Source organism: Poecilia mexicana, unplaced genomic scaffold (assembly GCF_051168715.1).
Source record: "Poecilia mexicana isolate PSO_F unplaced genomic scaffold, ASM5116871v1 scaffold_23, whole genome shotgun sequence".
NCBI lineage: Eukaryota > Metazoa > Chordata > Actinopteri > Cyprinodontiformes > Poeciliidae > Poecilia > Poecilia mexicana.
Window position 1 is genome coordinate 1,728,308 of NW_028263392.1, and position 121,896 is coordinate 1,850,203.

Consider the following 121,896-nt stretch of genomic DNA (forward strand, 5'->3'; position numbering starts at 1 on the left):
GTTCTTAGAAATATATTTAATCAGTGGAAATGATCAACTGTTTTCTGCTAAAATGCTCCACTGTGAAAACCAGATTGTAATGTTGCTGTTCCGATTGCAGCGCAGCTAACTGTTAGAGGAAATTAGAAAAGCAGCCGTTTAGAACTTCCATGAGGCATTGCTGCAAATCTCTTCTGTGGTAATCATTTTGAAGATGCATAAAGCTCATGAGACGATACATGGTGATTGATACATAAGATTGGGGCAAGGTTTCAGCAATATTTTGTAGAAAACTAGGACTTCACTTTCTTGTTTTTTTTTTATTTTATTTTTTTATGGTTTAGTCAAACCTGAACTGGATTATAGTTTCTTTAGTAATATACGTGATTCTTAAACTTGTCTAATTCTAATCTGGTCCATATTTCAACAAAGCATTCAAAATACTCCCTTTTTGCTTTCACAAACTCTATAAAGGTCCATTAAACCCCAATTTAAAAAACAATTGTGTGTGTTCTACAATCTATGAATAAATGGCTTTTCTGCAAATAATTGGTAATTACATTCCACAGAAAAATCAGTGAATCTGTTATTGTAATTTTGTCACTAGCATGTAGTGGTTAACTAGCGCTGACATTCTCACAGTTCATGCCAATAATTGCTATGTTGTTTGTTACTCTGTAAGTTCAATTTGTGAGTACTGAATACTTAAAATGTTGCCACAGAAACAATTTAAAAGTGCTGAAGACGTCTGTAGTACTAGCATGACAAAGTGTTGCTAGCTTGATTCTTTTTAAGGTTTTGATGGCTCTAGTGGCCTTTATTTGAAAGTATTTTGACAGCAAAGAAGGTAATGAGAGAGGAGGAAGACATGCAGCAAATGTCGCCAGGCTGGGAATCGAGCCTGCGACCACCAGCACCAGGACTAAGGCCTCCATACGTGGGTCGTGCTTGGTTCTTAAACATAGATGCAGAGTGTTGAGTCTCAATACCTCAGGTTCATATCTGTAGGTTCAGAATAATTACTTCATGAGGCCGAAGGAAGCATTGACCACACCTAGATTGTGCAAAGTATGAGCAACGTTTCTGTTCTCATTCCACCATTACAGTGCACACTTTCCCAGATTGTCCATTAATAGCCTTAGTGATGATGATTCATTTGGTAAATCGCTTAGAAGTTAAAGCAGTGGCAGTATGCTCCAAGTAGCAAGTACTTCATACTGTTTTTACAGAGTATGAGTACCCTCCCCCTCCATTTCTTGTAACTAGGCTGTTAAACACCCAAACATACATACAATGTGCTCTTAGATGAATATCAAAGAACTCTTCTATGAAACATCTCACGTATTCCAGTACTATTTGTTTGGACTAAGTGGTTGTTGGGAGTTTTCCTTCTCTTTCGGATGTGTCACTCTTTCTGTGGGCAGTGATCAGCCATCATCCGGTCAGACCAGAGTGTGTGGGTTCTGTTGTCCATTGCTGACCATGCTTTGCTGTACAAACCACAGCAGGAGGCAAGTCAACCAGCATTTATTTATGTTACTGGAATCCCCCATTAGGCTGACAAGGGACTGCAGAAACATTTATCCACAGCGTGGTAACAGGGTCACCTTACGCAATTATTATTTTAGCTGTTAGGAGATTCATAATGGTGTTTGGACAGCTTCTAAAACAGAGACTTTGTCAGGCATGTCGGGGTATCTGCCTGTTATCTCAGTTTTACCACACACAATCATCCTCTTGGTGTTTCTCCTCATTAGTTGTGCATGGGTTGGTCATTTCATGGAAACTTACGGCAGTTTTGTTAGCCTCATTGTGCTTTTCATCTGGATTTTGGGACTTAAGGAAGGAATGTTTCAGTTTGGATTTCTGGCTCAAGGATAACTGAATTACAGTGCCTTTAAAATGTGTTTGCTCCTTTAAAGGCAAAAATAATACAACAGAGTATTAGAGCCAGGCGAAGAATTTTTTTTGTTTTTAAATTGCGAGAATAAAATGAGATTGTTACGAAAACAAACTTGTACAATAGTCAAAAAACGAGAGAATAAAGTCGCAATAACATGAGAGTAAAGTCATTATCAGAATAGTTGTAATGATATGACAAAGTATTATTAAAATGATAAAGTTGTAATGATGGAAGTATAAGGTCATATTACCTGAATAAAGTCGTAGTACTACAAAAATAATCATTACCAGAATACCATAATAATACGTGAATAAAGTTATATTACCAGAATAAAGTTATAATAATGAGAATAGAGTCGTATTACCAGAATATTCAGACACTCATTTGTTCTGTAAAAATTCACCAGCTGTGGACTGGATGCAGTCGCACATTGACGTCTCCAGGACATGGACCACAACGCACATCTGTCAAACCCAGAATACATTCCATCTGAGGTTTCCGATTCTTGAAAAACATTGAACACATGTTATATCATTTTTAGATGAATAAATCCCTAAATTGTTTTATTTCACTTCTCAAAATGATCTTTTCTTTCCGTGAAGAGGACTTTAAGCTGATCTGAATGACTTTTCATGTAATGTAGTGTCCCACTGCAGTGCACTGTACTACACAGTCCCTCCCATTTATCCCTGCTGCTCACACAGCCGGAATAAATAGAGACTAGCTTCGCCGCATCCAGCTGTTCCCAAACATCTTCCTCCTTGATGTTTCCCCCTGTTATCCTCCCTGTGTGCTGTGTCTTAATTGAAAGCAGCGCCAGCGCTAACATTTGGGCTGAACCTTGGTATGTGCCCAGTCGAAAAAATCTCAACCGCCCCTCCTTTGCTGTCAAAGAAAAAAAAAAAAAGGTTGCTGACTCCTCTTGCCTCGTGCATCGACTCTTTTCTGTTTTTCGGCTCGTTATTAGCAACACAGAGAAGGAAACGTCATTTTCTAACGCACTGTGCTTGCACCCATCACAGTTTTGTTGCTGCATCTTTTAATTCTGTGAATGGATTCAGGGCTTGGGCTGCAGTCGGCATAACATTCGGAGCTGTAAACACCTGGAACACTGCGACGGAAATGTTGTAAAATCTCAAATTGAAAGTGGAGAGGAAAGATCCGAACGCTGTTTATCCTAACTGCCGCAAGATCGGCATTAGATGGTTTTGTAGGGGAAGTCGGCTGGATGAGTTTACTCTTTAAACAGCATGTGACTTCCCTCTGTTCCTGCCTGTTGTTGCATTTGAAAATAGCTCCTCACCAGCTCCGAGGGTTGTGATTTATGCCCTGGCGAGCTGTGATCTTCCAGACAGTGCTGCACAAAGCTGTGGCGAACCGTGCAACTTTAGAGCCTCGTGGAAACGTAGTTAAGTCAGCAATCCGTCCACTCCATCAAATCCAGACTCCTTCTGTCTGTTTTATGTCTTGGATGTTACAGGAAAGCTGCATGTTTAGAGTTTTCCTAATTAAATGTCTTTTCTGGAAACTGGATGTGAAGCAGGAAAAAGGTGGGGGGAGGTGGGAAACCAGGAGGTTTTCTTGGAAATCGCATAATCGGGAAGGTTGGTGGCAGTTGAGGGATGGCAACAACTGTCAACAGTTGGTCCCTGTGACCTCTGACCTTTGTTTGTGTGAACACACAGGGTAGTGTTTGGAAAAAGCACATTTAACCTTCTTCATGTGCTTGGGTAGTTGTCCCCAGCATCACAGGTGCAATGTCTGGACTGGTGATTGTTTTTGCCAGCTAAAGTCACTAAGCTGAAAGGATTGACGGAATAATTCCGTTCCCTCCATAGATGATGGGAGTGGGAATCTTACGCTGGCCAGACCGATTCTTTCTCCACTGCTTTCTTTTCCGAGGCCTAATATAGTCTGGAAAATGGGAAAGACATTTCACTTTTCCTCTTGATTGAGAGGAATGTGGGACGTATGGCTTTTCCAGGGCCGGGTCACTGGAAGCCCAGCTGTTCTTTCTCTTCGTATAAAAAGAAAAATATGTCGTTGAATTGATTAGTGCTGGTAGGACCTGCTCAGATTCCTGTTAAAGCAAAACCGCAGGGAAGCAGGATATAAATGGCAAAACGTAACAATCTGGACATCTATTTCGCATTGACTTTTAGACATACCTTTCTTCAGTTAAATGAAATGCGCTGGGCTGTTTGGGTTTGAAAACATACTGGCTCATATCATTTACAGTGGCTTTAAGGTTTTAGACTGAGTGTTTTCACACCTGACAGTCCGGTAGACTCTATTCAATGGACCTTACCAAGCTCCGCCCAGAAACGCCCTCGAAAACCCCACGTGGCTGCATGTTTCACAAACAAAGCCTCGCGGAGCTTAGTTTCTATGTAAACATGGCGTCTTTCACTTCGATTGACTCTCTGCAGAGTATTTCTGAGTTAATTAGCGTAGCATTTCTGCCGGATTTTCACAAAATATCAGCCACGACAATGGACAGGGGAACCAACAAGTTCATGTCATCTTTTTTGGACGACATCAAGGTGTTTGAGCCACGCGATGCCTCCAACATTGTCACAGCTAAATGCTACCGGTCGATGAGGAAAATAGCAGATCCTCACACCCTCAGCATAAATATAGCTGTGGACAAGATCACTGATGCCTATTGTTCTTGCAAGGCTGGGTAAGTCGGGCATTCATGGTTTTGAGGGTTACTTTTGGAATCAGTGATTTCTGTTGTTGGCAAATGTTTGAGTGTGTCTAGGCCTGATACACTGTACTTGGTGCTAGCGTGGCTAACACGATTACAGTTTAGTAAAAAGCCTTTTCAGGTCAAATAAAATCTTTAATGTATGTCAGATACGGTACACATTGCATATTGATCTGCTCAGCTAACGTAAGACTGTGTAACAGACAGGCTTCAAGGTGTAGAAGTTGTATCCGTACTGCCATTATGCTGTACTTAGCTAAAAGGTTTTCATAATGGATGTGTTAATTATTGACTTTCTTTTCATTCACTAAACACAAAGAAAGCAAAGCAATAATACACCAGCACACAGTCCTTTGTTCTTATTGATCCTATGACGGTTGAGCTGCAAATGCGGTCGTGCACAAGCTTTGATCCAAGCAAGGCATCCCGTTTCAGATTTTGGAAATCTGAATTTTAGTTCCACAAATACGATCAGGATACCTGACATCGCCTGTACAGATACTCCACTGACAGTGGAGAATCATTCTTTTTCGAGTCCTGACGCAAAAACTTTCTGCCGGTCTGCTAGTCCACAATGTACATTAGCATGTGTTTACTACTGTAGCTTGTGTTTGTGAGACGGTCACGCACGTGGTAGCTGTGCTGTGACATGAAATGGGCATTAGCCAATGAAACGCGGCCCCTGTGGTAAGGTCCATTGGTGAAAATTGCAACATTTGTTACATTTTCAGCCGCTGCATATCAATCTATCCAAACCCTTTGAAAAAGCTGTTTACTCCCTTGCCTGTGGTGCCACTGAAGGAAACAAGATAAAAACCACTGAAGAAGACACTGAGTGGAACTTCCTACTTCATAAAAGGTAAACAAAAATGGAGTAGCTTCAGATCTTAGAGGATGTAGGATTTCTGTTTTGTTGGTGTTCACATTCCTTTTTTCCTTCCTCCCTCCTTCCCTTTCTTCTTTCTTTCTTTCCTTACCTTTCTTCCTTCCTTCCTTCCTTCCTATCAGTTCTGTGTTGGCCACTTATTTGTTTCTCTTGATTGAGATGAACCAAAAATGTCCCGAACCATGAACCGTTGTACACCCAAATACATTGTCTATTTCTGGATCTTCCAAACACAAAATAAGGTTTGATGATAAAGCAATGGCTGCCTCCTTTGCCTCTCCATTACCACCTTGTGTTTGTCAGAAAGCTTCCACCCTGGAAACTTCCATCCTCCAGGACTAACTTGTGTTTTCCAGACAGCTGGCTGCCTCATGGAATTGCACAGGAACAGACTCTTAATGTAAGACATATGAGCTCGAATTCCACAACATCAATTACCAAGACACATTAGGTGGCTTTTACTACACTACAGTGGCATGTGCTGCTGTTTTGGTGTGGGTGTTAGCCCTGTGGGTTACTATGACAACTTGTAAATGTCTTTTATGGCAGTGTATGCAGAAACTACTGAATGAGTCATAAGTGTTGCTCTTACGGTAGCTCTGACGTATTGTTTTGAGCTTAGGTAGAGAACTTTTAAAGACAAACACAACATGTTTCTGAGAGTTGTAACATTTGTGATCAACTGAAGCCTGATATTTGACCAAACTTTACAATTTCCTTTGCTTTTCCTTAAAAATGACAGAGCCAAAATTTGCTGAAACAAGTCCTTCTGTCAGGTGTATAAATTCTAACTCTAAAGGGAGTTTCATCATAACCATTACTTGTCTCTTGAAGCCCTCCTAATCCACAGGTGGCGCTTGATGTGGGAAGGCCGTCTTTGGTGTCGCTGCAGACGGACACTTGAAAAGGCTTCTGGGTCGGGGTCCCCCTGCGCTCGCCGTCTGCCTTAACCATCGCGCCTCATGTCTCCCTCTTGATGTGGCAGATTTGAGAGGCCATAGTAAAAATTAAGAGATCATAAAGGCGAGATGGATGCGCCATGTGTTTTGGTTTACGCAGCATGTGCAATCCACCGAGGGGTTTTACTCCCACCGCTCTGCGACAAAAGCAATATGAGTTTAGCAGCTGAAAGTCTAGGTTTTGGGTTCAGTTTGCTCGACTGGTCTTTGAATAATGTTGTGGTTTCATGACAAATGAATCTGAGCATAAATAACTACTGTTGAAACCAAGTATTTATTGCACAAAACAACCTTTTTTAAATAAGTGTGTGATCTTTTATTAATATTTGTGCATTGTTTTAGAAGGAAAAACCAAATGTTTAAACAGAGCATCTGTAGTATAATAATATTATAGTATATGTTTTTCTGCTTTTTAAACATGTCATGTCTGGCAGTGCAGCACTCAGAACTGAGTGTCAAGGAGAAGCACAACAGAACAACAGGTTACAAAAGCATTACGGCTTTTTCTAAAATGCTCTACTTGATTGATACAATATTAAAAAAAAATCTATCAGAAATTGCCTTCCTTTTATATCAAATGCAATGACAGAGATGGAAGAAGGGAAAAAGAGAAAAAGCAGTGGAGGACAGATGGATCAAAAGTTAAAAATGAGAGAGGGCAATAAGAACAGAGGAGAGGAAGAAGGAGAAAGAGAATACTAGGGCAGCAGTCTGCTTCTACACCGAACCAAAACACCACAGCAACAAACATGAGCATACAGTGTGTATGTGAAGTATTCATCCCTTTGGATGTTTCACCCTTTTTATTGTTTCATCAATCGCGATCAACAAAATGTAGCTCTTTTGACAAAATATTAAAAAAGTCAAAGTTTCCCTTCAAGTATTGAGTTATTAAAACATACAAACTTTTCATTTACATTCAAATCTATCAAATATGACTTGATGTTACTTGGTTTCTCCTCCAAAATGGTAAAAATCTTGATTTGTCTTTGTCTTCTCACACCACTATCCTAAACATGAAACATGAACATTACTTTAGTAATTTTTAGCAATGAAAACAGCTTAGCAGAGTATATTACACAGCACCGTGATTCACCACCAGCCCCGGCCTGAGCATGTCTTTGTTTTGACTCGCATACAGCGAACTATGCAAATCCAGTCTAACCGAGGGTTGTTGGTGAATGGGTTTCCCTGAAGTACTCCGTATGATCCTCAGCCATATTTACTGAAATTTGTTTAAGAAAGCCTAGACTGGTGAAGTAACCCACCATATAATTAGCTCTTTCTTAGCCTTTTTTGCCACACGGGATGCCTTTTACAGATTTTCCTTCTCGGAATCAAAAGCTGAGGGATGCAGATGAAAGCGGAACAGTGGCATCTGAGGGTCTGCGGAGGCCTCCGCGTGCCAACTTTCTCGAAATAGCGGAAACTTGTTTTGTTGAACAGTCTCTTTATATATATCAATTTCTGTAAAAATAAAGACTGCTCCCATAAAATCGACTCCCTCGTGTCTGAGGCGGAGGATGGAGTTATAATGCACATCAGAGGCGCAGAATATTTTCTTACAACTCTGCTTGGTGGTTTGAAGCTCAGAAAACTGTTTGAAAGCCAGTTACAATAAAGAGGCCAATCAATATTGAAATTTTTTTTGTTTTAGTGGAGTTGAGCTTGCATGTTTTTCATGTCTTGGTCCTTCTTTGCTCAAAAGGACTTTCTGCAGATTGCCTTAAATGGAAGAACCTGTCAAGGGAAGTGCTTTATTTCAACGAGTGTTAAAGGAAGGGAAGATGTGACTGACGAGGACAACAATGCGTCTGCCTCAACAGAAAATGCTCGTCAGCTCCACAGATGATAAACACTCAGGATGTCCGGTTGAAGTTCCTGCAAAGATTGCAGGCATTTTCGCTGTCAAATATTGAATTATTACTGGAACAGATATTTTTGTGGTCAGCAAAAACAATACGGCGGGGCCCGCCACCGTCTGATGGTTCTGTCTGATCAGACGCAGAGGATGTGGTCGTCTCACCTCGACGTGTCTGCCGTCAATGCCATGACGATGGGAATGACTGGAAGGAACGTGTCCAGACAGAGTGGGCGGCTCCCCCTTCCCCCAGCCCTGTCCACCATGGACATGAGGCAAACAGATCCCCCTCTGCCCAGCTCTTCTCAGATACGTGTCGAACCTCCGGCTCCGTATCATGCGCCATGTGACGCACACGTTGCTCCTGTAAAGGTTGTAAACTTCCGTAGACCTCGCGCTTTAGGCTGAACTTAAAGCTGTGAGACACAGATCTCATATAAACACTACGGTCAACCATCACATTGGTGCAAAGTGTTATTCTAGCCATTCATCTTTCCAGTGTTCAGTAAGTCCTGATCATTCATGGAGCTTCTTTACAAATGTGGACTGTGGACGCTGACGTTAGCATTGGGGACGTCTGTGCTGCTGGACATGTTTAGCACTGAGATGCTCTTTTAGGTTTGAATAGCTTCAGTCTTTGGCTAACTGCTTTTAGTCCTTTCCAGAGTCCCATCAGATCATTTTTTAAGCAAAAAAAACTCAGTGGGCCAGTAGAAGCAGCTCTCCGTCCATCACTGCGGATGTCGCTTGTGTGTCAGATTTTATGTGCATACCAGAAATGTGTGAATACAAATGTTTCAGTTAAAGTTAAAAAATTTTAAAAAAAATGTTTAACTTTAAAATAGATGTAATTACCTAATCAAAATGAATGTGTTAAAGTCCTGACTTTAGTTTAACTGTCCCTTTTTTAAGTTGTGTTTCAATCACAGCCATTTTTTCATCCATTTCATGGCGGGTAACAATTATCTGTTGCCTTTTTTGTTGCTAGAGGTAAAAAAATGCGCTCCATGTTTATTAGAAACAGTAAAAAAAAGATCTCAGTTTTTCATCAATTCAGGAAGCTTCAGAGCAGACAGAGACTTCAGCTACAAAAATGACTGATGCTGTGATGGCTACAGATCCTTCCCCGTTTGTCTGTTGACCCTTTGCAACTACGTCACCTAATTGACGTATCACATTGAGGCATCATGACGGACGTCAGAATTTAACACACCGTTTTCATCCTTGTCTTTGTGCAGCTGACCGCGCAGCACCCTTTGACCATTTTTACAGTGGAATCAGGTAAATAAAAGCGACAACTCTGCGCACAAAGGCTGTTTTGACATCCGTCATGAAGAATTGAATTGCGTGACGTCATGTGCAAAGGGTCGATGTACAACATGATTTTATCTGCTGGTTGCCAAAAATCCCAAACGGTTTAAAGTGGAGAAAATTTCTTTATTTTTGAAATAGTGTTGTTGACAAGATTTCTTTATTGTTTCCCTGCATCAACTGAAGAACTGCTTCACTTGCTTCAAAATAACGCAAACAAGTCAAAGAACACACCTTGACGTCTTTCTTCACATCATGAAGGCAGCTTGACTTCACTCTGATGGGACGCTGGCTTTTCTACATTACAATTTGTTCTTGAAGTGGAGACAATCAGCTGCCCTCATATTTCATCTCGCCGCTCTGCATATTCTCAAGAATTTCAACAATTATTCTTGATGCAGTGGTAAAAGTGACAACAGGGAAACTTGTGCAGCCACTGGGCGCTGACAGCTCATCGTTCAGGCCTGTGTGGTCACAGCTTGTCAGTATCAGCTGTACTCGCGCCCTCCATCACCTCGGCCTGCCAAAGGCCTGGATCAGCTTGGCGGCAGCGCTGCGTTGTGTGGCCCAATCTATACTGACAGGGAAGGGTGTGCATGAAATGATAGCATACTTCCTTCCTTGTTGGAAAGTCTGTTCTTATGTTTCCTCTGTCCATTTGGCCTGCGGCCATCTTTGGGGTATGTATTCTTACTGCTGTCAAACTGCTGCATATCCTCCCTTCCATTCAGTGGAGCAGGAAGTCGCGAAGCCATAAGAGAACAATGTATTTCATACTGTAGCTTGCACAAGTAATGCCGACACCAATGGCCACGGATTATTTTTAGGAGCACAATTGTCCTGCTTTTACACACCTACTGGGCCCACTGCTACCGGACTAGGTCTCAAATATTGCAGCCAGGACTCAGTGACAGCATTACATACTCTGATTATTCACGCTGTGCAAACACTTTACTCAGCATAGCATTCTTGACACGTAAAAGTGAAACCTAAGCTGACAGCAAGGCTTATTTTTGGATTAAATTGGCTATATTTTGATCACTTGCGATCATTTATGGAACATTGATGTTTATTTCCCAGACGGTCAGTGAATATGACAAAAAAAAGAAAAGAAAATGAGAAGCTGGTGAAAGTTACAAACCTACCTCTGACAGAGCATAACACCGAAATCCACACCCTTGATCCCAACACAGACGCACTGTTCAGAACAGGAACACTTCAGAGGTGACTCTACAGTCATGGGATGACATGATGTTCCAGAAATATCCTTCATTCCTCCATATTTAGAACCAGGTGTCAGGTTTTTTAATACAGCAGCATTAGAGAATTTACAAGAACAAAAGTGTATGATAGTTACATTCTAAATGTCTGCAATAGTAACAACTCAATACTTTTGAACAGTTATTTACACACATTTTTATATGAGGAAAATTGACCTAAAAGTCTTTTGTGTAGCCGAGTATTGAAGGGGGAAAAATGAAAAGCTCCCTCTTTAGAGGGGTTCCCATTTTCCAATTTTGTTAGAGTAATGCGGGGCATGTAACCGCATGGAGGTTTGAAGATGCTTCATCTACTTCAACTCTACAAATGATGAGAAATGGCATGTTTGTGGTCTGCCTGGCCTGTCCAGACGCTTCCCAGTGACATGTGGCCTTCCACTCAGCTTCCCAGAACCTTACACCAGAATGGAACCAACCATCATTCTCCAAACTCCTCCCAGTGCCAGTCAGCACTCGGTTTGGTGGGACGGCCTGAAAGCCAGTCAGTTTCTGGTCAATCCAAATCCCAAACAAGGGGGAGAAGTTTCTGCTTTTGATCGTGTCTCTGTGTGGTGTTCACCACACGTCTGACTTCCTGGATATTTACAGGTCTGAGATAATATATGAATCTCCTTAAACCCTTTGTCTGACAACTAACTGACCTCCCCTTCCAAGATTATGAGTCAGAATTTATGTTCCCTCCTTTTTTTTGGTACAACATAAATCCATCACGTTTTTGTTTGGCTCCTTAAATGCCCCGAAAATATACATTGAAAATTTGGTCGCTGTTTAGACCATATGTGCAGTCAAAATGTAGCCTAAACAGAGATGTTGAAAGTCAGGCTGGGTTAACCAGTTTGATGTGTCATAGTTTCACCCCAACAACTGATATTTAAACGCATAGATACTCTGGTATCTTATGTACATGTGTTTTTATCCTCCACTTCATATAGATGTTATCTACATTAAAGGCAATCATATCTTTTCTGTGTCCTTTCAATGAAAATTTGCTTGTTTGAAATGTAAAAATGTTAACACATATTCAGAAGTTTTTTTATTTTGACAAATGATCTATGGAAATTTATAGAATGTTCCATCATACAAGCAAACAAGTGTATTATCAGAGTAATTTGATTTGATTTCTTTGAATGTGTGAATAACTTTGGTTATTATTAATGTTTAGTGTAAATTTCATGTTAGAAATACAGTATATGTAGAAAAATGTTGCCATGTTCAGTATTTGCTCCACTAGCTGTATCTGAGAATAGAATGGTGTTCATACTGACAAATACGGTGGATTTTTTTTTGTAAATCTTTAAAGTTCTGTAAAAGTGCTAGCATCATTTCTGCTGTCATCTCATCTACTGTAAAAACACACAACAGTACTGTTTAATTTTATTTACAGTACTATTGGAAAGGTGTTCACATTGGCATACTGTTTTTTTTTTATTCTAACATCTAACAACACCATGTTGTTAGCCGTTGTTCTGCTTAGCTAACAATGGCTGATGTTATTAGCCGTTAGCTAAGGAGAAGATAAAATTTACTTTTGGTCAAGTTTTATATTGTTTTCTTGGAATAACTACTTTATTGTATTAACATGTATCAGTAGGATTTCAGTAAAAAGTCCATCACTGTTGCAATGTTCACTGTTAGCTTTGCAGTTACCATTAGCTGCTAATATTTTTTTCTAATTAATACAGAAAGAAATGGAATTGATGCATTTTTGTTCCTGAATTAGTTTCACATGCTGTTTACACTCTCTAGGCCTGTGACGTGCGGTCAGGGGAGGCAGATGAGGCAGAGCCTCACCTGTCATCATGGAAAAACAATAATAATAATAATAAAGTCATTTATAAAGATAATTTCACCCTGTGGTTTGTACTATAAAGTACCTATTTTCCATTTAATTTAACCAAATCTGATGTCTTTTTCCTTAAAAATCGCTGAATTTTCGCATTCAAATGCTTGGAAGCGAAGCCGGTGAGGAAGCAGTGAGCTGAGCCTCACCTGGGATTGCGCAACCTCTCGCTAACTGCATCGGTTGCCACTCTGAGAGCATGCTCCTCCTGTCTGTACGTCGCCAATAAAATGGTTAAAAACATTTAATGTATGAACTGATTTTCCATAATTTAGCTTATGTATTTAATGTACTGTGATTTTTATTGTAACTAACTGTGTGTGTAACGTGTTTCGTATGCTGAGGAGCGATCATACGCGGCAGAAAACAGATTCGAGGTGAGGCAGGTAGTTCTCCTGCCTCATGGTAGGGGGCGCTCATAACCCAGACATTGTGACTCCACAACTGCAGAGTAAGAGACAGTAACAGCGAGCTAGCCATACAGTAGCTACGCTGATACAGAGAGCGAGAAAGACGTGGTTTTGAGTTGTACTTTAACGGTTTCTCCCTTTGGTGTTAAGTACAGCACGAAATTAATAATATCTACATGTCTAAGTTTCATTGAGATAACGGAATTATTCTGCGGCGGCGGCGCGGCTGAGCATCACATGTTAACGAATAGTCTTTTTGCCCTCCAGCATTGTACGCATGCGCCAAATTTCCTTATGTAAACAATAACATACAGGGGTCTAGATTTGTAAATAATTAAGTCGGTGCCTCACCAGCTATGAACCTCACCGCACGTCACTGCTCTAGGCTAATAATAATACTTCTAATTCATTAACTGTTGTGTTGACAACTAGCCTCTATTGCGCACATATTGGCAAAAAAAATGTAGTTTTAGTTCAAAATGTCAAACTTAAGCAGGTTAACAAATGATGTCAAAGTAAAAAAGAGCCAGGAAAAAACCTTTTGATCTCTTGTTATTAATGGTTTTGTGATGATGATCCTGTCTGCAGATCACAACCCCTTCATTCCCTGTGGTGGTCAAGATGGGGCATGCTCATGCTGGTATGGGAAAGGTGAGCTCTTTAAAATATTAAAACACTTTATTTGAACCTTTATCTTTGTTGTAATTGAGTGTTTTATAATCACCAGTGCATTGTATTGAAGCTGTGTTGACTTTAATGCTTGGAACTCTCCTTCTATGTAATTATCTCCAGTTATTACAGAAAAACATTTTACAGAGTCAGAACGTTCCATATATGTCAGACCCTTATTGAGTTGGAAATAAAACCTTATTTCTTACATGCTGCATGTATCTTTCAGATACATGCAGCATGTATCTGAAAAGACACCATGTATTCAAATTAAGATGCTATTTAAATAAATATTGAGTATTTTTATCTCTTCTTGTCTGGAAGTTACTGAACGGAGCCAGAGAATGTCCAGACAAACTCTCAGGTTTGTTTTGATTCCTCTCAGGTAAAGCCGACGTCTTCTTACCGAAGCCTTCATGAGTCTTTGGTTCCGACAGGAAACAGAAATCAGACGGATGTGGTGCAGGCCGACTCAGCCTCTCAGTGGACTTTAAACAAACACTTGTTCTCGTCTTTCACAGTTTGACTGACTAAAGTGACTGCCGTGACAAAATCCCTGTTATGTCTACTGGTTGCATAACGCCCCGAAGAACAATACACAAGTCTTTCCTGACAGAAAAAAAAAAGTTTTTTATTGTTATTTATTTGTGTGAAGTAATGGAGTTACACAATAGTTGTGACAGAAGGAAAGTTATCAGATGGCTTCTCTTTTCGCGATTTATTTCATTCCGACAGGGAGATTCCACTTCGTCTGTCTGGTGGATTCCTGTCAGGATTTAGAATATTCCAGAAAGCTCTGGAGCATCCATGAAGTCCTTTGTTCTACCCGTCAGACTCTAACGAGCTCAGAGGGTGTGTAGCTAAGTCATGGTTGTGTCATTGTCAGTAATTTGCTCCTCTGTGTCTTAAGCTAATTTGTGACACCAAATGACTTATTAGCTGCTTCATCTGTTGGTTTTAACAAGTATTTTCATCTTCTGACAGTAACACTGTTTAGTGGAATCACATTAATGTCCCGCCCTGCTTTTGAAACCTTTTTTACAGTTTTGGGAACATTCTGTCGTGTTCAGTTTTCCCCCAATTTATTATCCTAGTGTTGCTTCTATTGCGTCATCGCTAACGGGAGCTCTTTGATCCACCCAGAAAATTCATATGACTTTACTGGTGCTTTTTGGACTTTGCCTTTGAACAGCCTTAGAAACCACGGAGAACCTCCAGAATCGTATAGTTTTTCATGTAGATGCTCTTTCCTTCATCGTTTAGTGCAACATTTAAATCTAAAAGAAGGAGAAAAAAACAGACAAACAAGGAGTGTCATAGCAACAGATCAACTTGTTTCAGCTTGCATGACCTTGATGAAGGACACCAGCCAAAACATGTGGTCTGTTGTTAATATTTTTCTCTCCAACAGTGTTTTTAGAGCTATATCATCCAACTCAGGTCACATCCTCCATCACATATTCTACATAACAAATTACTAGAGATAGATCTGGTTACTACAGAAGCTAAATGCTGCCTGACTTTGTTTAGGTCCAGTTCTGGGAACAATCAGTAAGATGATCTGTGACAACCTCGGGAGTCTACAAACAAATCAATATGATTCATTTTACCCCATTTACCGCATTATAGATCAATAATGAGAGCTTTAAAATATTCTCCTACAAACAGGCATTTAGAAACTGATGTGACATGACTCCAACAAACAACTATAGTAGTAAGAGTAGTTTAAGCTCAAGCATACCTAAGATATTGACAGGACAAGGCCACCTGTGAATGAAACAAATAAAGTTTAAAAGAAAAGGTTATAAGATGGCCTAATCAAAGTGCAGACCTACATTCAACAGAGATGTGGTGTCATGAATTTGAACAGAAAACAAATGGTTTAAAGGACAGTTCCCAGGCGAACATATGCTGTGAAAAATGAATGTCGTGTTGCAGACGTGTTGAGAGTTGATCATTTCCCTCCGGTCTGTGTTTACAGTCCACAGCCTAATAACTCCATAGTGACGTAGTTCAAAGCCGCCACTGGCCGCGTTTCCATCCAGGGACCCTTCATTACTCGGCCTGTGTACGAGTGTTAGATTCCTGCGGGATTCGGTAGCAGCCGCTGCCGGCTCTGGCAGCGGCGCCTTGCTTTGTAATTAGCCCCTCGCTAACGAGCCGCCTCTCTCCTGCAGATTAAAGTGGAGAACCAGCAGGACTTCCAGGACATCACCAGCGTGGTGGCCCTGGCCGGGACCTACGCCACCACCGAGCCCTACGTCCAGTCCAAGTACGACATCCGCATCCAGAAGATCGGCAACAACTACAAGGCTTACATGTACGAGGTTTACTTTACGTTTGGTTTGATGCAAAGTCTGATAGAGCTTAGAGATAACAGATGCACGAAAGTCTCAAGAGGAATACATGAACGTTACCAGAAGGGTAGAGGTGATGATTGTGTTTTTACGATTTAATGCAAGTGCAGTTCCAGGGCAGAATGTCTTCTTCTTAAGTCTTTTAAGACTCAGGATGTCACTGATAATGCCTTGAAAAAAAAAATCATTCCCCTTCGTCAGATATCTTTATGTTACTATTTTAGTGTGCTTTATAAGGATTTTATATGGCCCAACAAAAATATCTCCATGTGGATGTTCTCTTTCACTCAGGAACTGCAGCGGGTGAAATTGTAATAGCCAAGAAAGTAATATTAAAATTGTGGAAAACTGACACAATTCCTCAGTTTAGAATGTGGTTAGCTGAATTTACTGAGATTCTCCATTTGGAGAAGTTGCAGTATGACATCACGCTCTCTGCTAATAAGTTCTGTAGTATCCGGCAGCCATTTTTGGACCTTCTCGCTCAGCCTAAGATCGATCTCAATGCTCACTCTGCCTCTGAGTCTATAAAGTCCTGAGCCTTTATAGACAGGTGGGACCATCCTGAAGTGTAAACGGTAATCAGTGCAGAGTAGCCAGTTATTTAGATAATTACCCTGATTCGTTTTTATTTTATTTCATTTTAATTTTTTAGTTGTCTTTGTTTTCATTTTGTCCTACTGCTAACAGTATATTTTTCCTTACACAATAATCTGTTAAATATATACTGTATTTGTTTTATACTCTTGTGTATGAGTTCTGTATGTTGTATTTTGAAAAAAACTTTATATATTTAAAAAAAAAAAAAACATCTTCACGTAATAGGAAACTTACCCCGAAACACTTGCAGTCGTGATGTCAGTGGTTACGACTGCAAGGCTTTAAAAATAACTTAAAAAAAAAAAAAAGAAAGAAGATGTACAAACCAGACATTTTTCTTCCAGAATGTCTGGTTTGTCTCCTACATTTCTAGGAGATTGTATTGGTCAAACATGACCAATAAGAAAAAAAAACAAAGCCCGTGAACAGACCCTGAAACCTGCTCCCTGTGATAAGATGCCTCTCAAATCCACTTGGCTTTAGCCCGTAGCCTTCAGGTGTCCTTGGTATTGATGTCAGAACAAGCTAGTAGCCAACTTCATTTTCCAGTATTATTTAACTCACACCATTTGGGAGCAACAGAAAGTTGTCGAGCGTGAAAGCTGCAAAAAGCTCCAGTGAACACCCTTCTAATTTTCATGTCTGCGTATCTTGATAATTACCAGTAAAAAAAAAAAAAAAAGAAAGAACAGAAAAGCCAGATAGAACTTATCTGATTCCCCCATTTCCTCCAGTCTCACCAATAAAAGCAGGGGCCCATAACTGGCTCCTGACACAAACAACATGGTAGGTGTGGACGGCAGTCACCGTCACTGATGAATGTGTGATAGCTGTCTCATGAGGTTCGCTGTTTTCTTTTCTGATCCGTTTCTCTTTTTTGGGGTGGGGGGATTTTTAGGAGGACATCGATTTCTGGCAACTGGAAGGCCAACACGGGTTCTGCCATGTTGGAGCAGATCGCAATGACGGACAGGTCAGCCGCCCCGAAGTTTCCCACGAGAATGTCCACCGTCACAGACAAACGTGTTTCTTGGATATTTCATAGCTGCCGTCAGTTTCTGAGTAGAAATCCGAGAAGTTTGGATGTGTTCTAACAGACGTGCTGTTTTATAACTGGGTGTACTTTCCGATCCTCCAGTCATTGCTGGTTGTTGAATTGTTTTTTTGTTTTTTTGGGGGGGTTTTGTGTGACTCGTCCAGATATCGCATGTGGGTGGACTCCTGTGCTGAGATGTTTGGTGGCCTCGACATCTGCGCCGTGAAGGCTGTCCATGGAAAAGATGGCAACGACTACATTATCGAGGTCAGTGTGCGTTCCCGAAAAGCAACACGCAAGAAAGGGTTTGACGCAAAAGGCGGCTGAAACCTGCTGCGTTATGCAACAGCGGGAGCCGTTTTACGCAGGACTTTTACTCACAGTGGTGTGAAAAACTAATTGGCCAGTTATGGACTTCTTCTGTTTTTTTTTTTGTTTTTGTTTTTTTATCACTATCATCAAACCAGACATCTGCATCTAAAGTTTTCCCTCGAACATCTAAAACCTGGAATGCAATTCCGACTAACGTACAATAAAGATAATAATAATAAAGGTTCAATGTTCCCAGAAGAAAGTTATAAAATGACCAAGAAAAAGTCGCTGTGAGAGCAAATAAGCTTTAAGATGTGAGGTAACTATCTCGTCTAGTTCGGGATTTTTTTCTTCTTAGCTCTGTCGTTTTAACTGCTACTGCTAATTTGATCCTTATGTGTTAAAAGATGAAGAATTTACTTATTTCTAAAATAGATACCAGAGTTCAACTTCAAATGGTCCTCAAGATTCCTCATTCATATTTGATTTTTTTTTTTTTTTTTTATTCACTTTGGAATTCTCATAAAATTATTACTTAATCATTTTAACATAGGACTGAATTCTGGTAATATCGTGACTTTACCCTCATATTTTTTTGACTTATTCTCATAATATTGCAACTTTTTTCTCGTAATATTGAGTTTATTCTTGTTTTATAATGACTTTATTCTCATCTTTTTTTAATACTATGACTTAATTCCCAAATGACTTTTTTCCTCACAAAATGATATAACTTTAGTCTCATTACTACAACATTTTCTCCTAATATTATCATTTTATTCTTGTATTATTGCGACTTTATTTTGTCTTTTTTTATTTTAAATGACTTTATTCTGGTGTAACATTTTTCTCATAATTTAATTTTTCTCCTTCTCTACTACCCCTATCATAGGCTTAGATACATGATTTTCCTTACTTAATGAAATCCTCATTTAAAAAGTGTTTTTAGTATTTGCTCATTTTATCTTAGCTCAATGTTAATATTTATGTGACAATCTCAAACATGTGTAACAGAAAAACAGAAAAGAAATCTGCTCAGAGGTTCAAATACCTTTTCACAGCTGCAGGTTGGAAACATCAGCTTGGACTTCGTCTTGTTTTTTTTTTTCCTGATTATACAACAAGTAGGAAGGTCACAATCTGGGGGCCGTGGTGACAAACAGCAGACATGGGTGTAGCCACACTTGGTGGCACATGATCAAGAGAGCCTTGAAAGAATAATTAGTCTGCAGACCAAACACAGTCAGCACAATGAAAACATCAGAAGTGAGCGGTTGTGTCACCCCGCTGTGTGTTTACCACTCTGCTGGAGTTTCAGTTTTGACTCGGAGGCAAGCAGAGCGGCCCTGAAGCGGCTGGATGTTTGGGGGCTTTCTGCTGCAGGAATGCTGCAGCAGCAACACCCTCTGATTGGAAGGCTGCCGCTGCAGCCGTGTTTAAGTGACATTTAACACATAAAACAAAATCTAACTGTTTATTCCAATTAGAAGTTCTTACAGTTTTTTGTCTATGTGTTCTGTTAAAAATGTCAACTTTATGTAATGAAACAAAACTCCCAGATAAATTACCCTAATACTTTTTGTACAGGATATAGAAGTGTGCGCACCCTTACAGTAACACTTTGTTGAAGCAAAGTTTGACTCAGTTCGACTCAGAAATACTTATAATATTCATTAGACAGGGAAATAAAATGTTGTGGTAACTCATGTTATCCAAGTATCTTCAAAGAGTCGTGGATGGTGATGAAGATAATGAGGTCAGGAAGGATCTCCAGTAGCAGTCAGTCTCGCAACGAAGCTGAAAAGGCCTCTGACTGAAGACTGTTCCTATGACAGTCTCATGACTATCATGACATCCTAGCAGCTTAGCTTAAGATAATATAGCACAGTAACATGTTCTGGATGACGGCATCAGTTGTCAGCAAGCTCTGCTAGCCAGCTCATTTGCTTGGTTGCTACGGTTCAGGAAAAGTTGAATCATTCCAACATGTTGAATCCAAAACTCTTCTGTAAAATGCTGACTACAATTTTCCTAAAACGCATACGCAACCACTGCCAAGTAGGCTGGGCTTGTTGCGCCAAAGCCTGAATAAGACACTGATGTCTCCTCTGACGGCTAGAGCCATGATTGAGTTATTAATCTAACACAATATTAATGACCTATTGCATGAACAAACTTATTCACGTGTGATTTTAATATCCTTTCTTTATCTAACTGACACACAGCAATTGTGAAACTGTTTTTTCGACGTTAGCATAACATCAACAAAGATTTGTGCACATTTGTAACGGAAACGCGACTCGAGACGAGCAGCTGGACGGTGTCAGTTCCTAGTTGCTGCTCTGCCTTGAAGTCTGACTCGCCCGTATTTAGCCCGAGAGCAGGACGTCACCCTGCTCTCTATCTCCCGCTGGGTGAGGTCAGCCGTGGAGAAAGCACTCCGACTGTCTCAGCGAATACCCCGCAGCTCCCTGGAGAAGCGTTGCCTCAGAGTTTTTGGACGGAGAAAGCGGTTACGCAGCGAAGTAGCAGCTCTACCCCGCCCTGTCCAGCCCCATCTGGACGTCCCATGATGCAATATAGCAAACCGCAGAAGAGATGTCGGTGCATCGGCCTTGGATTCTGTTTTTAGTTCAAGACAAAGGCGGTGACACTTCTCCCTCGTAAAAAGTAATGAGCCGCTCAGAAGCTCTCGGTTGACTTCTGCTGATTAAATCTGCTGCGAACTGCAACTTTGTGGCACCTCATGAAGGGAAGACGTGACTTGGCTCAGCATGAGCAGCCGCCGCTCCACGCAGTTTGAACTGGGTTTATTTAATACATTGGCCATGTGACATGAATTAAAACGTCATATATGAGAATGATGTAATCCTAAATGATGTTAGAGTTGCGCACAGAGATGCAATGTCATAGTAATTTAATACAGTTTAATCCTAAATAACATTGACGGTAGTCTGAATTCTACTCGACTGCTTTAATCTGGTTTCTCGCTCCATTACTCAGACTCAGATTTTTACTTCCAAAGACCTCCAAAGTTCAATCTATTGTAAAACCTGAACAGAAACAGTCGTGTACTTTCACAGAGTTCTCTGCAGAAATACGTATTTAAAAGGAATGTATCTCAGTAAACAGTAAATTGTAGTTTATCAGGTTTATCTTAAATCAAGTAGCACTCCATCTCATTTATAGTGAAAACTGATAGTGGAAGTATTAAAATAAAAAGCATTATTAATGCGTCAACTTGATTGGTGATGCTTAGGACTTCTGGTTAATTTCAATTCTGTTTTACTATTTTTAGTCGTCTCTTTGAGAAACACTTCAAAATCCCTCAGATGTTTCTTCCGGTTTCTCAGCAGAAATCTTCAGATTTTACAGCCTTCCTGTCATGGTGTGTAAAAGATAGGATCCAAGTACAGAAAGATATAGAAAGCAAAGAGGTTTTAATTTGAAAAATAAACAAAGGACTGTGGGAAGACACTGATGAGGAAGAAAGATCAGAAAACTGACTGGGAAATGGGAAGAGACTGAGGAACACATGGAGAACAGTGCAGAAAGGAAGATATACAAACACTGAGGATGGAGCAGAGAATCACAGGAGAACCAGAGGAGCTAATCACAGGTGAGTAGATGCAGCTGGAGAAAGGGCAAGGTACAGGTGAAAACGAGAAACAGCTGGGAAGGAGGACGAGATGGCAGACTGAGGGAACGATGAGAAATGAAGAGAAAAGTTAAATTCAGAACCTGAAACGAACTCCAAGTAAATAAGTACAACGCGGAAACGAAGACACAATCTAAGCTAACGCCAGGAATGAACTAAAATGGAAGATCTACGTAAACAATAAAGATGTGATCACAAACCAGAACCACAAATGAAACTAAAGTTCCAACACCTTTAGATCATGACACTTCCTTTAAGGACAAAAGCAGGTCCTCAAGGTTCGCAAGCCGTGCTGTAACCAGAGCATGGGAGTTGTGGTGAGAACTTCCTGTCAGGTCAGAGGATCTTAAGAAGCTCCGTCCTCTGCACATTCTGCACGTTGGTCTCTGACTTGCTTACTGAAGCAACTCAGCAGGCTGTCCCTGGTTTTGAAGGTTTCATGCTTGGTTGAACAATCCACACCCGACACACTATTCTCTTTGCTCGGACTACGTTTATAACATCATACTCCATAAAGTCGGGACTGAACTTGTACAAACTCTTCCTTTTTTGGCCGGTTGGAACCAGCTTCGTCATGCTTCTTTGTTTTAAAAACTCTCCATAAGCATTTTTACAGACGAGCAGCTGGCTGAAAATCTTCATCCACTTAGAGGAGATTGTTAAACGACTGACTCATGGATTACTGTCACCAAGTTCCCTAAAGAAGCATTGCTACTGAGTCTCTCATACACGCTCGGTGTCTCAGTGGCTTTTTTTTGATAATCTTCGCCATCCCGTTCCCCTTCTGGTTCACAGGTGTAAAATGTAACATTTCTTTGTGACCCTATAGGTGGCGCTTATGGCCCAGCTGGCGACCAGGGCTCCAGTCCATTATTCTTTAGTACCAGAACAACCATGTTTACAAATGCAGCTGCTCTCTTTATCTAGCCATATGTAACAAAACCATAGCAACTTGGTTTAGATAACACTTAAATACTTTTTTGTTGGATCGAAAGTGATCCACTTTTAATGTGATGTTTTCTGATGACGTTTTTTTTCTGCTAATCATCTTGTAAAGATGTGTCACGAAATCTTGAGTTTAGTGCGTCACAGGGCAGCTGAGTGAATAAATGCAACGATGCAATGTTGAAACTTTAAGAAGTGTCCAGATAAGAACTTTATAACGTTCCAAAAATGGTACAAGTGATAGCTCAGCTACATTTTGATACTTTAAGGACTAATGTGGAAACATGTTTAAATGTTGCAGTAATGCCAGGACTCTCAAAGATATGCACAATCTTACTCAATTTTTCCACAGCTCTACTTAAAAGTGGAACGAGAACATGGGCGTGCTGTTTGTTTTGTGCTGCCAAGCATTGTTTTTGTTTTTGGCCTCACTGACCTCCCTGACTGGTTTCCATGTTGTCTTTTTGTCCATTCTGGAGAAACATCCAGGTTCATTAAGAATATGGTTCATCATTTCTCCAGTTATTGATGATGAGACAATGGACCACTGTCTATTTGTGGTTCAGGATTTTTATTTTTTATTTATGGATAAATGACTCTATTTAAAATATTTGAAAATAAAATGCAGCTTGATGTGGTGAAATACCAAGATTGGCTACTTGGCTGGGCTTTGATAAGCAGCCAATCCAGGAGTATCATTCATTTTCCTTGTTGCTGATTGGCTAAACCCCTAAGATTGGAGCTATGAAGACGGTCAATGTTAGCTTCTGCAGTAGGGCTAAAACTATTTGCAACGTGTGTATTAATGCATATAAAGTACATTTGACGTTTCAACTATTAAAAAAAGATAGTTCTTAGGTTTCAAGTATTTAAGCATTTTAGCTGTGCACAGGGGATTCTGATTACTAACCCCACGAATACATGAGGGTCCACAATGAATATGTCTGGAGTTTTTGTATCCTTATTTAAATTTTTGGAACTTCTCCGTCAAAAGGACACAAATGAAACCATCAGGAAAATCTTGTGATTCAACAAAGTGTTGGTTTAAAGGTGTGCACATCAATGCAACCAGCTCACTGCAGCTTGGCAGCTTGTTGTATGTCTAACTCTTTTAAGTAAAAAACAAACTTTCATTTCAAAACGGGTGTAAAAATGCTTTGAGGATTAAAGTGTCAAAAGAGGATTCCACTATAATGCCAAGAGAATTCTCATCAATTGCGGTTGATGAAGTTCCAAAATAAAAGTGTCCAGGAACTTTCCCATGGAACAGAATGCATTGTCCAGACAGACGGACTTCTCCTGCTTTGTGAAAGCCTAGAACAACACCTCTGTGTTCCAGCAGCGGCCCCAGCTTTCTGCTGCATGACTCTGGATCCTAATAAATCAGCAGGGTGGATCCCGGCTCCAGTTGCCACCACACACTGTTTGAAGTGGAGCCTGGGGACGGTTTGCCAGGCCTCTGCTCAGTCCTGTGCGGCAATGACTTAACTGACCAAAACACAGTGCCACACCCCTCCTCACCACCAGAGGTTTGCCAAGAAAATGGGCACAAACAGGAAAAGAATTACTCTAATTTGTGCTTCAGTGCTTTCAGTTTCCCACATTGTGTTTTTGTTTTTCTGCATTCATGATTCTTTATGTCTTCGGTTGTGTCTCTTCCCTCCAAAACCACTTTCCCATCAGATCTTTCCATACTTAGCCCATGTACTCCCAATCTATCATTATCCACGTGCTACACCAGCTACCTGATGAAGTCTTCCTAAATTTTAACCTTATTTGAGAAATTAAAAAGAAAAACTGTTACGTTTTTTAAGTATTTTAAGCTTGGCCAACTCAGTGTCCCATCAAATAGTTTTTTGAGGCAACAAGGCAACAAAAACCCCAGTGGACCAAGATAAGCAGCTTTGCTTTTCTTCACTGTTGTTAACGGATCCTGCTTGTACGTCAGACTCATTGGTGTAGAGAAAACGTGTGAACACAAAGCTTCCCGTTGGAACCCTTATTTAAAAAAAAAAAGTTATTTATTGTGTTAAAATTTTGAATGCATTAAAATCTACGTAATTAATTAAAATTAATGCATTAAATTCCTAGCCTTAGAAGAAATATATCAATCAATCAATCAGTCAAATTTTATTTGTATAGCACATTTCAGCAGCAAGGGATTTCAAAGTGCTTTACATAATTAAAATAAAAACAGCATGTGACATTGTGGATATATATGGATATATAAAATATCTGTAAATATTGATTATTGGCAATATCGTATATTGATATTCACCCTAAATTTTCATGTAGGTGCATGTGTAATTATGATTTTCTGCTTATAGAAATGAATTAATAAAATTATAATTGTATTATTATTATTAATAAAAACACAGATGTAAGATTACATCATGTCAAACAGAAGAAAAACAATACAGAAATATGAGTTTAATGAAGTTTGCTTAATACCTGCTTAAAGGTGGAATATGTAAGAATGTTTTTGCACACTTGTTAAAACTGTCACCATGTCGTGCGTGACAGTGTAATATGGAACAGATAATCTGTGAAAACATTGATCTCCTCCGTGAGTTACCATCTGAAGGAATGCACCACACTCAACCAAAAACAACCAATCCGAGCCAGGAGGAGGGTCTTAGCGCCATCAATCAATGATGCTAACTGTGCTAATGGCAGAGAAACAATTTACCATTCAGGACAACTGCTTATCCGCTGTCATTGGTGGCCATGCTAACTAGGATAGCATTCACATGTTCTGCTAGCTGCAAGGTACCAGAGAGCAAAGGGGGAGGATTGACAGTTAAAACTGACCTCCTGGCTCTGATTGTTTTTGTTTTAGTACTAGGAAAAGGCAGAGGAGCTCATGTTTTTTCACACAATGTCTGTCTTATATACTGTTACAACAGTTTCAACTAATATGTAAAAACAAACAAAAAAAATTATAAAAGTTATATATTGCAGCTTTACCATTTGTTGGTTTAGAAGGAACATTCAGTCTGACAAACGAGGCTCATCAGAAAGCACTTTCAAATTTATTGAATATGTCTACAGGTTTTTAATGCCCTCCTTTATAGTCTTAACAGATAATAGCTCAAATTAACGTTGCTACTTTAAGCTTTTAAAGGTTTCATATAAATGTTTGTGGTCTGAACCAAGGCACAAGAAAAATCTTAGCCCAGATAGGTTCAGCATTCTACTTCAGTAACAATTTATCCATCACTTAGCTGTTTTTTTTTCTTCTTCTTCTTTTTTCCAGTTCTATTTTTATGCTTGTAAAAGTCACGTAGCACTTGACAGTCCTGTACTGTTTGGAACAGTACAGGACCCCTCTTGAGAAAGTATTTATCCAAAAGCGCCAATAAAAGCCACAGCAAGGAGTTTCCTAGCGAGGCTGTAACACATGACTGGCCTGTGCTCGGTAAACACCGTGAGCCAGAGGACCGGCACACGCATCCATGCCCGCACCCGTGTTTACAGCCTGCGGCCGGGGCGCGGTGTGACCGGAATCGGCGTCGCAGCCGGCCGCGGTGCCAGCAGGACCAGCAGAACCAGCAGTCGCCATTTCCCGCTGGTACTTGATTTGGTTTGTAGGGAAGAAGTCATCAGGTCTCCAGGTCTCCTACAGTCCGTACATCGGCTCTATGACCTGAGGGCTTCGGAATTTTGTTGACTTGAATGTTTACGCTGTAAGGTAATAGTAACCTATTTTAGGTTTGTGAACTGTAAGCTCGTTTAAAGTTTTCCTAAATGACAGAGGCATGTAAATATGGAGTTAAGTCCGTGAAAGTCATTATTAGAGCATAATGAAAGGCAAAAAACCCCCCCAAAAAAACGTGAAATTATGCGAGGTAGCTCCAGTTTGTATCCGAATAAAAACTACTGTAGGAAACCAAAGTGATTGTCCCAGTTCGGAGGACATACTGGGACATATCCACGTTGAGGGCCTTTCTGGTGGACAGTGCATGGGAACATCCAGAGGAGTCGATCCCACCTGGCTCTTAATTGGACTTGAGGTCTGCAGAGGGTTGTAAAGCTCATATCCTCTGACCTCAACGGCAGAGTCGTACGTGTGACCTGAAAAACGGACTCATCTTTATTATGTTGACTTTATTCACTGTCACTCAACTCTGAGTTATCAAAGTGATACAACAGAGCCATCTAGTGGCGGGTTAATACTATTTTAACATTTCCTGTCTGCAGGTGATGGACAGCTCCATGCCTCTGATTGGTGAACACGTGGAGGAGGACAAACAGCTCATTACAGAGCTGGTCATCAACAAGATGGCGCAGGTGCTGCTGGGAGTTGTTACACCTCAGACTTCTGCTGTGAAGGTACAAATGCAGCTGTTAGAACGACTCATGCTAAAACTTATTTTTTTCTTTTTTTTTTAAATACGACATAAAAGGTTGTAGTGCTCACTAATAAAGCAGTAATGGATGTGGTAACCACTATATGAACATATATAGTGCTGTAAAAAAAATAAATAAAAAAAAAGTAACCCTGATAGATTTGACTTTTGTAATTGATATAATTTTTTGTGTTGAACTGAAATGTTTCAGATCATAAAATTCATTTCAATATAGATGGGTTTTAGTGCCAAAAAGTCAAAATGGAATAAAACAGAACTTTCCTGTTGCAGTTGTTAGTGCAATACATATGTGTTTCTCTGAAGGAATTATAAAGTCAAGCTATATTGACTTACAATAATTATGATTTTGATTTTCTGCTAATGGTGAGACTTGGTTCAAATTTTGAATCAAGTTTATTGCAAGTACTGTAATTAATTAATCAAACTTTAATTGAAAACTACTGTATGTTTAGCCAAACTAAGCAACATTTTCAATTTTGTTTACGGATGTCTGTTGTACAAGAAACATACAAATTTTTTATGACGGTTTATGTAACCTTTGTAAAAAGAGAAAAAAAAAGTCATTAAATTGTGTTATATTTTTAACACCTGGAATTCCAGGTAATCAATAAATTGAAATTAATGTGTTAAGGTTCCAAGCTTATTTTCTACATAATCAAGAATCCCCACAGACTGTTTAAGTGGACAGATTGATGTGAAAACAATCTGGAGTACTTATCAGTGAAAAAGCTCAAATATTTTTAACTCCTCATTGTGATCATTATATAAGTGATGATAAAAAATATGAAATAATCATAAACTGTCACTGCATTCAGCATTGCAAATATAAAAATAGCATGAAAAAAATAAAAAGTAACATTATTAAATATTACTTTATAACTTGTGACATTAAACAGTGCAACTGTTCAACTCACCAGGTCACAGTGTTTGTATTCAATCATATTTTGAACAACAAGTGCAGCATTTATAGATGATACGAAAAAACATTTTGAGCATTAAAAGCAACAATCTCAACCATCTGTTTTTGGACTTTGCAAAGATAGTAAATTACAGTTCAGCAATATTTTCCCAATGTGTATGATAAACGGTACTGTAATACTAGGGGATTTAATACATTTCTTTATGAGTGTAATTTTTTTTTTGCAGTTGGATTAAAAGGTGCTCAGTTTGTTGCAGCTTAGGATGCAAAACACTAGATGTCAGTCTGTCTCACTCGCTAGACCTTTAATTAACTGCTGTTGCTATAGCAATGCATCAGACCCCCAGAAGATTCAGTGGATTTTTTTAAAATGTATTTTCCAAAAACGTAACCTTTCTCTCTCTCTGTGTCCCTCCATGTTCAGACCACTCAGCCCAGGCGAGGTGAGTTTAATCCTCAGAGTAACGGCTGACCTGTTGTTGACACACTGAGGTAAAACACAACGTGTGTTTCCAGGCGGACACCGCTCTGCTTCGGCCTCTCCATCGCAGTCGGCCCAGGGCTCGCCTCAGAGAGCGCGCTCTGCCACCACCTCTCCCAGCCAGGCCTTCCAGCCCGGCCCCATCCCAGCCTCCTCTGGGCCTGGATCTCAGAAACAGTCCCCTCATCTCAAGTAAGTCCAAACTGCAGAGCGCTGGCTTTTTGTTATCTCTTCATGTCTGTAATCAATTGTGTAAAAAGTGCAAAATGAATAAAACCAACAAAAATTCGGTTGGGGATACTTCAGTCGCCTTCTCCGCTCCCCTCTCTGTCCTTTGCAGGATTCTCTTCTCAAACTAGATGAAGGGTTGTCGGTGCCCTTTCCTCATTGCCCAGTTCTGACCGTTGTTCTTTCTGTTGTGCAGCAAATCCCAGTCACTGACCAACACCTTCACAGAGACGTTACGGGGAAGCCTGACTGATGACGAGGCCAAGGCCGAGACCATCCGCAGCCTCCGGCAGTCCTTCGCTAGCCTCTTCTCTGACTGAAGAAGCTCCGTCCCCCTCGAGCTTCACGTTGGACGTCAGGTCAAAGACTAAAAAAATTAAAAAGGGGGGAAAAAAAGAGAAAAAAATAGCTTCATCTGTAACGGAGTCTCCTCTCTCTTCCAAACTTCGGCTTTGTGTTTTTTCTTTGCATTAATCCAGTTGTCCATCTGCTGTTCTCAGAATATTAGTGAAGTTAGCACTACGAAGGCCAAGAGATCCTCAGGATCTTGGAGGAAGTTCAACTTTCAAAGGTAATACAGTGCCTTTCAAAATTATTCTTCACACTTTCGTCACGTTAAAACCCAAAAACTTCACTGTATTGAAATTTTACAGCAGAGATCAACAACAGCTTCTAAGCAGAAGAAAAATAAACAGGTTTAAATAGTAATAACCATTAGAGTTTATGGATGTAACGTGACGCAAAGTAAAATTAAGACATTTACAAGATGTTGTTTATTCACAGCTTCATAAATTTTGCCCTAACTGTCACTGTACCCGTTTACGCCCTTAGATTTGATGACTCGAGGAAGTCTGGCCTTTCTAGTGCTGACTGCTGTAACTACAGAAAATCCTCTTGTGGTAGCTTGTGCTGCTTGGTATACTGTTGTTCTGCATCCTCCCTGTGCAGCTGGTACAACCATGTTCCCGTTTGTCTCTCTTCATCTTTTCCCATTTTAAGTGACACATGGCTTCCGGGTTATTTTCAGACGGCGACGCGGTTCCACTTTGGTGTACGTAAACGTACCAAACAGTCACAGTTCACCAGCGAGCTCTGAAGCACCTCAGCCAGCAGTCGCAGACCTTCTCAGACATCCAGAGTGTGACGCAGTGACTCCTCTACCCCTGGCCTAACTTTACCAAAGTGCTTTTTAAATGGCAGATTTAGAGAAACCCCTCTGCACTGGGTCAGGAAAACAGCCAGCTGGTAGAAACATTTCTACCCGGTGCGAATGCTGTCCTGGCTTATGGCCGTCGTCTTCCATCACAGCTCAGTTGCTCTATATCTGTCTAAGCTCGGTTAGTTTCACCTTTAAGCATTTGTCGCACTGCTGCATACCGGTGAGCAGCGAGGCCCCGTTGAGACAGAAAAGGTTCTCTTATATTCCGGAATGTTCCATATTTTCTCTCTGTTCTCTGCAGCCCTTGTCAGCTGAATTTACAGGTGCTCCGCAATACGTCTTGTTTTGGAATTCAGAGCCGTATATGGAGTCGAACTGAAAAGCTGAGGCAGTCGTAACTTCTGAAGACTTGTGATTTATTTATAGGTTAAAATGTTTCCTGGAAAGTGAGTTGACTTCAGAAGTCCTTAAGTCTCACTGCGTGCTGCAGGTTTTCCGAGAAATGAACGTTGGTGAAGGTCAGATTTGCAAACAATATACAGCCATTGTGTATTCATCTGTCATTCACACGAGGAAAAAGGTATTCAAACCCATGACTGAATGACAACTTTGCTTTAAAGGGCAAATATTACAATTTTCCAACTGTTTTCAGACATGTAGTGTGAGATTTTATCCATTTCTGCCAAAGAAAACAACGAGAACATAGAGCCGAGAACGTACCTGAAAGATGCAGAAGAGTCCTGACTACATCTGGATCACTGGGCGCAGGAGTCACAGCTTCCATCTAAAACAGTAGCAATGATAGCAAAGTCCTCAGCTTGCATTTTAGTTCATATGGTGAAGATTTCTGTTGTTCATCTACCTAGGTGAAGAAGAAAGTCAGGAGAAATGTTATGTGACAGCAAGTAGCATGGAGACCTATCAAACCAGCACCCTGTGGAGAGCTTAAGAAGCTCTGTGTTGAGGCCAGTCTACCTTCAGCTGATAGCATGCCACAAAAACTGTAACTCAAAACATATTTCAGGCAGCATTCATATATATATATATATATATATATATATATATATATATATATATATATATATATATATATATATATATATATATATATATATATATATACTGTAATTTACGTGTCACCACAATATTTGAAGAGAGTTTTAAGTTTTTCTCTACATAATCACTTGGTGTTTTACCAAATGTGGCTTAACAATTAACCACTAACAGCTGTCAAAATGGCTTTCCGAGGAAACCTTCCAATCAAACTCGGTCAGCTGAAGCTGGTTAGCAACAATAAACACACAAGAGGATCATTCAGAGAGAATGGTTACCATAACATGATATGCATAGATCAGTAGACATGTTGTACTGATTCCTAAAGCTTGAAAAGTAAATATTTTCTTACATGGTAAACTTTATGCTCACAAACAATAGCTGTGGTTGCCACAGTGGCCTGGCTGTCCTCTCCCTGCTTGAGCTACTGGTGGTAGCCCTAGTCCTGGCCCTTGTCCAGGTATTTTATGTCAATCACATTGAGATAAATCAAATTAATTTCAGTGGCTCTGTTTTTCTGGTTTTGAATAGTTGCATGTGTGAATCATAGTTACATAGTTTGCTGTTAGCCAGTTATAAATTAGCATCATATTACCTTCGCAGACACTTTGTTTTACATTTGAAGGGAGAAACCTCTGAAGAGCAGTATGACGTTAACGGCGCTATCTGTCCTGAATCAGCTTTGACCTAATTAATATTTACATTTTTTACTCATTTTTATACCACTTTTTAGTCTGGGATGTTTTTTTTTCCTTTTTAACTACTGAATAGAAATAAAGTGATGCTGAATTTATATAAACCGCTTTTATTCACACCAATAACATAAAAAAGCCCTGCTTAGGGTTTAATAAAGTTGACCTTTAAAACTGCAGATACAAAAGCCCTAGTTAAAGCAAGCAATAAAACAGAGGAAACACACAAACACTTATACAACTGCATAAAATAACAGTAGAAAAATACACAATAGTGCAGACCCATGTAAGCTTTGTTTGTCTGTTTTAAGCCCTTTCTTTCACTTGGCATGTAAAAGCTCAAACTATTTCACAGATGAAGTCCTTCACTTGTTTTTTTTATTTGAGGTCCCATAATAATGTGCAAAAAGCTTTTCTATCCCAAATATAGTTTGGTTTTTTTGTAGGAAGCTATATTGGTGGTTATGCTAATGTTAGCTTTTACTCTAAAAGACTCATTAAACCCATTGTCTAATTCATTTATTTTATTATAATACCCACCAGCCAGGAGAAACAGTTTTTAATTGTGGGTGTAATACGGTCCAAGTTTGAGCTGAGATAGCTGTTACTGTGTTAGCTGTCTTTTTAGTTCCAAAGCTAACCAGACAACATCTGTAAGAAGCTAATATTTCAAGTTTATGCTAGCTTAGAAATGACTGAGTCAAACAGAGGACAAACTGGATTCTAGTGGTTGAAATTTGTTTTTAATTTTTCCATCTACCCATACGTGACTTTGTGTATCCTTATTTCAATCTGGAAAGACTCAGACGGAGAAAAAGGAACAATTAAAAGGTATAATGACAGGAATGAATAACAGTTTTTTTGGCGCTCGGGCCCCAATAGCTGATTTGAGCTGAGATTTGATGTGAACTCGATGAACATCCCGATAACTGATTAGGGATGCTCTCCCCCAGGGCCCGACACTGGTGGTGGAGATCGGGAAAGGGTGCTATCCTGGAGAGCCGAAGGATGTGGATGGAGAAGGGGCGGTGGTGGGTTGAACGCAGCTGAGAACCGGCTGATGGCTTGGGTGTGGATCCTTTTATGCAGAGCTTGATTGATGATTGGACGCGCCGGGTGAGGACCAGCGCTGAGGTCGGAGATGATAATGACGCCGATGGGCGAACAGAGGGGGCGGAGTCTTCCAGCTTGAATTTTTGCTATTAGCTCCATGAGTCACAATGATCACCAGTTACATAAATTTGTATAAGATTGTGGTGGCAAGCTGCCAACAAGGGCAGAAAAAGGGGCCAATAGAGGATTTTTTTGGGGTTACATTTTGGCCCTATATTGATCATTTATAGGTTTGATGCAGGATAGTTGACTTCATGGGTAAAAATGTAAATGTGGCCCATATGGATCCCTGATGTGCAACTGATTTTCTTAATGTCCATTTCAGCTCAAAGCTATAGCTCTCAGCTGGTTCTGCCTATGTGAGTTGTATCTAGTCAGACCAAGTGGATCCTATATGTGAAGCCCATTCAGAGCCCAGGCCCAGTTAGTCCCCATCATGCTTGCGCTGAACCCATATAGGGCCCACGCCACCAATAACTGCCTCAGAGGGTTGCTCTGCAAATTCAGTGTCTTGTAATTTAACTCTTTCGCAGTCACTCCTTATCTGTTTTCACTGTGTTAAGATGGACCAAAATACATCTCATTATCTTTACTGTACTCCTGTTTAGCATGCAACACCAGTATGAAAAGCCATAATCAAGCAATGAGGATTTCTATCCCTTGTGTGCCACGCAATAAAGTTGTGACATCACTCACAAAGCGGCGCGTTAGCCGTTAGCTACTATAATCACTGTGTCCGTGGCCTCTCCTGCCTTGCAGAGAAACTCAGCAGTTGATGCTTCTTTCTTTTGAAGGTTTCCCGTTTGATTTGTGTTTCTGTCAGGAAAGCATTGGATGTCACTTCTCTTTGCTTCAAACTGGAAGTTGAGCTACTTGGTGTCATGTAGTTTCAGTGGTCTCTATTTTCGAGCTGAAGAACATAATCTCATTAGTTTGACACACTCGATGTTTGAGTCGTTTGGAACCAAGCTTGAAAATGTTGTACCTACCTCAGGCTTAGCAGTGCTTTCATAAACTGACTGTACTTGTAGAGTTTTTGTGAAGCGAGGATCGTTTTATACAAGGAGTCTCATGATCTGTGCAAAGACATTCAAACTCCCTTCACCAGTTTGACATGCAAACTTTAGAAAAACGTTATAGTGTGTGTGATATTAACCTAAGGATGATCACCATCTTAACATCATATCCTGTATGATTTCAAATGAAACAGGATGGAGCCGGTGTGCCTTGCATGCAACAATTAGTGGAGTGTGATATACCAAATGATCAGGGACTCCCAAAACACTCTTCTGGGAGCCTCAGTCTCCTCTAGTGGAAGTTTACTGATAAATTTGAAAATAATTGAAAAATTAATTTGACTTAATAAAGATAAATGAATTAAGGCTCGTATATTTCTTATGCAGACAATTATATTGCAACTGTTACGTGAGTTAACCTGAGTAAAGAGTTTTATTTATTCACAAACTTCCAAACCAGTTGGCCCAATGTGAAAATATAATTGCCTCCCTTGTCAAATCCTGAATTAACTGGTTTGGTTCCACTAGCAGCACACATGCCTCCTTCCTGCCTGGCCTGTAGAATAATAAAACATGTTAAATAGTACCTGTCTGACAGCACGAAGCAGGTTAACAGACAGCAAAAAGCAAGGCAGTTATGCCTCAATCTGGAGAAATTGAGGTTTGGATCAGAAATAAAGTTTTTGCAATCTAACAAAGTAATTACTAAGACTTTGGAAATTCAGTGAGTGGCTCAAAAACGAGCAAAATACTGTTTGTGCAATGGCCTAGTCAATGTCCAAACCTCAGTCCATTTAAGGGCATGACCGTTAACAAACCGTTATTACTTGAAAACCATTTATTGTGGTTGAAGTAAAACAATTTTGTAAAAGACTGAATGCAAGTAATAACAAAGCAGGATTTAGGTTTAGGGGGCATTTACTTTTTCACAAAATTCAAACACATTTTGTTTTTACTCAGGTTCTCCTTGAATAAAATAAAAAGAAACCTCTTCATGATTTAACATGGACAAAGTGTAACAAAAGACCAGAAAGTCTTTACAGGCAACATTTATTTGATAAGCGTCCTGTTTTTTTTTCTTTTTTGTTTTTTACTGGTCTTATATAGTCTAAATCCAAATTAACGTTGGGATTTTAATTATCTTTAAATATTTGTCCAAACAATAAAAATAAATGCTTTGTGCGGTAGGCATTTTTTCCTCCCTTTTGAATTTAATTATGAAAAAACCCAAAAACCTCTGGTTCCATCTGGTCCACTATAAACAAATTGTGTCAGTTCTTTATCTTTACTGTTTAAGTTAAGAGTGGGCTTCCTATTACATGAATATTTTGCCACTTGCTGATGAACTTAAAAAAAATAGTGTTTAAAAACATCAGTAATATCTTGAGGTGTCCTGAGGGGGGCCAGACTTTGTCTGTCAGCCCAGGACAGCCTGGCAGGTTGCTACGGCCCTGCTGCTGGCCTGTTTTTTCTTTCTTTATTTTTTTTACTTTTAACTTCAAGTATTTGTGCACCTGTTTCGCATCACGTCCTCGTTCGCTTCTTTGGAGAAAAAAAAAGAAACGCAATACAGCTACGTTTTATTGATCATAATGTTTAAAACTAACTGAACTAATATGCATTCAAAGAGCCTTGCCATGTACTGCAAGCTAACTCTTAATGTGATGTGTGTATACAGCATGGATTTCCTTTGGCAGTCATCCGGTCCACCGTGTTCCTTCCTCCCCGCTGAATGACGGCTGGTGTCGTGAGGTTTTTCAGTGTATTAATGTTCTGTATATCGCTGTAAACATTGGCATGGAAACCAACTTTTCTTGTGTGCCTCAGGTGTGTAAATTTAGTGATCATGTGACCTTAATGTCTGGCTGCTTGTTTGTGAGACCTGCGATGCATCTCTTGTGTTTCCGTAATTTATTATTAATATTGCCATTATTCACATGATCTCTATACTTTTATGAATTTTTTTTTCTTTTTGTCTGAAAAACAGGATTTTGGTTAATAAAGCGTAACAACTTTTAATATACCTGTGCTTGTCCTCTGGTCTCTGTTTTTCAACGTGAGGCAATTTTTCTCCATTTATGGTCACTGCGGGAAAAATGTTGAGTCTCTATAGAGAAAACCTGCAACAATCAGAAAATGCAGTGATAATCCTAAATATCCCTTCATCTTAGAACAGTTCTTTGTTTTATTCCTTTTGGCATGAAGCTCGGCGCGTTACAAGCTGCCTCAAAGAGGAACCTGCTGGACTGCAGCGCTTCCTTTCATCTTCTGCCCATTTTAAATCACACTCTGAAATGAACCACATTAGGCTGTGAATGCATAAAACACACTCGCTCACTTTATTTTTCAAACAACACCAGATGTCCTTTATTTCTGAGAAAATTGCACATCTGAGTAGAAAACTATAGACGGCTATGCTTTGATCAGAAAGTGTATCTGCTCCCTTGACAAATTTCTTCTATTGTTGCTCTTTCCCCTTGTTGATGCTTTATTTGGAGTAACTTCGACCCTGGAAAGACTCACCTCGAACACGAATCTTTCATTTGTGAATGGTTCCCACAATGGTTCATTTAAGCCCTTTCACCATTGTCAGGTCTCACTCTAGCAGGTGATTGTCTGTTTTGGTTGTGACCATGTTGGGTGTGTCTCCATTGGTGGTGTGTTCCTCAATATGTGGGTGTGAATTTGGGGGCACCGTAAGCGCTCAAGAGCTGTGGTCGACTCTCCAATGATGTCTTCATGTGCCTTTGGGTAGCCAGTTCCTCTGAAATCTCTGTGTATTTGCTCGTTACAGTTTGCCCCATCCGGTTGACACTGAATGTGCTCTTCTGTCACAACTGATGAAAAGGTTTGGACCTCCAGGTTTGACCAAAGATTATTTGATTTGCAGCTCATAATATTGCCAACTCCTATGATCTCGTCTTGGTTTGAAAATGGTGGTTGAGATGTTATTGTTCGAGGAGTTTGGGTCGAGGATCAGTGGATGAGCAAAGACAATACTTGCAATCAACAAATGTAGTCTTCAGTACCTAACTTGTACCGTCCCAAAAGTTATTCCAGATGGAGACGAATCTGGTCGGGGCGGATCGGGGAAGGACTGGTTCAAGTTACGTCCATGGAGAAGAGACTTTAGAAATGTCTTTGGGACGCCGAAGTAGACTTCAGTGTCCCAACTTCGTGTTGTCTTGAACTTCTTATTCAAGACGTTTGGCAGTAATGGGGTCAGCAAACCTGAAAGACAAATGTAGTTTATCACACTTTGTTCATGATTTAACGTTTTTTTTGTCATAGACAACCAGCCTCTATGACTCCCTAAATAAATCAGATCCTAATTTTAAACATGCTTTTTTTCCCCTCGGTTATTTATTCAAATTAATTACCACAAACCTGAAACAAGTCTTCAAGAGAGCTAGCATGTCTGTCTGCACAATAAACAACACAAAAACAGAACGGCAGTATGGATGACACATTTATGCACAGATGGACTCCAGTCATGTGGAAGCATTTTAAGAAGCTAATTAAAGTTCCAAGAGCTCAATAAAAAATTTAGATTTTTGAAGTTTCCCGGTATGATAATCTATTTTAGCTAATATTAGATTAACAAGTCAGTGAATGCGTCTTCAAGATTGTCTCTCTTCTAACATGACTTGTTAATCTCTAACAAATCTTAATAAAAAAAAAAACCCATGTGGATGAGAGGCTGAAGATGAAACGCTGCGCTGTTGTCTCTGAAAACTTTGCTCCCATCCAGTCTGCGGCCGCTGATTCAGATAAGATCCAGCATTACGTAACACGTCCAACATTTCATTCCTCTTACTGCTGCTTTTATCTCTAACGCCTGTCACTCTGATCCAGTTTGCTGCCATGTTCAGCAAGCTTTCACCTCATAAGAACAGATTTATGGGCTCCTTAAAGAGCCGCTGAACTCTTCCCTGCTCCGTGTGTCAGTCAGCCTCTGAGGCCCCTCACAGCTCTCTGCGTCCTGAAACGTCCTGCCGCTCACATGTACCCTCCTCTCCCCCACCCAGTCCAGAACACGTGTTGCATACCAGGCCCCTGGCAGCCTGATGGTAATCTGCTGCCAGTGTGAATTCTTTTGTGGTCTTTAAGGGGGAATGTGGGAACCTGTGATGTGCCGCAGGTCCCTGCCTGCCTGTGGGATCATCCATCGACACGACAGCGAGTGGGACCTGACGGGAATCAGGCCAACTCAGAAAGAAGAATCTATGATGGCTGGGGTGATGCGGTGGCGCAGTGGATAAGCTAACACATATAAAGAGGCCTTAGTCCTTGATTCAGCCATCGCAGGTTTGATTCCCGGGCTGGTGACCTTTGCTGCATGTCTTCCTCTCTCTCTCTCTCTACCTACTTTCCTGTCTTAGCACTTTCAAATAAAGGCCAGTAGAAAGAAATTTTTTTTTTTTTTTTAAATCTATGATGGCCTATTAGGGCCATTGTAAACAGCTGTAAACAGAAAAAAGGAGTACATTTCCACCAGAAAAAAAGTGAGCTTGTCGAAAATTCCCTAGAAAAAAGATTTGAGATCAGTCTCTAAACAGTTCTGCGTTTAAAACATCAAAAATGTTCAGCTTTTGAAAATCAGAAATGTTCTTGTTTGGTTTTTGTCAACAAATTTTCCGAGATTCATCTCAAAATTTATTTTTCTTGCAAATTTTCAACATGTGGAACCCACAAATTTCCTTGTTTATTTATTTTTTTTCTAGAACATTTCTGAGATTAATCTAAAAATTTCTGAGTTGCTATTTTTCTGGTGGAAATTCACTCTTCCGTCTACAATTTCCCTAATATGCTGTGGGCTGATTTTCTTTTAAATAGGGCTCTAATTTCACCAGCAGGGGGCGTTCTCCTTCCACGCTAAACACTTTCTGATCCCTCTCTCTCCTTACATGAAATTCCTTTCACTTCCTCGTCACTGTATCATATTTAAGCGCAGATGTTCGTCTTTTTCTCTGCTCTTCAGTGAAAATGTTTTCTCCTGTCTCGTCTCATAGCGATGTGATGATGTGCGCTCAGCTCCGAGGTGCAGCTACAGTCATATCGGCTGAACACAAAAGTGTTTGTCAGGTATGTCTAAAAGGGAAGAACACAAAGAGACGGTGCTTAGCAACAGCTGGAACAACAGAGTACAAAATTTCACTAGAAGGAACCATACAGGTCGCATTAATTACTGCACATGCTAAAAATGTGTGAAAGCTTCACATCTTATAGCTGGAATGGAATCATCACAATGAAGATTTTTTTTCTTGCTAGTGAATTCCAGAATGTTATCAAGAACAGAGACCACCTGTGAAAATAAGACATTTCATAATTTTTCGCTACCGAATAGAGAGAGGTGTGTAATACTGTGAATTTGATCATCGATCTGATGCCAAATAGAGGGTCAATATCGCCAATACAGATACAAATCATTTTGTTAATTGTGTTTCATATATCAAAGTCTATAGGTGTCTACAAAATACTTTCACAACATATTTACAAGAAAAGTAGAAATAATACAACACAACTCATTTGTGTGTGTTTCCCCTGAAAGTGTAAAAAAATTCATTTGAGAAAAAAAAAAAAAAAAAAAATCTTTTTTAAAGGTACAGTTGAGAAACTACAACATAAAAATAAATGGAAATTTCAAGAGGGAGTCTGAAAGTAAAGCATTGACCGATACTGATACTGACTTGGTATTTATGGATTCGATATTTGGATCGATCTGCCCACCAAAATATTCCCCAGTGAGTGGAAAACAGGAGCAACAGCCATTTATCTGCAGAAACATCACAGAGCAGCATCAGCAGAGCAGAGGTTCCCAGCTTCCTGCAGTCATAGCAACAGCTCTCCAAACTTCGTGTGACCTTCAGATTAGCTACAGAAGAGAGAATGGCCTGAATCCAAATCTTGACTTCAACAACAAGGTCACTGTCACTGTGACAGCTGACCCTACTGTCACACAGACCTGAATGGTGATCGTTTTTTTTGTTCATCCTTAACATTAATTTAGATATTAATTAGTGAGTAGTTTAGATTTGTATTGTTGAAAATTATTTTCATTAGCCTGACTCTTTAGTTAACTATTTACAGTGCACACATTTAGTTAACTTTGTCAGTTCTTTATATTTTTGTTAAATGCAACAAATTAATTTATTTGTTTTGAGTTACCAGTTTCCTTTGGAGCTGCTGGAGGGTCACAGAAGAGCTCCAGCTAATTGACGTCCTTATATGGCTGGTAAACCTCCTCAGCGGGCCGTTCCATTTGTTTGCCAGAGAACGAGGAAATTTGGTTTTCTTTAGTTTAATTTGACTATTTCTTTAATGTTTCTTCTATTTGGTAGTTTCATTCTAATGTTTGTTTAATTTAAAGATTTAGCATTGTATTGATAGTATTTGTTTAAGATCTTGTATGTTTAATCACCCCTTGTGTGTCAGCAGTGGTCTGATCAGCCACTATTTAAGTTCCCCTCATGTCTTGTTTGTTAGGTCAGTTTTGTGCTTGAGTTCTTTGTGTTAACACCTGAGTTGTAGTTTGTTATGTTGACCTCAGTTTTTGGGCCCAGTTCTTCATTGTTTAATTACTTTTGAACTTTTTTGTAATAAATTAAGATTATTTTTGGATTCCATTCAGCATCTCTCTGGCTGGTCTATGTAAGAACCCTCATAGTCACCATTGCAGTGGAGACATGTCCCCTGATGAGACAAACAGCCTCTCTGTATGGACTTTTTGAAGTGTAAAGTTTGGTGGATGGATGATATTGGATTTTAATGCTGTCTTATGCAGCGTAGCTCTGCAGAGTTGCAATATAATGTAACTTTTCTATTTAATTACAAGCCCTGGGATAGCGGTGTAATTTCTGCCAGTGATATAGGCATGTCGTATGGTAAGCCAAAGATGCCGAAATTTGTCATTGTTATATTGACAAAAAAAAAAAAAAAAAAAAAAAACTTTCTTCCACTAAATAAATGTATTTTTGGAATATTATATTCATTTATTATTAAGCTTTTAACACGTCTTCACTGTGTCAATTAGCTGGCAGCATCTGTGTAGCAGTGATGCATTACTGACCAGATCATCACTCCACTGTGTAAGATAGTGGCACCTAGTGTCTAAACCTGCGAACTGCAACCAATTAAACACTTCCCCAAAATTATAACTGCAATGGATGAATGGAGAGTTTCATCGTCTAAAATCACTCCATTATTCACAAGTTTGAGAACAAGATGCCATACCATTTTCTTTCACATTTTTAGAGTGAAAATTAGGTTTGTCCCGATCCAATATTGATATGAGAAATCGGTCCGATATTATCCAAAAAATGTGTATCGGATTATATTGGCCTGCATCTGAAATCTCCAACATAAGCGCTCCATTAGAAGCATTCCGCTCCAGAATTTCTATCCAACAGCTTGTATCCCATAATAAATGGGTCAGTTGTTTTCTTACCTATTGTTGTTGACTATTGTTCTCTGTTTGATTAATATGACTTGATCAAGCTTCTTCTAACATTCCTCACTATAAAAAGAGTAATAAAAGTACGTATGATTGCTGCTGATAACACATCGGGTCAGTATTGGTTTATAATCAAAGCTGCAATATCTGTATCACATCGGAAGTAAAAACATTGTATCAGGAAACCAAGGAAACGTCCATTAATCTAACCAAACAGTGACATGAATGCTGGAAAGCGAATTTCCAGCATGGTTAATGTTCTGGTTAATGTTGGTTTCCTCACTAGCATGAGAGCATCGTTTCACAGCCTGCAGCACAGACTGGATTCATCTGCTGTGGAGATTTTATATGTAACCTTGACAGTGTTATGTTCAATTAATTTATATAAAAGTCTCAGAATAAAAAATATGGTTCACTGTGGCACTTAATGCATTTAATGTCTGTTTGTGTGGGTAGATCTTTGTATGTTTACCTGGAAGAATCCTCTGTGTGTGTGTGTGTGTGTGTGTGTGTGTGTGTGTGTGTGTGTGTGTGTGTGTGTGTGTGCGTGTGTGTGTGTGTGTGTGTGTGTGTGTGTGTGTGTGTGCGTGTGTGTGTGTGTGTGTGTGTGCGCGCGCAGAGGAAAACCTCGGCCATCAAAGAGAGAGTTTCTTTAATAGCAGAGAAGACCTTGGTTGTCATGGGGACAGTAATGCCCTGTACAACACCGATGGGCAGAGAGAGATAAAACTTCCCAACTGTTTGTGTCAAAGAAGTTCAGGTTCCATTTTTTTGCTCTACGCAAACAGAGGAACATTCAGCATTAAATGTTCATCTACATAAACTGGATCTGGATGCAACAGCAGAGATACAGCAGCTTCATTATCCAAGTATTACAAATAAAAGATTAAACAACAAAAAGTTCAGAGCAAATCTCCTAAACTTTTCATGGCAGTAGTAATGTTTTAGTTAAACCTAAAAGTCCAATATTCTTAATTTGGGGTCTTTATCAACTCAGCCATTTCATTTCATATATTTAACTGTTGCTGAAGGAGACAAAGCATCAAAAATCCACTCATAAATGGGGTTTGAACTGTTGCTAACTTTAGTTGCTCAGTGTTGTACTTGTTAGATTCCTGCCAGGCCTGTTTATCCGTTTGGTTCCCAGTCCTGTACTGTCTCAGGTCAGTTTCCATGTCCAGCTCATTGGACCCACCTGTGTCGCCCCGGCTACCGGTGGACTACTTTAAAAGCATTTCCAGACTGAAAGATGTGAATTACATCATCTGCTTCTTTTTATCAGACAGATGAGGTATGTAGGGTGTGGTACACATGGTAATAAAACCACCTATATCCTAAAATATTTGAAGGATCCGGATTGATACAAGCTGAGGAGGAATTTCTCAGCCAAATCAGAGATGCTGGGATTCCTCGGCCTTAGAGTGTAACTGATCCACTTCCAGTAGAACTGTGTGTTATTGGTAAGAGACTGGACTGAGGTAGAGCTGGCCTGTTTACACAGGGAATGTTATCCCTCTGCACACTTTTCATTTCCTCTGCTATGAAGCTCTCATCCTTCCCTGATTGATTTTCCTTTTTTTCTGAAGGAAAACCTAACGCCGTGTGGGGAACATGTCTGCCACCGAATGCATCCTCAAAAGTAAACCCAGAAAAGCTCATGCAGGGCCTTCTGTCTGTGTGCAAATGGATCATCATCTGCTGGGTTCCTCTCAGTCACGCTGCCTGTCAATTTAAAAATGGACTGAGGTCCCTGGACTGCTCTCTCTCCCCATGGCTGCATATCTAAACAAGAAGTACGGACTCTGGTGGGAATCACTTTCACTCCAGAGATGTTTGTTTCCCTTCAAAAATAACGAGGAAAAATTCACGTGTCATCATGTTTACTAAATATTTTCATGTGCAGCATCTCTCTGCCAAACAGCCAGACAGACTTAAAGGGGAGTGGCAAAAGCAAATGAGCTGGATAAGCATCACCATCCACAGATTCTTTGAAGCTACTTGAATGATATAAGTTATACGATTTTTTTCACCTTTATTTATACATTTTAATTTTAGAATATTTAATTTTCATTCGGGAGAAGTGAGTATTTAGAATTTAATTATTGCAGAATCGAGCAAATAGAAATAATTGCAGTAAGCCCGTTCTAAAACGGGAACATTTTTCTTCTGATTTTATGTCGAAGAATTCACCTGCAGCAGAGGCAAACCATAACATTTATTTAATTCTGGAAACATTATTAAATATGGAAACACGAGGACGTCACTTAGCCATCCATAGAAACATCCTGATAAAGTCACATTGGTATTTGCACATTTCCAACATGTCTCCCTGAACTGGTTGGCTCAACACAGACTGGAAGCAGGAGCTGAAACCTCTGGAGAATATATTACTGTGAAGGCTGAACAGTGCGGCAGGAGGAGGGAAAAGCGCTTCAGGTTGGAGAAGCAGGAAGATTTTCCAGTTAGTCTGACAGCAGGCGGCTGTGTGGGAGCTGTCAGCACACTCTGCTCTGAGCAGCCACTGCACAGTGCTGGAGTCTAACTTTAATACAAGAAGTTGTTTTGCAATTAGATGAGTTTATACAGATTTAAACATGAAGTCTGATATTGTTTTGTTTTGTTTCCCCCCCAGCTGCTCAGGAAGAGGAGGAGCTCTGTGGCTGCGGTGAAACTTTTGACTAGTAATTATCTGGCAGATAGAAAGCCACTCCTTTCTGCTTCACCCAGACTAAAGAAAGCACCTTTTTTTCTTTTTCTTTCTTTTTTTTTAATGTTCTCTCCTTGAGCCGGTTATCCATCTGAAGTAACATGGTGTACTTTGGGGAGGTTTCCTTTAAAACAACCAGAAATGAGTGACGTTCAGCTTTGCTGGTTTTGGCCAGAGCGAGACTGAGGAGGACAAGCTGATAGATCTTTCATGTGGACCTTAGAGGAACAGAAATGGATATTTAAAATCAAATTTAGGACTCACTTATATTCCAAATCTAGATAAAGTTCTGAATGCCTGTAACATGACCAGAGGAGACTTTTAAAAGAGCGTTTGTTTGGTTAAAGAAAATGATTGTGATGCTATCGTTGACCCATGCTGATGTAGAGCTGGGTTGTAATTAGATTTTGTGATTTTTTACTCATAATCCACTCAGCATGGGGAATAGGGTGAACTTTCTGCTGTACTGATGGCATTTATTTCCATCAAAAATATTAATCGTAATACAGTGAGATATCTTATGGATCATCAATTTCTTTTTATTTCTTTTTTTCTTGTGGGTGATTAGCTAGTAAAAAAACTCTAAAATCCCCTTTTTGTTCTGGTCTGTGAATGCACCGTACTTAAAAGCCAACAGGTAATGCTAAAATCAATAGTCTTTGGCGTGGAAGTTGTTACTGAAAGAAGTAACAACTTATTTGCTAATATTATGTACAGTCGACTTTTATTAAGCTTTCCATCATGCTGTAATGTTATTCCCTCATCAGTGTTGCCTTGATTCTATCATGCATGTTTGAGGAATCCTTTAATCTCCCATGGCAACGTTCTGGTCTCATCAAGCTCCACTCAGTTCCTCTAGACTAGCAGCAGCATCAATTATGAAACACCTGGGAACGTTTGTAAACGGTGTAATGGAGAAACCTTGTTGTGATGACTTAATGGAGGCAGTGTGAGAAAGAGCTGGAGCTTCTTAAAGAGACAGAGGCCCAATTTCAAGGCATTAAGCTGCAAAGTCAAATTTCGTTTATGTTTTATAGCATTTTTATAACAACTGAAGGTTACATAATTAGTTGATTGTGCTATAAAATTGTACTATGTGCCTGGAAAATTCCTCATACTGTCCCCTTAGAGGCCATCAGGCAGGGCACTTGGCTCTGTTGGGCCTGTGCTGGGGGTTGGTGCCCTGGGGTCTCTGAGTTCTGGGCTGGATCTGCTCCAGCAATGCAGGGCTCTTCTTCTGGGCTTCGTCTGCTGGGTGTTTCCCCCGGGGGTCTCCTCTGCTCTTCCCTGAGGGAGGGTCACTGTTGTCCCTGCACTGGTCTTCCCTGCAAACACTTGCTGCGGTTCCTCACAGACACTACTGAATATTCCTATGGAGAAACCTTATGTACCTAAGTGTACTTTCACTCACACACACACACACACACACACACACACTAGCTTTTAATTGTCACAAGAACTTTGCATTAGTTACCATTCAGTTTTCACCAGTTGTTAAAAGACTAACCCTAAACCTGATCTAAACTTGATCCACACCTTAGTTCTAAACAAACACCTAAACTGGCTTAACCAAAGTACAGCACTTCATTTTATGGGGCCCAAAGCCAGGATCCTCATAGAGTAGTATCTATTGAAACAAATGGGCATTACAAGTTGGAAAATGCTAAAACACACACTTTCATACATACACACACAGATATTCTCTTGGTATAGATTCAGGTGGGTACACCATGTTGGTCTGTGGCTGCCACTGAATACATCTCACTACTGAGCATCATGAGCCTTCAGTGACGTTGTTATAATGTTTGTCACTGAGGTTTATCGTCTCTCTGTTTTCTGTCTTTCTGCAGGTGTAGAAGCAGATAATTGTACTTTATCTTTTTACTTCTCCTCACTTCCATTTTTTTCCTTTTTCTTGTCTCTGGGTCTGTTGCATTTGAAATTAACACAAAGCAATTTCTAATTTTTATATTTATATCAAGTGGGGCATTATAACGAAAGCTCTAACATTCCAGTTGTGAAAGTAAATCTGTTCCAAATACCGCCGCTGAACAGTACAGGGAAAATGAATACATAAATAAATAAAGCCCATGCATGTAGTCATATATTGACATTAATGGTTATTTTTCAGTGGACAGGTCGGATACATCAGCGTTTAATTCCAAGTGTACAGCCGATTGGTTTAGATCAGACAACAAACACAAACATTGCATTTAATAGATGCTGCTGTTTAAAGAGTAAACAGAAGGAAATCCTCTGAACGCGGCGTCGCTTCCCTTTGTGTATTTATAGAACCTGCAGTCATGAGCTCCGACATAATCTGGACCTTTGCTTTGGTGCGTCCCAGACAAACACAGAGGGCCTGAGAGTCCGCTGCAGAGCCGAAGATGTTAATCCAACTTAGATGTATTTACTACAGAGCGGCTTTCCAGGATGGAGCCTCCATCCTTACCAGGCAGCAGATTCTATAAGATATAGAATCTATAAAATTCTTCTATAAAAAGAAGGTTTTGGTCCAGGTCAGACTCTTTTTAGTTCAGCTTACACTTGAGCAGTGAAGAACACTGGGATCCATCCTCATCAAGCAACACTCCTCTGAACTTCAAGTTGTTTTTTTTAAATCACTGTTGCCAGAAGAGTTCTCATGTTTGTTGAAGCAGATCACATTTATCCCACTGAGACCGGCTGCAATAAAGCAACTTTTAATCATGAACTCTTAGATTCCGTGCATGTCATGTTGGATACCCCGCCTGCATCAGTTTTAGAAATCCCATGGCTTACAAAATAATTTAAAGGGAGATATAAAGGAAATTATGACCAATAAAAAGCCAAAAGACTCAACTAGGCATGTGTTCATTAACCAGTATCAGGTTTTAAAACCACTAAAGGTTTCCATTAAGCCGTTTCTTTAGATCAAAGATTCCAGAGAAGTTCCGGAGTTGCTTTTTTTTTTTTGGCTGGATGGAAAACAGAGTAACACAGGACTTGCATTCCCCCAACTGATGCTGTGCACCGCTGGTCAGGTGGTACACTGACCTTTGTTCTTACAACTACAAATTCAGTTGACATGGACAACTGACTAAACTAAAACAGGATCACTTCTCAAGCTTATTAAGGTAACACCTTTTTGAAATAAGAATATCGGGCCATTCTGGAGTAAGAAATTGTTTTACATTTTTGTGTGAATGATGGTAAAATGGTCACACCTCTGCTCATGCCAGAAATATCGGAGCCTCAACATATAACTGATATGCCATATTAAGCTACCATGTAACTCCATGCACTGAATCAGCTTAAAGCAGGGGTCCCCAAACTACGGCCCGCGGGCTGACTACGGCCCGCGGGCCGGATCCGGCCCGCCACGTCGTTTGGTCCGGCCCCCTGAACAATGCCGGATCCGGCCCGCCTCCTCATACCAGAGAGCATTCAGTGTTTTTTTTTCTTCATATATTGTATTTTCCGGTTTATATGTGGATTTTTCTTCAACCACCAGGGGGGCTCTTGAGCAGATGTGAAACTAACTTTCCCTCAATGGAATATACACCAGTCAGTCCCAGTCACCGTTTCACTCACGGTTTTTTCCATTTGCATTCTGGGTAAAAAATCTTTCTAAAAGCGCGAATGTGTGTCCCCCCCCCCCCCCCCCGTTCGACAGTTTAAAAGACAGAACAGCCGCCCCCAAACCCCGATGATAAGAATTTTCTAAGGTTTCTTTCTCCAAAAACCTAAGACCTAAGACCGGCCCCCAACCAGAGACAGGAACAGCTATGTGGCCCTCGCAGGAAAAAGTTTGGGGACCCCTGGCTTAAAGGTTTGAATGAGGAAACATTAAGAACTCAGCAGACTGATGTCTTCTGGCTCCTCCAAAGAGAAAACTCAGCCCTGCTGGCTTCTTCAATGTCAATCAGTCATAGAACATGGAGATTCCACTAGAAGTTAGCCACATGTCAGTCATTTCGCAGTCAGAAATTGTCTCAGTTATTTCCATGAGAAAAATAGAAAATGTCCATTTATCACTGGACACCAGCAGGACTCATCCCTAGCTGCTTATCTTGGTCAGCATCTTGTTGATGGCTTGCTTGACGTGCGTGGTGGAGCTGCGGCGACGGGCCTTGCCCTGGACGGCTTTGCGGCGTCTCACCTCCCTGCATAGCTCGTGGAACGCCTCGGCCACTACGCCGCCCTCGTCGGCGCAGGCCGAACACTCGTAGAAGGCACATGCCATTTCAGCCGCCAGCCGCTCGCCTTCCTCTGTGGGGACCTGGCGGACGTGGTCCAGGTCGGACTTGTTCCCCACCAGCACCAGAGGGACGTTCTTTGGTTTCTTCACCTCCTCCAGGAGGGTTCGAAGAGGGGCTACCTCCTCGAAGCTTCCCCGATCTGTGATGTCATAGACAATGATGAATCCGTCGCCCCAGCGCATGTGACCTTCTTTCTGCTGGATGTCCTCCTGTGAAGAAAAAACATTCCTGACATGGTCTTTACAGTAAAGGTGCACAATCCGAGCAAGCCAAGACAACTTACCACTGAATCAAATTTGACCGAAGTATCCAACAATTACGTTATTAGTTTAGGTATCTTTTGATTCCTGTGGCACCAATTTTGAAGAAACACATTTGTCAATAAAAAGTTTTTGCTCTTGGGTCAGGTTGTTTTTCAGCCGTATCAAAATTTGTGTATTTCGCAAAACTGCAATGGAGACACTTTTTTCGCATCATGAGTCTCAGCAGTTTGTATTTATTTTCAGGCACTGGCCTCCTGGAACGATTGGCTCCATCAGAGGTCTCACAGTTTGTCATTTGAAAATGTTTAATCAATGGCTCTTCTATAAGATTCTATAAAATTCTTCTATAAAAAGGAACTAGCTCCTTCTGCTAACGAGGCTGCTAGCCAAGCTAACTCTTAGCTAGAACAACCATCAGCCACACCCATAAAATTTCACAAAATATCAGATGTTTGGGTATCATTACACTCTGTTAAATGCTAAACAGTAACTGTAACCTCCTTACTCCAATACAGCAACAAAAATATGATTTTATTCTCCTAGCCAGAGATGATAACAAAGTTGTTACATGTTGTAAAGTACTAAAAACCTTTTAGCTGTTACTGGTAAGCAAGGAAAACAAAAATAAACACAAAAAATAGCAGAGCTAAGCATAAATCTCCCTTTATTGATTCTGTTTGCAGATGAAACAAAGCTAGCCCTGCAGCAGAGTTGACATATGCATAAAGCAGAGAAGTGGTTTTCTATTTTATGGACAAAATTTAATGAGTAAAATAAAAGCCGGTTAGTGCACAGCTGAGATAGATAACTTCTCTTGCAAACATAGCAACTGGAGACAAATAAAATCTCACAAAAATATTAAGGATGTAATCTTTCTAGAGACATGAATGTCAACAAAATACTTTCAGCTAGCACATTGTTATACAATCTCCTGGTAATGATGCACATTATCTTAGCAACTTTTTTAAAAAGAAAGAAGCATTCTTCTTGTTTTGCTTTCAAGCAGAGCCCAGGCAGAAGAAACTCACCAGGCCCTAAATCTCCCCATGAGCAATAAAATGCTCTTGGGCCCAGAGACACCATTTAGATTTCATGATCTCTCTCCCTCATCTCTTTCCAGGAAAGGCATTTCTTTAAGGAACCTAATCCAAGCACAATAAAACAGTTTATGAAACCCTTTTTATTCTTAATCCCTCGGCTAGAAACAGAGCTCTTTGGATAACTTCTTCATTAGAACATGCATTTGTTGAAATCTAATAGTTTAGTTTAGATAGAAACATAATAAAACTGTTTTCCTCTCCAGCATTTGAAACTATATCCAGTTGGAGACATTAAATAAGATGGGTACTTACTTAGTGTTGATTAATTTTAAGCTTATATGGTAGATGTAAGTATTTTCATTTTTGCATTATTTTCTCTGTTCGTTTATAAATACTGATTTATGTACATAATAATTTGACCACACTCTGCTAGAAGTCATTGTCATAACCCATCCAAGTGCACAAATAATTTCCCCAAATTATTTAATTGAATAATTCATTTCTCTGGCAATATAACATCTAGTGTGAAATGTTTAAAAAGCAAGACTTTGTTCCATGAAATCCTCTAAATGTTCTTTCCTACTGCTTATCAATGTCTGGCTCCGTCCATTTTAATCCCAGCAGATTTTACTGCTGCATTTTGTCCTGCCTGATGTTTTTTCCCCATGAAAAAGTTTTTTTTCCACACAGATCTCACCATTCATGTGAGTCACGCATGTCATTAGTTGATATTCATAAATGAAAACTTAAGTGGTATTTCACAGTTTGGTTTCCAATTGTAATATTGTGGCATTAAAGTCATCTTTTATGAAGTCAAATTATCTCGAGCACAATCGAGAATGCAAATCATGTTTTAGTGAGGTGATTTTGACCTATTTTTACTCCGGAAAAAAAAAAATCAGTCTCTGAAAACAGAACGGTCTGAACTTAGGGGGACGAAGACGATGGGGGGCAAAGGCAGCAGAGGGGCTTACCTTCCAACTGATGGCACAGTGACCCTCAGGCAGTGAACTAAATAAAATTAGTTTTATCACAGATGATTAAACATGGAGGCTGATTATATTTCACACATGGATGTGTTGGTTTAGATAGCTTAGGTTTAATTTATCTAGCACTGAAAATGTATTAAATGTAAATTTGAAAGATTTAAGTGAGAGACAAAAAAACAAACAGGGAATACAGATAATGCAGAAAATACTGTATAGCCAGTGTTTAACAAGCCAATATTTCAAAACCTCAAAACCTTCTCATAAACTGAATTCTGCAGCCACTTTAGGAACGCATCTGCTCCAACTCCTGTAAGGAACGCTTCATGCAACTGATTCTCTTTTAAACCTGAGATTTCTGGTGTTTCTGGAGGAATCCTGCTTAGCCAGAGTGCCCAATCAGTGCGAAGGAGATTCCTGACATCCGGCACCGTCTGGTCAGTAAACACGCAGACCTCGTCCTAACGCCCGACTGAAAATAGCCCTCTCTGTAATGACGGAGAGATGACTGGGCTGAAGTGTCGAAGGGGAAATCAGCCTCCAGCAGAACACCTACGCAGCACTGCAGCATATTTATCTTCTCCTGAGGACTTACGCAAGCGCTCCCTCACGGTCGGAGCGAGGCAGCACTCCTGCTGGGCTGCAGGAAATTACCTTCCTGAAGGGCCCTTCACTTTCACATCCAACCAACACTCCTTCTAACAACTGTTGCTTCTCTCCAAGTAACGGTGCTCCACAGAGCACTTCAGGACACTTAGACTCATATTAGACACAGGTGGAGTATGCACAGTGAGGCTAAATGTTCAGCTTAAAGCCAGATCAAGATCACGGAAAAGGTCTCTAAATATGTCCTCTCATGGCTTCCATACAGTGCCTCAATCCAGTTTTTGATTTTGAGGCGCCATCTGAGCTAGTTATCAAATAATGTTTTAAGCTCAGCTCATTATTTAGATTTAAAAAGTTTTAAAATATATATAAGTTTAGTAACAAAAATCCTCAAACCCTCCCAACTAAAATAGTCTAACCAACAAACTCACTAAGCCAGTAACACTCAGCTAAACTAGGAAGCAAAAATTATTGATTAAAATAATAAATGATCAAAGCAAACAGTAAAAATGAACAAGTGACATATAGTTTGAACCATGAAAGTTTTGAAACAAGGGTTAATTTGAGAAATTTAGAAAAGAGGCCAAATTACCATTCAAATTATTATTTTGCACCAAAATGTGTCAGAATAAAACATGAAATAACTCATAGAATCAGAGTTCAGTAAACACATGTAAATGTTGCAAAACCATGACTATTAAGAAGAGTTTGTAAAGAAGTTTAAATTATCGTTACACTAATTAAGATTAGCTTCAGACTAAATTACTGACAACAATGGCCTGTGGACAAACAACCAGTTTACAATTCAAAGCAGAAGTAAGGTTAAAATCATTATTTTGATATAGGAATGTTTCAATAACTGATTTGCTGAATTAGAAATTAATAGTCATTTAGACAACCGATTCTAAATGCATTAACCACAGTGGTGGAGTTTTGTTTAAGTTCTTGGCTGGAGCCTTCTCAGTGTATGGTGTTGTGACTAACATCTCAGTTTTCAGATGATGACAGATCAGAGCCTCAGTTGTTAATGGGTTCGTTTTGTTTCCTTTAATCTGAAGGTTTTCAGTGAGACGTCTGAAACTGAAAACCAGTTTTTCTGAGTTAGGGATCATTGTGTTCAGTCGTTGTATTCCCATATTGTGTAATTAGGTGACCACAGGAAAAGAACTGTTCAAATACAATAATAAAATGAACATGACGTTGACACAGTTATAATGTCAGATAAAAACATTCTGACCCAGGGGCCCCGGTTTTAATCAGGCCAGTGAATGGTTTTGATTAGAGAGGATGCTGGAGCAATTATCCAATCAGACATTATTATGGTCAAAGTTAATAAGACAAGGCCGGGGTCAGATGTTCTTCAGTGTTAGATAACGGAATGTTTTCTTTTTAAGTAAATGTAGCATAATGTAGGTGTACAAAACAGGCAGAGTGAAAATGATCCTCAAATTACATCACCCTGCTGTGTGTCTAAGTATTCAGTTGATAATTTTTCCCACCTGGCCTGCAGTGTCCAGGATCTCCATGGTGACAACCTCATCGTCAATGCTGGCTTGGTGACGATATGTAGATTCTGTAGGCCACAAAAAAAAGGAAATACAATCAGATAGTTTTTTTTTTATTTTCAGCTCTACTTTAAAAATTTCTGTTCGGTTATGACTCATCAGTAGATGGTGACAAATCCTGATGTAGGAGAACTCGTCCGTTTGCAGTTTTAAGTTGGTCAGTTCAGAGAGAAGGAAATTATGATCACCACTGAAATGGAGGGAAAAATTCCTCCACAAGTACTTGTATTGACAAATGACACACAGCGCTCTCTTTGCATGTTTCTACAGTTTTTCCTTTTTTTCACACTTAATGTTTCAGATTGTAGAATAAATGTTAAAATAAGACAAAGATAACCTGAGTGAATACATGAAGCAGATTTCAAATGATTTCATTTATACAGGGAAAAAGCTATCCAAGATACCCAGATATTTCTGGCATGAGCAGAAAAATGATGGTTTTTCTGTCATTCACACAATAACTGAAAATAAAAAAGATGTTTTTCTCTTAATACAGAACAGTCAGTTATCTTAATACAGAACAGTCAGTTATTCCTACTTTGAAAAGGTGCTTCCTTAATAAGACTGAGAAGTAACACTGCTTTTGTTTACACACCATGTGCGTCCATGTCAACTGAAAAAATGTGTACAATACACATTTCTTGGAAAGGTGAATACATTACTGGACACATTATTTTTAGGCCAACAGTTTTTCTTTCCCAGAACTTCTTTTTCACAGAAATTTGATTTACATAGATTTGTTTTTTTAATCAGTTTAGCCATAAGGGCCAAAAACAGTAGATCATTTATGCTGAACAATGTTGACTAAAGTTTTGCTGGGTGCCTGAGAGTGAGAGCCAGAAGCTTTTATGAACTAAAAGTTGTGGTTTCAGAGATGAAAATATTAACTTACTCCCGCTTTTACCACAGGGGCAGACAATCTAAACAATTGCAGAAAACATCAGCTGTAGACTGTTTTAAACTAACATGACTGAAGTACAATGTAGAAGCATTTTAAACCAATGGAATGTAACATTCTTTAAAAAATATATATATATATATGTTTCTTGGCTCTAGCTGCCTTCATTTGAAAGTGCTCAGACAGGAAAGTAGGAAATGAGAGAGAGGTAAGACATGCGGTAAAGGTAACCAGGCCGGGACTCGAACCTGCGACTGCCACATTGAGGACTAAGGATGCCTTATGTAATTTGTGCATCACCACAGCACCCAATGAAATGTAACATTATCTGGCTGAATAACTATCAGAAGATGAGGAGAGGGTTAGTAATTGATGCCCAAACAGGCTGCAGTGTTCAAACACAACAGCAGACCCATAGGGCTGGAAAAAACCCTAATCATAAACATTAGTTCCGCTAACACTAAAGCATTACACCAACATGGAATTTATGAAATAATATTACCTCTGCTATTAGCATTTTAGTGTGCCCTTTGCTCTTTGTGTGTACTTGTAAATGCTACAAAAGAGGACCGCTTTCACAACATCTACCAACACAGTGAGGTCATTAGTGGAGTGTGAGGACGTTTTCCTGGGCCTCGTTTAATTATTTATTTATTTGCAGTTCCACTGCACTCTACTGGTTGAATTTTGCAGTCTGGTGTGAATTAAGTTTTGGTTTACATAGTTAGGGTTAGGAATATGTCTGGGTTATAAGCATAATTACAGTTGTTGAAATGAATGGAAGTCGATACAAAGTCCTCCGTTTGTATAGAAGTACAAGGATGTGTGTGTGTATATATATATATATATATATATATATATATATATATATATATATATATATATATATATATATATATATATATATATATAAAATATGATTTTTTTTATTTTCACATTATGTTTTATTTGTTAAATTTTGGATTTATATCATCCTTTGTTAAAGGGATGGAGGGTCTTCTCTAGGGGGCCACAGAGGTCACCTTCCAGGGGTGGACACAGTCCCACTGTTCAAACTATAAACTAGGTAGCTTAGATCAAAATCAAACCCTCAAATCTAAATGTTGCAGCTGAATTCAAGACTAACTGGACCAGTCAATGTTTTTCAGTCATCATTGGAAATATTTGGTTAATGTGTGTAGATTGTAGTCACAGAATTCTGTGGTTCACTAGTAGGAGCAGCACCCGGAGTCTTATGCTAATGGAGCTCGTCTGCTTCAGCTTTAAATGAATTCTGTGTTGGATGTAATTAGCAATCATTTGAGTTATATTTGCATTTGTAACACCTCAAACCAGTCTCCTCTAACCTCCGACATCGACAGGTTTAGTAATTTAAAGATATACTCCGTGGTGCAACTTATTAACATATTCAAAATGTCAACTTCATAATTGACAGCATAGATTCTCAGAACTGAGAAGTTTTAAATGTCTGATTGTGCACGCTTCCCCTGCTGCTTCCCAGGTGCAATTGGCCCTCCTGGGGACAAACTGCGTACCTGTGACGTAAATGAAATGTCACTGGGAGCCAGGGGAAGTAGCGTGTGCAGCTGTTTGGCTGCAAGCGTGAGCATCACGCTGCGACTGCTGGGACGGCAGCCTATTTCAGGAGCCATCACTCTGTCAGCTGCAGTCGATCTAACCCTGTTTATTGTTTCTGTTACTCCTTTCAGAGCTTTTCAGGATTTAAGATGCCTTGGAATGACTTGGAACAAAGTGAAATATTTCCTAAAGGTGGAATGAGTTCAAGACAAAGTGTCACTCCAGGCTCCGTTTAACAAAACTACACACAGTTCAAGTTGTTCATAAAGTCCACCAACACATCCACTCAGAAGCTTTAAATTATCCTTAGCTCACACACGCTCCACAGTGCTTCCTTTTCCAAACTGCTCTTGCAAAAATTCCCCTGAACTTTGGGAAGCTGCATAATGCGGGACGCAGCTGCTGTAGTGATGTCAAAGCAGTGCAGATTCCTCTCTGTGTGCCAGCAGATTAAACTCTGCTGGAGGATATGTAGAAAGCAATAACCATTCCAATATTGTGGCCATCTGCATTTACGATGGCAGCTGTTCCCCACTCTGGTACTTTAACTGAGACCCAGTTGGACATCTTTTAGCATTTATGCACACATGGTGGTAGTTGCTGGTGCCGGCCAAGGACACCATAAACATAGATCAAAAGATGGGCTTTGTAAAACATAAGTACCAGTATCATTTTTTTGCATTCTGCACTCTAAAACACATTAAGTATGATTTTATCAGACAGAATGGTCTGTTCATTGTCCAATTTTCGGTCATTTGCAAACAGAAGGGTTTTTCATTGTTTCCCTACTAATTTGGACATTTGGATCTTTAACACAAATTTTAAAAATATCAAGAAATTAAACATGCGAACAATAAAAACTTAAGAACAAACCACTTTATAGTTGTAAATGAAAAATCAAATTAAAAAAGTAATTTCTGATGATGAATAAGTGAAGACACCCGAACATTGAGTTGCATTACTATGATCAGAGCGTTACTCAGCAATTTAATGGATTCCAATGTGCAGACATTTAGTCAAGAGCTCCTGACTGTTGAAATGGGATCCAAAGACCTGATTCCTTTGTGTGGAAAACAGTCTACAAGATGAGAAGATTCAGATCACCTGTCAACCTGTGTGGGTCTATCTGTTCAAGTTCAGCATCAAAACAGACCACATGACCAAGGCTGAAATCGATGGAAATTTTACTGTGTGTAAACTTCTAAATTTAAAGAAAGAACTAAAAAATAAGGGGAAGTTTAGTAAATGCAAATATCTGGTTTCAGCTGTGTAGTATTGGACGGACATACTCCATTCGCTTGCTGCAGAGTCACTTCACATCTTGGGTTTGACAGTACAATTTTATTGCTGTTATGATGAACTTCCTGCTTATGCTACATTCCAATATTTCAAAATCTAATTTACCTGCAGCCTGTAACAAATTAGAGCAAATAAAAGTCACATTCCACCAAATTAACACTTTTGTTCTTTGTCAGTCTCAACAGCAGTTATAACTAATGGAGTGACTTCTGTCACTTCATCAAAAGAACACTCTATGTTAGTAGTTGTGGGGATATCCAAGGTTATTCTCTGTATGTGGGAGAAAAAAACCTCAGCTCATCAATAACCCTAAATCAAACAGGTAGACAATATAGACGGATGTTCAGCCGTAGCCGCCGGCAGGCACATTGAGATGGATGAAGTGGAGCCCACTTTCTGGCAGCAATCTCCACTTTCTAAGATTGGCAGGCTGCACACACACCCCTACCTGTGTGATGTACTCATAATAGCATTTTAATAATGTTTCGACCACTTCATGGGTAATTTCAGCCAGAGAGTCTGATTGGTAACAGACACCCACCGGCAGTGCTGTTATTCCCATTATGGACATCATGCTGGGCTTTCTTGGTCATGACGCCAACCCTTGTGGTAACCAAGGAGGCAGTTATTATTCTTTTCTTGATTTCAGCGCTTGGTATTTACTCAGCGTACACCCAGAATGAGGCTGGCACCCAGGACAACATTAAATCACTCTGGAAGTACAATATTGCTCTGGAAAAATAAACCCCTTGCCAGAGAAATATCACCTTAGTTGAATTTATAACCTCTAATACTTAAATCAAGTTAATATCTAAGCCATATTTGTGATATATGATAGATTGTAATGGCAATACGTTTGTGACCATTATGTAGTTTCAGAATAATGCAATAATTTCCTGAGTGCTGTGTGTTTTTGCAGCTGATTGCTCTTCATGTCACCAAATAAGCTGATGTAGGATTGAAAAGAGCACCGAGGGAAGCATTTAGTGCCTCTCATCTGCTCTGTAGAGCCAGGAAATGAAAAGGGCCTAACAGATGAGACACTTTGTCTTTGCTTCATATAATTATAGTGGAAGAAAGCGATTTGACCAGTATCGTAAAGTGAAAGGGCCAATCTCGACTGCATTAATCCAGACTGTCTGATGTAAAAGCACATCGCTCTAAATCAAACAATGCAATCCATTGTGTTTTATGGAAGTTCTATTTTGTGAATGCCCTCCCTTTTTTTTGCACAAACTGAAACAATTTCAGGATGTTATATGGCAGAAAATATAGTGAAATATGTATATTATAATGTTGACTATGGCACTTTAGCTTTGGGGAAATAATGTAACAGTTGAAATGATGATATACCATGTGAGCGACTGTATAAATGCAAGTCTTACCCAGTGTTGGATCGTACTCCCAGATAAAGCGTCTGGTCAGGAACCTCACCACCAACGCTGCAAAATTAAGAAGAAAAACTGAGTTTGACATGAAAATAAGACTAAAACTGAACAGCTAACAGTGATAAAAAAAATTGTTAAACATTTTTTCCACACAAGATTTTGTGTCTTGGGTGTTTTCAGTCACAACATCATAATAGCTGCTGCCTTTATAAGCAATACCCAACTCACCAGGAAACTGTTGGAACCAAGTTACTTTAATCTAAATGCTTATACCTGTTTGACTGGCTCAACTTGATTAAAGCAGAGTTCTGACAGCCGTTCAGGAGGAGACATCAGCTCCAGAGTTCATCCAGAGTATCTCATGTACATGGTTAAAGTAAGATGGACGTCCTCAGAGAGCCTGTGACTCACTGCCCTAATGGTTTACCATCAGCAAGTGATCTGCTGCACGGAAATGTTGAGCCCCTTTACTCCGACTGAATTAGACTGTCATTATCTGTTTATCAGTCAGGCCAAACAGCTCTGTGGGAGAGAGAGGGAGGCCGCAGAAGCTGGTGGTAAATATGCATTTTTATATGAGCGCGACAAGGTCGGCCTTTGGTTCAGGTAATGGGTGGGAAGGTTACCGCAACAAGCATGGAGAGAGAAAAAAACATAGAATTTAATTCAACATGGAAATGAAAATGAAAATGGAAATGGCTGAATGTGTTACATTAGGGTGCTGTGAACAGTATTCATAAGAATAAATCTCCATTAGTAGATAGTTTTTAAAATAACTAGTAAAAGTAGTGATGTTTCTTTCTTTAGAAAGACATACATTATGCTTTCAATGTGCAAAAGGAAATATTGCTTATTAGCAGGTCCAGTCAATGATGAAAACAATATAAGACAATAATTCTTTGCACCTTGGGCAGTGGATGATGTTGAAATTGCAGCTTATAATTTACCAGTACATTAAAGGGCTATTTTGGTGTTTTTAAAGGAGTCTAAACTACATTTACTATTTGCAGTTTAAAGTCATACATATATACATACATATTTAGACTCTTCTGATCTGGACTCAAGTATACCCTAAAGAACAGAGACATCCTGAAACATGGTTAGAGATTTTAGGGAAGGAAGGGGCTAGCCGCTTAGCGCAGTTCATTCACCGACTGCCTCTGAGCAATGTTTGCAAAAAACAAATTGGTTCAAATTTGTAAGAATTGAAATAAAATACACTGGTGTTGAGATTCAATGAGTAGGTGTTATTTTGCAGCAAAATCTGATATTTGATAGCAAAATCTGCTCAGTTATTTTAAGAATTTTTTTTTCTCAAAAAAGGAATCAAAATTTAACGCTAAGGGCTAAGGGCTAAAGACGAATAATGACTAGGAAAAGAGAATAAACTAAACACTCCTCACTTTAGCTTTAAGCTTGTTCGTTTTCTTTACACCTCTGTACTTTTGTAACAATAGTTCTTCTGGAACGATAACAGCCTGTAGTATTTTGCATGCATGTGTTTCACATTGTAATGATCTATTATAGTCTTAGAGCAGGGGTCTTCCACTCCAGTCCTCAGGGAGGCGCTGCCCTGCAGCCTTTAGATGTGTCTCTGCTTCAACACACACAATAATGAGATCATTAGCAGGACTGCACTGAGGAGGTGATTTGAATCTGAATTAGACAAGCCTTTAGCTCCTCCAGGAGGCTAAAGCTTACGTGTAGCACTTTAAGTATAAATGTTACTGACTAGTTAAAGTCTCAAAGAACCTAACTTCAGGGATTTCTTTAAACTCCTTTTCATTCAAACAGAAAAACAACTATTAATACTCCTGTTGCTATTTTATCATGACATACAGATTACGACAGTTAAAGTAGCGTTATCTAGAACTTCTGGTCGATGACCTTGAGAGTTTTAATTGAACTCAACTGTGTTGTTATCTTGATGACGTTTTAGACTCTTACCCAGGAGGTCTCTTCAGTTCTGACAGTTAGGTTGGAGGTATCAGACCAGAAACAATCACAATGATAGGACAACAGAGGCCACTAACAAGGCCATTGTTATCACTAATGAGGTCATCAAGATCATGAGAAGGTGTTAGAAAGATAAAACCTGAGGTCGCCTCCTCTGTTCAAGGCTGCTTTTCCATGTTCACAAGAAATCTCCAGTTACTCTAACATTTCCTCAAACATATTATTATTCCAATTCAGAAATACTTTATTTGTCCCAATGTAAATGTTGTAACTGATTTAATTAAAGAGTTATTGTAGATGTTGATGGCTGTGGGCTGGAAACATCTCCTGTAGCATTCTTTACTGCTACGAATTTGATGAATCTTCTGACTTAAGTCACTCTGTTTTTCTATGAGGACGGTCTGGGTTTTCCATCACGTCTTAATTTTATGTAAAATCCTTCTTTGCACCATCAACCCCAAAAGGTTCTGCAGTAAACATAAGGACTTTAAACCACAGGAATCATGTATTTTTTCAAAATTTGCCAGTTTTCACATCATAACTCCAAAACCTTGGTAGAGCGCGATACCAGTAACCGGCCCAAAAGTTCAAAAGGTGGTGCACAGCTAAGAAAATTTAAATGGTAATTTCCTCCTTTATAGCGAGCTCCAAAGGGGGATGTTTTTACAACTGAAGTATACCTTGATTCCAGTCTGGTGGGTGGCAGGGTTCTTGTTTTAGAATGCACTGGGTATGGTATATGTGAACCATAAAAACATTTTTTGCCTAATTTTCTGCTTGTTTAAGGAGTGCATAATGTTGAAAACCACTTCTTCTTCTCATCTGTAACTCATTTCTACGAACATGATCCACATTAAAGGAGCAGGATCCCACTGCAGAGGTCTGCTGCTACAGATTGGCAGAGCTTCAGTTCCCTGCGAGAGCCGCCGTGTCCTGAAGTGTTTTATGATTGACTGGGTGGTCCAAGTGAGTATCTGTGTCCTCATGTAAACTCGTCCCATTTGGAGGGGGACGATGAGAGGCAGCATTACTCCTGAAAGCTCTCTTTGAACTGTGACCAAAGATCCATCTTAGCCGGGCCTGTTTTCCAATTAGCCGCAGAAAGGACAAGGAAGAAAAACTGTTGTGTAAACCGGAGTGTCTGTGTCACGATTCATTACGCTCCTAAAGAAGTCAAGCCAGGTGATTTGAAAGCAGGGGAGCTGGGGCTGGCCACCGATCTGGATGTGTCAAATCTACAAGGAAAGGCCCATCTCATTATCCAAACAGGTCCAGTACTCAGCCGTGCCATTCCTCACCTCTCTTGTTGATTCTGTTGCCCAGTAAATCACATCTAACTTTCTCCTCTAACTCCTCGTGTTTTCATGAGCTAAAAGCCGAAGAGTAGCAGATCGTTTGTCAAGCTGTTCAGTTGTTGTTTGGGTCTGAATTTCTGTGACAGCGTCCTGGATTCCAGGTAGACGGAGCGATCAATGGGGTGTGAAGTCCTCTCCTTATTAGGGGTAACTGGATCTCCAGCTTTTCACCGCCACTTGAAAACAAATGTACACATGGCAGTGAGGAGCCTTCGTTTCTGTGCATCAGTTTGGACACATATTGAGGGAAGAAATCCCCTACCTGTGTACATACTGCTATAGCTCATCATAAAATACATAAATAGGGAAAACACAAGAAGAAAATGCAATTTTATACAAATGTAATCCCTAGTAAACTAATTCTAATTTTGTTAAGGACATTATTAGAAGTTGCTCCAATCAGTTGCTTTACTCGGTTTGTAGACTTGCTTGTGGTTTTTTATATATTTTATTGATTGGACTGATGCCAGACATCTGAAAACCATTTATGAAAGGTTACTGCTCATCTGATTGATCCGTTTCTTAGTCTGACTTGATTTGTGTTGTATGTCAAAGTCCAGTTGTGTCTCAGGATTGAAAGCATAGCTGTTGGATCACAGTTGTTTTCCATCTTTAGTGCTTAATTCATTTGTTCCACTGTTAGAAAAACCAGCCCATACCATGATGCTGCCACCAAACAGCTTCTTTTTTCCAATTTAACCATCCATTTTTCATGGGGATTTCTTTCCTACAACATTGTAACTATAATTGTGATAAAATCAAATTAGGGCTTCACCAATTGCAATTTTCTGGCCAATCACCAATCTTTAAAAAGCCTCATCGGACAATTCCAATTTTTTGTCAATACCAATTTTTTTCTCTCTTTTTTCATGACACTAAATATCGCAACAAAGTCCCTGCATTGGCAATAGAGCGGTGACTATTTTTAAGCGCAAATATGCAGATGTGACCTGGTGGGCGGTCTGTCAGTCAGTCCTCTCACAGTAGAGCAAAAGAGGATAGCTGATTTTCAGGCTTTTTCAGAAGTAGATAAGATTGGTTTCACGTATTGATCCGATCACTGATTTAAGAAAATCTGGGCATTTTTTTTAGTTTTCAGGCCCAGTATACACACTGCAGTCTGTAGAATCATATTAGAGCTTAACTGCTGCTTAAATGACAGAAAGTGGATAGTACTGTGGAGATGCTATGATTTTTAATCCACTGTAATATATATCTGTGGGTTAAATGCACAGACATATATTAGTATGTCTGTGCATACTAGTACTAATACTTTCATATTAGTACTTTCATAAAGTACTAATATGAAAAAGTTGCAGTATTCAAAGACTAAACGTGCCCAAACATTTGGTATCATTTCTCCAGAACAAACTGTGTGGATGAAACAACTCCTTTCTGTTGTTGACATAATTAATACCATGTATCTGTTAAAAACAAACTTGTTGTGATTTCATGTTTCAGCTTTTCTTCCATTGTGAGCTGCTTTCCAGTTTGTGCCGAGACTGAACTGATCATCAAACGCATCATCCAGGGGACATGTTTTCCCTAAAACCTCCTTTATCAAAAGTGACCTAATCGCATTAGCAGCAGAGCGCTGGACTAATTGCAAACAAAGCCGGAGCAATTAGTGGCGCCTATGGTTCTGTTCTGGGCCGGTGCTGCGTTACTCATTGAACGGTCCCTATTGATTTTCTAAGGGAGTCAGACGGACACCCACAGCTCTTTGGTTCCCTCTTGTAGGAAAAATGTCCCTTCAGAGACTCTCCCAGAGAGAGGCTGCCATAGTCAGGTTCTGTACTTATTGTATTAGTGTCATGTTGGGTCATGTCATACAATAGGTTGTGCTGATAAGACCCAGAGAGGACTGGATGGACCAGAAAAATGCCAGAAAAGAATGAAAAGCAGAGGGCAGACAATTTAAAGGTGACAATGAGAAGAAAATCTTTTTAAAATATTAATTAAAACACAAGTCAAAATGAGGACTTGTCCCTCTTCCAGATTTCTTTTGATTTTGATTCTTGTAACACGAAACACTTCACATGATCACACAAGTGTTAATGACAGACAAAAGTAATGTGGGTAGAAAAAAAGCAGTTTTTCATTAATGATTCCAGGTATTAGGGGACAAAAATCTATCCTTGTTGAATCTTACATTACCTGTGATTCAGCTAGAGGGATTCAGGAATGGAATGATTGTGAAAAGCAAAACTGTGTTTTTAACTCTTAAAATAAAGCGAAAGTGTATAAAACAAATCTATTTCTACACAGTTTTTGTCTACTGACTTAGATGGAATTCCAAGAAATGTTTTAGAAAAACATTCAGGAAAGATTCTGTTGCTTTGGTTTTCATGATGCTTTAGTGTATAATAAGTTCACACACTTTTTTTCCATGCAGTTTTTATGTTCCTGAAATGAAGTCATTTAAACATTGTTTATCTATTGTATGCTAGTTTTGTCTTGTTTTATTTTTTAGTTTTGTGCATAATTCTTCTTTATTTTTGACTTCTGTATGGAAAAAAATAAATAAATAATAATAATAATAATAATGCTAAAGATTAAATAAACTTCAGCTATTCACATTTTTGTCCTAAATTGCATTCTGGAGTTCCTCTAAATGACCTTCTCAGGACAAATCTCACACTTCTACCAATAGAATGTTGCAGATTGAATCAAATTGCTTTAACTTAATACGACTCTGACAAGGGTTGGCGCCTTGGTTTGAGGTCAGCAAATTCTTGATGACCAGGTTTCAATGGTTTCCTCACACTCCAGGTCTTTGATGTGCTGCCATTATATTTCCCCATTTTCAGCCAAGGGTAAGACATGTAGTGCTATAACTCCAATAAACACCCACCACAATGCTGAGAAAGTTTTGTGGGCTGTCAAAAACCCCGGGGAACAGATTGTTACTCAGTGTTCTGCATCTTACTGCGCCAAGAAGACTTTACCAGAACCCTTCAGAGATAATATATGTCATGACAGATTTTTGACAAAATGGTATGGCTTCCTATTCTATTGGAAAGTTTAGGTAAAGACCATCTTTCACCGTTCAGGCAGATGGCTAGAGCTATGCAACTACGGCATTTACAATCATGTGACATTCGTTGCTCAGTGGGTACAGTAGTTGTCTTATAGTATAAAAGCTGTGTGTAGTATATTTAAAGAATGCAATATAGAGGAAGACACCACCAGGATGTAAAGCTTTCTACCCAACTGTTGCCCAGCAGTGGTGCCACCACCACCTCAGAGATGGCCAACCTCGTCCTCTCCCCAGAGTTGGAAGAGTTGTCTCCAAGTTCAGCTGACACCATTATTTCACCCACTTCTCCCTTCTAATAGGTGTCCAGAAATCACACCAGGTAAAAGTGATTTGTAATGGACGGTGAGTTTGACATGCACTTCAAATGGGTGTAATTCAGCAGTCATGGACCTGGAGCATTTTGATGAGCGGGACAAGTCTCAGAGATACACCCGAAGGGGCTCCGGAGGGAATGGTCTCCCTAGTCCAACTCATAGTGATCACTGCAGCCTTTACAGAACCAGGACACTGCAAGCACTGAGCTCAGAAAATAAGGTGAAAAAAATAAAGAACAATTCTCGACAAACCTGTAGCTCTGCTCCCCTCAACACATCCTAGTGTTCAAACTTCCTGCTCCAATTAATATAGCCAGCCGGTAGGCTGCAATACTACACGTGACTTTGGAAACTGAGCAGTGATTGGCTGCTTCATAGTCTCACGAGAGCAACACTATTATCAGGATTATCATGTGACTTGATAAAGAGTTGGAGAAACCGGAGAAAATTAGTAGGTGAAAGCTAGAAATTTACACCCGGGTTACATGTGGGTTTGACTCCAGCTTCCTCCTGCCACATGTTGATGAGCCAGAGTCCTGCAACGTTTAGATGTCTGTGCTTCAGCACACCTAACTCCAATATGAGTTCATTAACAGATATCTGTTAATGGGAGTAGGACTACATCCCAGGAGGCAGGTTATCCATTGAATTAAAGCATGTAGGACAAGGGACACGTTTAAAAGTTGCAGGACTCTGCAGTTTGAGACCACTGTGGTGGACACTTAACCCCAAATTACCCAAATTATTGTGTTCGTCTATGAATGTCTGCACCTTTGTGATTGTGATTGGTGTGAACTGCTTTGCTTGGTCAGTATGACTAGAAGAGTTTTCTGTATTGTCTGTTCATTTACTATTTGTAGCAAACAGTATTGCGAAACCTGGCTGTTTTCTAAAAGTGTGCTAATAGAAAGTGGATGTGTATGAACAAACCAAAACTTCTCATTTTTTTGCTCCACCTCTGTCAAACAGGTGGATAGTACCAGACTAATCACTGAGTCAGGAGACCGAGGGATGAGAATTAATGTATGGAGCCGTCTCCTCTAATCAATATCCGCTCCGCTTCTTATCAGACGTATCGACAGCAGGATTATAGATCACATTTTCTTTGCTCTAGTTATTGATTTAAGGCTTTTCAGAAAATCCAATCAGCTGCTAAAGGAAACATTACGAGAGCTTATAGTCATGGTGACAGCTTTGGTGAGCTTCAAGGATAATTGCTCACTAAGGATATCATGAGGTGTAAGTTTGCAGGCTGCAGCTCGGGATGAGCGTGATGTGTGAATTTATTAACAGGAACAGAAAAACTGGAGCAGGCAGAGCAATATGAAAAGAGATCAGAAACGATGCAGCACCGTATCCTTGTTGTGCTTCGGCTCTGAAGGAAATAGCAGACTGAACTTTCTGAACATTAAACAGACTCAACTCGACTGTTGATTGCTGGGATAGTTTAATCACAAAAGCAACAAAATCACCACTTCCTCAACAGTGGGTCAGACCATGATTCCCAATCCCAGACCTTTCCCAGAATTCCTGTCACCACCACTCCCTCCCAGGGGGACATCTCAATCCCAAACCACAAGCATGGAGCCCCGCTAGACCTGCCTGATAGACATAAGGCCCTTTTCTCGATAAGGACAAGCATGTATATCTGCCATTGGGGTGAGTGGGAGTCTGTGGAGCAAGAGCAGGAAAAAATCCAACCTATTTTTACTACCAGACATAGATAGAAATCAAGCCATACATCTTTCATTACCATTCCACATCAGATCGCAGCTCACCAATCAGCGTGCTTTCAGCCCCGTTTTCCCTCTAAGGAACCCTACTCTTGAACAACGGATGTGGGAAGTCCAATGTGAGCCGTGTAACAATAACACACAGGGCAACAGTAAACATGTCATCTCCCACGATTAATGGTGTTGCCGTCTGGGCCAGACGAGGACAAATAGTTCACTCTGTGTCAGCTGGGGATCAGGAGGATTTATGGTCAAACTCTGGCCTGGAATCAGATACGTGACGAAGGAAAACAACATCTCTCAGAACACAAACAGTCAGCAACCCTGTTAGGTGCGTTCTTTCAATAATGCCGTTCTGATCCTCAGTACATTCTGCTTAGCTAGAAACCAACTGGACAAAAGAGAAGCAGACAAAATCTGAACCATGACTGTGCAAGGACAATATTTGCGAACATCGGTTCTAACAGGTTTATTCTTTGCAACAGGTGTTGATATTATATCTTCTAAGAAAAACTAGTTTTGTGTCTTCTTGATATCTGGTTTTGAAATTGTTTTTATGGCTGAGCAGCTTATATGTTTCCTCTGTTATTTAGGAAACTTGTCTTTTTTTTATTAGCTTCGTCTAATTTCCAGTTTCCCTCCAAAACTCCAGAACTTTAATAAAAGTTCCAGTGACATCGACTCTGAACCTGGTGGGGATATTCGGTTTAACTATGTTTGTATAAGATATATGTAAATTTGCTAGTGTTCATCACTTTAATGTGCTTTTACTGAGCAAGTAAAGAGATAAATACTTACTCAGTATTTGTTAAATTTAGGAATCACTGTCACTTTGGCATTTTTATATGTATATTAAGTAAGCATACATTAGAATGACAGTGTTAATTGACATAAATAGTTGCTTTGTTGTCTTCAATGATATTGTACCCATTTAAATTTTATTTCCCCCTAACACCAAGACGACATTAAAGGGATAACAATGCAGCAGATTAAAGTAAGATGGATAATTTCCAAAACACTGAACCAGTAACTGAACAAATCTCATCATCTCCGTCGGCCTCCAGTTCCAATTACAGCTGGCTGATTATCAGAGCATGAGTCATCACTTTCTTCTCCTGCCTCTAAACTCGTTAGTGGGCTGGAGACACAATTTCCTCTAATGAGACGGGGGGTGAAATCAGTGCAAAACCTCATTGAGGACCAGCTTTGCTTTTTTTTTTTCCTAACTTCATACATGATATTATAGATAGCTGGTTATGAACATGATTTAGTAAAGTTTTGGTGGCTTTTTTCTCACATCTAATTTACCTTTTAGTACAATCATATGATAATTGTGCATTGATAACAATAAGATGGATGATTCTTTTTTTTAACTTCAAGCCATTTTCTTTTGAAAAGTGGGACAAAACATACATTCTGATGACACAGAAGATATTTTCAAAGTCTTAGCTGCTGAAATGTCAAATATAGCAGAAACCAGAAAGGTTTCTAAATACTAAGTAAAGAAAAACGCATCTCTACTTTTTTGTGTGCTTTTAGGAGATTGAGATATCCCATCAATGGTAACAAAGAGCCGACAAACACAATACCTCACCTTTTAAAAGCTTTTGTTTGGACGCACTTTGAAGGCTGAAATGCCTTTGTGTAAACACAACGGTACATATCGAGTTCATTTTGAATGACAGTAAAGGTCAGATAAACCCCCCCCTCCTCCCCCAGGTTTGGTTTGGGTGAGCTCATAAACTCACACAGACAAGCTGGGGTTGCACTAATTCTCCTCGGGGCCCTGCGGCTTCCTAAAACAGAACACCGCGGAGGCTTTCTGGATCCCGTCTCTGGATATGCAAAAGGACAAAAGCTGTCACTCTTGGGGTTTCAGCAGGAAGGGCGTGAGGAGCTAAACAACCTTTTCATCCCTTTAATTTGGCCTCCAACAAAAGCACCACAGAGCCACTCATAAAGGCGGGGTTAGATTAGGGCTGAAATGTTGAAACCACACCTTAGTGAGCGATCTTTTCTCTGATTACAGACGGAGGTGGCGTCCTCTGGACAGCCAGCAGCTCAGAGACAAAGGAGCTGATATGAGTGAAGGTGGCGTCGTTTCCAACTGCAGATCACTGCAAAACCTTTACAGACTGTGGATATGAATGCTGGGCAAGACGGTTTGTCATTTTATAAGGTTCATGAAATGTCCAGTGGAGCAAACCGACCAGAGCCCTGTGCTGAATATAATAGAATAATCCTTTATGGTCAAAGTGGTGTAATTTCAGTGTTACCCCAAATGAAAGTAAAGTAAGCAAAAATAATAAAAACCAAAGTAAAAAAGAAAAAATTGCAGCTGAAATACAAGGTAAGAAAACCTGTACAGTTATAAATGAAACAGAAGAGGCAGGACCTAGGAGAACCAGTTATGAGCTGTAAGTGTTTGGACTTTTACTTTCGTTTATGTTCCGTTCTGATTGGTTTTACATTTCTTTGTTTACTGATTTTTAGCGTTTAAAGTTTTTGTATCAGGTTCAGGTTTCTTCCCCCTGTTCACCTCACCCTCACCCTCCCATTCTGCTCCTCTTCACAGCTGCTTCTCCTTCCCCCTATTCGCCTCCACCTGCTCCCTTCCCCAGCTGCATCTACTCTCCTATGATTAGCTCTTCTGGTCACTTTGTCACTTCCACCTCTAACTCAGTATTTAAGTCCTCCAGGTTGTATTAGTCCTCGCTGGTTCGTCCATCTATTTTTGGTGTTCTGCCAATTTCCCATTCCTAGCCTTCCTGCAGTTTGTAAGTTTTCTTTGTTTATCATTTATTAAACATTCCCTTTCCTGCAAATCTCTCTAGACTTGGGTTCTTCCTTTGCGGAGGTGAGAAAGCACACTCAAACTCTGATGTGGACCAAAAATGTTTCCATTGGTGGTTCTTAACGCAGCGCCGCCACAGGTGAGCAGGGTAAACGGGTTGCTCAGAGAGTTTGTATATTGGTCAGGTTCTTAAAATGCTTTTTATGTCCAAAAAACATCATACCTGAGAGTACTATTCTGAAATTTCAAAAGCTGTGATGATGTTCCTATTATTAGATTTTTAGAAGGAGAACAGAAAATAACTGATGATTCACACACCGGCCAGGAACAGGCAGCCTTCAGAGGGAATGAATGAATAATGGACAATAAAGTATAAATAAAATGTAGTTGAGGAGAGCCAGAAGTGGATCCTAATAATAGTTCAGAAGGTGAAAGCAGCACAAACACCTGGCCGCCTGCTTGTGATGCAATCTCTTCCATTAACGGACACACACCTTACACAACGTGTCAGGGGAAGACCGGCTAAGTGGACTGAGTCAGAGCAAGAAACCTTGGTTAGCCTTCAGTTCAGGGTGAACATCCTATATCTGGCAGAACCCAGTTTTAGTCATCTGTGTGTGTGTGTGTGTGTGTGTGTGTGTGCGTGTGTGTGTGTGTGTGTGTGTGTGTGTGTGTCAGGTGAACAGAAAGATGAAGGAGGTCTGGGTCGGACACGCGGCCTCAGAAAAGTTTAAACAAGAAACATGAACGTTGGAGACACTGTGTTCCTTTCTGAGGAGAAAGGGAAGCTGCAGGCGGCAGATCAGCAAGCAGGAGAAAGGACAGTGGGGGAGGATGGAGAGAAACAAAGTAAGAAAGTACTGAAGGAATTAAATTCCTTTGACGTCGAATTGAAACCTCGCCATTATGGACAACACCCCAACGCTACCCTTAGAACATGTGATTCCGGAGACAAAATCTAACTTTGCCAACACCGACCCCAACATGGATCTCAAAAACTGGCTGAATTCCCAGGTGTTCATGCCTGAAGTCTGCCTGTAAAAGTTTTCATTTCTTGATGATGCCATGCGAGAAGTCCCACTGAAGACCACTGGTGGGACGTCTCTTCGTCTGCTGGACAGCAGAAGCTGTCAGATTCCTTAAACGGTGATCTGAGAGGACTGGCTTGGCTGTGGACTCTCTCAGCTTCAGATCTGCCATGCAACAACTCAAACACAATCTTCTGTTTCAATTTAAGGCACGTAGGTCAAGTACCAGAACCTTACTTGGGGTATTTTCTGAACAAATTTGAACATAAAAATGGTGATTAAAATATCCCAATAGTTTTGTGTCACGACTTGTTTTTGCTGCTTTGTTTCTCTTGTCTGGCCTCTGAATTACTGTTTACATTGTACATCCAGCTGAGTCACAGTTCACTGCTAACGCCGGAGAAAGCAAACATGGTATTTCACTGGCAGACACATGCTGGCTCAGTCCATTGTTGTTGCTCTCCTTTTTGTTGTCGCATTGCTCTGTTATTTTTCACTTTCATACCCATTGAAAGAAGGAGTGGAAGTAGAACGTGCAAGAGAATTTTTTCATTGGTAGTTTTGCTTTTAAAGAACTTCCAGGGCGTTCTGTAAAATGCTGCCAGGACAATTTTAAATCACAGAGAACATTTGCCTCCAAACAGATTGATGCTTTTCACTTAAATGGTTGGTATTATTACATAATTTTGAATATCAAAGATAATCACAAGGCTGCTTTCAGTTTCACCCAGACTGGATTATTTCAGACCATTACGACAAAGAAATCTCTTAAACAGAACCTGTCTGACAACATGATCGCTTAAAAGGTGGCACAAAGCAACGGATCAAATCTCAATCTAAAAACATTCAGCAATGGATATGAAAGAAGACATAGTCCGCCTCCTACTTCAGGAACGGCCTCCGGTCCGCATGGTAGTCAAACTGACTGAGTCAAAGTTGAACAGAGTTTGCTTCTTTGGTCCGTATCAGAGTTTGGTTGTGCGTTCAAAGGGCTGGTGGGAATGCAGCACCCTTAACATCAGTGTTTATGGTATCCAAACAGAACAGAAGGCAGTCTCATTTGCCAGACACAAGAGGACTTTTGGAGAAAATATTCAGTGGACTGAAGAGAGAAAAGTGGAAGTCTTTGGACAGTGTGTATCCCGTGATATCTGGCATAAAACGGACAGCAGTGTTAGGATCTGGGGTTGCTCTGCTCATTCAGAAAACTGGATATCTTGTCATAATTGATGAAACCAAAAATTCTTTCTACCAGAAAATCCTGACACAGATTGTCCAGCCGTACGTTTACAACTGGCAGCTTAAGATTTGACTCGAAAAACAAAATGAAGGTTCTGACTTTAGTCTAAGTTCAAATATAAAATGAAAGACTCAGTAGCTACGCTTCCATATGATTGTTATGCAAATTTTGAGCGAACTTTTAAAATAATAATAATAAACAGGAAGTAGAGGTTGCAAACCAGCATGAACCACAAGAAATACAGAGAGTCCTCTACTCTGAGATGGAGGTCTGGATTGGATTTTCCCAAGTTTGGTAGTTCTGGTGAGACAGAGACCCACAAGAGATGGGAAAGTTTGCACATCAGGATATGCTTTCATCGTGTTTCCATCTCCTGATTAGTGCATTAACTTTTGTTTGGAACCACCAAAAACACACTTTTTATATTTTTGCAAAATTGCAAAAGTTATTTTGGAACTTTCCATTTCCATTAACCTCTTCTAATATGAAGCTTCAAAATGTGCATAAACATGGATGGAAACACATTGTTTGCCAGTTAATTTCTTCGGTTGAGAGCTAATTACATTCTCACTTGGGACAAGTTGGTATTTACAGCTTTTCCCTCCTTTAAAAAAAAAAAAAAAAAAACTTTTTTATAACTTTGCTGTCTGATAATAAAATTTGTTTAACAATGCAAGACGTTTAAGTCTGACGAAAAAACAAGCAAAGGCCGAAGGAATCTGTAAGGGGGCAAAAATACAGTTCCACAGCACTCTACATGCATGTACCAAAGCCAAAGATGGAGGATCCTAATTGGTTAAATGTTTCTTATTTCCTCTGCTCACTTTCCACTGCTGAGTCAATAAAGTGAGAATCAGTAAAGTGCCAACAGAAGCCACACTGGGGCTAATACACTCTGCTCTGTATTAGAGCAGAGCAGCTCTGCAGGAGTCCAGGTCAGAGCAGAACCAGCAGGCCTGGAAAACCCCCAGCAAGACCCAAACACCCTGCAGGTATGAAGCCGATGATTAGGGATGATCTCCAAGAAGTGAAAAAAGAAACCACTGGCGCCACATGGTAGTGCTGTCTGAGGTCAGTGCGATGACAAAAGGCTCATTAATGAGGGCTGTTTAACACTAATGGTGGTACTTTTTTCCCCACAGGCAGTTAAATTTCCAAAAGTATTGCAATTACCTTTAGTGTTGTGTTCTCTGAGGCGCTAAAAGCATCTTCAGTCGAATCCGTGACCCACAGCAGCAAATGCAAATCTAGAGACCGGCGCTCTCCCTCCATCGCAGACGCAAAACAAGATGTAAATCAGCTTTGTTTTTCCTCCCTGCTACATTGTTCACAAAGAGGGAGAGTAATTTACCGCCTGAATCCACATGTTTGCAGACCGAGGACAAAACAAATTCATTAGCATCTGTAGGCTTCCATTAAAGGTCTATGTTTACAGGAGAGCTGCTTGTTGTTGCAGAGATCACTGGGGCTGCATGTGGCATCAAGTGCCGCTTTCAAACTGCTGGGTTCCACATTTCTATGTGAAATAGAGGAAAGGGAGTCTAAGGGAAGAGTTGGGTAACAGCAGAGCTGCGTGTTCTGCAAATAATAGTTTTATTTAACAGAACATCAAGTATCGTACAGCGTTGGTGTTTGTTTCATAGCATTAGCTTAAGCAGTAGCAGGGTTTCCCCCTGAAGGCCTGCTAAGCCTGGCGGACTGGGTTCTTTATGGTAGTCCACCAGCTGTCCTCTGCGTTTTGTGTTAAAAAGTGCTAACAGTTAAAAGAAAAGTTAAAAGCATAATGACGTAGTTATGCGACATTGGAAGAAATTGAACATACTTCAACACCAACTATAGCCTTAAAATGGGCAAGCACAAAAAATGTAAAAAAAAAAAAAAAAAAAGTGCCGATACAGAGCTAAAGCTGTGCCAGAACACACATTAAGCGTGTGTGAGACACTAGCAATATGCTAACATCCAGGCTAGCTAGCACTCTGCCTCACTTAGCCACAGCTCTGCTAACGTCAGCGACGTCGGCCCGGTGGTACGCGCTCTTGCCGGTCAGCTGACTGAACGTGCAACCTCTTTTGTCTCCCTCTTTGGAAAATGTAAGCGTCCATCGTGTTTTGATCCTTTAGTCACAACATGGTGCTTTATTTGGTGAAGTTGTTAACATGTAGACCGGTAGAGACAGGCAGCTGTTACGGTGATTAAAAAGAAGAGACACAACTTTGTGTTCAAGTAAAGACCTAACATGTCGCCATGGCACTTTCAACCGTTACACCAAAGATACGACGCTTAAAGAGAAAGTAAAGACTAGACTTAAAATGCACTGGGGGAAACACTGAGTCTGGTATTTAGTTTTGCAGATATATTACAGTTGTAAACATTTTGACTCAGAGGCTAATTTGCTTCATGATAGATATTTCATGATATTTCTGGTGCAGCCAGACTGCAGATGTGATGAATTTGATACATTTCCTGCATTTCATTTGATGGCTAACCGGGAGATCATGAAACCCTCTGCGATAATGGCCGGTGAAGAAAAGAAGGGGATTCATCAGCCAACAAAAACAGACAGTTGTGTTTTCTTCTTCTTTCTGTGATGTTTGAGTTATGAAATTAGATCTGAGCTAAGAATGATTTAGCAGGACTTCAAATTCAATAACGTCCTCTGGGTGTTCCTTTTGAAGGAAAATGGGCTGTTTACTACAGCAAGGGGCGAAGCTGGATCACCACCTTCCACTTCCTCCCTGCTTTCTCTGAGTCTCCTGTCTGTATGCGGTGATGCATTAAGGCAGACGCAGGTTGTTGGGATAACTGACAGGTTATCCTGTCAGTTATCCCAACTGACACTGTCAGTTATCCCAGGTTTTCTGGGGAAGGAACTCGACTCAATCAGGCTTTGATTGCGGAGAAAAGCTCCGACTTAAAATCTTGGAAGAACTCAACGTTTGACAGCGTTAGCTATGATGGCCATGTTTTACAGCCTCTCTTGCTCTGTAATTACGCTTTTGAGGACTGCACTGGAGTTGACCTCCTCTGACATTTTAATGGCCTCCTCCGGGGTGGAAGGAATCCAGAAGCATGTTTTTTGTCATCTGATTTCCACGCAGGAGCAATCTGTCTCTTCAGCTGCCAGGAAAACATACGGACCGCGTTACAGCCGAGAAAACGTACGGCGCGCCAGCGGAGGCTGCGCTGCCTCGGCTTACGGAGGAACGCAGCTGAAAATGAGCTGTGGGAGTGAAGGCATGTACAGAGGGACGGTAAACAACCACCTACTGTAATAATGACTACAGAAACGGACGGGGTATGTGCTGATGGAAAAGGCACAACAACACTGGTAATTAAGATGAGGCAGATGAAAATATATAATGAGTTAACAAGCAACCATCAGCCCTCAAACTGTTGAGTGGACTAAAACTTTTATTTATTTATGTAGGTGATCTTGGAAGAGAAACAGATGTCAGCATGTACCTCCAATTTGAAGTTCCAAACATGTTGCACTTAATGTCCTGGGTACTGAGAGTACAATACTCTAGAGTTAGAATACAGTATGATGGTTTTTGCATAACATTTTTATACAAAAATGTGTAATCTGATTAGATCCACTGGCATTCCAATGGTCCAGTGTCTTGGATGTTTCTAAACAGCCAAAAAGACAAACTAGAACAAACAACAGACAACAAATAAAATGAACTATGAAGATTCTGCAAAACAAAATGATGCAGGCTTACCTGACTTGCCCACCCCCGCCTTGCCGAACACAGCCAGCTTCACCTCGGGGCTTTTGGCCATGACAGCAGCTGCGACCAGCAATGCTCAGCCGGCCGATCAGTGAGCTCAGAGTTCAGCCAACCATCCTCTGATCGGGCCGGGAGGAAACGGCAGCTGAGGAGACAGGTCAATGAGAAGAGTGACAGCTTGAACGACTCCATTACAGAACCAACAGATCCATTACGGATGAAACCCTCATTTGACTTTTCCCCGTCACATTTGATTGTGATTCTTAAATTTTAGTTCCTTGGCAGCATGTGACGCTGTAATTTGATTAGTAAGAGTGAAGTGAGTGAGAGCTTTGTTCACTTTTCAGTGATTGAACAAATCCTTGATGAGTCAAGCCAACTTTGAGCCGTCTGAATACAGCAGCGTTTGGAGAAAACGGTTTCTAGGAGACGGATTTGATTGGCCGATTGTCCTTTGTGCTTCCAGCCAAGAGATGATTGTTGCTTTTTATTCTGAAGTTTGGCAAAAATTAGGGTGAAATCACCTTCAGTCGTTTAGGTAATAAAAGATTTCAGTCGTCACACACGACGGCTCTGCGTGAAACGGAGAGACTTTAAGGTAATTCTTCTATTTTAATCCACCATAAAGCAACACTGGACACATTGGTTATGTTGTTCTAACAAAAAATATATATTTTTTTGTTTTTCCCTAATTTTTCCTCCAAGCCTTCCCCACTTGAAAGTCAATTATCACAACTGTATGTTTGATAAAACTCTCTCTAAGTAACAAGTATTATGTAACTTTATTCAGCCCCTGCAGGATTTTACAATTGCTTGAGTTTTTTTTTTTTTTGTGGCGGGGGGGGGTTGTCTTAAAAATCCCTAATTTTGTGGCGCTACTATAGAAATATTTACAAGGACATTTGGGGGAAAGATGATTAAAAGTTTGGACAGTTTAAACAAGCAAATTTGTATTCCTGAAAGAACTTATACAGCTAAATTTTTGTTACTTTCCATGCCGATCATGGATTATAACTGTACCTCAAGTAAGCCTAGGCAGCAGCATAGAAGAAGTAAGAAATACTGCCACCTGCAGGTGGGAGGCAGTGTGACTTAAACCCAATGTTTTTACTATTTTCATGGGAAATTTGCATGAATTTACACAATGGTGGAATCATAAAAGACTGAAGGAACTGTTTATTCATCCATTTTCTTTTTAACAGACTTCCTCTCGTATTATTGGATGACACTTTAACACATAAAATGCACAAGTGAAGCCGACGTCGCAAGATTTAAATTGAGCTTCACAGAGAAACGGCGTCTTTCCTCGACGATCGGAGGTAGAAGCCACAAGCCTCATGATATGAAGAAACGCTGACGGAGTTTAAATTGCCCTTTGAGAAGGAAAACACAAGAGCAGTCTGTTTAAACAACTAAGCACCGGTCTGTTTGATGAGAAAACAAGCTGCTGTGAAGTTTTCTCCCCAGATGATTAAATCAGAACCTCTCTCCTCAACCCCGTCTGTTTTTCTCCTGTTTTCTTTTCCAGTTTTTTTTCTTTTTTTTACAAGAAAACAAACACTGATGGCAGTCTGATTAAAAATCGATACTCCAAAGGAAAACTAATGAGCCTTCCAGATAAGTCACTTCACCCAGATAATACGACAAGTCCAAGTGTTGCTGGTATAGATTAGAGCACATGCAGTTGGCAGTTTTCTGATCAAACAACCAAACTGAGTCTCTCTGCTAACAGAGGCTCAATAAAACCTAGAATGGTTCAATAGTTGTAGATCAAAGCAACCTTTACAACATGGTCTAATTCAGAAATGAAACATAATTCAAAATCACAGATCATGTTAGAAAATTCTCACTTGATGTTTCACCCGTTTTATGTTTTGTTGAAGACTACATATAAAAATGTTTCAGACTCCACAAATAATTGGATAAAAGTCTCAAATGTATAAAATCAGTGCAGCATTTGCAGAATGACGCTCTGTTAAAACGAAGCCGGCTCCATTTCAAAACAAGCCAATACTCTGCGCGTTTCTATGAAGAACATTTGAGCAGTCACATTAGTCAGTGCTAAGTACACACGGCGCTGACATAAAAACCACAAACCAAGAGCGACCCTGCTGTTTCCAGGCCTGGTGTGGTCTCTGACGTACGGAGGAGACGTCCTGTAACATTGCTGTGTAAACCCCGGGGACAGGGCCGCTCCAAGGCTGCTATACCTGCTGCAAATGTCTGCAAATCTTTAACTGTTCCACAAAACCGATGACTCGAACTAATTTCTGAATAATTCAGCAAATATTTATCTAACCACTTGAGTGCACTTATAGGGCGATGATGTTTCATTCATTTACTTGATTATTAATTATAAAAGAAAAATAATAGACAGAATGGACTGATTAGCACTGAACTCCACAGCCTTGATCCCAATACACATGTACTATTCGGAACGGAAGCAAATTTAAAAAATGACACACACTTCAAGGACTCGATGTTCCACAAAATTTCATTTGTTTTGTCACGTTTAGATCCACCAAGCATGTTTTTCAACATGACAACATATAGGAAAAACATGGCAGAGGTAAAACATGCTGTGTGTGTTTTATGACAGCAGTGGCCGTTTTGAATTCAACAGAAAATGAAGGAAAATGACATTATCCTTATTTATGCTTTAACTCACATGTACCTAACATTTATCTATTTATTAAACTCAAAAAGTGAATTAGCGAACCTGCTGTGTGTTTAAGACTGAACATAGTGGGAGTTCTTCGTTTTGATCATTTTAACAAATGAGTTTAAAAAATCCAGATATTTCAATATTTAGGCAATTAGAGCCAATTGAGGAGAAAACTGAAGGATTCAGATCTTAGGCTTCTCATTGGTGCATCCAGACTGAAAAAGGGGCAAAAATACTTTTTTTAAGTTGTCTATTTCAACACATTTCAAACAAAGTATTAAAAGTAGCCTACAATGTTAACAGCTTGTTGTTCATTACCAAAGCAGAAAAGCCAGTGATCACTGCCCACCAGGAGCCGCCGTAAATAATTAATTATGGATTCATTCTGAATCAAATTATAACGCCAGGCAGCAACAAGCGAGCAGGTCAAAGTCTAATCATGCTGTCATGTACAACAGTAAGACACACAAAAAAAGATGGCAGGAGGCAGAGAATTTCCCAACTAATAAAAGTCCCATGACATCAATTGCTTTTGGGAAAAGTAAAGCCGTGTTTTTACTCATTATAGTTTTGGCCCAATGAGATGCAGTAAATTAATGAGAGCAAACTTCAATCAAATTCCAGCATCTCTGCCCAGAAAAATAAAACCTTTGAAATATGTTTGGTGAATGTCGCTGCCAGAAATCTGTTCTTCAAACCGGCTGAAGTTATGAAGTGGCAAGTTTCCAGTTTGTTTTTTTTCCCTCCTGCCTCACAAACACACACAGTGCATTAACCTCCATATGCCTTGATTATGGTGTGTCACTTGTCCGTCATTTGTAGCCATGTGAAAACATAAGGAGAACCTCTACAAGCAGCTGCATGTGGTTATGACATACCAAGCAATCCACTGAACTCCATATATGGATTGGTTGAAAATATGCTGCAAGTCTGTTTTTTTTTTGTTTTTTTTTTACATACTTAGATATATGGACATTTGGCATAATTTTGATTGTTTATTGATATTACTTGAATCTCAATATTGAGATAGGCAGATATTTGAATTGGACTTGGCGCTTTAGTAAAAGCTTCCACTAAAAACTGTGTTGGTGTAGCGCTGCAGCATTAGCAGAGCTAAAAAAAAAAAGACCAGTTAGCAATCAGCTATTTCACTGTACAAGGAACAGTCTAGTAGAAGTGTCCTAACCTTCTCCATAACATGAAAATGCATTTTGCTGACAAGATTATTTCTTGTATATGTGCAGATTAATAACCTAGCACAAAAAGATTAGACATCAATATGTGAAAGTTTTTCATTAAGAACTGAAAATTGTATTTAATGATGTCTTAAGTTTTCACACGCCAGCAAGGATGTCTCTTCCTCTACTGGGTTTATGATGGCAAAGTAATAATGTAACCATAACAACGCTAATATTTAGTCCTGATATCCTGTTTCACTGCAAACCTCAGCAGGACTTCTCTCCCAACCTCTGAAACACAAACAGTGTAGAGAAAACGAATTCCTGTCCACACAGGGTTTAGAACTTTTGCATCAAATGGTCAGTGTTCTAATGACTTTTAAACAGAACTGATTATATTTTTGCTCTTATGTTCAGTTTCTGCTTTAGCTCTAATTCACCCGGCTGCAACGAACCAGATGAAGACTCTGCAGCAGGGAACCACCTTTGAGGAAAAGAAGAGGAACTGCACAAGCGGCGTCTCCCTACTCCATCATTCCTTCCTCATCATTTTCCATTATGGCCTCCATGTACTTCGTCAAAGGAGAGACCGATGCTAACGTCACACCAGGATTTTCCTAATTTAGCTGTCGAGTCCAGATTCTGCTAAAAAGAATAAAATGTAAAAGAAAAAAAAAGGGCGAAGAAAAATGAGACGTTTAAAGTCAGGTAGAGCCAAAACAAAAGACGTCGTTGCTGCAACATTTTTTTTGGAAACAGTGGTGTTTTTGTTTGCCACCCTTTGCGTGTCAGACAGGGTGATCATTATCCACTTTATCGCAGCTCCATCCAGGCCAGGGCCGGGCGCGCCAGGACAGGCTTTGTTGAACTTAACTCTGCTCACGGAGTCAGGAGAATACATTTGGGATGCTAGAACCAAAAGTGTTGGGTATCGGGCTAACAGGACGTAGCACGCAAATACACTTGTTTGCTTTTTCTCACGACGCAACACAAAAAAATGGAGTGCAACAAAAACTCTGGGAGTCAAAGATCTCCAGAGACGGCAAGAATAAAAACTTGCTTGGAGAATATGTCCAAATAATGTGAACGATTGCTAAATTTGATTTATCCAGGTCTGATGAAGAGGGTCCCATCTCTTAAAGAATCCTGTTGCCACCGGTGCAGAGCCTGCCTCATGTCGGCAGTACGAGGGAGTGATAGTATCTAAAGTTAGAGCAAGAACTAGAATGAAATTCTGCAAGAGGAGCAAAAAACTGATCAACTCGACGCAGAAAAAACATGTAAATGGATCTGTATCAGTAAGGTCCAGAGGTTTATATCTAACATGTCGGAGACAATCGCAGTTAAGAACACTGTTATTATGAAGCAGTGATGTTTCTGTTGGCCGCTCTTTGGTCCGTTCTACATAGACACAAGTTCATTTTCTCAGATCCTGCGTTCGGTTAAAGCTCACCTGAACACTAGCCTAGAAAGTCCGGTTCAGCTGGGGATGTGTGAATAGAACAATGGGTTTAGCAATCGGTGTCGGCTCAGTTGAAGGGAACTCTGCGGTTCAGTGGCATGTTAAATGGATCGTGGTCTTTTGCTGAAGAACAAAGAGAAATCCTTCAATCGTTAAAGTCTGACACCACTCCATTTTTCTTTACATTTTGTGAAAACAAAAGTTGCGCTCTGGGTCTTTTTCAGAGGTTTCATGTCGTTTCCTTCAGTGGTTCTTGGTGCAGTAATATGGTAAGATTTGTTGTTGTGTTTTATTAAAAAATAAAAATCACATTCAAAGCAGATAAATTAAGAAAAGTATAAAGGTATTTTAAGGCAATCTTGAGGAGCCCATGAATGTCGAGATTTGATTTAAAAAAATTAAAGACAATCACTCAGTTATTTAAAAAATATAGATTAATTCTATTGCATTTCAATTCTTGTCAGACTTTATGTCATAAAATCATCTTAATATCCACTGTAGTCATCCTGGCTTTGACTAAAAATATTCTCAAAACCTTTGGAGAGAAAAATGTTGATTTCAGAAATATAGATATAAAAAACAATGTTTTATCCAGGATGTGCAAGTTTGCTGTTTTTGCTCCACATGGAACTGTGCTCCACATCCAAATTGGCAAATAGGTCATGTGTGTATGTTTTCTTTCTCTCCCCCCCTTCCCCACCTCCGAGTGCCCAGCTGGGGTTTGTCTCAGTTTTACTTTGAGAAATGAATCTGGGTGGTGGTGCTGTGGCTTTCAGAGATTACAGACCGGAGAGCTCCAAACCATGGGAGGAGATCTCCTGCACCACCGACTATAGAAAGACGGCAAACCACACGCCTGTCACCAAAATACACACAGGGAAGCGCAGAGCAGCAGGAGGAAAGTGAGTGGAGAAAGGCTTCCTACGTCTTAGAAAGGTTAAACCGAGTTGTTTGTTTTGTGAAATTTGTAGCTTTCTCAATGGAAGAAGTAACCTTCTACTTACTGCAAGTTAAAACAGAGTCTGAACCTCACAGCTGATCCCAATCTGAACCAGTCTCTGTGTTTGCTGAGTCTAAAACTGGCATCATTATACTATGTACCAGTACGATACTGTACACCTGTTTCAGAAAGCAATGTTTCAAAACTGCCAAAATACTGTTACAATGAATTAAGAGCAAAATGAAAAAATAAATACATTTCAGTATTGAGCCTAAAGACCTGAGTGGCTTGAGAACAGCGTTTTAAAAGTACATCTGCTAAGTTTCAAGCTGCATCTTTGCTAAATAGCCAACAGATAGCTTGCTATTTTAGCAAGTAGCCTGACTAAACAACTGGCTCATATAAGGAAAAAAGTGTCATATTCGAAACAATGAATGCTTGAAAGCTACTGATCAGATTAGTTGGGGTTTATTCTAAGTTAGCATTGGTGTTTGTCTCAAAACAACAGAAGAAATCTGAGGTTTCACTGAGGTCAATTACAGCCTCAGTTCTTTATTGGGCTTTTTATATTCCTGGGTGGGGTGCCAGTTTATATGGTCTTCAAACTACTGCTTAGAGATTTCTCCTGACCTTCTGCCTTTTCAACTTGCTTTCAAGTTGTGGACTTGGTGAAAGCTACTTTGTTTCTGAGTGGCAATTAAGTTATTAGCTGCATCTTCATTGGCCATAAAATGGTGCAAATTGAAAGTACAAAAATAAATGTACTTCGTGGAAATATGCACCAACTTTGGTTAAATTCAGGTTTTTCAATAAAAAGGTTTGACGCATTTCGCAAAACTGCGGTGGAAACATCGTGTCACACGTTGCTCCACAGTAGCGACAGAAACATTAAGACACAGATGCCTCCTCAGGCTGAAAGAAATCTCATGCTTACACCTGTTGCTGCAAAACGTCATCCTTTTGATGACATTTTTGGGTAAACGAACTTATTCACATGTGATTTTAAATGGATTTCCTGTTTAATGGAAAAACAAGAGTAGCGAAAATGTGTTTCAAACACCATGATCAGAATATATAAATCACTCATTTTAATGGAAACAACTAGTGAGACTACAGTTCATTATTCCAGGCGTTACGTTGTAATAATTATGATTTATATACCTTTAGCACATTGTTTTTTTACATACCAGACATAGGAACTGAAGTTCTTATTGTCATCCCTTCCTTTTATTTATTTATTTTTTGGCCGTCATGAGTCACAGGCTCAGACTGAACCCAGTCCAAATCGATCTGTATCTTTCCTGAGACCGAACCAAGATCCTTTCTCGGGTCAGAGTTTGGCAGACAGACACCTGTGCAGTGGCTCCTAATCCTATTGAGGTCTGGCCTGTTATGCAACACTAGGGGACGCTCTTGAATGCCAATTAGTACATCCTGGATCCTGAAGTGGGAGACGAAAAATACGCATGACAGCAAGTTGAACTGAGCAACAGAAGCCCAGAAAGGAACTAAAGAGACTTGTAGACAATAATTTAAATAAAATTCACTTTTTTGTACATTCTGATTTCAGTTACTGGTACTGTAGTCCATAACTGTAATGTGCAAGAAAAATAATTGCATGGGAAAATTTGAATACCGACTCCCTGATACTTTGATTCCCTACAATAAAATCCAGTGCAACCTTACATAGACTCAACCTTTTTGCCTGAAAATGTGATTTACTGCACAATTTAGTTTGCATATCTGAATTATACTATGAAACAGTTTCTTTCTCTGCTCTCGATGCAGTTCATTTCATCTGTCAGTTTTATTTTAGCGAGATTATTTTCCATATTTTATCATTGAATGTTAAGCTTTGCCATAGAAACGGCTTTAGTCCGTTTTGCTTTGAGACAATCTTTGATCTCACAGAGAACATGCCATGACCTTCCTTAAAGGTTCCCCCTCCGGGTAAAATGTTAAGCCTCAGGTCCGCTCTGCTCCACACCTCAATAATGCGGCGCGGTCACATATAACACACCTGCACATATAATGTGCACACACACATATAATGCACCTTCAAGAAATAACAGACTCACCGGACTGGAGAAATAATCCCCGCGGATCAGGAGGGGAGGAACGAAGAGGAAAAGTTGGCTCCGTGGATGAAAGGGATGTTTGACCTTCTGAGATGGAGATCCGAACACGACGCGCAGCTGGATTAGGAGGGATGGAGGCAGATTGGTGGACAGACGAGTGGATGGATGGTAGGATGCTGTCAGAGCAGACCGAGCCGCAGCTCTGGCAGAGATGAATGAATTCTGGAAACGCCGGATAGGCGGAAATATACAGGGAGGGAGGGGGGGGGGGGAGCGGCAGGAGTCCCTGTCAGGAGTCCCCGTGACCGGGCGGCTGCTGCTGCTGCATACCGCCGCATGTCTGTACTGAGAGGGGGCAGTGACATCTAGTGGCAGGACGAGGTAACACAAGGTCCTGCGCCGGAAAACGGAGATTCCACAATTTAGCTGACTCAAAGTCGTACGAATTTAAGAGCCACAAAATCGCGCTCATCAAATAAAATTCGTAAAATTTCTTCTTCCTTCTTAATATTTTATAACTAAACCTGCAGGATTTTATTTGTGTTTGATATTGATATGAACAATATCGTAAAACATTTTTAAAAATGCATCCAAAACATCAAAAAGGTCTTCCATAATTATGTAATTTCAGGAAAGTTTGTTTGATGGGGTTTTGGAGATTATTTTTTTTTAAAGAATAAATTCAGTCATTATTCAACAAGAACAAACTTTTTACTCAAAATCTGCTCTCAAGTAGAAGTTGCTGGATATGTGGTTCTACAGTATATGTGACAGAATTTGAATGAATGGAAACCTTGTTAAAATACATTTTGAATCATATATATATATATATATATATATATATATATAAATAAAAGCATGGGGGCTGGAAGGTGTGGGCAGAGGAAACTTGAGCCTTTGCCCCTTTTATCCTTGATGCCCCAAGTATCTTTAAGGTCTCCCCCCAGTTGTTTTATCAGGGGGTGGTGTGTTTGTGCTCCACAGCATTCGCACCACTGCTGATGGATCTGACCCAGGCTGGAGGTGAGCGGCTGTGAATAGAAGTTACTGCAGAATCGCAACCGTTAACGATTCGGCCCATAGCAAACAATAGTGAAAATACTGTACCAATAATTTGGACCGCAGCATAAAGCACATCTGTTTTGGCCGGGAAACTACTGTATATAATCCCTTCTTCCCACCTTGCTCTCGTATTAATATTTTCCTGTAAATGTCCCAATGACTGGTATTATACTGATCACGTCACATGTAAAACTAGATAGCTTTTCTTAGCATTAATTAACAAACTTTATTTAGAATTCTTTTTCTTACACATTTAAAATATATTCAAATTTATTTCACTGGGTCTTGCAGTTGTCATCTTTCCAGAAGTCCAGTTTTTCAGTAGCAGGTTCATCTGCAAAGAGACAATAAAATGAAAATCATAAATTTACATAAAAACTTAAACACCAGCAGATCAGACTACAGACTACCAAAGCAGATTGAAATCTAGACTCCTACTTCAGAATTTGGAAGTGGCACAACAGAATATGAATATTATTAGACTCAAGAACCTACCTGGTTTGAGTCCGAGGCTGGAGTTATCAAAGAACTGTGTGGGACAGTTTCTGGTCAGCAGCTCTGAACTTTCACCTGCATTGAAAAAGCTGCTTTTGGGAGTGTCCAGCAGCGAGGCTGCGCTGACCAGAGGCTTCCGAGGAGACGCCACAAGTTTCCGAGGGGAATCCAGGGCTTTCTTAGGAGGAAGGTAACTTTTTTTGGTGGGGCTGAACAAGATGCAGTCTGAGGCTGAAGACAGGGCCCTCTTCTTAGGAGTACAGGGGGAGGTCTGCCTGTCCTGCTCAGCTTTGCTCTTCCCTTTAAGACTGATTGCTCTGTTCTTCCACTTAGCAGTCTCCTCCTGCTGGCAGGAAACCAAGCTGATGAGAGAAAGGTCAGAGGTCAGAAGCCTGAACTTTCCCGGCATCACAACCAACAGCACTGGTGCAGTTTTTTCTTCTGGTTCGGCAACCACTGCTCACAGTCACCATGTGTTTTCATGATGTAAAGCACTTTGAATTGTGCTGTACAAACAAACTTGATTGTCTGAGATCTTGTTTAGAGTTAAACCAATCTAAGGCAGAAGTCCCAACGCCAGTTAGGTTGTTTTAAAGTGTATGAACCTGATCCAAACCAAGCGCTTTCTGACGTTCTCTACAGCACATAAAAACCAAACTGATCCCGTTACCTTTCCAGCTCTGTGATCCGGAGCCGGAGCCGTTTCACCTCTTCTTCCAGCCTGGTCTTCTCCAGCAGAATGCTGCTCTGGATCATCGTACCTCTGGGGTTGGTCAGTCGAGCGTGAAGCTCCTTCCCTGTGAGGACTAAACGGAGAACAAAAAGCAAGACGTTTCCAATGATTACTGGATACGAACTAGAGTTATAACATTCATGACTGATGTTTGCTTCCATTTCACCTTGAATTGTGAGGGAAATGTAGTTTAATAAAAAAAATCCAAATTTTGTGACATATTGAGCTGATTCTCTACAGACTGACTTACAGGACTCCTCGCCCTGATGCTGTGATCTCAGATCCTGCTTCAGCTTCCTCAGAGACTCCTCCTTCACACTCAGCACCGTCTTCATCTTCTCCATCCTGAAAGCAGAGCCAACATTAACACATCACAGCAACAAGCAGGTCTTAATCAGTCGTCACTAGTGTCTGTGGCCTCTTCAGTCCAAACAGTTCTGCTCTGTGGACTCTTCTGAAATGGTTTGAGCAACATTGCATTTAATGTTCTGCTAGTTCTTCTGACTTTCCATGCCATAAAAAAAAAATCCAGCTAATGTTTCATTACAAAAAGAAAGCCTCACTTTTTTCTTCATTGCTTTCAATGAAGAAAACCTCACACACATTGATGCCTCAACTCTGCAGTCTTGACTCTGCAGTTTGAAGAGTAAAGCGGATAAATGAAATAAAGCGGATAAATCCAGGGGCTCTTACTCTTGCTGGTGCTCCAGTGTGATGGAGGCCAGCTTCACCTCCTCCTCACAGAGTTTGTTCTGGAGGTTTTTCAGCTGAGCTGCACTGAGTGATGCCTTCTTCTAAACGAGAGAGAACAACCGGCTTTAGCAACGTGAAGCTAAATGCTAAAGCAGGACCTGTACGGAGAAACTTCAGTCATACTTCACACTCTTCCAGTTTGACCTTCAAGGTCAGGATTGCGTTCTCCTTCTCCTTTACAAGAACTTTAGTGTCCAGCAGTTCAGTCTGCAGGAGCTGAGTGGTCTGCTTGTGGTTGGACTCCCTGTTCTTGGCTTCAGCCGTCGCTTCCTCTAGCTGCTCCTGCAGAGCCTGAAACACACATAACCAACAGGTGTGTTAGCATTTTCCTCCCAGACTGAAGAGGCTGACCTCTATAAACCAGACTCACTGTAAGCTCTCCTGCTGCTTGCTGAAGCTGCTGGTAGTCCTGGACCGAGGACAGGTTTGGTTCCACAGGCGTTCCCTCCAGCTGCTGCAGCAGTGATGAAGTCTTCCTCCTCTCCTCTGTAAGCTGATCATCTGTCCATTTATCCATCTGCATTAGTTCATCCAAAATCTTACTGAGCTCATCACTGATGACCTACCAGAGCCAGCCGGAGAGGAAAGACAAAAAATTTAAAAAAAACAAACATTAGCATTATGCAATATTCAAAATCAGATGCACTGAACCCTTACTAGAAGAAACAAAGCATTAGTTATTGGTAAAGGGCACCTGTAAAGGGATCGTCCCGTTTTGGACCACAAGTCTCCTCCGTTCAGCTTCCCGGCTGAGGATTCTCTCCAGCTCGCTGATGACCGGCGGGCTGGAGGCGGCTGCAATGGACTCATTGAATTTGAGCCTCTCCTGAACTTCAGCTTGTCTCACTGTGATGTATGAAGTCAGGTTGATCTGGAGCCTCTCTAAAATGCTCTCCATTTTCTACAGAGTAAATCGAGATGCATCATGTCAAACCAAGAGCTGAATGCAGTCATTCAGACCCACAACAGACTCGGGGCAGATGCTGAACAGCAGTCAGATCCAAACTCCACCTACACTCACTGCAGCTCCACAGGCAGATACTTTAACGCCATGAAAAAGAATCAAATTGTTGAATGACATCAGCAGGTATAACTTGACTTCCTCAGATCAGATGGATACTCCTGGATTTTTCTTTACATCAATAACTTCAGCTTTTCTTTGGAATAAACGGCAGCGCTGACAAACCGTCCTGTACATGCAGTACCTTATCGACCACAAGGGGCTTCATTCCAACTCCATGTTAACTTTCTAAACGGGTTCATTAGAGGAGCAGATGTTACCTGCTGGTAGAGCTGACGTTTGTCCAGAAGCTCAGAGAGCCTCCGATTCCACCGGGAGTGGAAATCCTCAATGTTGATGGAAAACTTAGGAGCGCCAACTCTGGACATCAGTAAGTCCTGCAGCCGTCTCTCCTCAAAAACAGCCAGGTCTCTATTCACCACCAGCTCAAATGTTTTCATATAGACACACGGATGCACCAGGAGCTGTCCCTAACAATCAGGAGAGCAGAAATGTTCAGTTTCCAGTGGAAATGGTCAACATTTCTTAAACCGCTTCTAGAAAACAGGAACAAGAGTATTAAGTACAAGAGCTTTTGTGAAACTGCTGCAGGTCTGCAATCCCAGCTGAGAAACGTTGCCGTAGACAACCAGCCTGGACTCTGGAAGGCCTTTCAGGTAAGAAAGCTTCAGGAAACACTGGACTTTCAGGACGTTCTCCAGGGTTTCAGTGGCCGTCTTTGTGCACATTTCTTTAAACTGTTGGAATTTTCCAAAGGTCGTCTAGAATGACAAATTTTCACAGTTTTAGGAACATAAGAATCAGAAAATATCTCCTAGCATTAAATGATGATCAGTCGGATGGCCTCTATACAAATCAAACTTAATCAATTACATCAAGATGATCCGCCGAGTCCTGCAGGTGTGACAGAGTCTCCCAGAGTGCATTGGGCTTCTGCTCCAGGTTGTTCAGCTGCTGCCTCAGGGCTGACAGAGACACGTTTGTTTCATTGAGCAGCTGAAAAAAATAAATAAAATAAAGACTAAAGTTTTGTTTTAAGAGCCAAACACCAGAACCTTTTCATAAATGATTTTACTGTAACGACCAAAAGCACATCTCTAAATCCACGCTTAGACTGAAGCATGCAGTAAAGGCTCTGGGAATTTAAAAAGAGTTAAACCAAGAATGTGACCGTTTGCACAGACCTGCTGGGAGGCGTCGCATTCAGCTTCGGACTGAGCTCTTCTGTCCCTCTGCAGCTGCAGCTCCTCCTGCAGGTTCTGCCTCTGTCAGCAGGAACAAGCAGAGATCAGAAACCACCAGGCGGGACTGGAGGAGCTTAAACTCAAAATGACTTCATCCTAACATGCAAAAGTAAACATACGGTGTGTGTGTGTGTGTTTGTGAAGGTCGTTACGATACAGTTTCAGATCAAGCCAAATTCAAATCAAATATACTTTTTGATCCAGAAGGGAATTAAATGTTGTAACTCATTAAAATCCAGATCCTTTAAAGAGTCATCATAGACGGTGATGGCTGCTGGCAGCATAGAGCTCCTGTAGCGGTCTGTATTACAGTGAATCTGAAGAAGCCTCTGATCAAAGACACAGTTTCCCCAATAGTCTCATGAAGGCGATAGTAAGAGTTGTCCATCGTTTTCTTGATTTTATGAAGAATCCTTCTTTGCCTCATCGTCTGCAGACGTTCCACAGCCGTCAACAGAGCAGAACCAGTTTATTTATATAAAACTTATTTTTAAGCTGCACTTCTATTGGGACTGATGGAGGCATTAAGCTGTAGTTGCAGCAGTTTGCCACTAGTGGGAGTAACGAACAGTGAGTCCTCCAGGCCACTGACTGAACAGTTCAGCGCCATACGGCTGATCAATGAGGCGTTCACTGTCGCTCTTAACAGCAAAAAAAAAAAATCCCACAAAACCACTGATCAATTATTACATGATCAGAAATCAGAGTGTCAGTGATCACTCCTTGTCGTGTGAAGAGTTTTTCCTGCTCATCGTCTGAATTCATTCTTTCATGAGAGACTTTGTTTGGCTTATGGTTGATTACAATTCCTTAAACCAAACATCGACCCATATTCTGGTTCCCAACACTGATGCCACTGTGTAAGGCAGGGACATTTTAGGCTTCCTCAGTTCTCATTCCCAACATGAGACTGAAGCACTTCAGCTGAACCGACTCAAAGCCTGAAAACTGTGTAAAAAATGAGTGGAAAAATACTTTTTGCTGAAATGTTGCTTCTTGTTCGTCTTTCTCTTTTTGCTTCTGCATCATCAGCAGCTCCTGCTGGGTGATCTTCTCCTGGAAGGCTGACACCTACAACCAGAGGTCAGTTAGTGGAGGTATTCCTTTAAGATCTGGACTCCTCCAGAGTTACCATCTCACAACTTTTAGATGCATTCCTGCTCTGAAAGTGCCCGAGTCAAAAAGGTTTGATCCAAGTGTGTCAGAGAAGAAGTGAATCTAAAAGTTGCAGGATGGCAGCAGCCATGGCAGAACGGACCACGTACCATGTTGATGTTGTCCTGCAGCTGCGCCTCCAGCTGCTCCTTCTCCTCCCTCAGCCCCTCCAGCTCCTCCTGCAGCAGGTCGCTCTTCTGACTCAGAGTCGTCACGCTGAGCTGCAGCTTCTCCATCTCGTCTTTGTGCTTCTGCAGGTTCTCTTTATCCGACAGAAGAAAGTCTCTCTCTGCTTCAACACTTTCCAAGTTATTACATAATTCTGTTATCTGTAACAGAACAGTAAAGTAAAACACAGAGGGTTAGTGGAGCTGAACAGCTCTGGAGGAGAGATGAAAACAAAGCCCGACTTTAACCTTCTGCTCCAGAGAGAGTTTCTCCTCTTGGCTCGTTTTCTTCAGCTCAGAGTTTACATGTCTTTGTTGGTGCAGGTCATCCTGCAGAGCCTTCAGAAGTTCTTCTGTTGAGGAAGCCTTCAAAGAAAGACAAAAAGATTGAAGAAGTTCACACTAAAACCCACCAGTGAGAACTAAGAGCAGGAATGAAGCTCACCTTCTGTCCAAGCTGCTGCAGCTGCTGCTCCTGCTGCCTCTTCTGCTCAGTAACAGACATGCTCAGATCCCTGACCTGTTCACACAGAGACAGTGGACAAGATGGCCGCCACCGGCAGTTTGACACGGCTTGCATTTCATTCCATTTACACACAAAAAAAAACCTCAACTAGATACAGTATGCTGGATGTTTGGATTCACCACAGAACGTCAGCAGCTTGTTGTGGTCAATGAGACTCGGGTCACATCTGAGCTCTACAGTCAGTCTGTTCTGATCTGCTGCTGTTAAGTTTCTCTACCAAGTCAGGATGGGAAATAAAATGCACCACGCTGAAACTTTAACTAGACAGAGGAACGAGCTGATGTTTGAAACCCCAAAATTACGAAAATAACAAAAAAAATTATGGTGACAACTAAAAAAAAAAAAAAAGAAAAAAAACTGACATTTTCCTGAGGGAACAGAATTTCTCTCCATTGATCACAAACCTCAGCCTCCAACATCTCTGTTCTTCTCTGCAGCTGCATTTCAGCTTCCTGCTTCTGTCTCAGCTGCTCCTGCAGCTCCTCCCTCTCCTGACTGACGGTATCCAGGGAGCTCTGCAGCTTCTCCAGCTCCTCCTCAAAACATTGGCTCACAGCATCCCTCTGGGCCAGCAGACCCTCCTTCTCTGCTTTCACACACTCCAGCTCCTCAGCAAACTTGGCAAGAAGGAGAAATGAAGGGAGAACATGGACTTTTTTTAATAAAAGATGAACATCAAGATATTTAGGAGCTAAACCCGTTTAGTGCTCTCCTCTGTTGTACCTGTTGGTGTGTGTTGCTGCTGCTCTGCATCTCCATCAGCTGACTCTTCAGCTCCATCATCTCTTCCTCCATGCGCTCCCTGCTCTCCTTCAACACCTGGAGCTCCTCCTGCTTCTCAAGCATCTGAGTCAGTCAGAACAAATGGTCCAACGTCAGACTCGGCCGTCTCCCTCAGACTGCCGCCTGCCTTCAGTGGGTGAAAACAACCAGTGTGTGTCTAACGGCTCACCAGCTTTTCCTTTTCCTGAAGAACAGACCGGAGACGCTCCAGCTCCTCCAGCTGCTGGATCTGTAGCCCAGAACAGACAGGAAAGCGTTTGGGTTGAAGAACGGGAGAAAAGCAGACGTAACCAGACAGAACACAGAGCAGCATGAAGTGGAACCTGCTCATCTTTCAGTGGATCTGCTTCAGAGAGGAGCTGCTGCTGCTGCTGCTGGAGCTCACACTGCATCTACAAGAGAACAGGGTCTGTGAGAACCACTGAGGCTCTGGGTTCATCAGGTTTCACTCAAATGAAGGATTATTCCAAACGTAAATGACGTTTGTTGCAGTTGGGCTCCTTCAGAGAGTTTGACTTTGTGTTTTTACCATGTGGATCTTTTCCTCCAGCTGTGATCGGAGCTCCTCCTTCTCCCCCCTCAGCCTCTCCACAGCATGCAGCAGCTCCTCCCTCTCCTCGGTCAGAGCAGCCAGTCTGCCCCGCAGCTCCTCCAGCTCCCCTGGGGTCTGAGTGACTGCGCTCTGGGAGGGCAGCCCGTCTGTTTCTGCCTGCGTGTCCCTCAGCTCCTCACTTAAAGCCGTCATCTGTTTCAAACAGGAAACAGAACTTTAATATGTTTTATGAGCAAAGCGAGCCCTCGAAGATTCTCAGAGAATCAGACAACACTTGACATGAGTAGACATCTTGACTCTAGTTCAGTTCTTTAGCTACTCTACTTTTATATTCTAATGTTAGATTATTTCCTAGTCTCCTCTGTCCTCTCAGAACCAGCAGGAAGAGGACAGAACTGTTCAGCAGCTTGTCTGTGTGTAGAAGGTGTGTGTAGATGGTGGTGTGTGTCTGGTACACTCACACTCCCCTGTGCCTCCGTCTCAGTGGGACCTCCCTCCTGCTTGCAGACGTTTTCAGACTTCAGACGTTTGATCTGCTTGGCCTGCTCACGGTTCCTCTCCAGGACGCTCCTCAGCTCCTCCTGGTTCTCGATCATCTGCAGAACAGACGAGATTCGGCTTTCTGACCGTCATGGTAACAGCACCTCATGCTCAGGTATTTTTAAATGCCAGGTGTTTAATGCCGATATAATCAGACAACGTGTTCGTTTACCAGCTCTACATTTTCCTGCAGGTCCTGCTTGAGCTGATCCCTCTCTGCGGTCAGAGAGGCGACCGCAGCCAGCAGCCTCTCCACCTCCTCTGTGGAGCTCCTGCTGCCATCTTGGAGCTCCTGCGTCAGCCTCAGCATCTGTTTAGAGGCAGAGTTATCGTCACGGAGCCAGGGAGGACAGGGCACAGTCAACACTTCACTCACATGCTCCTTTAACTCGGACTCCTTCTCTAGAAAGGCCGTCTTCATGTCAGAGCTCCTCTGCTTTTCTTCCCTCAGTTCTTCCTGAACGGACCTGAGCAGAACGTCAGTCTCTGCGTTTCCATCTTCAGAGCTCTGAACACGTCGTTCCATCAGCAGAGCCTCCCTCTCTGCTTCGACACGCTGGAGGGCTTCAACCATCTGCTTCAGCTATTAACACATTCATATTAACCCAGTCAGACTCCCATCAAGTAAGATAACTGGCAACAACTCGAGCTTATTCATGAAACTGATCTGCACTGGATGAGGATGGAAGATGGGGACTAAAGTTGTGTTCACACTGCAGCCTGAAGTGACCCAATTCTGATTCATTTATTTTTTTTAAATCAAGTCTTATTTTATCGCCGTTGTCATTCACATATATTTGGAATGTGATCTCCTGTGTGAGCCACAAATGGCCTGAATGTGTCCCGCATGCACAGTAGAGGGCGCAACAACATCACACACAGAGAGCATGCTCAGCGTTTTCCCAACCCCCGTAAAAGCGGTTGGTAAAACACCACAGAAGAAGTGGAGAATGAAGAGAGCAGAAAAGCTGCAGCATGGAGTCCAACTGAGCAACACTGAGTCCTGGTTTCTCGCTCACCTCTGCGTCTTTCTCTTCCAAAGAAGCTAAAAGCCGGCTCCTCTCCAGGTCGCTCTGTCTCTGCTCTGCTGTCAGCGATTCAAGCTGCTGAGTTAAATCAGCACATTGTTGCTTCAGCTCCGTCTCCTGCGCAGCCTGACCTGACTGGAGGTCATCAGTCGTCTTGTTAACATCCTGCAGCTCCCCCGTCAGGTCTCCACTCTGAAACCAGAATTACAGAATGTGAGATTATGTGGCGGTGCAGTCAGGGTGCAGCAGAGGAGCCAGCAGGAGTTAAGCCGTCCACCTGATCTCCAGGAGTTTGAGGTGGAGCCTGTTCCTCCTGCTGCTCCCTTGGAGCCTCCTCTGCCCCTCCACACAGAGCCAGCTCCTCCTGCAGGCTGATGGCGCCGCTTTCCGCTTTCACACTTCCTAATAGATCTGGAAACGTGGAACAGTTCAGAAACCCCCATCTGATGTCACAGACGGAAACCCGTCCCAGTTCATGGATCATTACTTTGTGGGAGCGTGTCATCCAGAGCGCTCAGCTCAACGTCGTCATAAGAAACATTCAGTTGTTTTTCAGGATGGCTGGGCTTTTCCATCTGCAGCTGGAGAACAGATCCAGTCAGCTCAGCCTCCAGATTCTCCTTGCTGGCTGTCAGGGTCATCTGGAGAGAAAATAATCACTTTAAACCATTTCCTCCTGGCTCAGTGACCCAGACTGACCCAACTACTAAAACCTGTTCATGAAGGGAAAAGATAAAAAACATGTTACTGTTGGATGTAGCTGACTGCTGAGGTGAAAACCTCCAGGTCCAGGTGCCAGAAAATGTACAAGTCTGTGGTTGCTAGGCAATCCTGCAGGTGCTGAGTGGCAATCAGGCTAAGATTTCACTGTTGGTATTTTGGCAGATGTTCTTCATTGGTTTGTATGCCAGTGACATGTGATCCTTTATCCATGCTTTAAGTTGGAGTAGGTTAGCTCTACTGGTGGCACACAGGGTCGCAACTACATATTGTTCAGGTGGATGCGAAAACATAACCCCACCACACACACAAAGGAAGGTACGTCGCTCTGAACCGACCCTCAGTGGTGATGGGAGGATCTGCATTTACTTCAAAGCTTTGGAGCCAGAAAAACACGGAGCCATCTTGTGCTCACTGTTCAAAATAGACACAGCCAACAGTTTACCGTCACGTCTACTGACATTAAATGACAACAGGAAGAGATCATGTTGTGACTAAAGTGAACACACGTAATGTTCATTTGGCTTTAAATTAAATATTGAAAGAGGTTACATGAGAAATGTGCCAAAGTATCACAGCCACACTTTAACACATTACCTCCAGTTGGAGGCGCTGTTGCTCAGACGATTCGATGGCCTTCTTTAGACTAGATATTTCCTTCTGCAATTCATTCTGTAAACAAACAGTAACAGAGGAACAATTACAAAATAGTGAGATTATATTAATGCAGTCTATTGAGCACACCATAAATCACCAAATGAAAAACTGGTTCTCATTACTTTATTGCAGACAAAGACGTTCAACTGAAATCTACCTCCTGCTCCTCCATGAACTTCAGCTCCAGACTTTTGAACTCTTCCAGATCCTTTTTCTCCTTCAGCTCTTGAAGGAGAGCAGCATTTTCCTTCTCTAGGCTCTGTGTGTGCTCCAGGAACATCCCCAGCTCCTGCTTCAGGTGGTCTCGCTCGGCACTAACCGCTTCCTGTGGAACAGATGCAGGACATGTGATCTGCACCGTCATCCCTTGTTGGAATGATGTGGTGAGCAATGAAGTCCCCAAGACGGCCATCTTGGTTTTCCTCCTCTAATCTCGTCTCAGACAGTAAAGTGAAGAAGTGGCTTATTGTTGGCTTTAGATGCATCATCATATCATTTGGAAGAAGCTTTGAGTGAAAGAGTTTGCTAAAGTAATAACATCATTTCTTATTGGGACACGGAACATCATGACAGAAAAGGTTCAAAGCAGAATCTATGGAGTTCCTATAAATGTATTAATCACCACACAGGGAGGTTGTGGCTCTGCAGCAGCAGCAGCTTTGGCTTCGTTACCTTCTCTGACGCCAAGGTTTCACACAGCTGAAGACTCTCTGCAAAGCCTTTCCTCATCTGGAAGACAAGACTTTAGGATTAGAACCCAAACTGGAACACTTTATATCCAGAAGCATCATTGCAGTTTTTATTTATATTCCTACAAAAGCATATAACATATGAATACAAGCAAGAGACAATATTAAGTATATATAAAAAATAAAAACTCTACCCTCTCAACATTACTGCTCCAGAGAGCAGCTCCTGGTCTAACAGTCTACCTGCTCAGATTCAGACTGCCTCTTCTCCTCCAGCTGCCTCTCCAGCTCCGACACTTTGACCTCCAACACGGCGGTGGCTTCCAGCTTCTGCTGCGCCTCGGTTTGCAGAACCTTTTCCAGCTCGGCAACCTTCTGTTCGGCTGATTGCATTTGCAACGAGGCATCCAGTTTCTGCTGGGTTTCGTTTTGCAGCTGCACCTCCAGGTTTGCCAACCTCTCTTCAGACTGCTTTTTCTCCGTTTCCTGTTGTTTCTGCAAAGTCTCCAACTGGACCTGCAGCTCTGCGACTCGGCAGTCCAGGGTTTCTGCCGTTTTCACAGCCTCCTCCCTCTGTTGACGCTCCGTTTCGAGCTGATGCTCCAGGTTGGATAGTTTCTCTAGAAGTGCACATCTTTGATCAGGAGACGCCAGGTCACTGGACAGAGATAAACACACAAGAAGCTTAGTAAACGTTGCCTTTTACTAAGAGGGACAAGTTATTCCTAAGTTTAGCCTTTAGTTTAATAGTTCGTGTGTAGTATGATCATTGGAACTGTGTGATCCATTAGTGACCAGGCCTGTCACAAAAAACAAATGTTGCTGGACGATAAATTGTCCCAGAAATTATTGCGATAATAAAATTGTTGTTTTGAGGTCATTTTAAAGTGATATCAGCAGAAATATACTCAAAGAGCAATAAACTTTAAATTCTAAACGAGCATTTAACACTGGAAATGGAAGACATTTAAAAAAATAAAAATAAATCAAATGAATCATGAAGTCTCTAAACAAAATTGTCCTTCAAAAAAGAAGCTAGTTGAGTCCAAAACATTTACCATCCAGTTTTTGGGTAGAAAGAAAAACAATAATCTCCATACAAATGGAGATTATCGAGTACGTTTTAGTTTATTGTGTGATTTATATTGCGACAGGTCTACTGGTGACCTCATGAAAAGCCCACCTGTCCCCAAAGCTGCGAACAGTCACAGAGCTCTGGCTCATCTCCATCTCGTCTGAAGGCTCCTCAGGAATCCCCCAGTGAGGGTAGAAGTCTTCGTCAGCTACAAAGCGCAGTAAAGCCCAGGTCCATCATCCAACACCAACCATTCAGAAAGATTTCCATCTTCCGTCGCTCCATACCTTCACCTAGATCCCCAGAACAGAAACGATCAGCTCTCCTCTTCCTGCTGAAAGTCACGTTCATGTCAGATATCCCGTCGTCGTCGCAGGCCGGCGGCTGGCCGTGGAGCATCTTTCCTCCCCAGGTCACCCGGCGCTTCGGCATCTGATACAGAACACAGCTGGCATGTTAGCGAGTGTTTAACCCTGATGCTAAACAAGCCTAGCAGAACCATCAGTCAGCTGCGTTTGGGTTAAAGGTCATTATGTGATACTGAATGTCAACGATACCCAAACACCAACTGCAACGTCTAAACAGGCAAACAAAACACACTTTTATTTGAACTTCAGTTGTGCTTCTAATTAAAGTGCTTTTTGTTTTGTTTTTTCATCTTTTAGCCATGACTCATCACATTATTTGCTGAAGTTGCAAATAACTGGTAAAGACAGATTTCTGTAAAAAGAAAGCAAAACTCTGCCGAAGAAAAAGAAAAAAACAACAACAACTCTGCTGAATAACAGACAGACCTTTGGAACAGACACCAGGTTGGAGCTGGTGACCAGCAGCTTGGTCAGGTTTCTGATCCGGTCCTCTTGTTCTCTCTGGAGCTGATCCTTCTCTTGGAGCAGCTGAGACAGAACCTCTTTCTCCGTCACTGTGGTCTGTGTGACCGAAGACACCTGGAAGAGACGAACGTACGAGTCAAGCAAAGCAAAGAGCTGCAGAGAAGGAAGTTTGATCAGAGTCAAATCGGAGAAGCCCGGTGAAGTTAATCATTCTAACCTCATTCAGTCGACGCTTCAGGTCTACGATCTCATTCCGATACCTCTTGAGCAACGCGCCGTCATCCGATACCTCCGTCACATGAGGGTCATTCTTCATTTTCTTTGCGGTGCTGGCAAACTGAACATGAGGAATTCATCTGAATACTGGAGTGTTGTGCATTCTGACAACTTGAGTAGAACGTCTCATGTAGAGTAAATGTAAAATAGGCAACATTCAAGGTTATGTTGACCTGTGAAATGAAGACAAACCTGCAGAGTACTGAGGGTCTCCTCCAGAGAAACGGGCGTGATGGTGCTGATGATGACCGTTTTAGCGTTGCCTCCTAAAGAGTTCTGCAGGATGCGGGTCAGTTTGCTGTCTCTGTAGCTGGTAAAACCTCTGGAGAGTTTCGACAAATCCAGAAATCAGTGGATTCAAAAATAAAGGATCTATTCAGAATTGGATTAATTTTATTTAAAATACAGTAAACTTCTGACCCTCATATTCCCCCTAATATTGGAATATGAACTGAAACAACTAAAATTAAAAACTTTAAGATAAATACAACTCTGCAAGGCAGATCTGCTGGCTGGTACACAACCAGGACAACCTGAGTCATAAAGACATTTTATTAATATTTGTTTGATATACTCAAGAGTTCTGTTTGTAATTTTGCCTGATTCATTTTAAGTGAGTCGTTAGAAAAGCTGTATAGAAATAAACAATTTCATGATTACTTTTTGTTTAAAGTACTTTATCTGAAAAATGAAGTTAATCATTATCAAACCTGTAGAGTCAGAATGTTGGAACAAAACCCTATTCAGAGAACGGATGAGGAATCAAAATGCATCTGATGTAAACTGAATCGCCATGGTTACTCACTTCTGGCTTTCATCGGTGAGTTTCTTGATCACCTGTCCCAGTATAAACAGACTGAGATTGATATTACATCCTTCTTTGAAACGAGTACCTGTGGATTTGAAAGAAAAAGAATATTAAATGAAAGAAAAACTGAAATGTCGACTCAAAGTGTGATGTTAAGAAAACCTTTTAAACTAAAGCTAGAAATCAAACCATAAAGATGGACAGAAGTAACTCCACTTTACCTTCTGCCCCCGTTTGACTGGCTCTCTCAGATCCAGCGAGATCCACCAAATTCTGCACACAAACAAAAAAATAAAATTATTAACTTGCCTCTCCAAAATCAGAAGTATAAATATTTAAAAGAGTCAAATAAAAAAAAAATCTTACCAAATGGGAAACAATAATGGCTCCATCAGCATTTTCCCCTGATGCTGGATCACTCCTTTCTCTGCTCTCCAGGATCTACAGAATCATTAGCAAGTCAGAAAACGTCACAGCGACAAACTCCAGGTTATCCTGCATGCCGAGTTGTTGCTTACCATACGGAATATGGTGTGTGAGCGGCTGCTCCGCTGGTTCATTTTGGTCTTTCCGTAGTGACGGTTCTCTGGAGGCAAACAAAATGAAGACAATGTGTTGACAGGAAGCTACAGAGAAGTTCACCGCTGGTAAACTGAACTCTTACTTTCTCCCTTCCTAATCCAGGCGAGGGCCTGTGAAGACGTTGTGACGAGCTCCTCGGTCAGGTCAGCCACGTAGACCGTTTTCTACACAGTGAACACAAATCCACTGATCAGAGACCGTCTGCTACGCAGCATAGTTTCTGCAAATACTCCCATACCGAACGAAAACATTTAACCCTCACATTCATAGTTTCCCGGATTTCCAAAGGTTTTCTCTTCCAGCTGTCAACCAGCAGGTCCGTCACCGTTTCGTTGTAGATTTCCATGTAGGACACTCTGAGAAGGAATTCCTTGTTTGGAAACTTTGGATGAAACGAGGAGAGGATTGTTTAGAAGAGTAACACACACGGCCGACAGTAAACGGACTAAACTAGCATGGCGACTTTTACAGCGAGTCTCACGGAGCCGTTTACCGTTTTAATAGTTTGGAAAACATCATCTACAGCCAGAGGAATGACTCCACGGTTACGGTCACTGCCCATCATTGTGAACGTCTTCCCCGAAGAGGTCTGACCGTAGGCAAATATGGTTCCTGACAAGAACATGCATCAACCAAAGCCGTGCAAATAGAGTCAGACTATCATGTCTGATTTGATAGTATGAGGATTCACAGCAAAACAGTGAGCAGAACATTCATTTCATTACATACCATTGTAGCCCTCAACGGTTGACACAACCAGAGGCTTTGCAATGTCCTGGTACAGCTGGCTAGTAGATTCTTCAGCACTAAACACTCTGTCTGTAAATGGGACGAAATTGGCCAGTAAAATCATCTTAGTGGGTCACAAAACACACACACAATTGTAACACTGTATATGATTTGATGCATACCAAAAGTGAAGCACTTGCTGGAATTTCCATCATCAATCTGACGAATCGATTTCTTGTCAGTTTCCCAGAACACTTGGACAGGCTGAGCCTTTTCTGAAGCTGCATTTTCTTCCCTTAGAAAAGAATTGGGAAGAAGAAAATAAAAAAAATAATTTTAAAAAAATGACTACAGAGAGATTCAAACAGACATACGTCAAGCAGCTGGAAACTGTTCCCAGCGATGAACCAGACTTGTGCAGCTCTACAATTCTCTGCCTGATTTATTATGACTCTCATTGTGTCAAACCAGGAAGCAGCATGTTGCCAGCCTTCAGATAATTAAAATGTATCAGTTTCCATGGCTATGACATCATCCAGACCTTCACCATTTAAAGAGAAATTAATCATTCTGTGTGCAAAATTCTGATTTTGAAGAGCATAAATAAATCTGACATTTCTCACGATTATAATATTTAGCAAATAGAAATACTGCTGATTCTAAACATCTTAAAACAGAAAAAGTTTGGTCCAATTTAACTTCAGACAGTGAGAAGAGCAAAAGGTGGATGTGTCTATTTGATGCATGTTAACTTCCAATTTCAACTATATGTCTAATTTATGCTCATAAACCTTTACTTCATTACACTTACTGACAACAAGTAATTTGTTCAGTTATTTATATGGGTTATGTTGATCTAAATATAGATATCAGGTGTGTATTGGTAGTGGATCAATACTTCTGTCCAGCAGTTTCTTCATGCATCAGTGCATGTGCAGGAATTAAAATGGCAGACCAGTAGAACAATTTAACACTAATTTTGAGTCAATGGATCACATGACATGGAAGCTATTAAAGAAAAATAAAAAAATATATTAAAATGATTCAAAATCTTAAATGACTGATAATTCAATAGAAATGGGAGTGTGATTGGTAATTGAATCTAGTAGTATGAATTACCATTGGTTTTGTGTCAATTGGTCACAAGGCAAGACATCTATATTTGTTTCTCAGGAATGTTTGGTTCGGAAATTTGTTGACTGTCCTTATGTGAGAACATCCGGGCGAGAGAGGAGGGAGCAGAGATCGCCTGGCCGAAGTTAGCGTTCCTGAATCGGATCAACCTTGAGCTAGACGGCGTGAAAATTCAATATCCAACTTGAAACTAACGTAATCTCCCTGCTGTCAGAGCTATTAACGGCTTCCGTCTCACACGAATAGCTGAGCGGGATAAAAATAAAGAAAAAGGCAACTTCTCTGTAGTTCTTATGGAATTCTAAAACGGTGTAATGTAAACATTTCATACAGAAAAGCAGAAACATGATACAGACACAGTTAACGTCAGCTTTGGGTGAGGAAGGAAACTCTTCTTCTGAGTGACTCGGATCAGGAAAACTCACCTCTGAGCAACAGGACGAACACGGACACAAACTTTAACAGCAGACTCCGCCATGTCTTCTTCAGGGAACTCGACGGAATAACTGAAGGGACGATAGAATAACATTTTAAACATGCACCGCTTTAATTTGATTGGACAACGTCATCACGTGGACTGAACCACACACGGTGGTGGGAAAAATAAGGATGTAATATTTTTGGAATGACTATTTATGTTTTGTCTTCTAATATCAAATGTCATAATAAGTCAAATATGAGCTCATAAAATCTGTAGTTATATTTATTATTAATCTCAATAAATAGATAAGTATCAAGAGTTAGTGGTTAGCCGGTTAGTCGCGTCCAGAAGATCGTCAAACAAGTGCGACGGACTTGGTTGCGTCATAAGCACGCGTTTGACGCACGTGAATAAGAAAGAGAATAACACAAAGTATGGCGGCGTTTTTCTTAAACTAGGACAGGAACTATTTGAAAGAGGAGCAAGTATTGGGTCTTATTGAGTCGAAGTAGTTGGTGACTTTTCTAGGAGACATACGCTGCTATTGGTCGTTTGAATGGGATTGTTTTAATCTAAATGCTTTGGTCTTCCAGCAGAAATGTCTCTGTTTCTTGTCAACAGGTAAGTACAACCTGTTAGTCCTGGAGCATCTTATGTCAGACTGGGTCAATTTCTAGTTAGTACACATAATACAACTAAATAAGAAAATAGAACATCAGCTAGGACTGTTAATATCAAAAACTGATACAACAAATGTTTTGTAGCTTTTGAATAGAACAACATTGTAACCAACAGAAATCAAATATCGACCTACTGAAGAGTTTATAAGTTTGTAGTATTGAAAGCAGCCTGTAGTTGTAACATCAGTTTATTCGTCTTTTCAGGTATCTTGGAGACGACGAGGACGGCGTCATCTCCAAGGTGTCCCATTCCCAAGCGCTGCTGACCAAACTGCAGCAGAAGGTGAAACAGAAGCAAAGACAGAGTTTAGCAAAGCAGAGAGAACGGACTGGTGAAGAAGAAACCGAGCAGCAGGAAGTTCCGTCAGAGACCAAAGACGAGAAACGAAGCAGTGAAAAGCATCAACAGCAGCAGAAGAAGAAGAAGAGGAAATCAACAGCGGGAGTTTTGCTTGATGCAGACTCTAACAGCTCTGAGCCTGCGGGGAAAAAGAAGAGAAAGGGAGCTGAGGATAAGAACCAGACGAGTCAGGAATCGGGTGGGATTTTCTCTCTCTTCATTAGGCTCACATGTTTCAGATTACTTTAATTTTTTTTATTACTATGCTGTCTCTGGGCCCTGGTTGATTTAAAGTGTTAGTCATTCTCATGAATGACTAACACTTAAAAATCAATGTTGAAGAGATCCCAGTCTGAAAGACGTCCGTTCAGCAGACCAACTGGAACTAACTACTAGCAACTGTTTCGCCACAAACAGATGGAACTAACAAGAATAAACACTAGGGATGCACAATATTGGATTTTTGGTCAATAGCCGATATGCTGATATTCTAAAACCCATTTTGCTGATAACCGATACCAATATTTTTTCCTATACCTACTTACTGAAACTATATGGCTTTCTCTACTGTGGAATTAAAATGTTGCATTATCTTTGTCAGTTTCACCTGCTTCCAAATGCAAATTTATCTAAAAAGGAGGCTGAAAATGTTCAGTAAAACATTGTTTTACTGAACATAATGTCAGTTGAGTAAAACTCAACTGACATTATGTTTAATGTCAAATTTATCCCTGACATCTGTTCTCTCTAAGCCAATGACAACACTCAAACAGTACACATTTAATGTTGTGCTGTGCTGCAGACGTCACAGTCCTGGTTTTTCATACAAAATGACGTCTTTTATATCAGTGAGTTATGTTGACCGAATGGCCGTAACCCTATTGACCAATACGATACCATGCCGATAATATTGTGCATCCCTAATAAACACCATTAATAACTCCTGACATTCCTTTTCAAAGATTGCCATAAACTAAACACATAATTGTGCAATCCATATTGTGAGACATTATGGATTACAAGTAAACAATAAATATTATATTGTGAGGCAGCTTTGCTTGGAATAGCGTCTCTCTTTCCACCTGCTAAAGTCCCAGTTGTGGATGCAGTGAGTGGATTGAGGTTCCCAGTAGGTTGGATTCAGGTAAATTCAGGTGAACGATGGCTGTGAAATCCTCCACTCTGTTTACTTCTTCCCAGCAGAGCAGGTGTGTTCTAACTGGTCATATCTCTATTACAGCAAACAGGAAGTGTCTCTGCTGTTTGTACTCCCCCTGCTGGCTGTGAGAGGCTGTGGGTGTCCCCCTGTAGCATTTCCATAAAAAGGGACGACCTGGGTAGATGACTTCAAAGACATCAGATCATATTGCTTAGCATGTTTACCATAAAGGTCTCGTATTAGAGCACGTCTCTCCATCTGGGTCCATCTTCAGAACTTTATCCTGCTTGAAGCACCAAATGTAGCAGGTTAACACCAGTTCTTTTATGGTCAGAATACAGGAAGGACGACAAAAGGCTTCCATGTGACTGAACTGTGGAAGTCATCTGGTTCGTTGTCACATGAATGCTTGGGCATTGTTTTTGTCACTTTTTTCCTTTATTTAACCAGGTAAAACTCAACTGAGCTCCAGATCTGTTTTGCAAGAGGGCAGAAAATCAGCAAAATGTTGTTATGATGTTGCGTTCTCCCTGATTGTCTCCCTGAGGTGCAACAAACCCAGAACATGTGTAAAATGTTTGACCTCTTGCTCCCAGTGAAACTAGTTGATGCTGATATTTCTAGCAATACACATTGGACAGAAGAAACAAAAGTTGTTTGAATGTTCTGTCTGTCACACAGTAATGCTTTGATGTCTTCTTACTTTTTGTGTAACTTTTCTTCCATTAATGTCATTTTATCTTTGGATCTCAGGTCAGTCAGTGGTGGGTGCTTCTCCAGAGAGCTGCAGGTGTGAAACGGAGCGGGAAGTGGAAGAGCCAAACAAGGACTCGTCTGCAGCGACAGGATTCCGTGTCCTCGGCGGTTTTGAAAGCAGACCTGTCCATAAGGTACGATAGTATCGGGGGAGGGGGGACCCCTAACCCTAACCCAGTAAAATAAGGATTCCTGCCATTTATTCCACATTCTTTGTTTTTCTCCAGGCAAAGCGGGTCCTGCCTCAGTGGCTCGCTGAGCCCGACGTCATTCACAGAGACATTAAATGCAACCTGGTTCCTGTCTCCTCTGTTTCTGGGGTTTCTGCTCAGCTCCTCAGGAAACTGGAGGCGAATGGAATCCAGCACTTTTTTCCAGGTACGGTAGATTCACCCAGGGGTCAGCTGGGGCTATTTGTAGGTTACTTTGGGAAGCAGCTATTGACAATGAAGCCTGTGATTTGATTCATCATAGCTCTGTTTATTAACTTCAACCCTGTAGATCGGAAATGACTTGCAGTGAGAGAGAAAGTGGCCATGTAAGAATCCCCAGGGCCTCAGTTACATTGTTTTAACCAAGTTATAAGCAAACTCACTATTACTGTTATTTTATTTCATGTTTGCCTTTTTTACTTCCTAATGATTATAAGAAATGCAACCTGTGAGTACAATCATCCAGTCTAACCAAATATGGCCTAGTTAAAGTATCAAGCAGTGTCAGACATGTGATGGTAAAGTGGTGCAGTATGACTGGAACAGATGTTTCAGTCCAGGCCTCATGAGCTTTTCTACCACTCTGTCCTCATTTTACTTAATAAAAGTGGTTGATCGTTCACCGTCCAAGTCATAATCCTGCTGTGATCTGTTTTCAGTGCAGGCAGAGGTGATCCCGGCCATATTGGAGGGCGCTCAGCACGGATTTCTGATTGGTCGAGGAGGCTACAGACCCAGAGACCTCTGTGTTTCTGCACCAACAGGCAGCGGAAAAACTCTGGCCTTTGTCATTCCTGTCATTCAGGTGAGCAGCCAGCATTTCCTCTGCGGTGCTTTGATCAAGCATTGCTGGTGCAGGTTTCCCAGCGACGTGTGTGTTTCCTGGCAGGTTCTGATGGAGCGGACGGTGTGTGAGATCCGGGCTCTGGCCGTGCTGCCAACCAAAGAGCTCGCCCAGCAGGTCGGAACGTCCTAATCATTTCTGCACATTCTTAAACCCTCACAGTGTTCTGACCTTAATGTGTGTCTGGTTCAGGTCTACAAAGTGTTTGCGTCGTACGCCGAAGGAACTCCTGTGAAAGTGGTCATGCTGGGGGGTCAGAGGTCATTTGCTGCAGAGTGCGCTTCGCTTTCGGAGCAACGGTGAGGACGGCAAACTAAGAGCAAGTCTTCATTTATTGGTTTGAGCCTTAAATATAATGTAATGAACGTTTTCAAGCTGAGTAACTTTAAAGGGGCAGTGTTCTGTAAAACTGAAATTTTTTTGCTTCTCATTATGTTATGATGTTATTCCCTCATCAAAAAATACCTGGAGTTTTGCCTTGATTCTTTCATCCATGTTTGAGAAATCCTTTAATCTCCATGGCAACAATTCAGCTGTACAAAACGGCTGGTTGGACTTAGCCCCGCCTTCAAGGACAAAACACCTCCTCTGAGCTGCAGTTTCCAAGCTCTGTGGTTTTCTTCCGCCTCACAGAGCTCCTCTCCCCCTTTCAGCTCCTTCAGACTAGCCAGCAGCAATTAGCCAACATCTGGTGGAACTGTTCATCTGTTGAGCTCATTATAGGAGCTACTGCTCAGTGAAACGCTGGTAAAAACTTTAAGGATTAATAGAGGAGCCATGTTGTGATGACTTCCTGAAGGCGGAGTTTCAGAAAGAGTAGGATTTTCTTAAAGAGACGGAGGCCCAATTTCAAGATGTTTTATTACAAAGTCAAATGTATCATGTTTGGTATGTGCAGAATTTTTATAACTTCTTGATTAGTGCTACAAAATGGCATTTTGTGCCTGGAAAATATACAATAGTGCCCATTTAAAAAAGCAGTATTGCAAATCCAAATCCGACAACCTGCTGTCTGTTTCAGAGGCAGTGTGAGGTGCAGCACAGCAGACATAGTCGTCGTAACTCCAGGTCGACTAGTCGATCACATCAGCAAAAACCCAGGCTTCTGCCTGGAACATCTCCGGTTTCTGGTAGGTTCCTAAAAATCCCAGTATTCTCGCTGCATAGAGCAGATCTTTGCTTTCTGATGTTATGCTGCGTCTGTTTTTCTGTCTGCGTCTCAGATAATCGACGAGGCCGACAGGATGATCGACAGCATGCACCAGTTGTGGCTCAGCCAGGTGCTGAAGGCGGTGTACTGCTCAGCGGCTGGACCAGAGGACAGAACCCTGTTCAGGAGGACGAAGCCGGGATGCATCACAGCAGCCAGGTGGGTCAGACAACAGCAGCAGTCTGTCTGCATGCAGCATTCAGGTGAAGGTTTATTCACAGATTATTCAGAGTTACCACAGAGATCCCAGTTTAAAATGTCATGAATGTTCAGATGTGAGTCCTGGAATTAATTCTGTTAAATTGTTTTACTTACTACAGTGAAGAGGCTTGGAGGAGAACATGAAGTTTACTTGACATTTTCATCCTCGGCTTTATTTAAGATCATTTCCACCTGATCACAAGGGGTTACAAAAAATATAGATTTTGGAAGTTATCTATGTTTTTTCAACTGCATTAGGATTATTTTGCTCCTCTGAATCCAAAAATAACAAATTTTTCTCAATCAGTTCAAGTTTTTATTTATTTTATTTTATTTTTTTTATTTTGATAAATCTGACCTTCTGACTAAATTGATGACATTTTTGTGACATTATCAGACCATTTCTGTTAATATTTCTCATCTCAAGGTTTTAGGAGAAATAATTTTTTAATATAAAGTGTGTTAATTAAATGTTACAAACTTGGATTTCTGTAAATTGAATAATAAACACTGATCAGGGTAAGTACATGTGAATTGATCATCAGGTCTTCATTGTGTAAAATTCTCCGTCTCTTCCCTGTCCTGATGAATCTCTCCTCCTGCTCATCACTCATTGATCAGATTCTCCAGATGTGAGAACAAGTCCTGCATGTTGATGCTCTTGTTGCTCCATAGTTCAGAAAGTTGACCTGATTGAGCAAAACCAATGTGATTTTTGGATTCAGCTCATCAAAATGACCCTAAAGCTCCAGACAATTTCTTTGGCTGTTGACCAGGGTTATCTACCTCAAAGTAATAATAAAATAAATCGATTACTCTATCAATCCAGATTTCTAAGCTAATGTATGGCTGCGGCCTGAGCATTTTGGCACAAAATGCTGTTAAACAGTTGTAATGTCAGAGGACTGGTGGTTTCTTCTGTAATAGATTGAGTCGTGTTGTTAGTGAAGCGTATACATCGTGGCCTCACGTCGCGCTGCGTCTCGTCTCAGTCTGTCTCCAGGTCAGATGCCACTCCAGAAGCTGCTCTTTTCCGCCACGCTCACCCAGAACCCGGAGAAGCTGCAGCAGCTGGGCCTCCACCAGCCCCAGCTCTTCAGCTCCGTTCACTCCCCCTCCAGCAGCACGACGCCAGCAGAGCCCACCCACAAACACGAGCGCTTCGACTTCCCCCAGGGCCTCACGGTGAGACGCTGCCTTTTGACTTGAAGGGCAAACCGATAACTGGAGCTGGAGAGTGAAACTCTGACATGATTCCTCTTGGTCTGCAGGAGTTTTATGTTCCATGTACAATGAACAAGAAGCCACTGCTCATCCTTCACTTCGTCCTGTATCTGAAGCTCCGCCCCATCCTCTGTTTCACCAACTCCAGAGAGACGGCACACAGGTTGGACTGACTGACTGACTGACTGACTGGCTGACTGACTCGTGTCTCTCAGTGTGTCGTCTGATCCGTCTCATCTGCTTTCCAGACTCTACTGTTTGGTGAAGCTGTTTGGTGGAGTGCAGGTGGCCGAGTTCTCGTCACGCCTCTCTCCTGGTGAGAGGAAGAAAACCCTGAAGGACTTTGAAAAGGGGAAGATCCAGCTGTGAGTCACAAGCACACTGGATCACTGACATGAGAATCGATCCAGTAACAGAGAGCGAGTCGATTCAGTTTATTCCGATAGCGACGCCAGCATTTCACCACTTACAAAAATAGTTGTTTCAATTCAGTTTCACATGTTCCTGTTGATCTGAGTTATCAAACCGTTCATTAAGCTCAATTTGTCACTCAGATTAGTTGGAAAAGTTTTTACTCAAACTGCATTGAGTCAGTGACGGCAGACGGTTGCTTACAGCAGGTCTTCATGCCAACCATGAATTTAGCGACAGTCGAGAGGAAAAGTCCACTTTAACAGGAAGAAACCTCCAGCAGAACCAGAACCTGACTCGGTACAAGCTGCCGTCTGCTACGACTGACTGGAGGTCTGAGAAGACAGAGCAGGAACAGATGAACTGATGAGGAGAACGTTCTGCGTTAAGGAAATGCAAAACGTTAACAGAAGGAGAGAGAGAATGTTTGTTTTTTGGCAGCATTATCTCAACCAATCCCATCCTCCAGGAAGACGCCACATCCACAACAGAACACCAGGCCAGGGTTAGCTGCTATGGAGAGAGAAAAAAGGAAATAAAACAGAAAGTTAACAGTTGAAATAACATCAAATAGTGTAAGTTAGAGAGAAGAAGAAGTAGTAAGTGAAGGAAAAGTGGTCAGTTTGTCCTGCAGTAGCCTGTGGTTCTGTATTCATTTCCACATGAGCCATGTTGTGATGCTGCAGCTGGTTATTAAAACCTCTCTGCTCTCTGACAGTGTTGAGTTCTTTCATCTTCCTGTTGAGTTGAGAGAGCAAAGCATCCATTTCACATCACTTGCATCCACACAGCAGCACCGAGCCGATGGCGACTTTTCCTGAATCTGACGTCTCTGTTTCTGTGGTCTTGCTTTGTTTGTGCTGCAGCTTGTTTGACCACCTGATCTGTCCTCCTGCAGGCTGATCAGCACAGACGCAGCTGCCAGAGGCATCGACATCAAAGATGTCAAATGTGTGGTCAACTATGACGCCCCGCAGTTCATCAGGACCTACATTCACAGGTCAGCAGCTCCGCTGTCTCATCCCTCAAACTGTCCCTTATGTCCCCGTCTGTCAGAAAGTCATGTTTTTGTCCTGGCGTCTCTCGTCACGTAGGATCGGAAGAACAGCGAGAGCTGGAAAACCTGGACTGGCCTTCACCTTTCTGCTCAGGATTCAGGTACAGTCACTGATCTGGAATGAGAAGAGCTTCATGGAAAGAGGAGAAGAGTGTAGGGAGTTCTGTCAAGAATAAATTAGGACACGCTTACATTTATTACTACTTAAAATATGGTTCATATGGTTAGTAGATGATGATTGAGTTCCTAAGGAGGTTAGCCCTGTTTTAAATTCTGGCCAAAATAACAGTGTCCATGGTTGAAATGACGATCAGTAACAAACTGAGACCAGAGTGAATGCTTCTCTTTAGCGGTTTGAGTTTCTCTTCCCTCCATCAGGAGAATAATTTCCTTCGGATGGTGATGGACGCAGGAAGCCCCGGGATTCAGAGGCAGTTAGTAAAACCAGAATGCCTGAAGGGGATGGAGAAGCAATATGAAGTGGTCCTGCAGGAGCTGGCTGATGTCATCAAGGTTACTGCCTCATTTTACTGTTCAAGTTGCTTCAAACTCTTGTGAATAATATTGATTAAAACACAAACTGTATTTTTCTGTCTTTCTTTCTGCAGGATGAGAAATCAAGACATTGAAGCTTCAAGTCTTCTGCTGCTGTCAGGTTTCACCTGAGCTTCAGTTTTAATGCCGTCTTTGGAAATGATCACAAATGTTTTTTACCCATCAGCTCATTTAATAAAAGCTAATATAATCACTCCAGTTATTTTTAATTTTTCTTCATCTTGAAATTTCATTGCAGAACATTTTTGGGGTTAGTTCTCTTGTTCATCCCAAAGGTGTTCTATGATTCTTTTGAAGGATCCCCGACCATGTTTCTCAGGGTTCACTGTCTTTGTTTCGGTGTTGAACTAAATGGTTTATTAAGATGTTTCTGCAGAACACTGCGGCCTGCTGTAGAGATATTGCAATCATTTGAATCACATGCTCTGGAGCAGAGATCCATGTAGAACACATGCTTGTTTTTTTGGGCATCTTGGGCCCAAAAAACCCATGATGCCCAAATCATGCTCAACCATTTGAAGGTTCAAATGAGTCCACATTCTCTTTTCCAGTACTGTGCCAACGTTGGGCGATTGGACTAATTTATTAATCACAGACTGCTCCCTTCACTGTTTTTTTTTTTTTCCTTCAAGAGCAATTTTTATTTTTTTTAATTTCTTTATTTTGGCCTATGAGTTACTCTCTCATTTACTGTAATAACACTTAATTGAAGCCAAAATGCATACCTCATGGAAAAAAGTAACTAAAGCTGTTTTTGATGCCACATACAAAAACCCTTTGAGTTGTGAAGTTTTTTATTTTATTTTTTATTAGTGTCGATTTATTCACTGTCTTGGTTATCGCCCAACCTTAACCTGTACCTGTTTTCACCAGCAGATGGCAGATTTGCACCAAGCCGTCTCTAGACAAATTACTAAACTAATGTAGGATTAACATTTTTAGCCATTTCTTTGAGAAAAGAAACAAAAACATAGATTTAGTGTATTTTTTATCTAGTGCTACATCTTCTGTTTGATTTGTATATTGTTTTTTTCTACCTAAAGTAAAATGACCATCTTTAATTGATTGGTGAACATATTGCACATATCGGTTGATACCAGAACAAACCATAAGTATCATTGATCTCTTGTAAAAACACTTGACAAATATTTCTCTTTACTTTTATAAAGATAAAAATATAAGTTATTGTTGCTGAGAAGCTTTAAAGGCCACAGTCCAACCAAACATCCAACCATCAGGTCATCCAAAGCTCAGAGGAAGACGGAAAGCACAGCAAACATTTACCACAGTGCCTACAAAATGTGCTCACTGCATTTTATTGGTTTTAATAATCAATAAAATTTACAAAAAAATTCAAATGTTAAAGTGAAAACTGATTTTAACAAGATGACAAATGAGACATGTCACATGAAATAAGTGATAAAGTGCATAAATATTCTCCTCCTTCCAGCCAGTGTTCACAGATGAAATGACAGCGTGTCGTCAGCCTGTCAGGCTGCTTATCTTCAGGTTTCCTCCATTCTTCCTGCTGAACTCTTCCAGTTCTGTCAGGTTGGTGGGGAACAGCTATGAACGGCCATTTTCAAATCCAGCAACCAGTTCTGTTTGGGATTGGTGTCTGGACTTGGACTGGGCCATTCCCGAACCTCCGCCTTGCTGTCTTCAAACCATTTCTGTGTAGCTTCAGCTGGACGCTTTGGTCGTCATGCTGGAAGATAAGTCTTCTTTGAAGCCGTAGCTCTCTGGCAGAGAGGAACTAATTGTCTTCCAGGATTTCTCGATATTTAATTTTACCTTTGTCATTTACAAACTTTCTAGGTTCTATGTTCTTCTCCTTCATGGTCTCTTTGGTCGAGAGGTCGTCAGATCCAGGCTCATCATCACATTGATCATATTCCTTCCATTCTTTGATGGATTGAACTGAACTCAAGATGTTCAGAGCCTTAGAGATTTTTTTTCTATCCATCCCCTGACTGACACACTCACCTGTGTTGACTTGGGTCACTCACTTTGAAGGGGATGAATATTTATGCACTCACTCATTTATACTACATATTTAGAAATATGCTACATACATTTCCAAATATCAACAAGCAAGCATAACATTAGAGGCCAGCATAAAACAAAAAGTATATATTTCTAAAGGATCTAAGATGCATATAAACTTTTTTAGTTTTGCAATATTTTTCAATCTATACAAAAAAATCAAAAGAAAATTATGTCCTTGATCAAATTTTAGATTTCATTGTTGTCCAAAACATGTTATTTGCAATAAGCTGGAATTTTTTTTTGTAAAATACAACATGCAATCTCTGATCAAGATGATTAGATATCAACAGTGGAATTACAGAACAGAATGACTCAGTTCTTTTGATTCAACTGAACAAACACAGCAACAAACTGCTAAGCCTCAGCATCTGGAGATACACACCAGCAGATTACATGTTGTCATGTAAACTGGCAGATTATTTGGTGTGTTACATTAACCAGCTGCAGTTTTCTTCATTATTCTAAACAACAATTGTTTCTATCATAATGGTCTGGTCACTCAGATGCTGTTAGCTTTCTATATGGCAAAAGATATGCAAGAAATGAAAACATGAAAAAGGTTTTCCCTCTTAAAAATTGCAACTCTTCAACATAAAGGTAATTATTGCAAGAAGCTGTATCATATCTAATATCAATGAATCAAACATTTAACAAATTATGTATTTCCTGGAACTCTGAGGAGGAAACAGATGCCAATGATCAGGGCTTGTTCTTCATAGCAAGGCAGTGACAGATGATCACCAGCACTGAAAGACATTCAACGAAGAGATAAAAAAAAAACAGAAACGGTTTTCAGTCACTATTTACATCACATTGACTTGTGAATAGAGGAAAACATCATTAATGAAACTGAGATATATATGAATACTATGGAATACATGTTTAAAACAGTTTTGCAGAAACTTTGAGCAGATTTACCTGCAGTACCACAGGGAACCAGCAGAAGGCGCAGCATCAGAAGGTACTGATCAGTCAGAGGTGGATTCCCCACCTGAACTGTCATTCGTCCATATTTAATCTGGAGGAAAAAATGACAACACTATGTTAAATTATATTTTTGAACAAAAGGTTGTATTTATACAATATGACTTTAGATTTGGCTGCCATTTATATGTAAGAATCACAGCCGTATCAGCATGAAGACTAAACATTTTAATGGCCTAAGCTAAATGACAAGCAGCATTGCTGTAAACTAGGACTGTTTAATGTATCACCACACAAATTTTAGATTTTACATTGCAGATTAAAAATATTACCGTTAACTGAGAAAATTTGACATGAGTTGTGTTTTGAATTTCACAGATGAAATATTTTGCCCCCGTATGTGTTTTATTTTTGCCCTTCATGATGCAGGGGTATTGCCTGCCATCCTTGACGCCCCATACTGATAACTCTTCTGTTGTCATCTCCAGGCCCCAGTCTAGATACTGAAAAGAGCAGAAACAAATTACAACTGAAATTTTCATCACATTTAGATACTAAAAGTAAAGCAAATAAAAAAAGTCACCTGAATCATGACTTGGTCATTGTTTCCTGTCCTCTTTGATATAAATGTGGGAAACTGTGGATCTGGATAGTATCGTATGTCTAAGCAATACAATGTTTCGTTGGCTACTTTCAAATACATGCGACAGTACGGCCAGGCAGTTTGTCCTTCAGGTGTTTCATAGGTGAAATTCTGTAGAGAATTTTAAAACATTCAGTTATTAAATTTAGGATAAGAAGGTGAATGTGTTGGTGACTAAAGTGAACATTGCAATACAACCTAATGTAATAAAATCTTAACAAAATAGGAAAATAATAACTCTAGGACATGAATGTGATGTCAGAGATCATGAAAACTTTTTGATGCAAAGACCAATATGAGTTTTTCTATTACCAACAGAATTACAGTTTTTTTTTAAAATATGGATGGCTGGTTACTAATAATTTAGACATTTCTGCATTAAGAATATTTTTTGTTGGTCTGATATAATATTCTAATATCATGTTTTTTTTGTTTGTTTTTTTTTTTTTTTTTTTGCTTTAACCATGAAATTATCATAAAATAAATAAAGCCTGTTAATTGTCAGTCTGTGGGGCATTAACCTATAAAATGTGTTACCAAGTGAATTGAATTACTGAAATATATTAACTTTTTATTAATTTTCTAATCTATTGAATATGACTAGTTGAGGACTAGTGCCAGAGTGGCTCAGAGGGAAGCTCTCACACAGTTTTGGTAACTGCTGCCATCGAGACAGGTAGGAGGAAAATTACACAGGAGAAAATAACATCTGAAATATCTTGAAATATCCTTCCTGAAAAGGAAAGCATGCAAATTTGTCTGCACAAAAATAGCTAAGGTGCATTTCATTCGACTTATATTTTAAGTCAGCTTTAATTTAGTTTGAATCAAATACAAAGTGGTGCGTATTTTGAATTAAAGAGTTTATGTCCCAACTCAGTTAGAATCAATAAAAGGATTGATAAGGAATCTAACTGATAAGTGAGATCGATAATGGAATCAGTGTTTATAAATTCTAATCAACTCCTAATATATAAATGGTTAGGAAAAATCTCTGTATTAGGCAGTTGCTAAAATGAATGGAAGTCAATACAAAGTCCTAGTAAGTCCTAAAATGCAAACCTATGTGTCTGTGTCCATAAACCCACCTCAGAGTTTTTGTTCTCAGGATCTGCTTCTTCCTGATGGTAATACCTGTGTTGGTAATACCTGTGTATGACCATTTCCACAGAATCCAAATCAGATCCAAAAAGTGTGATCTTCCTCTTCCCACTATATGAGAGAAGAAAATCATTACAGACCTGTAAGAATTATCCACATATGAAATAGTTTGTCTTCACCAGGCCTTTGTTTAATAGGAAATATAATAAAACATAAGCTGCTGAGATGTTCCACTTAAGTATTTTGTAAACATTAGCAACAAACCAACTGTGGAATCATTTTAGATGAATTTATGGTTTCAGGTCTTTTTTAGGATACTTTAACTATCCACTCTCCTTTACAGTTTAACCATTAATCCTTGCTGGTGCTGAATGTATGATCAATACCGACACTGCACTTAAAGAGACACTATATAGGAAACCTTAAAATCATTCGTAATATTTGCATTAAATGAGGCAACACATGCTAACTAGTTTAGAGTTTCAACTCACATTGTGCTGCTGCTTCAATAGTGATCTCTCCTATAATCTATATAATAGATCAGGCTATTTTAATACCCATTATAAAATGTGGATATTTCTGCAATCACATATGGACACTTCTGGTGTCCTTGTAAAGGGAACATCTGTGATTTTTGAGAGGATAGGAAATATATTTGTTCCTCGGAAAAAAGTAAATAAAGAGGGTACACAGCACAAATAAAGTTTCAGGTTTGCCTAAAAAAATAAGCACTTTTAATTTGAGTATTAATTTGATAGAGATTTTTATGAAGCTCTAAACCTCTATCCTCTATCAAATCACAGTATAATATGTCAACATTACCTCTTCTAAAATGTGTCTTTATACCTTAAAGTAAGGTAACAACCTGAGGTTATATGGTTTGTTTGTATATCACTAATGGTGATCATAATCCTGTTAACAATTAATCAATTACTAAATTAGTTTATTATTTTATTCTCTCAGTCCTAAAAGGGATGTATACCTTCTCCAGGTAGTGTTTGGTGAAATGCTGTTACAAGATGGTGCTGACTGGTAGATGATTTCAGCATTGCCATGGCAACTCCCATCAGACAGGACAGCACACACTTTGGCTTCAGCTTCATTGGTTCTTCTGGGAATCTGGAACGTCAGACTCTCACCAGTCTTGTTCCAAACTGGAGATCTAATCAGTCAGACATGTTGGGACAGGGGAAACAACCTAATTTTAGATCTCATATCATAAGAATGAAAATCAGACTCACAAATGTCAAGGCTGACATTCTTTCTGGATCAATTGTTTCCTGAGCCCAACATTTAAAAATGTTTTTACCTGAGCTAGATGTTCATAAATGGTAGATTTAGAGTTGTGACTTACTCCTGTGGTAAACAGTCCATTTCTGCCTGGATCTTGACAGCAATCACATCTGTGAGGTTGTGACCTCTCAAAATAGCATTATTTCTGCCGTAGTAAGACACACGACTGGGAGAGACGGAGATGTTCCCTGGCTGCTGTCAGAAAACACAAAATAAACTGCCTCAATGTTTTAATTTCTCTGGTGTTATTCTGAACTTACTTTATGGTGAGAATCAGAAGAGAGTAGGAAGTTATCCACATTTAGACTCACCACAAGGTTTGCCTTAGAGGAGGACTTTTGGCAAACACTGTCCTACAAAACAAAGAACAGGAACAAATTCAGCAGGTACAAATGTCTGCTTCCATTTTGTAACCTGCTTCTTTTCACCAGTCAGTATTTAACTGTTTCAGGCAGATGTTGGTTTAAAACTCAATACATAACAGGTAAACTTGTAGACTTTCTTTTAAAAACCATCTGAAAAGGTCTGATTACATTCCGCTCTCCTTCACTGTCCCAGGTACAGCGGTTCTCCTTCCAGCCACATCCAGCTCTGATGCACTGCTGACATCTACAGAGAAAACAACATACATGGTCCTCAACATAGTTGTAGTAATACATCAGTGCACAACAATGCTAATAATTATTCTACAAACGGTACAAAAACACACAAAAGATTTCTGTCTTTTTTTCTCATTTTAATTACTTTTTCACATTCACCCAGGCCAGTTTCCTTTCTGTAAATAAATAACTACATTTATCATTTGAAAACTTTTGAGGTTAAGATTTATTTTTGGCTGATTAAAATATCATGGAATTTTCAATCTGTAAAGTGTAAATGAACTTACAAGAGTGAACTTTTAGAACAGTCAAATAGCTGTAGTTGCTTTGTCAGTGTTGTTTTGCTGAATGTAATTTTTACAGTGACATCAAGTTCTGCAAATGAAAAAGTCACAGTAGTTATTTTGACAAAATACTGTATAGTAGGAAACATTTTAATACACCGTACAGCATTGTGCACATATAGACAGTAGGAGGCTATTTTAGTTAGTTAGTTAGTTAGTTAAACATTAAATATATAAATAAGACCAAAGAAGCTGGGAAACCTTACAATTTATACGCTACTGAAATTGTACTTAAACTTCTGTTCAATAAAAGTAAAAGTATTTTTATATGTAAATATTATCAGATGTCACATTGGCTGCATGCAGAGTATAGATAATTCTTCTCAGAGTTTGTGCTTTTGGTTGCAGTAAGGAGCAACATGGAGGTTTGTACTGACATACACTGTAGGACACAGGAAGACTTCACCACTTTAATAGTTTTAGTCTTGGAACTAAATAAACTATTTAGCTCTCACCAAAAATATTTGTTCATTTTGGTGAGAGAACACACACTTGTGTTACACCCAACAAGTAAAAACAAACAAGTAATCTTTGTACTGTTAAGAGTATATAACTCTGGGTAAAGTAGATTTAGTCACTGGTTACCCAGGTAACTGGTTCAGTGTTTCTTACCAGGTAGATTTATCAGATTAGCCTGCTTTGATACAACATAAGGTTACATCAATACGATAGGAAATGAGAGTTTCTTGGCAGAATTTCACTGCATATAAAATTATCTCTTTTTTTAAAGGTACAGTGAAAAATTATTTCTTTTTTGCATCCTTACATTGATGACAGGATGAATAGCAACCAAGCTGATAAATAGTTCTTATCAAGCATTACGACAGATAAGTGAACCCTGAGAGATTTCAACATAGCTGTATGTTAGTCTAGCCTCATGCATACAGTATCAACAAATAACAGTTCACACTGGATTTATCATTCATTTATCACAATGGATAAATGAAATTTGACTGAACAGGTTATCATGTCCTGTCAGAAAGATGGCTTTCACACAAGATTGTACTAATTGAGCTCCATTATGACTTTACTGTCAGCTTTTCCTGCTTTTTAAATATACTGTAATCAAAATTAATGTAAATTTCAGTTTTTATTATTGTGGTTTTCATTTGTAATATTTAATGATAAGCCAGATGATAAATTATGCAAGCCCAGGAGTTTTGCAATGATGTAGGATCAATGACAAATTTATTTACCAAACGTTACTGACCTTTAGCATTAAGATCGTCAGAGAGAATGCAGGTGCATTCTGGGTACTGAGGTTGTGGCTCATTTTGCCTACAAGGCCGTTCAGAGGTTGTAGAGATCTGAGAGGTGAAGTTGGACTGAATCTTCTGTGCCACAGTCAGATGTACTTTAACGACTACTTTGACCTGAGAAAGGAGCAAATAGAAGAAATAAATAACTTTTAGTTCAAACCGAATGAAGTCATCAGTCTGTTATTGATCCACCTCTCCTGTGGAGTCCTTCACAACTCTGTGGGAAATCACTTCCTGTTGGTATTCATCAGGGATGGACAACCAGTCGTCTTTGCAGCCATTTTTACTAAATGTACAGCTGAAATGAAATTCAAATATGTCATTACGACTTTCAGAATTTACTGAAGGATTCAGCTGCACCTGAAGTTTCTCTGACCTTTCCGTAGAGGCACACCAGACACAGAATGGATCCGTACGACAGTCCTCTACTCTCTTGTATTCGTCACAGTTTGACACTGTTACGCGCTTAATCTGGAAGAAAACTCAAAGACTCAGACACACTTTAACACACAGTCTTGTACAAACAACATGAACAACTAAAAAACAAAAATGTTTACCTGTTTTTTACTCTGTAGATATATGTGTTTATGATCCACTGGATCCAGAAGGATTTTTGAAAAAACGTTCTCCTTCCCACTGGCCCTGTAGAGCTCCTTTGGACATGCTGGATGATTGTTCTTGTCCACAGGAAGCTGACAACAGAATAGATAGTTACTATTTTAGTGTTTTTTAATGTGAAACAATTTCAACTGCCTTGTTGCTGAAATATACTAAACAATTAAACTTGATTGATTGTATTGTCTCCGGGGCATCTGGACTCCTGTTGGGTTATGTTTGCTGTGGTAGACTTTGGTTTCTGTTGGTCTTGTGCTGAAAGTTTATTACCTGACTAGATTAATACCACTGTACTGTCCTTCAGTCCAGCCTCTTCTAGTCATTAAAAAACTTCTTGGGGTGCTAATGGGGGCTGTTCGCCCATGGTGCCAAACCGGCTAGGATCTCCTCTGGCTGTGGCTATAATGTAGTAGTGTCACCATCAGTGTGAGAATGTGTGCATGAATGGATGAATGTACTGTTAAGTGAGATGTAGTATCTGTTCCTGAAACACAACCACTGACCTTAATGAGCTGCCCGTTGCTTGTTCCGATGAAGAAAACTGTCCAGCTGTCCTGCTTCACCACCAACACAGAGTTCATGTATTTCTTCTTGAACAGAACAGCCTGCAGTTTCAGAGACTTCGGTTCTGACTAAGAAATAGACACATTATTACATCTGATGAATATTGATAATCTGATAAATATTTTACAAATATAAAATGTTCCTTATAGTCTTTATTAATTGGGCTGAATGTAGGTTGAGTAAATATGGTTATTTGATTTTTGTTTATATTGGTCAAAAAGGCTCATTGAAAAATGTAAGTCCTTCTTGAACATGCATGTCTTCACCTAATAAACAACAATGAAGATGGTTTTATTTGATTTATTTTAAGTTAAAGTCACTGACAGATGATGTGAATGGCTACATGCAAATATTATTCTGAGGAAGGAGAACAACATAAGTTAACATTATACACATTAGTCACTACACCACCTACCAACTGAAACACTGTTACATTAAGTTACCATAGTAACTACAGCAGTAAGTGAAGTTACTACTGGATGACACTCATCCCACTTTGTTCTGCATCACTCCTCTAATTACTGACAGCCTCCTCTGTGGACAACACTGTTACAATTTCCACCCAGGTGTTATTGGCCATTTCCTAGACTCATTTTTACAGTAGTTATAATAATACAAATGTACATAATTCCACACCGCATCATATAAATATTCTTTAAAAGTATCCATGTCTCCTACAGATACAAAACCAGATGGTGGAAGCGGACTAGTTGAAGCAAAATATCAACATGGTTGTCCAAGTTTATTTTCTTTTACAATTAACTTATGACCAATCACAATTATTACAAAATTAGATTAAAATGTTGTAATTTTAATTAAAAATTAAAACTACTTTATACTGGATTGCATAAAATTTTTAGTTGCTTAATGACTTACGCAACTAAAAATCTGAAATATTTAACTATGACAACAAATTAAATTGGAATAAATATGTCTTGCTACACAGCATATACAGCAACTCACCGGGTTGTTTGGCTTGTTCACTGATGTATAAAAGTCAGGATCTGTGTTTGAATCCCTGCTGAGATCAGGACTGATGTCAAACAGCAGCAGCTCAGTGTTTTCTCCTCCTTCATCCACACTGAACACTCCACTCCACAGGACCTGCTGACCACCTGGGACGACCGAGGAGGCCAGCAGTCTGCTGCCTTCACCTCCAGAGGAACTGAGAGTCGCTCCACGAAGAGACTCCAGAGTCTGAGTTTTGTTGGTTTCAGCCTGAAGCCAGATGAGACGGACTTTGTTGGTTTCACCTCCTGATGCCACGTTGGAGAACAGATACACTGTTGAGTTGATCTGGAATCCGTCCACAAAATCTACATCAGCTTCAGTTTGGATCCCAGGTGGACTGCTGCCTGACTGATCAAGTCTAGAAAATAATCCTCCATTCTGTTTCTGATCTGTGTTGTGAAGGTTGATAGTCTTTAAATCAGCGCCACACCTGTCCTCCTCTGTCTTGTCTCTATGGTTCTTTATCGCTGTCAGAATGTAAGTCTCAGTCTGACTTGAATTCTTCTTCACATCCACCAGAAAGCTGACAGACCCACTGCTGCTCCTCTGAGGTCCCATTAGGATGTTTTCACTGGAAACCACCTTATTGATGTTCTCCAGGTCCCGACTCTCACAGTAACATTTTCGTTTTTCATTCACACCACAGCTGATCAATCTGTTCTTAACAAATAAGAACATGTGAATGATAACATTTGAGGGAATCTGAGCTGTCTCAGGTCTCTTGTCGGGATTCAGGTTGACCCACCAATAAAGTGTCTTTACTGTAGCAACATAAAGATTGTTGTTAGCCACGGCCACCTGCTGAATATCCTCTTTAACGGTGAACTCTTGCACCTCCAGACTCCAAGCAGGTTCTCCACAGATGAAGCAGAGCAGACAGAGCAGCAGGATCATCTTGTTCTAAAGGAAGCGGCTCTGAGATAAGGACAGCCTGCAGGTCGGTTTGATTCTCAGAAATGGGGGTAAAAGTGCTGCAACTCTGTTAGATGTGAGAGGGGAGGGAGCTCAGCTTCACGTCATCTTCTCTTGTTGCATTTAAGCCAAAGTCCTGTTTAAAGAATATTGAAGGCAAATTCATCATAAAAGCTTTGTTGTTCAACCTTTTTCATAGATGTATTTTTATGTGCTCACTTTGTTTCTGCATGATTTAACTGAACAGATTTTTATTGAACTGTAAAGTGAAAAAATTATGTTTTGTATTAAAAGTAATTAAAAATCTGGAACTACTGTTTTATTTGATCTGTAGATCTGGAAATTTCTCAGAATTTTTCTTGAGGGATGCAGAGAAATATATTTAAAGATTCATCCAATTTGTCAGTCAAAAACAGATTTTCACATAACGTCGAAGTTAAATGAAATTATTAAAGATCGTAATTCTCCTTGTACTTAAATAGAAAATATAAACCTTTAATCCTGTCACTTTATTGTTCTATAATTTCTTTTTGTTTGTCCCCTTTTTGCTATAAAACACTTCTACTCATGAGATCCAAGCTCTTGTGAGCTCAAAATGCCATAGTTTTTATTCAGATCTGTAACATAAATAGCCAAAAATATGGCCCATTGTCAATATTGCACA

At 40.4% G+C, this 121,896-nt stretch overlaps 4 protein-coding genes and 1 long non-coding RNA gene across 6 annotated transcripts; 2 read left to right on the forward strand and 3 right to left on the reverse strand.

Annotated features, from left to right (window-relative positions):
• The first annotated feature begins 15,833 nt into the window (after window positions 1-15,833).
• LOC148152460 (uncharacterized) lies at window positions 15,834-19,334 on the forward strand. Its single transcript, XR_015762166.1, has 2 exons — window positions 15,834-16,128; window positions 17,664-19,334. It is a non-coding gene; the product is annotated as an uncharacterized LOC148152460 (long non-coding RNA).
• Window positions 19,335-45,860: 26,526 nt separating this feature from the next.
• rerg (RAS-like, estrogen-regulated, growth inhibitor) lies at window positions 45,861-83,506 on the reverse strand. Its single transcript, XM_015004039.2, has 5 exons — window positions 83,286-83,506; window positions 74,954-75,107; window positions 57,769-57,825; window positions 52,543-52,616; window positions 45,861-48,357 (listed from the first exon to the last, which is right to left on the reverse strand). Exons 2-5 carry the CDS (start codon window positions 75,012-75,014, stop codon window positions 47,947-47,949), a joined length of 603 nt encoding a protein of 200 aa, XP_014859525.1. The 5' UTR covers window positions 75,015-75,107; window positions 83,286-83,506; the 3' UTR covers window positions 45,861-47,946.
• Window positions 83,507-84,548: 1,042 nt separating this feature from the next.
• Window positions 84,549-101,346, reverse strand: cenpe (centromere protein E). 2 transcript variants are annotated; one of them, XM_088003056.1, is made up of 46 exons: window positions 101,274-101,346; window positions 99,897-100,009; window positions 99,715-99,804; window positions 99,479-99,597; window positions 99,248-99,367; window positions 99,068-99,149; window positions 98,922-98,989; window positions 98,770-98,844; window positions 98,625-98,676; window positions 98,401-98,488; window positions 97,788-97,917; window positions 97,537-97,656; window positions 97,281-97,433; window positions 96,774-96,918; window positions 96,595-96,694; window positions 95,655-96,069; window positions 95,395-95,451; window positions 94,880-95,047; window positions 94,663-94,737; window positions 93,833-93,926; window positions 93,623-93,756; window positions 93,337-93,537; window positions 92,694-92,900; window positions 92,490-92,627; window positions 92,239-92,373; window positions 91,754-91,969; window positions 91,548-91,616; window positions 91,394-91,453; window positions 91,165-91,287; window positions 90,846-91,058; window positions 90,361-90,435; window positions 90,165-90,281; window positions 89,859-90,077; window positions 89,569-89,664; window positions 88,534-88,614; window positions 88,223-88,345; window positions 87,916-88,110; window positions 87,610-87,819; window positions 87,023-87,229; window positions 86,699-86,890; window positions 86,452-86,619; window positions 86,269-86,369; window positions 85,826-85,920; window positions 85,513-85,648; window positions 84,843-85,204; window positions 84,549-84,681 (listed from the first exon to the last, which is right to left on the reverse strand). In XM_088003056.1, the coding sequence occupies exons 1-46, from the start codon at window positions 101,324-101,326 to the stop codon at window positions 84,623-84,625; spliced, it is 6,249 nt and encodes a 2,082-aa protein (XP_087859182.1). In that variant the 5' UTR covers window positions 101,327-101,346; the 3' UTR covers window positions 84,549-84,622. The 2 variants fall into 2 exon arrangements, with proteins under 2 accessions (XP_087859182.1, XP_014859522.2); XM_015004036.2 differs by having other exon boundaries at window positions 93,833-93,986.
• Window positions 101,347-101,653: 307 nt separating this feature from the next.
• Window positions 101,654-110,116, forward strand: ddx51 (DEAD (Asp-Glu-Ala-Asp) box polypeptide 51). Its single transcript, XM_015004037.2, has 16 exons — window positions 101,654-101,890; window positions 102,154-102,488; window positions 104,202-104,338; window positions 104,432-104,582; window positions 105,076-105,221; window positions 105,306-105,377; window positions 105,453-105,559; window positions 106,282-106,390; window positions 106,484-106,629; window positions 107,664-107,856; window positions 107,943-108,058; window positions 108,144-108,260; window positions 109,205-109,306; window positions 109,401-109,464; window positions 109,742-109,876; window positions 109,972-110,116. Exons 1-16 carry the CDS (start codon window positions 101,868-101,870, stop codon window positions 109,990-109,992), a joined length of 1,974 nt encoding a protein of 657 aa, XP_014859523.2. The 5' UTR covers window positions 101,654-101,867; the 3' UTR covers window positions 109,993-110,116.
• A 1,102-nt stretch (window positions 110,117-111,218) lies between these two features.
• Window positions 111,219-121,267, reverse strand: LOC106928036 (plexin-C1-like). Its single transcript, XM_088003057.1, has 16 exons — window positions 120,273-121,267; window positions 119,249-119,377; window positions 118,688-118,822; window positions 118,507-118,601; window positions 118,323-118,428; window positions 118,082-118,244; window positions 116,815-116,902; window positions 116,462-116,537; window positions 116,240-116,281; window positions 115,990-116,120; window positions 115,618-115,797; window positions 114,623-114,746; window positions 113,475-113,645; window positions 113,224-113,394; window positions 112,886-112,985; window positions 111,219-112,713 (listed from the first exon to the last, which is right to left on the reverse strand). The coding sequence occupies exons 1-16, from the start codon at window positions 121,212-121,214 to the stop codon at window positions 112,667-112,669; spliced, it is 2,700 nt and encodes an 899-aa protein (XP_087859183.1). The 5' UTR covers window positions 121,215-121,267; the 3' UTR covers window positions 111,219-112,666.
• Between the last annotated feature and the right edge of the window lie 629 nt (window positions 121,268-121,896).

What these genes read in the sequence shown, in the direction of transcription:
- rerg (XM_015004039.2), bottom strand. Translation starts at nt 75,014, where the DNA reads ATGGCCAAAAGCCCCGAGGTGAAGCTGGCTGTGTTCGGCAAGGCGGGG. An exon ending in GGAGTACGATCCAACACTGG is followed by an intron (nt 52,617 to 57,768) that starts GTAAGACTTGCA and finishes TGTGGCCTACAG; the next exon opens with AATCTACATATCGTCACCAA. An exon ending in TCCTGGACACTGCAGGCCAG is followed by an intron (nt 48,358 to 52,542) that starts GTGGGAAAAATT and finishes TTTTCTTCACAG; the next exon opens with GAGGACATCCAGCAGAAAGA.
- LOC106928036 (XM_088003057.1), bottom strand. Translation starts at nt 121,214, where the DNA reads ATGATCCTGCTGCTCTGTCTGCTCTGCTTCATCTGTGGAGAACCTGCT. An exon ending in TGGTGTGCCTCTACGGAAAG is followed by an intron (nt 118,429 to 118,506) that starts GTCAGAGAAACT and finishes ATTTCATTTCAG; the next exon opens with CTGTACATTTAGTAAAAATG. An exon ending in GGTTCCCTGTGGTACTGCAG is followed by an intron (nt 112,714 to 112,885) that starts GTAAATCTGCTC and finishes AATGTCTTTCAG; the next exon opens with TGCTGGTGATCATCTGTCAC.
- cenpe (XM_015004036.2), bottom strand. Translation starts at nt 101,326, where the DNA reads ATGGCGGAGTCTGCTGTTAAAGTTTGTGTCCGTGTTCGTCCTGTTGCT. An exon ending in ACCTGGTGTCTGTTCCAAAG is followed by an intron (nt 96,919 to 97,280) that starts GTCTGTCTGTTA and finishes GTTCTGTATCAG; the next exon opens with ATGCCGAAGCGCCGGGTGAC. An exon ending in TGGAAGAGAAAGACGCAGAG is followed by an intron (nt 92,901 to 93,336) that starts GTGAGCGAGAAA and finishes ATGTGTTAATAG; the next exon opens with CTGAAGCAGATGGTTGAAGC.
- ddx51 (XM_015004037.2), top strand. Translation starts at nt 101,868, where the DNA reads ATGTCTCTGTTTCTTGTCAACAG. An exon ending in AATCCAGCACTTTTTTCCAG is followed by an intron (nt 104,583 to 105,075) that starts GTACGGTAGATT and finishes ATCTGTTTTCAG; the next exon opens with TGCAGGCAGAGGTGATCCCG. An exon ending in GGATGCATCACAGCAGCCAG is followed by an intron (nt 106,630 to 107,663) that starts GTGGGTCAGACA and finishes GTCTCGTCTCAG; the next exon opens with TCTGTCTCCAGGTCAGATGC.